The 144179-nt window shown below is 44.3% G+C and overlaps 4 protein-coding genes across 10 annotated transcripts; all 4 read left to right on the top strand.

Annotated features, from left to right (window-relative positions):
- The first annotated feature begins 10526 nt into the window (after positions 1-10526).
- On the top strand, positions 10527-17354 carry LOC132459855 (coiled-coil domain-containing protein 112). Its single transcript, XM_060054686.1, has 14 exons — positions 10527-10618; positions 10902-11008; positions 11158-11279; positions 11525-11614; positions 11882-11957; positions 12068-12194; positions 12566-12685; positions 13250-13387; positions 13558-13676; positions 14195-14315; positions 15628-15795; positions 16200-16298; positions 16787-16929; positions 17165-17354. Exons 1-14 carry the CDS (start codon positions 10574-10576, stop codon positions 17193-17195), a joined length of 1506 nt encoding a protein of 501 aa, XP_059910669.1. The 5' UTR covers positions 10527-10573; the 3' UTR covers positions 17196-17354.
- A 145-nt stretch (positions 17355-17499) lies between these two features.
- pggt1b (protein geranylgeranyltransferase type I, beta subunit) lies at positions 17500-30167 on the top strand. The gene is made up of 9 exons (XM_060054687.1): positions 17500-17679; positions 18191-18309; positions 19197-19261; positions 19502-19653; positions 19950-20082; positions 21991-22036; positions 24613-24797; positions 25447-25555; positions 27695-30167. The coding sequence occupies exons 1-9, from the start codon at positions 17510-17512 to the stop codon at positions 27850-27852; spliced, it is 1137 nt and encodes a 378-aa protein (XP_059910670.1). The 5' UTR covers positions 17500-17509; the 3' UTR covers positions 27853-30167.
- A 2027-nt stretch (positions 30168-32194) lies between these two features.
- Positions 32195-58146, top strand: trim36 (tripartite motif containing 36). Of its 5 annotated transcripts, none has more exons than XM_060054683.1 (14): positions 32195-32560; positions 34825-35059; positions 37827-37856; positions 40646-40995; positions 41807-41953; positions 43439-43534; positions 44395-44532; positions 44890-45005; positions 46781-46902; positions 51140-51257; positions 51417-51628; positions 53954-54137; positions 54556-54669; positions 55978-58146. In XM_060054683.1, exons 1-14 carry the CDS (start codon positions 32498-32500, stop codon positions 56345-56347), a joined length of 2295 nt encoding a protein of 764 aa, XP_059910666.1. In that variant the 5' UTR covers positions 32195-32497; the 3' UTR covers positions 56348-58146. The 5 variants fall into 5 exon arrangements, with proteins under 5 accessions (XP_059910666.1, XP_059910664.1, XP_059910668.1 ...); XM_060054681.1 differs by having other exon boundaries at positions 37827-37892; XM_060054682.1 differs by lacking the exon at positions 32195-32560 and adding an exon at positions 33617-33988 and having other exon boundaries at positions 37827-37892.
- Positions 58147-60122: 1976 nt separating this feature from the next.
- On the top strand, positions 60123-132130 carry ccser1 (coiled-coil serine-rich protein 1). Of its 3 annotated transcripts, none has more exons than XM_060054678.1 (11): positions 60126-60414; positions 62276-63314; positions 63822-64362; positions 66650-66834; positions 71810-71900; positions 74187-74292; positions 95726-95900; positions 100111-100188; positions 109970-110047; positions 114659-114739; positions 122038-123680. In XM_060054678.1, the coding sequence occupies exons 2-11, from the start codon at positions 62301-62303 to the stop codon at positions 122110-122112; spliced, it is 2424 nt and encodes an 807-aa protein (XP_059910661.1). In that variant the 5' UTR covers positions 60126-60414; positions 62276-62300; the 3' UTR covers positions 122113-123680. The 3 variants fall into 3 exon arrangements, with proteins under 3 accessions (XP_059910663.1, XP_059910661.1, XP_059910662.1); XM_060054679.1 differs by lacking the exon at positions 122038-123680 and adding an exon at positions 128445-132130 and having other exon boundaries at positions 60128-60414; XM_060054680.1 differs by lacking the exons at positions 95726-95900; positions 100111-100188; positions 109970-110047; positions 114659-114739; positions 122038-123680 and adding an exon at positions 75007-76947 and having other exon boundaries at positions 60123-60414.
- The last annotated feature ends 12049 nt before the right edge of the window (positions 132131-144179 follow it).

Genomic DNA, 144179 nt, shown 5'->3' with positions numbered 1-144179 from the left:
ATATTCTGAGACATGTTTTATTTAATGATCAATAGACCCATTGACCTGTACCTTTTTTCCAATATGGCCAACGTTTTTTTTCCATTACATGTCTTGCTCTTCTCTTCTCCTAATGTGCAGTGGTATGCTATACTGGAACGCTTCAATTCCCTTTGGGGAGTGTTTAATGGATCGATCTAATGCCTTTATGGGAACCGAAGTTATGTCTCCCCCAGTACTTTGCTTCCATCTCCATTTCCTCAAAACTATCCTCGACTACATTACCAAATGAAAAGGGAAAAGGCTATGCACCTTTCCCCTGCGACTGACGGCTGTAAAGACCCGTGCCCTTCTATTTACATCTGTGGACATAGCGTGTAAGCGAAACCATGTTCTTTAAGTAGAATCGCCTCTTCCACAGTGAATGTAAACTGTTCCAGAGAAGGACACGCACCAACAAGCCTTCTCCTAAGCCCCCGGAAAGTTGACTTTAGTTCCAAGAAAGAGACACTTGCTATAGTTATTTTTCAAAAAGTAAAACTTGTTCCTCAACTTGTCTGAAGATCTCAATCAAAGGAATAAAACGAATGGAACAAATTGTTGGGCGTACCTGCATATTGACAACACTTATTAACTCCTCCACTTTCCCCCTCCACTTTGTCACATTATACCTGTGGCTGTTACCTTTGTACTTCTGTGGCCAGGAGCAGCTAGAATGTCACACCTATCCCCTGAATGTTCTGTCTGTGAATCAATGCCAATCTCTTGATCTGTCTCTCTGTATATCTATTCCTGTATCTGCCCATCTATCTCTTTATTTGTCTGTGTCTATTTGTCTATCTCTTTATCAGTTTATCTCTATCAGTCTCAGTCTATCTGTCTGTCTGCCTGCCTGGCTGTATGCTCTTTAAATCTGATCACTTTCCCATGTGCTATGGCTCTTACCTCACCTACATATTAGGCAGGAATGCCCAGGCGAGTCATTGATGGTAATTGTGAACTAAATCACCTCGCCTGCTCGGTTAGGTTTCTAAGCTGTAAAAGAAAAGTCAGGACTTGTCACTGCAAATGTTAAACATGTGAGTGTCTGTGGCACAGTTTTCCTGAACCCAAGACCACATGTGAACCACGGGGTCAACCCAAGGGGTAACAACAGTTACAGGGCAATAGAAAGGTGTTACAAAGAGGAAGATTGGGCGGATATTAATTCAAGATTTTGACCTTAAGCCAACTGTCTCTTTGAGGATCCTACATAGAGAAACAACAGGATGGCAGATGTAGGAGGCCATGGCAGGTTAGCGTACATCTCACATCGAAGCACTTGTTTTGCCAGTTGGTGATGCCTGGCTCTGGGGGTTGTCTAGCGAAGCTTGAAAGGGGCAGTTCAACTCCTAGCCGAAGATCCCTGGGGTTTAAAAGGCCACGGCTCCAACATCATCGAATGTAGACAGGCATTGACGTCGGCTGCAGGTTGATACAAAACACAGTTCAAATTCACCCTGACTGAATCAACTCCGACCAGGCCAGTCCAACCCTTCAGACACAAACAACTAAACGTACTCTACTGCTGCTAAACATATTCTGCAGGAGTAAGGGCACATGGGGAAGGGGATTTTTCCCACTACGGTCGGTACAGCCGTGATCCCATTATAACCACCATGGCACCCACAGTACAATAGGGATGGAACGCCTGTGGAAGTGCAGGTATTAAGGCCGATATATGCTCTGTTTTAGACGTAACGCGTAAGCGCACGTAAGATACATAACCCCCCCTTGCGCGGTAAAATATCCCCCCTTACGTGCTTAAGTGCGTCGGCCCAAATTCCTGACTATGCGACTAATCTGAGGTCACCCGCTGAGCCACCGCAACCTGCCTAACGAGGTCCTCGACGGTGAGACATACCTGACACAAACGTCACTCGCTGTCGCCTGTGACTCTTCTCATTATGGCTCTGTAGTGCTGAGGGCCTTCGGGGAGTGCTCTGGCCACGGTCTAATTCTGTCCTGTGTCTATATTCAGGTCTATGGAAGGTTGCCCTACATTAAGCCTGCGTTCTCTGTCTGTCTCTGGGTCCCCACAGGTAGACCGGCCCGCTGCCTCTCTCTGTCCTTAGACACCCGTCTCTCCTCTTTCTCTGTCTCTCTCTCTGTCTTTCTATCTTCTTCACTGTATCTCTCTATTTATTATCTCTTTCTATTCCCTCTCTTGTTCTATTTCCCCAATATTTCTCTCTCTCTCTCTCTCTCTCTCTCTCTCTCTCTCTCTCTCTCTCTCTCTCTCTCTGTCTCTTCTTCCTTCTTTTTCTCCCTGTTCACCCTCTCTCTATTTGTCTCCCTCTCTATCTCCTCTTTAAAAGTCTCTTATACCTTTGTTGCTTTTCATTTCTCTCTCTACCTTCCAATGCAGCATTAAACATTTCAACAATGTGTCTTTCAGTTACCATTTGTCCTTATCTCGCTGCGGTTTTTCTGTGTTGGTATCTTTTAACTTTTTCTCTGAAGCCTATTGCTCTGGTCTCTGTATTTCGTTACCAGGGCAATAGCAGCTTTGGGGCGGTTGAGTTCGAGTGATACACCTTCATATTTGGTAAAACTGAAATCATTCCAGGTTTGTCATATCCCATGATGGTATCAGAGGCACTCACCACCATGTGCATGGTGAAAAGCCTTAAAGGTAGAGATGTTTTAGATGTTATTTAACCATTCTCCTATATTGGTAAACCAATATGAATCTCACTTCAATGTTTGTGAACCCGTAAAGTTGGAAGGTCACTATCGTTCAACATGTTCAAAATTGCAATGTTTTCAATGTGGACCGTTCCAAGCCTGTAACCCATGCTTTGTAAAGGCAGCCAAACTGTGGGTTTTTCTATCAGGGTTATAATAATGACTTGGCAAATCTCAACAGTAGATAACGCGGCGGGTGTTGTGCACCATGCGCACTGAAGTGAAGTTAGGCTCTTCATTCAGATACATGGACAGCCCTTTAGACCTGGGATCGAAGAGCACCTGCTGGACGTGAAAAACGGAATGAAGTGTTGAGGGAAAACGTGACGATTGCATAATATGTTCTGTAGCCTCTCGAGTTAAAATAGATAGGCAGGGTATTAGCATGGGATAAGCCGCATGAATTTGATACTGATGTGGTCTGGACCCGGGACTCCGGACGCAAACTCTCTCTCTCACACAGCACGCACGCACGCACGAAGGCACGCACGCTCGCACACACACACTCGTGCACATGCAGACACACACACATGCAGACATGCACCCACACAAAAAAGCACACACACACACACACACGCATGTAGACATACACATAACACACTAACACCATACACAAACGGCACACACAAACACGTACATGCAAGTGCACACACATAAACACACACACACACACACACACAGTCAGTGTGTGTGTCTGTGAGTGTGAGTGTGTGTGTTGTTCTTGCACTTTCACACAAATGCTTTCCACCTTGGATCAGCTGTCAACACAACAGCCATATACAAGAGGAAAATAAGAAAGTGGCATGGCAATAGTAACAGTACCCTGCTGCTGATGATCTGCCCCTGGCTTCAGCCAATTAACTTCCAGCGTTAAAGCATTGGGAGAGCCCAGAGACAGCCCAAAAAAAGCGTACTTATCCCCCCCCCCCCCCCCCCCCCCCCCCCTTCCCCACTGGGCTTCCTTGATGAGAGGACAACTGGACGTCAACAATGACGGGATTGTTTTGTTTTATAACTACTGTAGTAATTGCTGATTCCTTATTATGCATGACTAGAGACATTTTCCTGTGCCAAGTTCCTGTATCAATAATTGACTTTATTGGGATTATAAAGCGTTGTATAACGGAATACAACACCTTGCCCCACTGCCTCTAAAACCTGATGATGGTGTCTGCTATGGAGCTCCCTCGGCCCATTGGTTCTCCGTCTATTCAGGGCAGAGTAGGAACTAGACCCTTCCTGGGGCAGATGAAAAAGAAGGACATGTAAAGAGTCTTGTGGGAGCCCTGCTCCGAGGACCTCAGCCATTTCAACTATTTACTGCAGGCATTCTCACTCCCCATGTCTGCGCCAACATTTGTGGACATAACTGCCTTAGATGATTTATGTAACCCAGAGGGTAAAACACACTGTGTTACATAATTCGGGACATCATGAATACAATACAATAGTAGGGTTCTTATTTTGTACTAATAATGATAATGATTGATAATTTGGAGGGAATTATTTAGGTAAGCAAATGTACTATTTACTTTAAGATAAAAATTAATGTCTGAAAGACTCTGTAATACTTTGAATCTATAATTGACCATTAATCAACCATTAACAAGTTAATGCGTTACTAAGCCTTTACTATTAACTAGCAGCTTATAAACATCTAACTAATCGTGGAGTAATAATTTACTAATAGTGTTTTTGTTAACCAATGGTGTTGGTGTTCACTTACGTTATGGTGTTCTGACGTTAAGTTATTCATTATAACATTATTTAATAGGGTTAGGGTTAAACCCAACCCTAACCTTAATGAATAAATTAATACCTTAGCTATGAATATCATTAGATAATGATTACTTGACTATTAGTTAACTGTTAATTAACATTTAGTTGTTACTTACTGCATTAACTAATGTTAATTAATGGTTAACTATTGTACACTTGTTCTAAAGTGTCACCTACGACTCTATTCTAAGCTTGCTGTCAAGATACTGCCTGACCAACAAAAATATAAATTGTAGAATAACAATTTGGATTAATTAATGAATTGGAAATTCAACAAAGTCCAAAGCACAGCTTACTGTGATCATTGAGTATCATCAGTATACCATAACACAGTCATTTATTCAATTCACAGACATAGCCTGAATATAGAGGACTTACGGGTGTTTCCCTTTCTCTGAGACTTTATTAGTGTTGTTAATTCCGTGCAGGAAGCAAAGAAAAAACCAGAGCAGCTATGAGTCACCGCTGACAAGGAGTGCCACTCCGAGACAAGGCTTACTTTATCTAAGGTTGCCTCCCTATCTGGTGTATCTGAGCAGAATGGGCCTCCTCTGCTGAGTCAGACCAGCAAGGTTGGTTGGTAAGCAGAACGTGTTGCAAATGGAAAGATAAAGAGGAGTTTTCAATGACATGGATGCTGAAAAGCATGCTGGATCTATGCTGGTAACCAGACATCATTGTGTCCATGCATGAGACTTGACAGAAGACAACCGATACTACAGACAAAACCAAAGTATACTATACTTTACGACTATCTCTAAATGCATCGACATATGCACATATGAACGTCCCTCGCGCGCACACACACACACACACACACACACACACACACACACACACACACACACACACACGCACCTACACACACAAGCACACATGCACACAGTCACTCTTTCCCACTCTTTCTATCACCACTTTCTCTCTCTCTCTCTCTCTCTCCCACTCTCCCTTCCTCTCTCTCACCCCTGTCTCTAAGGGGCCGTGTGAGTGTGTTTATGTTGTCTAAACTGGGCCGGCTCTATTTCCATGAGGGCCAGGACCTGGCGGGCCTGGAGCTGGGGGGATCGGGTGGCCTCGGGACAGACGGGTACTCCTGGCTGCTGGTGTCTGTTACCTCAGATCACACTGTCAAAGCTGACCCTCACACTGCCTCTCCCACTCTCTCTCCAGGCCTCTCTCTGTCTCTCTCTCTCTCTCTCTCTCTCTCTCTCTCTCTCTCTCTCTCTCTCTCTCTCTCTCTCTCTCTCCAGGCCTCTCTCTGTCTCTGTCTCTCTCTCTCTCTCTCTCTCTCTCTCTCTCTCTCTCTCTCTCTCTCTCTCTCTCTCTCTCTCTCTCTCTCTCTCTCTCTCCCACTCTCTATGTTTCTCTCTCTCTCTCCCACTTTCTCTTTCTCTCTCTCTCTCTCTCTGTCTTTCTCTCTATGTTTATTTATATATATATATGTCTCTCTCACTCACTTGCTCTTTCTCTCCCAGATACTCTCTCCTTCTTTTTCTCTCTATATCTCTCTTTCCATTCCCCTCTCTCAGCCTCTCTCTCTCTCCCTATATCTCTCTTATTCTCTTTCTCTCTTTCCCTTACCTGCTCTCACACTTTATGTCTTTGTCCTTCCTTTTACTTCTCTCTTCCTCTCCATTTCTATATCAAGGACTCCTTTCTCTAATCACTTCAATGCTCCCCTCTCTCTCACTCCATCTTATAGCTCCCCCCCAACCTCTCGCCTTCTACTTCTCTCCCGCTCCATCATCTTTGAGAAACAACGACCTAGTTCACACCGTCAACATAGGCAATTCTTCCTCTCCCCCATCTAGTCTATCCTGAAGGGTCTCACAGGGCCCCATCCTATGTCCAATTATTTTCTCTGTTGACATGCTGACCTGTAGTCAAATTATTCAAAATCACAACATTTCCTTCCGCTGCATTAGAGATGACGGACAGCTTTATCTCCCCCTGAAACCAAGCCACCGGTGTAATCTAAACTTTTCGACATTTACATTTAGGGCATTAAGCAGACGCTTTTTCTTCAAAGCGACTTACAATAAGTGCATTTGTCATAAGAAGTGAAACAATATATCACTTTTTTAACAGTCCACCTCATGGACTACTTTAAGAACATCAAGGGTTTGATGGCACAAAACTTTCTGCAAATGTTCGAAAACAAGGCTGAGGTTATCCTGTTCAGCCCCGCTGACTCCATCAAATCGATCACCAACAGCCTGAGCACTCAGATCACCCTTGTTTGAGTCTATTTGGAAAAGTTTGGTGGGATATATGAATCCGCCCTTTTAAAAAGTTAAAAGAGCAGGTCAATGCTGTTATATAATTCAATGATGTTGAAAAGGTCAAATGCCTTTTGCAATTGCCCTTGTCCTGTCTGCAACTGGTTCAGAATGCCGCGGCCAGGCTTCTGAGCGGTACCTAGAAGAGGGACCATATTAGCCCTACGCTGGCCTCTTTTCAAGCTCATGTTGACAACGTCAGTGGATCTGAGACGTGCCTAAGAAATGAATTTGACTTGACCTGAATTTGACTGAAGAGTTTGCATCTATTTGACCTCATCAAACAGTAACCTTATCTGCAGCCATCTCAGATGCTTTTGGATATTTCGATTGGTACTTACTTATTGTAGTTCTTATTTCTACTGTGAAACTAAAACATATCTCAACAAGACATCATCAAATATGCAAATGGTCCTTTCAATAAAATTATACTATGCAATACAATGTTGGCTTCAACTGGCGAGAAGACTATTTCAACTTCTTTGATCACAGTAAAAACTCCAACTTTGGGAGTTTGTTAAAAAGTAATTTCAGGGAATTATCTAGAACAACATAGTATATAGTTTATTACAATATCACAGTTAATCTGGAACTTGTCTATGGTCGTATTATTAAGTTTAATATTTTTTCCAAAACACTTTGAGTGTGTTTTGGAAAGATCATACTAGAATATATTGTTATTTTTCAAGGCATGCGAAAGATAGGACCAAACACTTCCCCTTACATCTCTTTATACTTTTTATAATCTCAATGCATTAGATCCTTCCACTGCAGGAACCACTACCACACAACAACTCTGATTGCAACGCAGCAAATATGCGCCAAAACTTCAACCAATGGCTGGCATGCAAGCAATCAGCTCCTCTCTTAGATCCTAAATTAGTGTCACACACACACACACACACACACACACACACACACACACACACACACACACACACACATACACACACACACACACACACACACACACACACACACACACACACACACACACACACCCACACACACACACACACACACACACACACACTCACACGCACGTGCGTGGCCTGTAGAAAGTGCAATGTTTCACCATGGGACCCTCTAAGAACTGAGTGCTATCTTGGGAAAAACTGCACAACAAGTTGTTGCTTATTCAAATGTAAAATGGCACAACGCAAATATCTTTGGATATGTTTCTCTTTGCAAAATGTGATATATTTTTGGATGAGAGCTACTCCTACTCACTTCATTGACTGGGCTGCAGGAGCCTACCAGGGGGAAAGTAGCACTTCACTTGGCGGTGGAGGCTGAGAATGTGCTTCAATTGGTGACATTTAAAGCCGATTGCCCTGACTTTGCACACACACACACGCACACACAAACACATACACACAAACACACACACACACACACACACACTCACACACATACAAACAAACACACGCAAACACACAAAAACACGTACGCAAACACACATACACACACACAAACCAACACTCACACATATACGCACACACTCATTCATGCACACATTCATAACACAAACATTGTGTTTGTGTAAACACTTACAAATATATTTTGTACAAATATGAAAACTATAAGGTCTCACCATCTCACTATATATCTGCATATTTTGAATATGACTGATATTAATTTGGCTGACATGTTCTCTTGCTGAGGCGAACACATTTACTGGGCAAATACTTTGCTTTACTGGGCTGCCCAAGCTGAGCGTTTACGGCAGGGGTCATGCATGGTGAAGAGTAGCAGTGAAGTCCTCTAAACTCGCGGAGAGCAGAGGTTAAGTAACAGCTAAGGTTACAAGCTCTTCTTGGGAGGTGCGTTGGACAAGAGCTTCAATGCCTCATAATGGGAGTGAAACTACAGTAATGAAAGACCTTATGGCATAAGCACAGATGGCCCGGCTTGGAGAGGTTTCTAAGATTGGAAGTGCTGATACAATGTAATTTAATAAACGATCCCTTCAGACCCCTTCTCCCAACACCCCCACAGCCCTTTCCTCTTCCTGCCCACCTATGCTTGATATCTAGGGTGACTGAACTGGAGTTCCTTGGATTATAAACGTAATGACTTGAAAGATTAACCGCTCCAAGATCGGCATTTGGACAGCTATAGCCCTCCCCTCAAAACAAATTCAAATTAACTGTTCAGTGAAGTTTATTCTATAATACGTATGTAGGTTTGTTGACTGTGAATTTCACTTTTTCAGTTTCCTTTTTAGAAGATCATATTAAGAGATTGAACATATTTCTAGATATCCAGCCAACATTGTGTGAGTTTGTCACTGTGTGTCCGTGTGTATATCTAAGTGTATGTGGTTGTGTGTGTGTGTGTGTGTGTGTGTGGTTTGTGTGGTTTGTGTGTGTGTGTGTGTGTGTGTGGTTGTGTGTGTGTGTGTGTGTGTGTGTGTGTGTGTGTGTGTGTGTGTGTGTGTGTGTGTGTGTGTGTGTGTGGTTGTGTGTGTGTGTGTGTGTGTGTGTGTGTGTGTGTGTGTGTGTGTGTGTGTGTGTGTGTGTGTGTGTGTGTGTCTGTGTGTCTGTGTGTCTGTGTGTCTGTGTGTCTGTCTGTCTGTCTGTCTGTCTGTCTGTCTGTCTGTCTGTCTGCGTGCAAGCATGCGTACATGTCATTGTCAGCGTTTGTGGTTTTTGGATGCATGTACATGTCTCTAAATCTTAAGGTGTCTAATTGTTCAAGCATTTAAAAGCATACTTTCCCTTTTGTCCGTGCATGTTATGCATGTAGTCTATGTAGTGGTTGGTCAACATTTTTAACCCTTTAACCCTACAAAGAGGGCAATAAAACAGCCATAAAGCGTGTGTGACTAGAGTTACACACAATACACAAACACATACATGTTGCAATGTGTTTACCAATGGTAATACCAATGGTAGATTTTTATAATACATGGATTAAGGCACTAGCAAATCTTAAATGATTGTGTAAAACTAATCCCTCTCAGGTATAAATATATTCTCCCTAACTTCTGTATGCCTTATTGTGTGTTCTGAGTACACAGCCTACTTCCTATGTTCTCATATGTCAAAAATAATGTTTATATTCAACCTATTGTGTGTTCTGAGTACACAGCCTACTTCCTAAGTCCTCATATGTCAAAAATAATGTTTTTTTCTCTCTCTCTCTCTCTCTCTCTCTCTCTCTCTCTCTCTCTCTCTCTCTCTCTCTCTCTCTCTCTCTCTCTCTCTCTCTCTCTCTCTCTCTCTCTCTCTCTCTCTCTCTCTCTCTCTCTCTCTCTCTCACGTCCCACCCTCTCGGGTGGAGCGCATAGTAATTATAGCTGCAGGACAATATAAAAAATAATGGTTCAGAAATAACTAAAGTTGGACCAATGATTTGACAAATTTACAGATGCAGAAGTTGGATTATTGAGAAATGATGCAATGCCTATAAAGAAAGCTAACATCACGTGTCCTGTGTATGTCAATCAAATGTGCCATGATCCTATTATTTCCAAGAACAGTGTGCATGTGTTCAGGATATTGGTAACTCACTTTGGTGGTATTTGTCGCTGTCTTGGATGATTGTCTGCTGTAATAGATTTAACAATCAAAAATAAATAATTGTAAGGATTCCTATTTTTTCTAATATGACAGGGATTATAGATTGATACAATGACGTTTAAGGAGAGGTAGGTGGCACTAGATTCTCCTAGATTCAGATGACATGGGTTAGAAGTGGTCAGTGTAGTACACCCAAATGAAACAGTAACAGTGACCTCTTCTGGCCAAAACAGTCGCTACAACAATATTCTGAGTTTAAAAAGTTGGTTCTACATACAATTAAATATGGCCGCCATGACAACAGCAGGGCTTGTTGATGAACATCATGAGGTAATGAATTTCATTAAAACCAGTAGACATAATATAATATTTGCCAATAAATTGATGTCTTTGACACGGTAGAGCGATAAGTTACGTATTGTTCGTTGTTGCCGTTGCTAACAACAAAGTGTCGTCGTTATGTAGTTGGGCTCTCCTTGCTTTCTATTGAGGTAACAGGTATCGTTACCCAGATCCTCTTATGAAATAAGATTTCATCATGATGATAATCATGATATAATTATCACCGTTTCCAATTTCACAAGTAAGTATACGCTTAAAATGACCGAAACAGGGCGACGAGGACTTCAGCATTGTACCGCAATTAAATGGAGTGGAGAGGTTGGAGGACCAAGAGGAAGCTGCAGATTTCCTCCGGCAGGCTGATAAGATCAAGAGACAGTGAGTGGGCACTGGAGACACTGCCATCCATGTCTTTCCACAGTGATGATATACTAAGTGTAAAAAGCATTTCTTAAAGAAATGTTGTGTTTAGGACTTCAAACCTTGACATGTGAACTGCTGGCCTACGTGTTATTCTTTTTCGACAGGATTGAGAAGGTAGAAAAGGAGCGGAATCTCGGAGCTCAGTGTAAGAAGAATGGCTGGAGCGACTGGTTTGGAGAACTGGAGGATATCGAGAAGGTTCTGAAGGAACACAGAGATGCAGAGAGTAGGTGCTTGATGAAAAGTCATTGATTTTAGGCAGAGATGTATATAGATATATATCGTTAATGAGAAGGTAGGGGTTTGGATATCTTGCTCAGTGATAGATTTCAGTCATTCGGGTTTCAAACCAAGACCCGTTTTTCTGTGAGTCCAACCCATCAATCAGTACACCATCCTGCCTCTCCATGTTGGACCCCACAGTTATGTATTGCTTAAGAGGCCTTCTGGAAATGTAATGTGTTCTCTTAGAGATGACTCTCGAGAAGGAGCTGCTCAATGTTCATCATGGGGTGAGAAGGTTCCAGAGACAGCTCACTGACGTGAAGCCCGCACCAGAGTGTAAGACAACAATATTACTGTCAGTGTGTGTTTACTATCTATAAAAGTAGCTTTTACAAAGAAATAGTGGGTTTATGTATTTTCAACTTTTATAAATGTACCCCTAACAAAAATCAATCTTCTTATTAAATAGCTGATTGCATGCTAGGCTAACGAAAGTAACTGCTCATGCTGTTTCAAGATAATTTTGACACGGGTTGAACTGTTAATGCATTTTTTAAATATATCCGCCCAACTTGTTGTTTAAATTTTGTATTTTCTTTTCAGTGATTGAGAAGCTCAAAGAAATAATGGCCGACGTGGAAACGGCCATCAGCACTTTCAAAGAGAACGAGCGCTTACGGTAAGGGGGGCTCCTCCGCTGATAAACAGCTGAACTTAGACGATCGGTTGATGTGGTTTCAATCACACGGGAGCAGCTGGATTTCCTTCTCTCTGCTCCCCCTCTCCCAGGTTTGAGGAGCTCCTCAAGGAGGAGAAGGCCAGCTCTCAGGAGATCTCTGCGTACGACAGGAAGATCGACACCTGGCCCCTGGCTGCTAGATCGGAGCTCAGAGCGGCCCCAGCGACAGTATTAAGAGTACGACCCCCAACGCAACACAATAGTGCTATATGTAACTAACAATATATATGTATTTTTGAATGAATGGATGATGGTCTCAAGTTCCAATTTTGTGGGGAATTTGAATTAGTTGTTATTGGATAGTGTACCGTTTGACACCTATACATCGCTTGCTGTGCTGACATTCAATAGGAAGCATGAATAAGGCAATTATTTAAATCAATTCCTTGTTTGATACTTACAATTATTTGACACTAACATCTGGATATATTTAAAAACCCAGTCCAGAATCCATTTAAATCTGGGCCTGCTCCCATCGTGGCTTTATATGTTGAATGTGACTCTTGAGTACTTCAGCAGCAGCCTGAGGTTAATGCGTTTTGTTTCAGGGGTACAGGGCTACTGACAGGGACATGCCCTCTGAAGTGAGGGCCCTTGAGTCGTTTCTTCATAAGACCGGCGGCCTCCATGGTGGCTGGGACCAATACGACCACCAAGCCTTCCTCAAGGTATTCTGCCCCTGTGATTTGAGGAGAGACACAGAGCAGAACAATGTGTGAGAGATGTACAGTGACCCTCAACTTGCACTTTGTTCGTTGCTGTTTTGGGTTTGTGTGCCCGAAAAGCTTTGAACAGAGGCCGCTTTCATACTGAACAGTCTCATGGTAATAGAACATTTACAGGCCTACAATAGAAGACTCTTCCTCAACCTCCTACACCCAGACTTACAAACAAAACTCAGACATACGGTGGGTCGTTCCGAATCAACCTGATATACTGAGCCTTGGTTTACTGAACAATTGACCTGCATGTATTACGAGACAGACACCCTAGAGAAGTTAATAGATATGTCCTGGGGAAGTCAGTTGGCCAGAGTGGGAAAGAGTGCTTGTGTGTGTGTGTGTGTGTGTGTGTGTGTGTGTGTGTGTGTGTGTGTGTGTGTGTGTGTGTGTGTGTGTGTGTGTGTGTGTGTGTGTGTGTGTGTGTGTGTGTGTGTGTGTGTGTGTGTGAGTGAAAGCGGCTTAACATAACTGCATCATTTTATTGTGGTTGTATCTGTATTGTTTGTCAAGGTGTGGACCAGGCACGCTGGGCGGCCGGCCTTGAGGAAGGAAGCTGTGCTATACCTGCCTGGGAAGAGCCTGCAGGAGGTGGAGCAGCACGAGGACTGGTACCGAGAGCTGCTGGAGCTCCAGGACCAGAAGAGAGAGGTACACCGGGGGAATGGATACACGCACGGGACATTCAGCTGTCATGATGAAACCATCATCATGGGAAAGGAAAACCCCATATTTGCTATTGCGCCATGATGAACTTATGATGACGTTTCCCCTTTGATAGTAACAATTCATGTCCTGACGGTTGCAGTTCTGTTCTACAGGCGATTCAGCGGTGGAGGGCCAGCCGCCTGCGAGAGCAGCATGCTAGAATACAGGGCCAAGAGGAGGTGGAAGAGGCCGAAAGGATGGAGGAGGCCAAGAACCAGGCCCAGCAGCACAGGCGAGATGCACAGCATAGCTGGTTTAGCATAGCTGGTTTAGCATAGCTTGGTTATCATAGCAAAGCTTGGTCGGCGTAGCATAGAATAGAATAGCACAGTGTGGCGTAGCTTGGTTAGCATAGCATGGAATATCATAGATTGGTTAGCATATAACAGCAAAGCACCTTTTGGTTAGCATCGCTTGGTTGGCATGGAATTCCATATCTTGCTTAGCATCGCATAAAATAGCATAGGTTTTCTTTTTATTGATTCAATGGATTCGACTGGGACCACCAGAGGAATGAGTTTTGCTAATTGGCCTCCCAGTAGGAGCTGAACCAGAGCCCACCAGATTTCACCAATAACTTATCCACAGAATACTTGATCATAAGTGCCATTGTTGTGTGGGAATGAAACCAATCCAGGAATTGTCCCCAAAGGATTGAACTGTAGATCAAAGAGGAGAATATCTCTATGTGTGTGTGTATACGTACACACAGTAATTGCCTAACACTTTTTTGAACGCTAATGGCTTCAGGGAGGAGAGGCTGCAGGCAGCACGGCGACTAGAGGAGTGGAAGCTGGAGAAGAGGAGTAGAGAGGAGCTGGAGGAGAAAGAGAGGCTGGCCGAGGAGGTACACCAGAGGAGACGGGCCAAGGTGGAGTTTTATTCTTCTTTCCTCTTAGTGACTCGAGTGTAGGGATTGACCGAATACCGATACCGATTTTCTTTCATCAGCCCTAGCCGCTAACCGATACACGATACCGATTTTCTTGAACCTTTGGAGCCGATACTACCCTGGAAATCCAGAGTTCTCGCGAGAGAACAATTTGAATTGCTCAGCGAGTCACTCTGGGAACGAGCAATATACTCACCCCTGGCCCAGAACATTAACCAATCACATCGGTGTTTCTGAAATGGGCGGGCCAAAAGCGTTGCTGTTTTACCGACCGGATACGGCAAGAGTCTTATCTATTGGTTAGCTCCGCTGTTCTGGATACGTCACCCCTTGTATTCTTATGATTGCTCGTAGTGTTATCCAGTGATATTTTCAAATGCATGCTTGGTGCCGCCCCTCGAGTTGGGACATTTTCTTACTCGTTGCCAGACCCTACAGCTTTCTAGATGTGGGTCTGGATTTCGAGGCTAAGCCGATACTGCTTTTAGTCCCTCAAATTTACATAATAAAAATGACGCAATGATGATTGGCTGGAGCGCAATGATGATGACGAATGTTACAAGTCTCAATTTAAAAAAGGAACATTTATTGAACTGTCTGTAAATCATGGCAAAATAAAATAAAAATCGGCAAATGCTGATAAACGTAATAAACGCAAACATATTGGCCGATAAATCGGTCGATCAATACTCAAGTGCTTGGAATACAAAACATGACAAAACTGTTGGTTATCCGACACATACTCTCATACTACAAAAATTCATGAATGGAAAAAAATACACTGAGGTGGGTCTATACAATGAGGTGGGTCTATACACTGAGGTGGGTCTATACACTGAGGTGGGTCTATACACTGAGGTGGGTCTATACAATGAGGTGGGTCTATACACTGAGGTGGGTCTATACAATGAGGTGGGTCTATACACTGAGGTGGGTCTATACACTGAGGTGGGTCTATACAATGAGGTGGGTCTATACAACGAGGTGGGTCTATACACTGAGGTGGGTCTATACACTGAGGTGGGTCTATACACTGAGGTGGGTCTATACAATGAGGTGGGTCTATACAACGAGGTGGGTCTATACAATGAGGTGGGTCTATACACTGAGGTGGGTCTATACACTGAGGTGGGTCTATACACTGAGGTGGGTCTATACACTGAGGTGGGTCTATACAATGAGGTGGGTCTATACAATGAGGTGGGTCTATACAACGAGGTGGGTCTATACACTGAGGTGGGTCTATACACTGAGGTGGGTCTATACACTGAGGTGGGTCTCGGTGCACCAGGAGGAGCGCAGGCGCCAGTTGGAGGTGAAGCTGGTGGTGGAGGAGCAGCTCCGACTGAAGAGGGAGGAGGAGGAGGAGCAGGAAAGGAGCCGGAGGGAGGAGCTACAGCGAGAGGCAGAGGAAAGGAGGAGGGAAGCCACGATAGGCATCAAGCATTTTTGGGGACGGGTAAGTATCACAGGATCAATGGGGTTTTGATTAGGATCTTGAATGGGGGGGGTGCTTGTAATGATCAGCATAACAATGAGGCTGTACGGCACGCCGGGAGTTTAATTTGGGTTAACTTTATTCAAATGACTGCAATGTTCGGCCATATGGTTGGACATTGTGTCTTCTGGTTTGATCACCATACATACAGTGTAAATGATTCGAAAGGCATAAGGATTTCATATTTGCCACAAGTATGTCCTGGTATTCATAAATATACACTTATCTTTGTTGCCATAGACATCCAACAATTCATGAATGAAAGTACATAAAAATAAACTTTGCAGTTAGAAAAAAAATAAGCATCTAAGCATTTAAGAGTCTCCATTCCCCCACCGCTGAGTGTCCTCCCTGCTGTGTTCTAGGATCTCCACAAGGTGGAGACAAAGCTGCAAGAGAAACAGCAGAAGGAGCAACAGCAGGTGGAGAGGCAGAAGAGAATTTCTTCCAGAATGAAAGAAAAGGTATGGGTTCATCTGAATGAAAAACCACTGGATTTCAAGGCATTTTTTACCTTTTCTAACCCCCAACACCCCAGCCCGCCCTTTCGATAAACAGATTGTTAACAGGTTAGTTTCAATACCCTTTGGACTTGTGAATTGAACTTCATTCCATTATTGAGATGTTCCACCTCCATTACCTCTTATTCACAGATGAATCAGAAAAAAACATTTGTCTTTGTAGCTACTCCTAATTTGGTTGCATCCCCCAGATGACTTCATTTTAAACGCTACGAGTAAAACAATAAAACATTGTTTTATCTCCGTAGAGTCCCTCTGGCTAACAGCGTCCACCACATGACTTCATGGAAAAACATTGCTAGTCTACGTTGACATACTCTCGTACAGTCTGTGGATAATGGTTTCCACCCCATGACAACATGTTATTCTACCTGTCTACGTTGCGTTATCGCTATGTGGTCATCACCGCCGTCTCATGCAAATCCATTCAGGTGGAGGGTCACATGGGCCGTGACCCCTCCAGGCTTACCCGGCCAACCAAGGGATGGGAGGAGAGGATGAAGAGCGTGGAAAACTCAGGAGGAGGAGGAGAAGGAGGAAGAGGAGGAGGGTACCTGATGCAGATCTCCCACAGGTCTTACTCATAGCTATTTAATGCTTGAAATAGATTTTTTTATTTGCAATTATCAAATCAAATATCTTTTGTGTTTTAGGATTATGGTTGTGTTTATATAATTGTATTTTATGTTGAACGCTATTGAATGTTTTTTAAATTGGAGCCTTCACTGTTTCTTTAAATAACCTTACAAATAAGTATATTAAAAGATTAAAAGGTATATATTTCATAACTTTAACTCTATTTCTTACAGAGCAATTCCTGCCTGGAGACAAGGCCTATGATGAGTGCCTTTTGAAGACCAAATTGGATTCATGCAATTTTTTCTGTTTAATGCCAAATTAATCCAAGTGCAGTGACTTCAAGAAAACGTTGTGCCTTGTGTGTTTTGGTTTTGGTACATAGTTGACTTGTTTTGTGCAAATAAAATCAATATAATACAACTGCCCTTTTAATTAATGCTTATTTAACATGCTCGTTGTGTCCTGTTTTATAAGATCGCACTTTATTTAATGCTCGTAAGTAAAATAGGATTGTATTTCGTTTGTAGCATAAACGTCATTGTTGAATGCCTTGGTCGACACTTTTACTTTGAAAAATGTTAGACCGGAATATAATCCTCGTAATTCCGGTGGCAAAAATGTCGGAAGAAGGAAACCAAATAGAAGAATTTGAACAAATAGACTTTTTAAAAGATCGACATGTGCGATTCTTTCAAAGATCGCTTCAGGTGTTACCCGAGAGATATTCCTCATTAGAAACCACCAGGTACGGCTGCCAGAATACACACTGTATCGGTTTTAAGGAACGCGACTAGCCTCATGCTAGTTTAAGCTAGTCTCTGTGCCCAGAGAGATGTGGTCCTTAGGGTTGGATCACATCCTTGTTGAAATGTCAAAACATGGACAATATGATGGCTGATGCTCTACCGAATGGTTGGTAGTTTGTAGTGATATTTGGAAGCCTATTTAGACCATTCAATGACTTATAAAAATGACCCCTAATGACCAAACTTTGGTCAACAGTTAGGGTTAGGCTTTGGTCAACATCTGGTGACACTCGATTTGATAACTTAATGACATTGTTATTGTTCTTAGCATCTTTTGGTCAATGTTAATGATTACGGCTATTTTACCTAACGAATTGACTATTTCTCTTGGCGTGTCTAGCATGCCCTATCACTCCATTCATAGACCCATTTTGATTATTTATGAGTAATACTAGAATGCAAGATTCATATTTTAAAGGGCTAACCTATGACGTGTGTTTGTCTCTCCAGGTTGACCATCGTGTTCTTCGCACTGTCTGGTCTAGACGTATTGGATGCTCTTCATGTCATTGATAAGGACAACATGATTGAGTGGATCTACTCCCTCCAGGTCTTACCCACCGAGGACGGTGAGTTGTACCCTTCCAATGCATGCCTGTTCAGCAATACAACCGACAAGTTTGAGGTCGATCGAATGAAGAATCCGAAAATTAGCTATGCTCAAATTGTCTAAACGAAAGTGTGTTACAGAGGGAGGTTTACAGCGGTTAATCGTCACAATATTTCTATCAATAACAACTTATCAATGCCACAAGGTGCCCATTTCAATGCAGAAGTCAGATAAGATAATGCTTCATGGTTGTTGTTGTTTTGTCGTCATTATAAAATCTATTTGGCTTTGCCTCAACGATATAGTGTTACAAATCCATGGTAGCCTCTTTCAAACCCTGCCTTCAGTTAAAACGATACTCAACTGAAAGTTATTGCTTTATTTTTTTCTGGCCAAGTGCTTTTGTGTTCATGAATTATAGACCATTTCTATCTGGAAAGCTTTTAACTCTTCTGTATAGTTAATTATTTAATACATCAGCACAGTCATCACGTGATCGTGTTGATTATTTGACAAAATTCCAATCATGTGTTCAGTATTATGTTACCAGTTCTTTAATTGTCCTTTCATCTAAAACAAATCACATCAGCCGAGTAGATGTGATTTGGTTTTCTATTGTCTATTATCTATTGGACGTGCATTGTAAGTCCACTAGATGGCAGTCTTGTAACTTGTAACTCAGTCTAGCTTGCCTAGACTTGTGCCAAGCACTCTATTCAGCACATTGCAGACACAAAGGATGGCTTGATGCTGCTGTGGTTAGTTGATGTTGTCAAGATGAAAGACTGCCTTCAGGCTATTTCATTTTCCTCAAAGTTCATGTTCACATTTTGAAGCGCCAACGTTGTGTGCAAATATGTCTGCTAGCCCTACCCTTGAGTTCAGCACCTCCTGTTCTCCCTGTAGAATCCAATATGCAGCGCTGTGGCTTTCGGGGATCATCGCATATTGGACTTCCTTACAGCTCCAAGGTATTTCCCATATCTCAGGGCAATGTCAAATTATCCAGAAGCTTTCCTTTTTCTGGCAGTTAGTCAAATTTTTTTCTGCTATTGATGTAATGGGTTTTTTGTAAAGTAATGTATTGAATTTCAAACTTTGCTTTTAATCAAATACCCTTAGCCCTGACATTTGAGGTGCCTGTTCATGTACGGCAATCAAAGTGAACACAACATAAAATGTCAACGTGCACTGCTGCTCGTGTTACCCAGGGTCCAGGGATGGCCCATCCGTACGACAGCGGCCACATAGCCATGACCTACACGGGCCTGGCTTCCCTGCTGTTGCTAGGAGACGACCTGAGTCGGGTCAACAAGCGGGCCTGTCTGACCGGCTTGAAGGCGCTGCAGCTTGAGGATGGCAGGTGGGTCCAAGCACCAGAAAAACCAACTAAACGCCTCCATGAGCTGAGCTTAGTTGAATCGTGGCGCAGTGGTTGGACCTGGCTCTTCCAGGTCCTGAAAAGGGGAGAGGTTGTAATTTTTATAGATTGTTTTATCCTTGTGCATGAGGATTTCCTCCTGGTTTTCCTGCCCTGTCGCAGACGTTCCTTTAGGGTTAATAGCGGCTTCCAGTGACCTTGAGCAAGGCATTGAACCTTTGGTTGGCCCTCTGGGAACTGCACTGAAAAGTGTGTGGGTGTGTTGATCTTGTTGACAGTTTCTACGCAGTGCCGGAAGGAAGTGAGAACGACATGCGGTTCATCTACTGCGCCGCCTGCATCTGCTACATGCTGGACGACTGGTCTGGGATGGACATCCACAAGGCCATCGAGTACATAAGGAGGAGTATGGTGCGTACGCACTCGCACACACTCTCACACACACTCGTACACGCTTCCACACACACAAACTCACTCTCACACACGCACATACTCACACACGCATACTCGCACACACAGATTCCCACCCACACACACTCTCAAACACTCTTACACACACTTGCGCACACACACATGCCCAGGGTACTACAATTGAGTCATTATCAGACACTTTTTGGCAGGATGTGGCAATTGAGGTATGAACCTAGAGCCTTTAGAATAGAATAGAATATCTTTATTGTCATTGTAACGTAAAGTACAACGAAATTAAGTGCAGTCCTTGTTCAGTGCAAAAACTCATCCCCCCTTGAGATGAGCCCCACTACTGTGGTGTCATCTGCGAATTTGACGAAGGTGTTGCTGTGGTGGGCGGGAGCTTTGGGTTATTTTATCATCCTGCTAGGATCTTTCTAAGAACTGAAGAGCAATAATGGGCTCACCACAAATTGTTCGATTAAGTGTGTGTGTGTGTGTGCGTGTGCGCGGGCGTGTGCGCGCTAGACTCCCTGTGCTATGCCAGACCTTCAAGACCACAGTTTTCGAAGCTTGCTAGTTTCTTGGCTTTAATACATCTTTTGTTTGTAATTTTGTGCAATGACAACTATTTACAAATGCTTTTTATAAAGCAAAAAATAGCTTTAAGAACATGGAGTTTTAAATAAGTGCGCGACTAAATACCTGTCATTGAAACTATGTAGTGGAACATCGATAGTGGCCCTGCATCTTGAGTTTTGAAAATTGTTCCATCCTATGAAATGGATCAGTTTCTGCAGCATTGTCTCTGTGTGTAAAGGGTTTGTAAGAGATCTGTCTCAGTTTTGTAGCCAAGCCTACTCTACAACCAAAGCCCCGAGAGATGATAGTTGTTATCTCATTCACCACGTCGGCTCCAGTCTAAGGTCTGACCTTTTAATTCACAAAAGTGTGGTGTATTATGACATGCTTGTCTTACACACACACACAGGAAGCAAGCTCAACTGCAGACAGCTTGTTTCTCTTTCAAAAACGTTTTCAGGCCCATCCGCCCCCTTGTCTGTAGATAAAGTTTCCCTGTAGTTTACACAAACGTACACACGCATTCACGCACTCACACTAGCCTTGTCATGTCCATTGCCCAGATGGTAAATTTACATGTGACAAATCCCATTTGAAATGATCCCTCAGCATATCCTTTGCATATATTACAATGCATGTAAAGCAGAATGCTAGACAGAAGCTGGCCATTCTCAAATGGTTGGGACATCATCGTTCTCTTTGTGATATCTTAATGTTATTGTCATCAGTATTCAACCACTGAAAGGGAAAACGGATATCTTCCAGACCTAAATATAGCCTAATGTATAATCTAAAACCAAATATTAAGCCTTCACTCTGTAGGTTTTACATGCAGCCATCACTTAAAAAGAATGTAACCTATATTTTAGAAAAATCACTGCAGCTGTCATTCTTGCTTTAAATGATTTGAACTACTAAATCTCAGTCTAAAACCCCATCAGCCCACGACCCAGGGATTAATCCACACATTTCATTTTGTGTGTGTTTGTGAGGAACACGGGAAAGTCTAATTTTCCATTCTTTGCATCTGTTTTCATAGGTTGCCTAGCAACAGTCAGTCGGCTGGCTTTTAGTGGTCGAGATAAGGAAACCACACAGCTTTTGTGGGATTACAAAGGATGAACCATGAAGACATGAATGTATCTTGTCTGTCTCCGAACACCCCTTCCTTTGTAAGATCAGAGCCAGGGCGGCTTGCAGATACCTTTCAGCTAAATTGAAATAATTGATGTTTGATCTACTTGCTGATACATCAGCATTTCAGCAGTCCCAAAAGAAGTGATTAGGTTTAAAGCATTCCTTTTGTGTTGTTTTACCCTTTTGCAGTCGTACGACAACGGGATTGGCCAGGGAGCGGGACTGGAGTCACATGGTGAGCAAAAATAACACACTCATTTGTTGTTGACCCTTATGCATGCATACAATTGTATGTCTAAAGATACATGAAATTAGTGAATAGGTGTAATTGCACTTTATTTAAAAGGCAACACATTTTACAATAACCATTTTTTCTGTGTCTGCTGCAGGGCTCCTGCCCACTATAGTAACACATTGTTTCTATAAATAGTGTAGATATCACAGACACGCCTGCAGTCTCTTACAGTTCACTTAATATGCCATGGCAGGTTCCTAACACCTACTGGTATCTTTTATAACCATACACAAGCACATGCACACGCAAACACACACTAGGACGGTGGTTGCAGTTGGATCGAAATGAGTTGGTGTGTTGCCAATGCTGGAGGCAGGAACATTGTGTAAAGTGATGGGAGTAACTGGTATGAAAGGATTAACCCTTCAAATCCTTGTGTCTGCTCGTGGTCTTATTAATCTCTACACCCCTTCCTCGAAACTCACACAGAGTTTATGACCAGTTTGATATGGGCACCCCTGGGGTCACCAAACATACTGCACGACGGCCTGATCCCGTTTTAGATCTCGGGCCCTGTTTAGTAGCTGCTATTTCTGGCCCTACTTTCATGTAGAAATACAGTAGGCTAGAATAGACTGGGTTCTATCGCACAGCTGTAATTTACCGCTTCCTTTTAATTCTGTGATTAAAGGCTTTAGCTCATCCCAACGGCAACCTAGCCCACCCTGCTGTTGGGGGGGGGGGGTGACGGCGTGCGTAATTGTACGATAGATTTAACCCAGCTTCCAACCCATTAATCCACGGCATGTTTACTGCCAATACCTCCTCCCGACAATATGTATTATAAGAGTGCGGTGTAGTAGAAGGACCACTGTCTTTCACGCCATTGATCACATTTTGGAGTGGGCGGGGTCAGGCTGTGCATAATTGAAACGACGGAGGCTGGTCATGTTAATGGCGCGGTGTCCCAAGTGTAGGGCATGAGGAGCTGAGCCAGGCCCAGAGTGATGCTTTCACAGAGGCTCTGCCTTCCTCTCCCGCGCAGCCACTGGGCCTCAAGCCCATAGCACACTGCACAGCACTGATTAGAGGAGGAGGAGTGACAGGGATTGACTTGTAGGTTGATTTACACCATAACCACACACCTCACTCTGGCTAGGGATTTTTGTCTCTCACCCCCACGCATCCACAGATAGGCAAAGCCAGTGTTTTATACCCAATGTGCAGGTTGCGGTGCGAAGCGACGGCAAATGATTAATGGTTAGCTGGCGGATGGGTCATTGGATGTGATTGATTGCCCATCCCTCCAATGCTGATTAACTGCTTACTGGGGATGGCTGGGTGGATGTACGAATGCATGCACACACATGTTTTATCATGCTTTGAGTAGCTCCTATTTACACTGCTGAATAAGCTATGATTCACGCCTGTCAATAAACATCCTTCATCTGAAAAAAGAAACCTAGTTTAGCCTCATGCGTTAAACATCAATGTAAACGGGGGTTTTCCATAACCCCCGTTGCTTTAACCAAAAATGTGTCAAATTTCTTCTTCTTGTTGGAAGCACCAACGTGACAACATTTTATTTTGCTAAGAAAAGCCATAAGCCATTTAATTACATTGTTGTCTTAATGTAATGGAAGCATGCTAGGGTGGATACAATATCAGCACTATGCTAATGAACAATTTACATCCTATTCAAATATTGCAAGATAGATCTTGCTATATCTTGGCTTAAGGTTAAGGTGTTGTCATTCCATCGACTCGTATTCAGTTATGGTCTAGTACTGCACACTGCATGGGGGATAGTGATTTGCACCCTGTCTGCACCTCAAGAACCCACATCGGTGTCTGAAGTTATAATTCTGTTTTTTTAAGTGTGGGAATTCTGTATTGAATACCGCTGTCTCTTCGGCCTACTCATTCAAACCCTCTGTTGTATTATCTCCCGTTTGTGTGGTGTTGCAGGACCTGTCCTGGTAGCATTGTAATGTGCCATAGCCTCTGTGTATTTAATTTGCCAGCCTATCTGTGTGTGTTCAGCTAGATTGACGTTTCTGGCCTGAGTGTGTTTAATTAACATGTTCTGTTTGTTGGGCAAAAAAGTGGTTGGACTGGTGCTGAAAGGCTCCGGGTTTAACCCCAGTGTTTAAACCCCTAGCTCATTCATGGCCTGAATCTAAAAAAAGAAGAAAAATAATTAGTAATATAATAGCACTCCAACTCACCCCGTCTCAAGGTGGTTTGGTATACAGTCGATTGATCTGTGCTGTAGCCTGTGTGTACTTAGTCTGTCTCTATTCTGGTAGATTGACCTTCTCAACCAGAGCCCTTTTGAGTTCTGAATGTATATCCATATGTCCTTCTGACATTCTGTCTCCTAGTCCCCTGATGGTTTGAGATTGGTTCATAACCTGTGGGTACACCACGTCCCAACTTGTTATTCAGTCTGTCTGCGTGGCTCACCGTGCTGTACCCCAGTCTACGCACTGATCTAACAAGTCTCTCTCTCTCTTTCTCTTTCTCTTTCTCTTTCCTCCTCCGCCTCCTCCTCCTCCTCCCCCCCCTGCTACCAGGAGGCTCCACGTTCTGCGCCGTGGCCTCCCTGAGGCTCATGGGCCGGCTGGAGGAGACGCTGAGCGAGCGCGAGCTGGACCGCATCCGGCGCTGGTGCATCATGAGGCAGCAGACGGGCTTCCACGGCCGGCCCAACAAGCCCGTGGACACGTGCTACTCCTTCTGGGTGGGCGCCACGCTGGAGGTACGGTACCGCACCACGCCCTCCACCCGCCCGGGGCGGGCCTCCAGGCGGGGGAGAGGCGGGGCCTTTGGGTCGTACCGCCCCGTCCTTCGTTGACGCCGTGCGGGTTGCATCCAGCACGGCTGTTTGTAAGCGTTGAGCGGTTCAGGCCCTCTCGCGCTCTCTTTCTGTTTGTGTTCACGTCGATATGATGCTCTGAACGGGGCGACGTGTGGACGCAGACGCACTTGTTACCCCTCCCCCACTGTGGTTACTCACGCACCACCTTGGTGCAAGGCCTACATGGAACCGAGTTGCCTTTTGAGAATCCGTTCTGTCTATTAACGTGTTTCAGCCGTTGCTACAATCCAGTGTTAAAGTGTTAAACAATGAGGCTCTATGAAATAGCATTTTTCATATTAGATTGACACCTTTTCAACGTTCACAAAGTTGTGTAAACATTTTAAATGAATGATAATTATGTGTAACAATTCTCAATGAACTTCAACGATACGGAACTTCCCTATCCAATGTTAAAAGGTCAACACATCAAACCAAAATTTATTTCCTCTTCCCCAGAGAAAAGATAAGAGGCTTTCCTCAACCTGCAGACACTCTTCTCTGTACTGTTTCTCCAATCCTTTTCCACTCCCTCCTCCCTCCCTCGTAGCTGCTGGATGTGTTCCAATACACTAACTACGAGAAGAACAGGAACTACATCCTGTCCACTCAGGATCGGCTGGTGGGAGGCTTCGCTAAATGGCCCGACAGCCACCCAGGTAAATATAAACGCCCAGCCAGCAGAGAGAAGGAAGGAAGGACCTTTTGTTTGTTTGAGACAGCCAGCTAATACTGCGATTGGGGCAGCAAGCAGTGTGGATGCATTGGAAATAAACAGATGTACAAAGGCACCAGTTAAACGGAAATAATAATAAATGCATGTTTGGTGTGTCCAGGTGCAGTGGGTTTAAACGCTAAAGAGCCACTACACTGTTTACGCTTCATAAGGAGTGGCAATGGAATTGCTATCCATTGGAAAGCATTGGATCACCGAATCTCAAGGGAGAAAATGTGAATTTGCAGTTCATTTCATTCAGGACTTTTATTTACATTGGTTGAGTCATTCTCGGATGCGTTGCCTTTTCTGTCGGGGTGGCTTAACGTTGGGTTTATGCCCCAAGACATTTAGTAGAGACGGGGACAGGCTCCCAACGTCATTATGAATGTATTTTTTATTAATGCGATTATGCATGCAGCTGACGCATGTGGTTAGGAGCTAAAAGCTATGCCAACAATACATGGAGCTTTTTTCAGCACTGTAGGAACACAGACATGGGATCTTGTTTAGCTGTGTTGTCGTTCAAGTTTGTGTGTATAATGAATGAAAGTTAGTTTTTATTTGTGTGCATGCGCGCGTGTGTGTGCTTGTGCGCTTGTATGTCGCATAACCCTGCCCAACGCAGGTGTAGAGAGATCACAGTAGTTTTGGTTACCAGGGTGACTTTGGGTCAGTGGAAAAAACAATGGTAACTCTAAACCTCAGGTGTGTGTGTGTGTGTGTGTGTGTGTGTGTGTGTGTGTGTGTGTGTGTGTGTGTGTGTGTGTGTGTGTGTGTGTGTGTGTGTGTGTGTGTGTGTGTGTGTGTGTGTGTGTGTGTGTGTGTGTGTGTGTGTGTGTGTGTCCATCCTGTGTGATGTCTAATTTATGACAAGCTAGTTTCAGGCTGAAGCTAGTTTCAGGCTGTGCAAAGATCAAACGGCTCACGAAACAGGAGCCCGGCGGGGAACAATGGGGAGAAAAGCTCCAACCGAACAACAAGGCCTCCGTTGACAAAGACTATTATAGAGTAATATCCTAGAGCAACAAGCAAGGTTAAGAATTGGGTTTCAGAAAAGGGAAAGGCTGTTGGAATATAAGTGCAGTTGGCCTTGGTTCTTTCTATTGACATAAATGTCGTAACCCAGGCTGGAATGATGGGAGAGGGACTAGGGGAAAATAAAATGGCGGCCCCATATAGGTGGTGTACACTGCGATGGCTTGCTTGATCTTGCTCATTCTTGAGTTTCAGTTTTCTGTATGGGCTGAATTGTTGGACTAGAATGACTTTTAGTATGAAATAGCATAGACGAGCAATAGCTAATTTCCTACTGAACTGAGCTTGTATAGAGATAATGGTTTTACCATGGAAAATCTATACAGCTGATCGGAGTGCTCATGACAGGCTTAAAGGACTGATTGATACATTGGCTAATTTGGTGTTTCATTATAATTCAGTTATGGTTCCATTTACTGGTATGGCCTGCTTTTAGACGCTCCCATGGGATTAGAGGGTATGGAGTGCAACTCTGCATTATTTATGATTCCTAAGGAAAGCAGCCAGATAATGTTCCTATATAATGTAGTGGCCGTTATATCGGTTTAACAAATCGCGGCAATCAACTGCTTTGAATTGATAGATAACAATCTAAAAGAGGCAGTGTTAGTATTGCTGGTGAAACATTGATTTGGTACTAAAAAAATAAGAGAAATTCTTTGATGTAAAAAACTACTTGTATGTAAGGAAATTGCCTTTGTTTACAGAGCTAGCTTGCATGCTAGCACTTTTTTGCAGCAAGACCAGGAAATGTGTCCTGTCATCATGCTGCGATGGGTACAGCTTGTTCAGGCATATTTCACTGTCTTTCAGTGTCATGGTCCACGACATTTGAAGCGTGTTCAAATATCGTGGACCATGACACCCACAAGACGCAAGTCTGTGTAAAATAGGGACTTTGGGGAGACAGCCTGAGAGCAGCAGTGGCTGACACTGAAGAGCTTGCACATCATACCCATCCAGCACAGGTGTTGTGACGGTTGCAGTGCTGTGATGCCCCACATCATCTGACCTAGTTTATTCTCTCTCTCGCTCTCTCCCCTAGACCCGCTCCACGCCTACTTCGGTCTGTGCGGTCTGTCTCTGCTGGGTGAGCCCGACCTGATGAAGGTTCACCCGGCTCTTAACGTCACCCAGAGAGCCTTCCAGCACCTCCAGCAGCTGCAGCAGGCATGGAGGGACAACGTGAGCAGCTGTGCCTGACAGCACCACCCCGATCCCCACCAACACCACCCAACCCCCCCCCCCCCCCACCACCACCACCCAAGCCATCTCATCTCAACACGCTGTGACCACATCAGGTAGAATATTCTATTTTCTCGGAACATCGGATGGCCAAGTGTTGACGGCTTCACGGAATCAAAACAACACACGGCTGTTTTTTTGCCACGGCTTCGCGCTTTTGGCTCGTGGACCGACCCGAAGGGTCTATATGTAGACGTTTGAAGGTCCAAAGTTCAGATCCCTGAGCCCTTTTTTGCAGGACTAAATAATGTTTCTTTTTTTAAAACATTTTCATGTTCCTGCTATCGCCTGCAAAGCCCCCCTCAAAATACAGAGAAATCCTGCCCCTAAGACAAGAAGATGAAGTAGAAGATGAAAAAATCAAGAAGCGCAGTTTCTAACGATCCCCCCCCCTCCCATCCCCCTCAAACATCCCAACATCTCCCAAGGGCCGCACCCTTGACCTGCTTCTGAACTTGTTGATGCCTTCCAGTCATGCAGATGGTACACCCCTCCCAGCCCTCTACACACTGAACTGCTCACCAACCATCTCAACACCTTTCAAAATACGTTGAGGTTGTCCACTTCATGTGATGGTTGAACTGGAGTGAAATGGAGGCTAAATTAGGGCTTGTATTCTCCTTTCGTTCTCCAAGCATTTTGCAGGTATCGTTTGTTTTTAATGCAGTTCGCGGACACTGGCTTGCACTCGCTCTCTCTCTCTGCCAAAGCCACACCCTTCACCTCTTTTGACATGCTCATGATCACGATCAGGAGGGGATTTTGGAACATCTTCCCAGCTGGTCACACATGTAAAAACAGACGTACACATCTGCGTACACATGTTTCCGACCATCTAAGGTGATGGTCTGCCTGTCTGAGGGTGGAAAGCTGGTTAGGGGTACATTTACCTCATGTGCTCTGGTCAAAGTCCTACAACAAAACAATGCCCCTCCTCAGCACTCTTGTTTGTTTTTTGCAATGGAACCCATCACTTAATAAATAAAGGATTCGCCCTATCAATTATTTAGGCTGAACTGGCGCAGTCTAGTCTCCTCTCTTCCTAACCCCAGCGGTGTCTGTCTCACTGTGACTATATCAAATAGTGTTGTTTCTGGACTGATTACAACTACCTTAGCCTTATGACTTGTACATTTTATTCATGACCCAATTCATTATTTTTTTAATGTATGTATTTTGGATTTGACCATGTTTCGAATAACCTTCTCACCATTCGTTGCTTGGTTTTACTAGTATTATTTTGGAATTTACGGTATACTTACTTTACTAACTGCAGAATTTGCCTTTACTACTTTTGAGTACAATGTTCATTTTAAAATGTTTGTACAAACATTATGGTTAAAATAAGATGTACATTGATTCCTGTGCGTGTGTACACGTTGAGTTATTTTGTGTTTGAATATTCTTGTAGTGTGTACGAGTAAGAACCATAAATGCAAAAGAAATACGAAGATGGAATCAAATTAACATCGCAGCATTGAAACTGAAGTACTTCGGCTCAGGTGGGTCTCCAAATGCACACGAGCCAAAGCAACATGCAGCATTTTTCTCATCTTATTCTTCTACATGTGCCTCTTGTAGAATAACTCTGTTCTGTGTTTGATTAATCAATACTTTATTCTAGACTCACAGCCACTCTTTGCCTGTATGGTTTTAACTTGCTCTAACAAGTCAATAGTGTACATTTGAATTATTCTTCAAACATTTATTTGCTTAATAGACTAAGATCAAGTGCTTTGGCCAAAACGAGTTCAAAAAATATTCTCGCACGATCAATCATTTATTTGAGGGGAAAATGGGAGGGCAGGGAGGAGGTGGTGATTCAGAGAGGTAAGCATGAACACTCCTATCTTTCCCCCTTTTGAGAATTAATGAATGGCTGAGCAGACACAGAAAAGGCTGCGTGGGTTTTATTGCTATACTAACCAGGGCTGCGCCTCCACACTCCTGCTTGTGCTGCATCTCCTTTCCTCCCCCAAACACCGTCACCTTGAGGCCTGGAGGGATCTGAATGATACGGGGTGGATGTTAACATGTAGACGCCAGAAAAGTGAATAAACTGTTATTTTTTTAATGCTGCGTAGAAATCTCCCCGGCGTAGATGTAATAAATGTAAATGTGTATGGAAAGTGGTTTAAAGCCCTAGAAATGAGATGATAGTGTCTATATGAGGCTTATTATGGTTAGTTATGGAAACTAAGGGACTAAATTAAGTTGGATATTGGCAGTGGCCATTGTACTTATGTGAAATAAAAATGCTTACCTTTTTCGAAGGACTTCGTCTTTTTTTCCACTGCCTTTTGTGATGCTGCACTTTTAAGACCATCTTTGTTATTCTGAGTAGTTGGGCATGATCTTGACTGGATATTCCCTGTGCAAGAACTTGATCTGCTAAAATAGTCGTTCACTTATATTGCTCCACATCACTTCCTATTGGTTATTCTCTTCACCAATATGACTTGTGTGTGACCGTTCAAAGTGGGGGCGTCAGGGCTTCTGATTAAATATATTCACCACAAACCATTATTTTCCTTTCTACACCATATGTTTTCCCTTGTAACTTCAGAACTCGAGGATTAACTCAAAATTGTCAGAGGATCCAATGATTCAACTCATTATTTAAACAGAATTCTTGTCATTCTGATTCCATTAATTGTATGGTACGTATAGTCTGTTTTATATTGGTCTACTGTATAACGACCTCCTTGAGGAACAAATATATTTTCGTTCATTAATTTATATATTAGCAATATTCCATATTTATTAACATTTTCCAAGCATATAATTGATTTCCAGTTAAACTCCATAAAGGTCTGTGCCTGAAACCTCCCACCATATGACAGCAAGCCTGGTGCTCGCCCTGATTTACTATATTGTGTTATCATTCCTTATCATACCCCGTTTGTCCATCAGAGCCATGAACAGGCGTCATCTCCTGTTCAGACATTAGTCCTAATTCCCCTCTATTTTCAACACCTATTGACACCCATCTGGAATATAATTGAGTCATTCCTAATGAAGAGAATCCCCAAAGGAGGTGGACTTAAATCAAGCTGTACGTTCAGTGTAGCTATTTAGCTTTAATCAATGCCATAAGTCAAATTAATCAGTGGCTTGAATTGATTATTGATCACTTGTGTATAGTGCTCGGCCACTAAATAACATGACGCTCGAAATTCCTCGAATATGGATTTATTAGTCGTAGGCCTACTACACTATGTCTACATGTAAAGAAATAAAAAACGGACCCGAATAGGAATATATTGTCTATGTATTGTTACTTTTCTGTATCTTTTATCGTGTGCCTCATGCATTTTTCAAGAGAGAACATTGAAGGAAATTATAAATAGGCCTACATTCAGACGTTTGTGGGTGAATTTGTGCTGAATAAGCGTTGAACAAATTAATGACACACAGATATGGTCAGACGTTGATTTGTAGATGGGTTGCTGTTTTGTGCCATTGTGTTTCATCATTCATAGTAGGGTGCTGCTTTGTTCCAGTCCGCGTGCTCAATGAGGTGGAAGAAGCGCGGAGCCCAACCATCTGCTGAGTCCGCGGGGACGCGCATGCGACAAGTGGCATCACCGAGACCTACGCCCAAACTTGAAGAACAAAACATTTTTACAATATCAAGATTTTTATCATGAAAACCCAATGACACCCATATATATATATATATATATATTGGGATTATATATACATGTATAAATGCAACATTACTGATATTCATTGCCCATATGCGGGACACATTTAGTCCTACATTTAATTTTTATCCTATTTATATCTTACAACACGCGAAGGATGCGGTATTTTGCTCTTATTATAACAAAAACAAAAAACGATGGGGCAATATTATAGGCTCCTTCATGCTCCCATAATAACTTGCTGCGTGAATAACGGGTCTGAATAACGATTCTCTTGCACCTGCCCACTCTTTGCCGTGATTCTTCTAATAAACAGAGTGAAGGCACCTCCTGTCGGGTGAATTTCAGTTATGGACGGATACAAAGAGCTCTATATGACGAGACGGCGCTGCCCAGGGATGAGCTGACTGGCGTGCCACCCACTGGTGGAGGCGACAATAAGAGACGCGGGAGCGTACACGCGATTCTGACAGCTGGTAGTGGCTCTGTCCACGTTCCAAGCGTACAGGTTGGTCACCAACCAATCACTGATTGTTTAGCAGTGGAAATAGGCACCGCCCACCGTAAATTCGGATCAGAGACTGGTTGGTAGGGGAGAGAGGTTACCGCCCACTGTACGTTCGGACCCTGGGGTCTATTCTGACAGATGTACAGTAGTACACGGGGACGAGGGCGGGGTTTGCACTCCAAGATGATGCCAACCAAAATCTAATTGCCTTCTTTCAGCTTGGCCATATAGTGCAGCCTTTGTAGAGAAACGGGCAAAGACAGCAGGCATACACGGAACACGCGGAAAATAGGATGTGGATCAACGACTAGATTGAATGTCATCGTCTTTAGTGCGATACAAAACCGCTATAGACTTGTTATTCAGGTGTTAAAGGGCTTTCCCATTTGTTTGCTGTTTTACATTTAAATAACCTGTTATCTCTATTGCACTGAAATAATCTGCAGCCATGTCGGATTCCGAGGATATGACGGAGTTTGCCAGTATCGTGGAGAGGATAGAGAGAGGAGAGGTAAGCTTAGTTTGACGTGCTGGTGATTTATGAGCATGACACATTAGGTATGTTGGTTTCAATGCCCTAGAGGCCCCGCTGACGAGCTGTCGCTTTCATCGAGGTTTGGAAACAGCGGTTTACGCTTATTCTGTTATTATATTATATCTGTTATTATATTCAATCATAGTAATTCCCAATATTAGATCTGCGTCTGACATTCTAAGCATTAGTAGGTTATTGCAAACCATATCGTTTGTTCTGGCCTATTTACAAAATAAATATGGCGAATGTTCCTATTTATAGCAATTCTCCTGGCAATCGGCTATGATAAAGGGTACCCATGCACCGGCTCCTAGAAGGAGATACATGACATGCGTACACGGGCCAGATCTATTATGGCCACAAGTGATTGATTGTTTTTGTAATAAGATATAAATCAAGCGCATTCGTTGAATTTGATTAAGAATCCATTGCAATAAACACAACTGTGTGTGTGTGTGTGTGTGTGTGTGTGTGTGTGTGTGTGTGTGTGTGTGTGTGTGTGTGTGTGTGCGTGCGTGTGCGTGTGTGTGTGTGTGTGTAAGAATTAAGGTGAGAGAGTTCATGCCTTTTAGCCATGGTTAACCAAAAATGTTATTACGTTGAATGCCTTTGTACTACTGTACCTACTATAGAGCTGTTACTCATCCAATCAAATTTAAAGACAATATCAAAATTGGCCATTCTATTGTGAAATATTTCCTCACAGGGACATTGACACTGATCAGAATACTTGAATTATGCGAAAGCTTTCTAAATAAATACAATTAAGACATATTTTCCATAGGTAGCCTATTAGTTAATTTCTCATGCATGTATAATCAACCAGTAGGCTATATAAACAAAAACTAACAATAAGATCAGTTTACGCCTCTCTAAAGAAAGAGGGGAGAATGTGCCTGAAAGAGATTTTAAATCCTAATCGACCTTCCCCTAGTGCTCTTAGTAGCTCATTTACACAATAATGAATTAATTGAGGTCCAGGCTGGGGGATCGGCGGCTGCGGATAGGTATAAGCTTCGCCCAAAACTCCCCATGACTGCATTGAAACTTGATATCCCTCCAGTCGAAGTTCCTCCCCTTCTTTAGAATACCACCGGGCTCCAGCATTGTTCCTATGCAGATTTCCACCCCACGCCGAGTCTTCTACCCGCCCCACTTGGCCACCGAGCCCAGTGTGTTCAATCTGCTTGTGTCCAAACTGTAACTCAGAAACGAGTGCTGATTCACTAGCGCGTCCTGGTTCTCTGCAGCGTCACTCTCCTTGATTCTCAGTCGCCTCAGCGCATATTGAGCGATTGTGGTGTCTGGCATCTCCAGTCCGCTTTGGAGAAGTTGAGATTTGGGCTCTGAAGGGCATTTTAAACGTCCACCATGGCTGCAGAAGTGCGGCGTAACTCCATCGCGGTAAGTGGTGGACCAAACATCCGTTAATTTGGGGGGAGATGAGTGATTCATTCGCTATTTTAGTCCGAGCGCTCTAACAATCGGTCTAACTTTGGCATTAACTATAAACATAGGAATATTATTATGTGGTCTTTTAAGTGGTATATTCTCGTTGTTGGTGGTTGTTTCGTTAAGAGAACACACACACACACACACACACACACACACACACACACACGAGTGTCACTCCAGACGTGCTGGCAGGCTTATTTTAAACTTCCTTAAATTCCTCAACTAGTTCCGAAATGTAGGCTATTATACTTGGTGGTGACTCGTACGAGTAGGCCTATATCAGTATAGGCCTACTTCGATCTACTTATTTACCATATTGATCAATTGCAGGTGGCGCCATACGACGCTCTTATGATTGGCTACTTTATGAATGGATTCTATTGCCTAACAACCTTTTTAGTATTCCTCCGCATCTCACCATAAGCGGTTAAACTAAAGCAGCTGTTCGTTCATATACTTGTAATCTTCTGCTGTTATGTATTGGACACTGTCGTTACACTTGAGGTGTTGTCTTAATGCACTTTTTGATCATGGTAAACTATGGAGAGAACCAGCAGTCCCCCAACTTTGTCAAATATTATACAGACCTGTGGCCCTAGTATTTTGTTAATCAAAACCCTTGTGTAACTTTCCATCTAAGTCAATTCATGGTGCTCTTAAAAGTAATTAGCTGCTATATCTTTTATTCTGAGACCTCTGAAGAACATAAAAGGTCCATCGACCTTATACTCTACGCTGAAATAGCAGGACAACTGACACCTTTGTTGCGGGTTCTCCTTCCCCAGGTCCCCATCAAGAACATTGAGAGGGAGCTCATCTGCCCCATCTGCAAGGAGCTCTTCACCCACCCGCTGATCCTGCCCTGCCAGCACAGCGTCTGCCACAAATGCGTCCGCGAGCTGCTGATGCTCAGCCACGACGACTCGTTCGACGCCGGCTCGGAGTGCTCCATGCCCGGCAGCCCGCGGTCCAGGGTGCCCTCCCCCTCCATGGAGAGACTGGACCGGCTAGTCCGATCAGGTGGGTCCCGGGGTAAGGAAACCAAGGATTTATATTGGGGGTCGTGTCTATATATTTTTTTGGTTAAGTTCTTGATTGAGGAGTTCATTTTATTTAACTCCCCCCTCCCTCGAAGGAAAGTTGGTCTTGGACATGACTAAACGTTGACCATGCTGAAATGGTCTTCACTTAAGGGTGATGCGCCGTATCTGTAATGGCAGTAACAGTCTGGACCGGGGGGTTTCTGTCTCAGCCAGTCCCACCCTAGCATTGTGTTTGGAACCGTGTTCTGGTTGGAGCTCTGTTCCTATTTCAGGAAATTAACACACCGTCTACCGCTGAGCGTCCTGGCCATAGTGGAGCATGACTCTGCTTTTTCCTGAGTGCTGGGTATTCTTCATGCAATTATCTTTATACTGCCATTTGATTCAGTTTTGAGGAGACGTTTCAAACCTGCTTGGACTCCTCTATCTTACAAAGGCTCTGTGCAAAGTCGATAAAACAAGATTTTCAAGAAAACCCAGAATAAATCTGGTCTTTAATCTACTTTAACCCTTTATTTTTTGGATGGGGAAGTGTACTAATTATTCCCCAAAGGGAGTAATGGGGAAATATGCCCACGGGGCACAATTTTTACCAAAAGGAAAGATTAGATATGAGTAGTATCGTTGATTGTTTTTAATATGTAGCTCCTTTCCAGTATAAATGGAACCGACAATGAAGATAATAGTTTCTACATCTGTTGACTTGACATGATCTGTCATCACTGCTCCCAAATCCAGACCTGGCTTCTTCCCAGAACAACCACAGACCACCCGAAGCTGTATTGTATGGAACGCAAGCAACTTGCCAGCTCAGATTGGTTTTAATGACCAAGAATCAACAATCCCCCATTAAGCCCTGAATGAATTGGCTGTCTACCTTCCACTGGCCCCCGGGCATCCAGTTTCCATAGCAGGTCCCCTGAAATCATGCTAGCTCCTATTAATTTCTTCTTTCATTCATATTGCTTTTACATTGAAAGAGAAAGCTGCTGTCATTTTTACACGACCCAAGTGTGTGTGTGGAGGGGGGGTGGAACAAAGCACCCCTCTCAGCTCCAGTGAGGTATTTCTACTCATTAGAAACGACTCGGCTCAGTCTAAAGGTGTGTGTGTGTGTGAGAGTGAGTGATACAATATGCTTTTAATTTCCCCCTGCATGGCATTGCTGGGACTGTGCTTGAGCAGGTCAACGTCTAAGCCGGTTGGAGTCGTGGGACAAGGCTTGCTTTCTGCTTCCCCAAGAGCTCTGGGACACTCGCCATTTCCATGAACTTGCCCTTTAATTGTACCTCTGTCCTGTCGCCTGGTCACAGCCACAATGATGCACAGTTTGGACTTGATTTGTCTATACCGTCTGTAATACTTTCTTATGGATCACGTTGGGTATCACAATTTCTTTTTGAAGGTTGAAATGATGATGGACTGAGGGCAAAATCGAGATTTAATGGAAAACGTTTCCAAAAAGCTTTCATCTGTTGGGAAGCAGACCATATAGATCTTATTTTAGCTCCCTCAGTCATGAATGAGTCAATTCATCATAGGCCGAATCGAGTCTATTTACAAGGGCAAAATGTCAAGTGCTACATTTGGGTTGAAGTAGCCATAGAGGATCAGTACCAGACAGACCTTTGACTAAAATGCCAAATTCATCTACAGTTCCAACACAAGCTTGTTTACCTCTGGCTAAGCTAACCGAGCGTTGGTTCGTCCACATGGTCTGCGGCTGGGACTATGCAGAACAGGCTTACCACTGAACTCCATGTACATGTTCACCAGATTATCAAGCATGCCGAGTTAATGTTATTTTCAAAACCTTGAGAGAACTTGAGCACATTACATCCCACCGGCTGCCTGTTGTACATGGTCCACGTTTTAACGCCAGAAGGTCACGCCCTATTGGTGGGGAGATCAGATCCTTGGTCGTCATGGTGACGCAACCTGATTGCAAGGACGAACCAACGAAGGATTAGCTGGACGAGGAGAAAGAATAGCCAGCTGGCTATATTTACCAGACCACTGGTGAGCATGATCCTGCGAGGAGTCCCCGCAGGGCCAGGCTGGGACCGAGGGCGGCGCTGACTGTCGCATCGGCGGAGTTGAGTTTCTCCTCGTGAGGGGTTTTATGTGACTGGGGTCTAAACAAAGCAGACGCATCTGTTTGGCTGTGCTTGCCCTCACAATTTTGAATATTTCCAAATTGTGTATTAGTTTGGCAGCTGATTCTTGACGTGTGCAATTGAGATGAGAATGACTGACTGTAAGCGTTCATTGTAAACATTTGAGGAAATTTCCTACAAATTCCCTTGATGTGGTGTTATTTTTAGCTTTCAATTGGTTCCAAACAAGCGTAGCTGTGTTCAGCAAAACTTTGATTGCAAAGCAAACATGGTTTCCTATATTGAACAGGACAGATTTTTCTTTAATGCGATTCGTTTTTATGGTCCTTTGTTGGGAATTGATATCTTGAATGCAAGGTTCATGAGACAGCTTTCATCTCCTCATCCCATAATACATCTTAAAATGTTAATTTTTTAGCATCCATTCTGTGCCTAACTGTATAACATCTTTTGTGTTTTAAACGTCGGATGATTTTCTCACTTATTCTTTATTTTGCAGCATCAACTCCAAGGCTTTTTATGTCCATCACTGTTTTGACGGAGATGTGTTTTGAGTCTTGCCATTCAACATTGCCATGTTTGTTTCTTTGTGTTGTGCTCACCTCACCTTTCTGCCGTTGCTTCCAGCCGCAGCGAGAAGGTCGTTTGGGCATCGAGGTAGACGAGGGCACCATGTTGTGGGTAGCTTAAGTAGTGAGTACAGTCCTTCTAGTCCAGTCTTCCCCCCCCCCCCCCCCCCCCCCCCCCGACCTCCCCTTCCTGTGAGCCCAGTGTGCTTCTTCTACGCCTAACTGCTTATAAAGCTAACTTTAGTTTCTTCCACTCATGAACGCATCTTGCTTAAAACATATGTTTCCACACCTATTTATGCAACTTATCTTCCCTTATTCATTCAATTAGTTAGCTGAACATTCCCTTTTATACCCTCATATTCAAATTAAACTATGACTTGATGGTTATTTCAAGGCAAGTCATGGTAGCCTCACTGCTAGCATGAATTGCAGTAGAGGTACCCTCTACTGACTGGGAGAGATTTGCTTTCCACTATCGATTTGCAGCCCTTTGGGATTTGTGCTTTGCTACTGGATGAAATGTTGTGAGGGGAAAGTCTGGGGATGACTCGGGGCAGAAGGAAACAGGGAAATTGAGCAAAAATGGAGAACTATGTATTTAGTCTAGAAGACGGATAGGATAAGAGAGAAAAATAGAGGTGGGTGTGTGCGTGTCCCTGTGCTGCGGAGCCTAAAATGAATTTGCAGAGAGTCTATGCTAACCAGCACGTAAGAGAAATACCGCAACTGTTTGGGCTTGTTTTAGACATTTCTCATAGCTTCTCCTCTTGTAACTAATGTGTCCCTTCAGGGTATAAGCGCCGTTTATTCACCACTTGTTGCTTTAAAAAAACAAAAAATGATTAGGCTTGGCACACGCGTGCACACACAAAAGCTGGATTTGACAGACGACACAAGCCCACTAATCATGGGGTCTCACAGAACTCCTCGGAAACGAGGCACACCAAACAAAGCAACCGGCGCCTTTGTTTAAAGATTAGGGCGGTCATGGTCCCTGTTGATACAGCGTTCTCCCTGATGCGTTTACTGCATGATTAAAGGAGAGGTGTCCCTATCCTCCTCCCTCCACTGTGCTTTGATCAGACGGTCAAATATTATAGGTGAAATTACCCGTGACTTGTTTCGAACGCTCTGTACCAGAATTGTTCTCAGATTTAAGACGGGCTGTTTTGTCGGGTAGCCTCGTGTCCTTTTTGTAGCAATAGGTATGGAGAGACTTTCCTCCCGATGATGTAGTGAAGGAGCTCGGTGCCAACGCCCCTTTTTTTTTTTGTGCTGTCGGGGCCCAGCCAGAATGTACCGGTTCCGTAATGACTAGTCAGTTTTCGCCCTTGGCTCCCCCCCACCACCCCTCCCATCCGCAGAGCTGCAGACGCACACACATGCACACGTGAGCACACACGCGCACTAGCACAGACTTGTGCGTTAGCCATAGATCTATTATTTTTTTGTGCTGACCAGCCCTAACTTGAAAGCCAAGTCCGAGTATAGCATGCAAACACGCATACCGGCACATTAATTTGCGCTTATGTGTGCGTGTGTGGATTGTATGATTTGCATAATTATCATCAGGTCTCTTGCATTTTCACAACTCGGTCCACATATCAGCCTAAAAGGGGTTATATCCAAATGGTGTTGCAATACACACACATTAAACTCAAAACATGTTGGATGTTTTGCTTTGCTTGCTCTGTTTTGTAAATGCCCTTCCTTAGTTGTACCTCAGCCTTTGTTTTGGAAATGTGTTCAAATATTTCCTCTAATAGTGGAACGCTGTGTATGGAATGCTTATCAATTTCATACAAAAATCCAACCTATGCATTTCCTCTCTAGACCTGAAGTATTTGAAACATTTATTTGTCCCGAATGGCTTGTCTTTTTGGCTTGCTGTTTCATGACTTTCAGTTTGCTGTTTGTGTTGATGTGCTGTGTGTGTGCGTGAACTTCCTTATTGCTTCTTTGTGCGATATATTCCCTTGTGTATCCACGGTTGCTGAACCTTGTTACTATGCCCCCACCTTAGAGACGAGCCCAGTGTAGTTGCCAAGTGTGTATGTATAATGCTATTAAAAGCAATTCGGCTTTAAGAGATCTCTTGGTCTGTTATTTAAATGAGTCTTGCTGCATTGAACTGGACACATGATTCCAATATTGATTATTCTTTGATGTCGATTTATCATCGTATCAATTCGTCATGCTACATTGTTATTCTTGATCAGTCATCGTCATTCTTGCAGACATTTATTTGAGTCTGGGGAGAATGCAAATGCCTCTGTCCAGTTCGGCATTAACACACTCAATACTTTTTTTTTTTATCTCCCCCTGTTTTTAATCCTTTTTGAGTGCTCTTGGTTTCCATTGGCGTTTTTTTCCCTTGATTGATTGACTATGTTCATCCACCCTTGGCTCCCGCCCTACTTTTCCCTGGTGTTGTGAAACCGTGCGTCTCCTCTCTGACCGCTGTTGGGACCTCAGGGCTGGGCTGAACACTCACACCCTTGTGTCCTTTACAGCTGGGAAAGGGTGTGGGTTGGAGGCGACGAGAACAGACCCCATTTACACGTTGTGTGCCCCGCCCACACACCACCTTCATGCTGGTGACTATTGCCCCCCCAAAAGCAATCTTGGACCCTCAAAACATTGGTTCAATGGAAGCCATTTTCGCGGTGAATTTCCACGATTGTGGCCCCTCCACCTACGATAAGGCTCTGCAAAAGTCAAATGATTCTTTAGATCTGAAGCTTCCTAAAGATTTCAAATCAGCGAAGCCAAGACTGTTTAGATGGGGACCAGTCTCTCGTCGTCTCCTCGCCTCACGCCTGCTCACCGCCCCCCCCCCCCCCCCCCCCCCCCCCCCCTCCGTCTCCGTCCCAGGTTCCATGTCGTCCCCCGGCTGGCGGAGGAACTCGGTGACCCCCCGGGTCACGGCCATCCCGTGCCCGGGCTGCCAGCACGACATCGAGCTCGGCGAGCGCGGCATCAGCATGCTGTTCCGCAACTTCACGCTGGAGAACATCGTGGAGCGCTACCGGCAGGCGGCCCGCGCCGCCGTGGCCATCATGTGCAACGTGTGCAAGCCGCCGCTGGCGCCGCAGGAGGCCACCAAGAGCTGCATGGACTGCAAGGCCAGCTACTGCAACGAGTGCTTCAAGCTGAACCACCCCTGGGGAACCCCCAAGGCCCAGCACGAGTACGTGGGGCCCACCACCAACTTCAGGCCCAAGGTAGGACCCCCTCATCCCCCTCCAGGGTTTCAAGCCGCCAAGTTATTTTTTTTTGTTACTCTTGAATTATGTCAACGGTTCACTTGGAGTTTTATGTCTTCGCACCTTAACCCTTTTTTTTGTATAATGCGGGTAAACTAATTACCTTCTCACCCTTCAGTCTGTTGCATGCATCACCTTTTGAAATATCTGGGTGATTTACTGGTGACTAATTCCGTGCTTGAGCTGATGACTATCATGATCCTCTCACGAGACTTGGTCAACTAATCCAGTCCGCCTATAAAAGATGAATTTTTAATTTAAAGGTTGCTGATATAGCCATGCAATTGCCTTGCTGGACTTGGAATGATTCAGACTCACTATTATGCATAAACCTTTTGAAATAATGTTTAAACAATGTTTTTTTATTAATCATTTTAAAACAACCAATTATATAAGTGTCTTGGTCTTAAAAATGGCCCTGTGCAAATTATTCTAAACATTTTAACTGTACTTTCATATTGATACTCTTAACCCATTGTAAGCCTTTTGCTGCTGTTCGCTAATCCAATCAGGTTTCCTTCCATGGAGGCTCCAAAATCCCCTTTTGACACATAAAAAAAAATGGATAGATAAGTCCAAGTCAGGGTTTATTTCTACATTTTAAGGACCCAATTAAACAGGCATAGTGTACACCATTAGACTTGCCTATTCCCCCAAAGTCCCAACCCTTCATACTTTACTGGGACAGATAATTGCGTCGTCTAGAATCCATCTGTTCTTTGTCATGCGTCTGGCGTGATTGGTCTAATGTCCCCCCGGTGACCCCCAGGTACTCATGTGTCCGGAGCACGAGATGGAGAAGGTGAACATGTACTGTGAGGTTTGCAGACGGCCCGTCTGTCACCTCTGCAAGCTGGGCGGTTCCCACGCCAACCACAAAGTCACCTCCATGAGCAGTGCCTACAAGATCCTCAAGGTACTGGTTGGCTGATTTCCCCCACCGCCTGTTGTCTGAACAGCTGAGGGGGGTGGGGGGGAGGGGGAGAGATGCAGTGTCAGAGGGTATGACATATGGGTGTGGCTTATCGGAAGCTCCTCTAGAAGGAACAGATGTCTAGAATGTACGTGATGTTTTTGACACAAAGGTTGATGCCCGTCACACGATTTGATTCATTGTGCGAAATGAGACCAGGGTGTACGAGTCAAACGTTGTACAGCTGAGCCTCAACCTTTTTGAAAACCGATCCTGCTCTGATCGGATCCCCCCCCCCACTCCCCCAGAACTGTCCATGTTCTCTCAGCCAACAGGAGTGTTCTCACCCAGGCTATGGATTTGTCTGAAGGAAAACAACTAGGATTGGGCGGAAAAAGACAACTGGACATTGACACTTCTGCTTGCTGGGGGAATCCCATCACGGCTGGATAGAAGGGCATTCCAATGTATGTCAGTGTTGCTGTGCATTTAGGCGGGGGATGCAACCCAGCCCCAATACGCCCCTCTGCACACCACACACCCATAAGAAGGGGGACTCTACGGCCGATTATGCCTGCAATGGTTCAGGAGAGTTGATCAATCCGGAACTCACACCCTCGATGTGATCCATGGATAATGTAACAGGCGTGTCCCTGTTCTATTCAACCCCCCCGTTTGGGACAAAAGCCACCTACCTGGAGCCACATCCTGTTACACTGGTTCTGCTTTCCTGGCCACGGACTAGTGTGGCCATGGTGGGGCTGGGTTGCGTCCCCTCCTGCTGTAATATTAATGGCCGACCGGTGCCCAGCTCTTGCCGATCAGATTCTATTTGTTTGGAAACTGAAAACCGTACTCGCCAGCCAAGCCGTCAGACGCTGGTCAGTGGCACCCAGATTTTGGCCGTCGACGGAGTGAATCCATTTCAATCTTTTTTTTTTTTTTGAAGGCCTTGTGATGGGGGAGGTTCTAGGTTGAGGGCAGTGTAGGGGATGGGTCTTTTTCTAGGGAGGATCAATTAACACTGAAGTAAATGTTTTGAGTATGTTAGAGCTGGGCAGCCCCTTTCAATCTGGTGCCCCTTAATCACCTGATCCAGCTGGATGACGCTTGGCTGTTTGTGCCTGAAATCAGATCCTCCACATAGACCCAGGGCCCTAAGTACTACATATTTAATAAGATTGTTTGTACGCTTTAATTTGTGCTGGTGTGTTGTATCCTGATTGTTTCAAGACTGGTATCGGATGTCTGGTCCAAAGTCAAATCTCTTGAGTGCGAGTTCTTGCGAAGGAAATATCTTTCCTTTTGCAATCACTTTCCCCGTAAGATTCCATTGATTTATATTATCTGCTGCAGTAGCAAATATCGATTCTTTGTTGCAGTTTTCTTTTGACATCGTGTTGTTTATCGTATGCTCTTCACTACACCAGTGCATTGATTACGTTACGGTTGGCTCACTCCATCTCTCCTGATGTTTTCCTGCTGCAGGAGAAACTGGCCAAGAGTATCCATTACCTCATCAGTAAAGAGGACCAGGTCAGGACTCAGATTTCGGATCTGGATGTACTGATCAAGCAGACTGAGGTAAGAGACCGCTGACTCACCGCGGCACAGGATTTAATAGCATGTCATCCCAGCCCCTGGGAGTGAGCTCTACCCATTGCCTGAAACATGTGTTGCATTTTAAACATTTTCTGTTTAAGGCCATTTGTTTTGTGTTAAACATGTTCTATGCAAACATGTCAAAACAAGTATGACTGTTTGCAGTCTTGAATGCGTGGCGTGTTATTCACATGAGATGACACTGAAACGTTACACGATGAGGGCGTCGAAGTGTCCCACGAGGTAAAGGAAGTACATTTAAATGCGTATTGCAGCATAAATGTATCCTGCTGCAGGTGCTTACATGCTCATTACACATGTTTTTGTAAATATAAGAATCAGCTCATTACACATGTTTTTAGAAATAAATCCTCTGCTCAAAGACAAATGGTAGTCCATAGTGTCAGTGGTAACGGAGGCTTATTGATGGTATTGTTATTCCTGAAACGGTTCCTAATGTTTTTCTTATTTTCGATATTTACAGTGCTTCTGTACTAATGTGCTTTTGTCCCGCAATGTGATTAACGTATCTACCAGGAAGATTAATTTTAACCCAACTATGAACAAAGTATCTACTAGAACAAGGAATACTAACTTGCATGCAGCCACCCCTTGTTTAGGTTATATAACGGGACATTGTTCTGGTGTTTATCCCTGACGGTCGGTATTGTCCAGCCGTACAGATGGCAGTCTGTTACAATACTTCATTGGCCTAACCAACTTGGGCCTTTCAATGATTGACTTCTTCAAACTCCAATGATTCTTTTGAAAACGATTTTATGATTCAAAGAGCTCCAAAAGCAAAAAAAAAATGTATTGTTGTATGTCGCCCGCTCTCTCAGGACAATGGGCAACTCTCCGAGCGGGAGGCCATCGCGCACTTCGACCGGCTGTTCGAAACCCTGCAGGAGAGGAAGACGGAGATGTTGCGGTCCATCGATCAGTCACGCAACCGACGCTTAGACCAGCTAAAGGGCCAGGTATGGTCTCAAACTGGGTGACGGGTTGAGATGGAGTGCATCCCTCTATTCCATGGAGGGCGCGTGTGTGTATCACAGTGACAGACTTCATAACCTTTATAACCTGCCCTGTAAGAGCAAGGAAAACTCTGGCAATAGAGGAATCTTAGAGAAGGAAGAGGGAAGTATCTCTCCTTCTTGGAATGGATTTGAGTACAATTGGTGCTGCATGGGCAGGCATGAAGTAAATGATAAATAATTTAGTTTAAGTTTAAAATAATAATAATATAAATTAATGAAAGGAAATGGAATTAACATTCTTGTAGTTAAAATTGGTGTATGCGGCGTTGGGGAAAAAAGTGTTTGTTGGTTTCCAAGGTGGAGGAGTACCAGGGAATGCTGGAGAACAGTGGCCTGGTAGGCTACGCTCAAGAGGTTCTGAAAGAGACGGACCAGTCGTGCTTTGTACAGACGGCCAAGCAGCTGCACGTGAGGTAAAGTGACACACGGAGGAGAATGACTTGAACAGCCGGGCAAAAGAATGACAGAACAACACTACATATGCTGCAAACCGAGAATCCTTCTCTTTGCCAAAACCAGAACATAGAGGCAGGCAACAGATATGAAATCATGGAAGTGTCTAAGCATTTCAAGCCATCACAATTAAAAGATACAAAACTTTTGTTAAACCAGAAGAGCTAAACGCGCATACATACATACATTCTCACACAAACACTGGCAAACATGCGCAAAGAGACTCTGGGTCATCCCCGATAGAATAGTAAGAAACATTTTAACTGGCAAAAAATAAAAATAAAACGGATGCATAAAAATACCTTTCATTGTTGTGAGGCTTTAGCCTGACAGATTTGCTGGTTGCATGCTGAATTGAGAGGACATCGAAATATTAATTTTCAGTTTAAGTTATTGCAGAGAACGTTACACTTGTTTCTTTGTGAGGAGTATGTTTGTAGATTTCCAGAATGTTTAAAACCCATTATAGACATTAGTAGTGTGACTAGTGTGAAGTGGATACATGTGTCAACATTTGATTACTGTGTTTTATAAATTAAAGATAGTATAATAATTCTGTGTGTAGTTCTAAATTCCCACCGAGGCAGATTGTGGTTTAGGGCTGACTGGGACCTACTGGTGTATTTCAATGAAAAGGCATTTTCTTTTTATCCATTAGAACATTTCTTTCAAAAGCCGCTTCAGTAGCCTGAAACTTAAGTTACCAAGAACGGTCTTCTTGTAAAAAACACTTTAATTATATGTATTTATTTAACAGCTTAAAATGTGTTGTTTAACACCTAATTTAATGCATTCAACCTCACTGAGTTTAGTCATGAATTTTGGGTTTACTGCCTAATCTGGCATTGCCCTTTTCTAGGACCCTTTGGAATTTTTAATTAGGATTTGGTCAGTTGGTTATTTTAGCGCGGGGAGATCTGATTATGTATTTTGCATGACTGGCCAGTGTTGATGTATGTTTTAAACGGACTGTGATTATAGCAAGCTTTTTGATAACCATTGGCCACTCTAAGCTCTTTGCAATTGGTAGTGTATCACATTCACCCATTCATTCACACATTCATAAACTGACCACAGTGTCTAACATCCAAGGGGACAGTCAGCTCCTCAGGGGAAGTTAGGGTGGTCTGTCCTGCTCAGGGACACACTGACACTTGGTTAAAAGTTGCTGGGATCTAACCAGTAATCCGCCCGGTTGCCAGAAAACCCGCTCTTGTCGGTTAAACGGGCAGACCCGCCATGCTAGTGGCATTAACAGAGGGTCTAAAGGAAAGCCATGGACCGTAAATAGAGTTTAACCAATGCATGTGCAGGAATGTAGCGCTCGCTAATCCGGCTAATTGATCCTCCATTAGCAGCTTTGACTATTTGGAGGGCTTTCGTTTTCAAAGACACAAGCTTTCATACTCATTCAGTTTATTACAGTTCTTGTTCTTTCAAAAATTCCATTAGATGTTGATCATATTATGTGATTTAACCTGGACTACTGTGCTGTGTAACTGTTATACAATGTATGTAATCTATGGTCAACTCGCAGAGCTAGGGTCCCCACATTATTGACATCACTTCCTGTGCATGTTATAATATGACACAGCACAAACATATTGCTCCTTCCCGGTTTGTTTCAGTATTACTATCCTATACTGTACACAGACGGATCAAATGTCTCTGCCTTTCAAGCTATCTTTCCTCACGTTTCTGTTTATTATTAAATCAACTTCCTGTGCGTGTTCAGAATCCAGAGGGCCACAGAGTCTCTTAGGACCTTCCACCCTGCGTCCAACCCCTGCTTCGATGAGTTTGTGCTGGACACGTCCAAAGAGGAGATGCTGCTGAAGGAGATGTGCTTCGGCGGAGGTTGGTAGTGTGTGTGTGTGTGTGTGTGTGTGTGTGTGTGTGTGTCATCTAAATTGGACTTGGATTCTTAATAACTAGAAGGATCCCTTTTTCATAAGCATATTGTCGTGGCATTTCTTTAAGAGATATTGCGTCTAGGAGAGATCATACAATCAGGCTTCTAAATGCAAAAAAGCACAATAGGTGTAGACAATTAACCTATTTAAATGCATGCATACACTAATCTCCTCTCCAGCAGAAGGAGCCCAGAATACTGGTTCAGAGCAATTTAAACAGTTTCATTCCCTCCCCACAGTGCAATTGTCAATGACCAAATCAAATAATGTTTACCAACCATTTGTTCTCATCAAGCAGAAGAATGCATAGGGGGATCCCTGCTCCCTTGTGACCGGTATACCCCAGGCACAAAGGTTAACGTTAGGTAACCCTAGGAACAGGTAGGGCGGCTAGACAAAACAAAGAATAGGAAAAAAAGCACAGATGATTAATAGGAATTAATCACAATGGCCCTAACGAGTGCTACTTTTTTTTTTAATCTAATTTCAAGATATTTTAGATTTTTTTCCCTTTTTTTTTTTTTATGACTTGGCCTGGAACATGGGTAGCTAAGCCATGCGGCCTGGATGGCTGGCCCTCCTGGGTTGATTTTAAATGGGAACACAAACCATGGACCTTCAGTTCACTCAAGAAAACTGCATTCAGCGCCATGGAGATATGTGTTTACATGGTTCCCTGACAGGAAGGGTCACGGCACATGTTTTTGTGGTGTGGTCATGTACTGTGGAGTTCACTAGCGTTCTGGGGTTGAGAGGAAAATGTGATGTACTGTCAATGGCCTGCTCATGAGAGAATGGAAGGAAGAATGAAAAAGGGAAGCTTTGTTTTTCTGAAGATGAAGACACACTGTGTTCTCTGACTTTTTCTACCATGGTGACCCTTTGACGACATGCACATCACTGTGCATCTCTCACTGCTCTCGGGGGAAACTAAAGTTTTCCTTAACCATAAGAACACCATTGATGCTGACAACAAAATTTTATATATTATCTATCGTTTGATTTGCCTTTGTTTCTAACTATTAAGTACAAAGAGTTGTTTTGAAACTGATTCAAACCCGTACCAGATCAAATTTATATAGTGCAAAGTTCAAATATATTACTGATTTACAAAAGTTAATCTTGACACCGTCAGAAACGGCACTTAGTCATTGTAACTAAACAGTCAGATGATACAAGTAAGAAGAAGTAGTCGGTCCAATATATTCGCTTTGAATGAATTATTTTTGAATTAAAGTTATAACAATAAAAGCTGTACTTTTAACAGCGGCTAGCATGTCTGCTCAACTTGTTGTTGAAGAATGACTGGCAGGCTGTTGAGTCATTGGAGTTGCTGATATTTCATGTGTGTATATACCTTTTGTCCCTAAACTCGTGTATAGATTGGAAACTGACTTTTAAAGGAAGCCCATTAACAAATTACATGAATCGTTTGTGCAAACTCAAGTCATGCACTTTTGGAAAATAGTTTTGCCATATCCACCGCTTGAATCTCCTCCTGTTTCCCCATTTAGAATCCAACCTTATCTTACAATCGTAATGTAGTATGGCTATTCTCCTCAAAAAGGGGTTACGTTTCCGTGATGACCATGCATGAGGAGGAGAGAAAGAGGGATTGATGATGGATTTGACTTGGTCAATGGTTTTGTATGCAAAATGCTTCCTTGGCAAGGAGTAATGCGCTTTTACCTAATGGTCAGCAAGTACTTAATGGAAAGTGGAGCCCGCCACAGCCGGCCTGCAGGGGAGCTGATGGATGTGCTTTAACCCCGGAGTCTCGGGGATCATTTAACTTCATAATTTAAGTTATTTATAATTATGACGTAATTGTTCATTATGCAGAGTGCAGCTAGGAGGTAGTCCATGGAAATTATTTTTGTTTGTTACAAAGACACTTATTTGAACAACTAGAACTAGAACTAGATTACATTCTAGTCAATGAACTGACTGCATAAGCTTCTATGCAAGGTGTCTTTACACATTTGCTGCTCATCAATTATCAGTTGCGTGTCGGAATGGTGACTGGAAATACGATGGAATAAATAGAAAAAATAGTTTCTAAAATGGAATGTTTTTTTATTATGTTCTAAAAAAAAAAATGGCCTCCAATGTGTTTGATCCATGTTTTCTCCCATACTACGCATAAGGATCTGTTTGTTCACCAGTATACACAACCTTGGCATCATCCTTACCAAAGGCTTTTGGCGTAGAGCCTTTGTAAGATGTTTTTCCTATGGTAAATGCCGTGTCAAATTCTTAACTTCTAGGAAGGGTTCTGAAGAAAGGGCAGGGTCACAATGTCATGTTGCAGACACTATGACTCCCTCATTCCAACCCTGGTACATTTCAAAATGTTATAAATGGGCAAACTGTTTTCAATGGCATTTCATGTGGTTCCCGAACTTTTCCATGTTGGCCTTGCTGTTGTTTATTGGAAATTGTGGTAGGAAGGACATGACGATGTTGGTAAAAGGCAACCGAAAACCAGCCGCACTGGCTGTCAGGAAAGCCATCAAGCACCTAGAAAAAGGAAGAAAGCGTCTCCCTGTGGCTTTTAAACGAGCCTTGGTGGGATCTCGGGTCAGACCGGAACCATTATCCATTCTATACCAATACTGCTCAAGGGGTACTTGGCTGATGAGCCGTTATGTTTTCCCTTCCCTCTTTAAATAATTTGGAGGTGGAGCCTCGTAGTTACAAATATTAAAAAGGAAACGTAGAGAGGACTGCAAGCCAACTCATCCTTATAGTCAGTCGTGGTACAAATAGATTTGGCATATTTATATTTTGTTTTTAATTGTTTGCCCTCACTAATTAAATGGGTGTAAGGAAATTGCAGATTTTGACAGAGGAAAGTAATTATAAAAAGCCATTATTAAGTTTCTTTGAGTAATTCTCCAAGCTGTGCAACCGCCATGGAAACGCAGTGCCGTGTTTGAGTGTATTCAGAGAGTTTTTACATTAAGGCTCGACTGTAGGCTGGTTAACATCAGTACTGGCATGTCTGGGCGCACCGGCCCTTTGGAAAGGAAACTAATCATGAAATGTGTATCACCACACTCAAATCCTCTCTTTATGGCCGAATAGGTGATGTCAGTTAATGTAAACCGACTTCACTTTGTCAAATTGGATTGTAGTCGTCTTCCAGTAAGGCGAAGGCAGCTTGTGATGAAAACTGGGATTTAACTGGAGATGGGAAGGAGATCCGTTTTGAACGAAACAAAGGGGGATTTTAATTTAGGAGTAGACTGGTGGGGAGGTGTGTGTGTGTGTGTGTGTGTGTGTGTGTGTGTGTGTGTGTGTGTGTGTGTGTGTGTGTGTGTGTGTGTGTGTGTGTGTGTGTGTGTGTGTGTGTGTGTGTGTGTGTGTGTGTGTGTGTGTGTGTGTGTGTGTGTGTGTGTGTAAAAGTGACTGCAATGTACTATAAGAGGAGATATTCCTACTGGGGGGAGTTAATCTGTGTGGGGGGGGCGCGACTGGCTGAGGTTCTTTCAGACGAGCCTTGGAGGAGGACAAAGATTGCCGTGGAAAGAAGATTGTCGAACCCAGAGAACCAACACACTAGCTCCCTGATGGAAATCCTTTAAGTTTTTGTGTGGATATGAGAATAATGTACAGGAAATGGGGAGTGAACGGTGATTGGGTTCAGTCTTGGGGTTGGAAAGTGAACAGAGATGACTGGAAAAGGATAGATAGTGGAGCTGAAATGAATGAGGGCTTCTTCTTTGTACAAAGTGCATCGTCTGTATATCCGTCTGTTCGGGAACCTCTTAGCAAACACCATTAAGCAGCTCAATCCTGTCCAGATCATCTCAATACATCCTCCTTTAGTTCCATGGCTGTTGCCAAGGGTTGTAGGCACTGAATTGATTTTTATTTTCTGCCATTTTCTCATTGACTTTCTCTTTTGCATCTCTGCAGATGTTTTGAGTAGTTTTTGATCACTGCAAAATGCGTCCTTAATCATGTGATGTGTTTATAGAGGTTATCTGAGATTAGATCCCTTTGAATTGGAAAAAAATGAATGATTCTTGGCTTTTGTTTCATATAAGTAGAGGACAGCTTTGCGGGGGCTAAGCATGTAAATGCACTAGTAGAAATCTACACATTTTCTTTGAATGGAAGGTTGTTTTTCTTAAATGTTTACTCTCTTCTCCTTTTTCTTTTTTTTTCAATCACAGTCCCTGACCCTCCTTTGATTGACCTATCACGTAGCAGAGTTTACAATGAAGCCACAATCTGCTGGAGGCTTTCTGATGACCACATAGCTACGGACCACCAGCTCCTGGAATACCGCAGGTTAGCAATCTGTGTGTGTAGGGCGGCCATCATTTTAAGAGTCTATAGGGCAATTGCGTAACCACAATTCAGAGCCTAGTAAGTTGTGTCGGTTATATTTGCAATGTATTTCCATCTGTAATGACCTTTGCTGACGTGTCCTCCCTATCCTCCATCCAGGCTTGGGGGCCCGGGCCAGTCCCCAGCCCCGCCTCAGGAGGACGGAGTGGACTCGGGGTCCTGGAGGACCACCGAGCGGGTCTACGGCGCCAGCACCGTAGTCTGTGACCTGGAGCCCGACAGCCTGTACGCCTTCAGGGTCCGGAGCTGCCGTAGCTCCATGTACAGCCCCTACAGCCCGGAGGTCACCTTCCACACCCCCCCCGCCCCAGGTGACGATGGGATGGGTTTTGTTTTGAAGGACCAGATAACTATGCTTGGCAGACAGGGTTTTACCAGTTCTACAGGAATGCAGTCGTGTGGTCCCCTTGTCGTTGGGTAACTGCGTGTGCTCCTCTTTCACCTAGTTTACCAAGCCATCGATGAGCGGAATGGATCTTTTAAAATCCATACAGCTAGTTGGTACTCCCCAGAAGGTCCCCTCTGCTCCGGAGGGGCCCCGTTTGTTTTGTACTGTAGGATCGGTCCCCTTTACTGGGCCTCATTGGACCAAGGTTGAGTCTGAGCCCCAATATCCACTTTAGTTCTCTGGGCATGTCTGAGTTATCATGGGTGCCAAATTTCAGGACAACAGCCTAGCAAGACTGTCTTAATTTACTTTTATTAGCTTTTTTTTGGGCTTTCCCAGTGTGCATTCTATTCTCCAGCAAATCACCATGACGACAACCTTTTGGATTTCAGACAGCTGAGGCCACCAAAGTTGGTTGTATTTTGGAATAGTTTATTTTGTTTTCTCCCCCCCTCCCTCCCTTTGTTCCTCTCTGCTTTGAGCAGGAACCGTTGAGCCTCAGTTCGGTCTGCATCTGTCCGTTACATTTAAAGCTCGCTAGGGTGCCTCCCATTGGCATAGACCCATTTAAAAAAACAAAACATAAACCTCTTTTTAAATTCTCTATTAATGAACTGTTATCGTGACCGTCCATCTCTGGTGCTTCTTTTGGTTTTTTACACCACGCTCCAGTCTCAATATGAAAACCCTACTGGCAAAAAATGAATAGCACTTGTTTATGTGCGCTCGACTTGCTCTTTTGTGCACGTTTGATCGCCGATGCACTCAGAATGGCCAGTTAAATCTAGGTCTGATGCAGGAATTTAATTAGCTTTAAAACGGCTGACACTCAAATTGGATTTCGAAGCTCTTCCCAGAATGCAGCATATATTTAGAGAAATCCGCATTCAACATTTCCTGGTGGGGAAACCTGACCCAAAGGGGATCCTGATACCCGCTCATAGTCGTAGCCCCTTCTGTGATTATGGCCACGCTTACTTTGCACATTATCACAGTGTGTCTCTGGTGTAGCGTTCACAGCTCACTGCCACATTCCTCCGCTCGGTGACTCTTGTAAGGGGGACAGGAGGGACTCACTGAGCTGCAATAATGGGGTGGAATGTTTTGCACTGCTGGGACAACGGCGGGAAGGGGAGCATGGAGAGAAACCAGGAAATACAATAAAACGCCAACATGTAGGAGGGCTGCTTCTCCAACATGATGAAAAAACAAAGGTGGTGTGGTTCTCTACGAACGTTACATTCCGGGAATCGGATGTCGTCTTGATTGGCCAGCGTGTGTGTGTGTGTGTGTGTGTGTGTGTGTGTGTGTGTGTGTGTGTGTGTGTGTGTGTGTGTGTGTGTGTGTGTGTGTGTGTGTGTGTGTGTGTGTGTGTGTGTGTGTGTGTGTGTGTGTGTGTGTGTGTGTGTGTGTGTGTGTGTGGGGGGCTATATTCATGTTTTAGCCATTACTTATTACACTTGTAAAATAAACCTCTATATTCTCATTTATTAAGAGTATGGAAATAGTTGCTGAAAGCCTTATTTTATATTCTTGTGCTACTTCCCCATTCCCCAAAGCCCCATGAGCAAGTCTAGTTCTCGTAACTCGTGATAATCCAGGCCCAGAGTTGGAACGTGTAGTTTCTCTTTCTAACAACTTCCCCCGTCATATGGAAGTAAACTGGGTCTTCCTCTCTCTTTATCACCCCCATCCCCCATGTGATCTGTTCAGACTGCATGCGACGGTCCAGTGAGCAGGTGTTAGCCTCTGTTGGCCTACATGTTTCTATGTTATGCTAATGACGGCCTATGGCCTAGAAGCTATTTAAAGAGCATGTTTGATTCCACACAGATGAGGTCTATAAATGCCTCATGCACGCGAGAGATGGTGAGTAAGAGTAAGCAGTGAGGTCATGGATTTTTGCATTGCCTGAGGTAGGCCTACATGCCACAGCCATCTGATCCTCCCACAGACGAGGGTCTTGTGTTGCAGCGCCCTCTTGTGTCAGCCTGTGAAACCTACCATGTTAAGTAAAAAAATATTTATTCAGTGTTATATATTAATTTATTATAAAAAAAAAAGATTAAATGCAACAGGGCAGCTAGGTAAAAGGGAAGATTAATATTTTACACAAACAGGCAATCCATGTCATCAGTTTTTTGGGGATATCAGTGTTCTTGCGTGGAAGCAGTATTGGGACAGATATCCTTGCATGTCCTTAACCGTGTAATTGGGTGTTTTTAACCGACTGCGTCTGTCTCCGCAGCGTTCGGGTTCCTCTTCAACGACAAGTGTGGCTTCAGCGCGGAGCGGCTGGTGCTGAGCAAGCGGCGCGACAGCGTGGAGAGCCAGGCGGGCATGGCCTTCCTGCTCGCCTCGGAGCGCGTGCAGACTGGCAGCTACATTGGCCTGGATTACATCATAGGGGACATGGGAATCACCCAAGGACGGTAAGGGGACTGGCCCCACGAGGTTGGGGAAGACACTCTTGGCTTTTGCCCCTTGAAGTCGACTGGAGACTGAATGCGGACATTGGACTGTTGCTGAGTGTTACAGTTCAATCCTAGTTAGGCATTGACACAGCCCCGATCCCTTCAGGGCTGTTGAGATACATCCCTTGAGCTAATCCCATCTGTTCAATGATTTATTAAGGATTACGATTTGCTTTTGACTATTAGCTTTTTTATTTTATTTTAATATAAATTTCAGCATTCCTATACGGTGTCTTAATTTCTCACAGAGCCTCTTCCTTGTCCCTTCTAATGGAGTTTCTAAAAACGTTGAGGATTTCATTGGTGGTGATTTCTCCTGAGGGTCGAGGTGTTCGCTGTGATGGTTTTGCTGAAGAGGTGCTCCTCTGCTTCGCAGTCACTTCTGGGCATTCCGGGTGGAGGCGCACTCCTACATGGTCAAAGTGGGCGTGGCCTCGGACACCAAGCTGCTCGAGTGGTTCCACAACCCCAGGGACACCAGCAGCCCTAGGTACGCAACCATCAAATGTGTGAAGAGAAATGTATGCTGTATTAATGATTCCCAAATGAAATGTGTGTCAAACCTTTGACGAACATGACATTCTTGCAAAATTCCAACGCCACTGAGAACAAAACATACAGCCACACCTCCGCACACACGCACACAATCACACAAACACCCGCATGCACACGCCCAAACAAAAATTGCTTGAGGGACAAGTCTGGGTGACTCGCGCCTAATCCTGTGATGTAAGAGGCCCGGTATAACCCTGTAAACGGCTTAACCGCGCACAAAGCCCTCCTCACAACATCAAGCCGTGTAGACACTGGAAGGGAAACGTATTTCCCCTACTAATGGCTCATGCTGTTGACACACATGGTTTAAAGCAACACAACGGTATCAGAATAAACCTTTGAGACGACGGGCGTACTCGGGAACATGCAAGTTCATAACGTACTGCAGAAAGAGGACAAAATTGCAAACAGAGTGTTTTTAAAGGCTCAAAAAGGTTTCTTTCGAATTCAGAAATGATCCTCATCATCGTCAAACCGCTTATCCGGGTTCGGGTCGCAACAGCTCAAGCAGGGGGCCCCAGTCTTCCCTTTCCTGGGCCACATTGACCAGCTCTGACAGGGGGATCCCGAGGCGTTCCCAGGCCAGATATAATCTCTCCACCTAGTCCTGGGTCTTCCCCGAGGTCTCCTCCCCACTGGTCGTGCCTGGAGCACCTCCCTAGGGAGGCGCCCAGTGGGCATCCTTACCAGATGAACCACCTCAACTGACTCCCTTCTAAGCAGAAGAGCAGCGGCTCTAATCCGAGTTCCTCACGGATGGCGGAGCTTCTCACCCTATCCCTAAGGCTTGACGCCAGCCACCCTCCTGAGAAAACCCAACTCAGCTGCTTGTCGCCGCGATCTCGTCCTTTCGGTCATCACCCATCACTCCTGTCCTGACCATAGGTGAGCGTAGGGAACAAAGATCGACAGGTAAATCGAGAGCTTTGCCTTGCGGATCACCTCTCTTTTCGTCACAAAGGTGCAGTATAGTGAAAGCAATACCGCCCCTGTTGCTCCGATTCTCCGGCCAAGCTCACGCTCCATCGTACCCTCACTCGCGAACAAGACCCCGAGGTACTTGAACTCCTTCACTTGGGCTAAGGACTAATTTCCTGCCCGGAGTAGGTAATCCAACGGTTTCCTGCTGAGAGTCCTAGTTTTTGACTTGGTTCCTCCAAAAAAAAGAAAATGACAATGTACACGACCAAATTGTCCGATGCTTTACTTAACCTTTAACCTAAGAAAAACGTGTGCCTTTTAGGTACGACCAGGACAGCGGCCACGACAGTGGCAGCGAGGACGCGTGCTACGAGCTCTCCCAGCCCTTCACCCTCCTCACACTGGGCATGGGCAAGCTCTTCATCCCCAAGGCCTCAGCTTCCTCCGTCTCCTCCTCCTCCGCGCTGGTCTCCACGGCGGCCAGCGAGCGCGTGCTGCCCATGCCGCAGCGCGTGGGCGTGTGCCTGGACTACGACGCGGGCCGCGTGTACTTCTACGACGCCGACACCATGAGGTGCCTTTACGAGAGGCAGGTGGAGTGCTCCGGGACCATGTACCCTGCCTTCGGCCTCATGGGCGGAGGGAGGGTCCACCTTGAGGACTTCATCACGGCAAAGAGACTCACCTTCTAGTGGGGGAACGAGGGGGATGTAAGAAACCTGGCTGGTTTAGGGTCGGGTCTTTCTCGGGGGGGCGAGGGGAGACTCTTGGACTGGAATTGGAACTGTGCTTCTCCAGGAGAGGAGTCCGCAGTTGAGAGGCGGGTGATTGTCCTGTGTGTGAGGGGGGGTACTCGGCGACAGAGTGCATGTATAACCCTAGGTCTGGGCTTCTGCTACCGATGCACACCAAAGTCGCTTAACTTATCTTAATCAACTGTAACTCCACCCGGCTGTAATCAACCTCTATTGTATACTTGTTCATTGTTTCATAATAGGGCTTCTCAATTTGCCCTGTCGTAGTACTGTTCGCTAATGGTTTTAATTGATTTAAATTATTTTATTTCTATTTTTATTTTATTTTGGTACAGTCATGGATGAATATTTGAATATTCATTGGGATCAAGTGTGTGGTCGTTTGTGTGTGTGTGTGGGGGGGGGTTTGTGGGTGTGTGTGTGGGTGGGTGTAATCTTGGGGAAACTTTGAAGCTAGCATCTTGGTGCCTTCTTTAGAAAATAGGTAATTCGTTTGGCTCCAATGGGCATATTTATTTGTGGTACGTTAATGCACAAAACTATAGAAAATACTGAGGGCAAAAAGTGTGATTTCATGCACAATTTCAGCACTAAAATGTTTTTCTTTTTAGACAATGATTTCTTTCACTTTTTGTACATGGTTAGGGTTAGCCAGCCTTGATTCATCTGTTCACAAATATCTTCAGCTGAATTTTGCACATACTTTCTTGCACATGTTGGAATTGCTATCGACCCGTTTGTATCACCGCCTGGTTGCGTCTTTACTGTGTGTTGTAGGCACAATGATTGCATCACCGTCTCACATTAACAGATCTCTCAGCAGTACTGTCTCAACTTGTCTCACAAAGTCACCAATATCATTTCATGCTGACATTAATGTTCAGTTGTTCACAACATTTCACAGTTTGCACTCTGCTACTAAAGCTGTTCTGTTCCAACATCCAGAAACTACACCCGGGGCACCTTGAACACTGTAGAACTCGTGTTCCCACGTTTGTAGCAGCAAGTTAATTGGCCCTGCAGAGGTGAAAAGAGAACATCACAGCTCACTTATGCAGAACACACATTTCTGTGGCATGGCTAGCCACAGAATTAGTTTACAGTTTAATTTTTATTTATTTTTTTACAAAACAAGTGCTACCACAGAAGTCCTGATACCCTTGTGGTTGCTTCTTGTGAGACGTGAACACATGGCGTCTCAGTGGTTTAGTGGTGTATCGAGCCTACCTAGCCGAGACAAACATGTAAGTGGTTGATTGGTTTTGGTGAGATCCACCAGTGTTTAAGTCTAGAAGAGCTCTTGAGGTTAATCCCCTCAATCTTTGTGATTGGGTAAATGTTAACTCATGTGTTTGTTTTAGTTTGTTATGTCTGGAGGTATAAGGTACTAACTGCGTGTTTTCTCAGGTTTATTGGCCCTTGCCGGTCTCTGTTGCTACCTACCTCCTAAAGCCCTGGAAAACCTTTACTACACTACCTTTCCTCTCTGAACTTTTTTGTTGCAGCTTTGGTAGCAGTCTGTCCTTTTTTCTTGCGTTGAATGAACTGTACCTTAGGCTTTTTTAATTACTATTTTAACTTTGGTATATGTGTGTATATTAGACAATAACTTGAGTCAAATAAAAGTACATATTCAAAGTGTCCATTTTTTTTATTTTCATGTTTGTTCAACCTATTTAACAATATACATTTGGTGAAAGAATTGTGTATCCAAGTAAATGTTATATTCTAACTGCCTTTTGTGGGTGTATTTTCTTTGTGGATTTTATTTTCTAATTGTTGCTATTAACGTACTTTGCTTTGGTGTTTTACTTGGATTTTATTGTAATATTTTCAACCTGCATTTGAATCAATCTTATTTAGAAAAAATGCAATACAGTGAAGTTACTCAAAAGCATATCTAAATGCCACACTTTTGTGGTTTTAAACCAATATTTGAGTTGACATAATTCGGTGTTTCATGACCCATCAGTTGTTCTAATTGGTTATTTACTAACTTATCGTTTTCCAACTCTTTCCCACATCCGAACAACGATTGCTGTACAGTCTATATTTTTAGGGACTGTTTGAACACCTTGAAACCAGTCTATGCACATAACAATTCGTACAATTCACACATTTTTTGGGTGGGGGGGGCAGGGCAGGGCAGGGCAGGGCAGGGCAGGGCAGGGCAGGGGAATACCATTACCTTTGTAGAATGTATTGTGGCTTTTTAGGAGAAACTAACCACTGAAATGTCACTGCATAATTCAGTGTCAAGCTAAAGGACCACTAAAAGAAAAAGGAGTCTCAATGTCACGGCTACATCACAATCATGCTTATACAAAACCCAAAGTAGCTCCCACAATCTGATCTAAAGCTAGCACTTTAGGAGCATGAACGCACGTGGCTCTGTCAATATGTATATGTGTGTGTGTGTGCACAATATTGTGTAGGCTGTAGAACAGTGAGCTGGACGTTATTGTATGTTAGAACGTATTGACCAAACCATAGCAGGCAGGAGGCACAGGTGGTCACTAGTTGTCAGTGATCAAATGCTGACTACTGTACTAAGTAGATGTAAAAGAGTGGAAGAAAAAGCACTGAAAAAAAAATTGCTTGAGGTTAGAGTGACCATGTTGTGTGAGCAGTGTTCTACTGATGTATTGGGATTGTGTGTGTTGTGGCTTTATACTGTAGCATGGGTGAAATGTCTGCTATAATGTCTGCCCTCTGTATTGATTTTCGAAAACGCTATTTCATTTGTAGTTAGAAGCTCTTATCAAATAAATCTAGCGTTTTTATAATCCAACCAAATGTCTCCATTTAATATTCACACTCACCATGGTTTTACATCTACAGACACCACATGGCTTCTCAAACCACTTGTATGAATATTTTGTGTATTGTATAGTTGATAGGTATTTTTTACATGTTCACATAAATATTAGGTCATGCATGCATGCACAGTTAAAAAGTAATTTGAACAGTGTTGTGGCTGCCTACCTACATTTGAGTGAAAAACAGTACTTGTTTACTTCTGTTTGGCATTGTTAGAGTAGAAAACATGCTAGTATTGAGCTTTCATCTCTGAATCATGCAAACCAATTAAAACTAGCTATCTGATTAGATCAGATAGCTAGATGGCTAGTCTAGTGATACTCCAGGAAGATGGAGCCTCAGCAAGAAGATTACGTCTGAAATGGCTAGGACGGGATGAGGATGGAGCAGGACCACAGCACAAAAGTTGCCTTAAGATGGACATCAACAGGCAGAAGAAAACCTGGGTGGCCAAAAACCACTTGACGCAGAACTGGGACACAACAGCTGGAACAGATGAACCCGTCATGGGGAGAGGCCAAACATGCTGCCATGGACCGAATGCAATGGAGAGTGGTCAGTGAAGGCTTATGTCCCATAGGGGATGAAGAGGAATGATGATCTGATCTGATTCTAGTTAATTACCTGATGTCTTCTAAACTGACATATCGTGCTTAAATCTAACTAAAATGTTTTTAACAAATATATAGATTCACATGGGATTTTCGATTTACATTAATCGACAGAAATAAATACACGAATGCCACGTGCGAACATCATCTCCGGGAAAACGATTCTGCTGTCAATTCAGCCTGATTTGTTGGACGTCTCTATAATGTGTGAGCGATATGCGTCAGGTGTGACACGACAGAAGATGACAAGGGATTGGCTCTGGCCATCCACCTGCTCAGGAACGGTGGGTGGGGCTGGGAAGGAGGAGAGCGGTGGAAGACGTCACAACGTAAACGCTCGTGCCCCTTTTTGCGTTGCAAACACGGAAGAAGAGAAGGAGGAAAAGACATTCCACGTCACTGGCGAGTAATATCGCTGTCGGCGCAAGGTGCTATTTTTTCAAGGAATTGAAATTGTTCTTCATGTTGGATTTCTTGATAGCATGCTCTGCCGGTTGGAGTGTTTTGTACGAGATAAAATACCAGTTTGTTGGTGGAGCGGCCTAGTTTAATTATACTGGAATTCCGCCGAAGGTAGGCTCATCTTGCACTGCGTTACTCACGCCTGGTTAGCCAAACCGACTGAACTGTAGCTACGGGTTGTCTCATGTTGTTTCCCCGCGACCTTTTGAGTTGTTATTCCCTCAACAGTCAAATGAGTTTATCCATCGTAAATGCTTCTTGCTTGCTAAACCTCTCCGTGGCAATTGGTGAAGCTTTATCATGTAGGTGATAAAACTGCACATCGAGCCCGGAAGGTCGGCTAGCGTTGTTGACATTTCGGTTTGACAGCTCGCCTGGTTCTGTGCTCCCAGTGCTGCATCGACTGTGTAGTCCCCATCACCAGGCACCCATCACCGGCTGTGTAGTCCCCATCACCAGGCACCCATCACCGGCTGTGTAGTCCCCACCACCAGGCACCCATCACCGGCTGTGTAGTCTCCACCACCAGGCACCCATCCCCGGCTGTATAGTCCCCATCACCAGGCACCCATCCCCGGCTGTATAGTCCCCATGCAGGCACCCATCACCTAGTCATCCCCACAACTAGGCGTCCCGCCAAGGCCACCTGGATCCCTAAACAAGGGGTCCTAACCTGGGCTACGCGTACACTTGGGGGAGGTACCTGAGAAGGTCCCATGGGATACTTGCAAATATCTAGATGCTTGATAATAGTTAAAAGGAAAACAGTTCTCTTTCGGTGTTGATACATGGGGATTCGAGCCGTTCTTGTGTTCTTGGGACTATGGTAAAGAAAAACGGTCATAGACTTGCTCAATACAGTAAAGATAAAAAAGTAAATAGATATTATACTTGGCTCAATCAGCCTAATTCCAAACGGTAGGTTTTAGCCGATATAGGGTGAAGGTAGAATACAGATTACTTGTTTTGCTGGTGTTGACAGTTGGGTGAATATGTGGTTATATAACAAGGTTATCATTCACGGTCTGTTGGAGCAAGTGGGGGGTTATGACTATGAATAAAATAAAGCAACAAAGACCAGATCTGTGTCCGTCTTTTGTAGGAGACAAGTCTTTTCCAAAAGCCTTCAGCGTGGGGGTCATTAGGTTGTCTGTTCTGAGAGTTGTACTGCATGAATCCATGTGTAAAATAAGAACAGGGAATATAATCAGACAAAGCGCAAAACCAGTCCTTAAGGAGAAACACCCATTTGATTATTCCCCAGGCACACCTTCTGTTTAGTCATCTGTTTAGTCTGCAGTGTGCGTGCACATGTGCTCACAAGAAACAAGTGTCTTGGTAGTCTACGCAGAACGAGAAATACAGAATGTTTGTTTAGCCTACAGTTCGCTTATTGAGAAAACCTAATGAGTGACAGTTGACTCCCCCAGTCCCGAATAACAATTTTTGCTGTCATTCAGATGATGGTAGTGGCTAGAACTGAGCTACTGCTTAGCCTAGCTGAGATCTGCCAGATACTCAAGTGATCCAGCCTCATGTCAAGAGGTTGCCAGGCCTCATTAAGCTGATGCAGTACAGTCATCAAGGCTCAAACATTATCCTGATCGTCTTACCAGCCTGGCACTGTGTCCCTTTCCGTGCTTTTCTTTTGATCTTGTTTATTTTGGCGTTGACCTTTTCCTCACTGATCTAGATTATCTGACTGGTACTATATGACAGCCATGCCTTAGAAACAGCTGTGTGCAAAGAATACTGCTAGTTTAATCAACCCCCCCGCAACCGGCCTCCAACACCAGATTTGTCCTAGTTTCATATACAAGTTGACTATTGTTTTTTTGCATCAAATTCTATGAAAAGAAAGAAAAAATGGAATGACGATAAGTTTGAATACCCATCATTGAGCATTAATAATAGCTCAGCCTGTTAACACTTGCCTTTCTAAACTTTTTTTATTGCCCTCTTGTCTCACAAGGGTGCCAACGTTCCGCAGCTCTTAGATGGGGGAGTCGGCGCCGCGTCGCTCCACGCTCGTCTCCCGCCTGCCCATCTTCCGCCGCAGCAGCAGCAAGAAGCAGGACTCCCTCCCGTCCTCCCCCTCATCGGGCGGCGTCGGGAATGGCGTCCACACTTCCTCCCCCTCCAGCACCAACTCCAGCTCCGGCAGCACGGGCAAACGGCGGAGCCTGTTCCGGGCGCCGTCGCTCAGCTTTGCCTCCAAGCGCCACAGCGAGCCACGGGTGCAGCCGCCAAACCTCAACCTCACCCCTCCGCTGACGACGCAAGGGGGCACGGACGCCAACGGGGACACCCGGCAGACGACGGCGCCGACCGCCGTTCTGTCGCCGTCGGCGTCGGCCGACGGCGGCGGGCGCACCAAGTCGCGACACCACTTTGGGTTCGGCAGCCACAAGCAGAAAAAGATCACGCGCTCTCTGACCGAGGATTTTGACAAGGCCTCTTCCTCGTCCTCCTCGACCAATCGCAACGTGTTCACAAACTGCATCAGCAGCTCGGGGACCAACGAGGGGGACGATTCCGGTTACCTTGACGACTACAGCAAGGCAAGCAGCAACAACAACAACAGGCGTTCGACGCGGCAGAAGAAGCAGCTGCTGCCCAAATCCTTCTCGGCAAACCACCGCTTGTCTCGCACCTCAGACCCCAGCAGGCCTCCAGAGGTGACCCTGGAGCCCGCCGGATCCACCGCGGCTGCTGTTCCCACCGGTGGACTCACCCCGGGGTCCTGCCCCGGCGATCTGCTGGGCGCCGGGCCCGACAGCTCACTCCAGTCGCCCATGATGTCGGAGGACCGGACCACCGCTGTTACCCCTTCGGAATTCATCCCCAACACGGAGGACTCCGTATCGGAGGTGGAGGCGCTCCCTGCACCCAGCCCTGCGTCTGCTGAAGGCCCCGGACCTCCCTCTCTCCCCGGGGAGGAGACTGACCCCGCTCCCGCTGATCCTGCTCTCCTAGTCGATAGCCTCAGCCAGCTGGACCCTACCTCCCAGGTAAAGGGCTCTGGTCCCTCTTGTATTCCTTTGGGAGCACGTCATCGATCCATCCAGGTTTGGAACACATTCCACTGAGAGAAGTCCTGTCCAACAGTTGTCCTCCTTCCACCCTAGCACTCTTACAGACCTGATTTTGATTATAATCCTTAATGGATTATCTGGATCAGGTGAGCAAATGTGTTATAAGGAGGGCAATGTGGTGTACTGGAGCCCTCCGGACTGCAAATGGAAATATTTATTATACATTCAGTGTATAAAATAGACTCAAAAAGTCAAACCCATTGCTCACTCACCTTTTAGTTGACAGCTATGAGAATGAAGGCTGAATGATGAGCAATTGAAAATAAATAATGCTCTCCCTTATGTGCAAGGTAGAGTTGTGGATTGTAAACATTGTACATCATAAAGCTTGCTTAGATTAACCACAAACATAAACACATTTGATTATGTATTTAGCATTTTCTGATACATTTATAGATGATAATGTCTGTCTTTTCTTTCTAGGAGTTTTCCACACCGGCCCAGTCCTGCGCAGACCAGCCTCTCCAAGACACCAGCACCCCCAACCCCACCGACTATGACACTGCCGTCTCCCAGTCAGATCCAGAGACGGCTGTACCCTGCCTTCCCCTTCCGTCGCCACCGTCGCCACCGTCACCACCACCGTCACCACCACCGCCACCACCGCCAACACCGCCAACACCGCCAGCCCCAGAGCAGCAGCAGCAGCTGCAGCAGCAACAACAACAATCACCGGTGGGGGTGAAGAATGTGCAGGACGAGCAGAGGGCGGAAGGAGTGCAGGAGAAGAGGACGTTGTACCAGAGGGACAGGAAAGGGTCAGCGGAAGACAGGAAGTGTGGCTACCAGACGGAGACGACGAGCGAGAGTGAGGCCTGTGTGGTGCGCAGCGAGGGCTGGCGCCCGAACCCGGAGCCCACGGAGAGGAGTGGCAGGAACGCAGTTTCGGTGCAAGAAGTGGGTAGGGGCCACTGCTGCGGTCATCAGGAGCACAGGCCCTCGCAACTCCGAAAGCCCCACGCAGGTCAGCGCACACGCACGACCACGGCACCTGTTTGCACACGCATCGAGACAAGCACGTGGACACGCACGCCCACACATACACAGATTAACCCTGACTCACAACCACCTACATAAATACACACTTTCTCAACCACCCGCATACGAGTGGTATCCATTTCTTACACACACACACACACACACACACACACACACACACACACACACACACACACACACACACACACACACACACACACACACACACACACACACACACACACACACACACACACACACACACACACACCCCCCTACCTACCTACCTACCTACCTTCTCTTGGAGACAAAACTCCCTCATAGGCTGTACAAAAGATGCTAGTTCACACACTGGTATCTCAGAACACATCACAAATCGTTCTACTATTCATTGTGTCCGTCATAACTAATTCAGCCTCCATTTTACCCCCGGTGTTTAGAGTACACCAGTGGCACACGTCAAAATAAATACTCAACGACAATTATCATAATGACTATTACTTTAATAGATTAAAAGCAGTGCTTTAGGGGTGTTTCTAAACTGTGTGATTCCATCCTGTGTCGGACGCCGGAGATTTGTTAATGTCACGCTCGTGTTTCTCTTGAAAAGCTCTAACGTTATTTCTCAGCGGTGCCCCGGGTATCAAATTGGATTTGGTACTTTCAGAATAAATCAGAAACCCCAAGGCTACGGCTAAAAAAGTTTTTCATAGCAGTGAAGCTGTCAAACACAGCAAGCAATGGTGTTGGAAATGATCTTCTCCTCAGGTTCCCAGTGTCCATCGACGATGCCAGTTAGGTCTCGCCCTGGTTTCCCCTCTCCAGATTAAACTTGTTTTTGATATCGCTAAACTGTTTAAGAAACCCATCGTGGAAAGGGAACCGCGATGTGGTGGTTGGTTTTGTTTTCTGTCATTGATTGTCTAAATAAGGAACTGTGCGTACAATTCTCAATCACGGGGTAGTTATTGTTGTGTATTGGACCATTGCAGTGGTGCTAACAAACCAGAAGGAGTCGTACACAATTTATTTGTATTGAGCTGTTGAGATGACTAATCCATATTGAGTTTGAACTGCGCATGGATGACGTAGGGTGGTGAACTTTTCGTTTTTTTTAAATGCCGGAAGAGATAGGAAATGGAAATCATAATCACAGATAGAATATCATATAAAAGCTCTCTCCCATGGAGTCTCCTACATACTCTCTCATTAACAGAGGGGTCGGCAGGGCAAGTTGTGATTGTTACTGCACTGTCACGGCCTCTGCTCCTCTCCCCGTGAAACGATGTGCTATTAATAGTGGTGCAGAATGGACAGCCTTTTATCCATGTAATGACTGCCCCGGTTGGCCTTCTTTATGCTTTTTTCAACACACGCACACACTTGCATGCACACAGACACACATGGGCATGCCTTGCATGCATATCCACCCACACACAGAAGGACTGAACTCGCTGGCTGTTCACTACTCCATGGGGATGCTGCTGTGATGTGGTCCGATATTCTTGGCGGCGGACAAAGGTTGCATGGTACCAAACCTAGCGCTCATTCCAATTGGCCCAGAACAATTCTCTGCAGCTCAAGGTCGCTTTGAACCAAGGGTTAGGAACCTCTGCCCAGGCTTGGCTGTGTGAGGGCGGGTTCTTGGGGAAAAATGGCCACGGAGTACCAAGGAGGGCCAATAGATGCTCTTTATCAGTATTGAGAATGTACTTTTGTTGCCGGGGGAGGAATTTATATTCATGTTAATGTTTGTGTAAGGATTCAATGGTTGCTAAGCAATATAATATGAAACTCAATGGTACGTATTATAACAGACAGCAATCAGGTCGAGGGACAAACCTTGTTCTATGTGTTCGCATCACACGAAGAAACGACTGGAATGTTGGTGAGATTGGTAGAAGGATCGGTAGGGATATCCGGATTCAGTGCATGTTTTGGATATTGCTCTGTGAAATTCTTCATCAAATAAACTCTATGCTTCTTCTCCTTCTCGTTGTTATTTTTGTAGTCATGTTCTTATGCTTCCTGCTCCGGGCACTGTATGTAGACAGTAGACAGCCCGTACAAAGTAAGAGAATTGAATCTATTGTTTTACAATAGATTCAAAGAACCCATTCATGAGCCTAAATAAGGACAGATATGTCAAAAATGATTAGCATGAGGACCGATTTGGTAAGGAGAAATACAGGGGCTGGATCCCAAATGGGCTTGTGGAGCGCGAACCCCACCTTGTGCTCTGACTCCACCCCTCTCTCCTCTCTCCTGGGCAGCCTCCATGTGCAGCAGTGTGAGCCCCTATCACGGCGTTATGAGGATGGAGAGACGGCTGCGCTCCTCCTCCGAAGGGGCTGGTGGACCCCGTATCCAAGGCAACCACGGTGACGTGCATGGCATCGAGGGCTTCGGTCTCATCAAGCACAGGAACAACTCCTCCTCGTCCAAACTGGGCAGCCTGGTAGGTTAAGTGTGCTTGTGCGTGTGTGTGTGTGTGTGTGTGTGAATGAGAATGCAAGCGAAAATGAAAGCGAGAGTATTTGGTGAGTTGGTTGTTCCCGACCAAAAACCTGTTTCTTTGTGGCAAAACAAAAATTACAAACCAAATGTCAATCATTATTTCATATAGGCAGCAGGCCTGGTTATCCTGCACTAAGGCTTTCCGCTTTACATTAATCCCATCCATACAAAACTCAAACCCTTGTAACTGATTCCGATAACTACCACCTATATATATTATTTAGGTTTTATTTGAATAGAGACCTACAAAAACATAGATAAGTCTGAAACAGTCATCTGATGTATGCATCACAGTGTTTTTAGCCAAAGCAAATTCACGACACTTGTCCCTAGTATATAAATACATCAATCCAAGCAGTGCTGTCCGGAGTCCAGGCCTCCCTCTCAGCTTCTCCTGGGGACTCACAGGCCTACCCAGGCTGACTAGGAGCTGTCATCCATCCCCGCAGAGCATCGTAGCTCTGCTCTCTCTGCCTTCCAAACCAAGACATCTCAATCATGTGGTCTTTTCAATTCCTCTGTGCATTTTGTCCCAACAATACCTTCCTGCCAGTACGTTTAGAAACTTTAGAGAAGAAGTGCAACAAGTCATTTTCGACGAGTTAAGAAAGCTAGCCGTTTTTTAAATCTCTAATACACCGCTTTACAGGAAATGTCACAATAAATCTGGGCCCCAAGGGCATGGCTAAACGAATGATTTTCTTTTCTGCCTTAGTGGTCCAATGTGTAAAAAAAAAAAAAAGTCACTATCGGTGAGGTTGCCCCAAATGAATATCCCCCAGCCTCTACCCTCCCTTTCCAAGGGCTAAATTGGCCTGTACTGGCTGGTATTGTGTAAGGTGCTTGTAGCAGGTATTTCTTTTTTTGCAAAAATTCAACATTGATTTGGCACCAAGGTCGATTTTTGATGGCTTTAGAGACAAAGTCACCATGATGATTGTATTTGTTGTAATAGATGGTGGAGGTAACGGCCTATTAACCTTTTCGGCTCATTCTATTCTAAGGCCGACAAAGATTCTTATTTTCACTGTTTTTTCTTACACTAATAAGACCTAAAACTTTAGGGCACTCCGGTGGCTCACCAGATAGAGCGTGTACCATGAAGCCTATACCTCCCATATCTCCCATACCCTTCTGCCTATCTCACTCTATAATAAAGCAGGAAAATGCAAAATAAAAACAAATAAATAAAAAGAATTACATTTTAGAGTATCATATTCCAATTTGGCAATGATTGTTCCACTAGATGCCGCTAAATTCTACACAATGGACCTCTATCTTGTGTGTAGCAGGAGCTAAGTAGTAGTTTAGCTTGTATCGACAGAGTGAGCATAAACTGCACTGCACAGTGCAGTTTATAAATTATGCATTATATTTAAGGTGTTTAACAAACGTGTGTGTGTGTGTGGGGGTGGAACAAACCCCCAGACTCGATACGGCCTCATGTAATTCACAAGTCATAATCACAAAAGTTAAGGGAATAACTTAAAGTGGAAGGAGATCATTTATCAGTGTTGTGCAGGCGGGAACTCTTCCGACCAGCATTACTCCGTCTAAACAACCTTGAGCGACTGCTGATGTCTTCTTCTTATGTATAGTACCTCCAAGTTGCTCCCCAGGATGCATGTGTGTTCCTTGGTCAGCACTTTTGCCTCCCTGTTTGTTTGTTTGTTTGTTTATTTATTTATTTATATTTTTGTGGGACAGGGATATAGAAAATGAATGGGGAGCTCAGATGGGGGCTGAGCACCACCGGTTTGGCTTGGTTCTCTCAACCTGCACAGTCAGGCCTGTGAGGGTGAGGCGAGGTTCCTGTGAGGGCTTCTCCACATCCTGGGGCTTCTTGCTGAGTCTTTAAAAAACAGCATTCGTCCAGGGTTGTGGTGGACCAAGATAATTTCTTAGCCTACACACTCTCCTCTCCTCCACCTGTGATCAGGGAAGCAGCTGCCTCCATTCAAAACACTTTTTACATTTAGTGGAGGAATCCAAAAAGTATGGTTTGATCATCAGAAACAGATTCCTCCTGGACTGGGGTTGTCTGTTTGAGGGAATGAAGGGGGGGAATTCTGGCTAGTGCTTTTAAATGCTTAAAGTTTTGAGCAGTACATATTCAATACAGACTGCGTACACATACAATGTTGTTTGTAGCCGTTATCACTGCTACCTTGCATTCTCATCTTAATATTGATCATCTGTAATATTATTGTTTGGGTTGCTCATTCGAACCCTTTGCGACTAAAAGGAGAGCAGCTGGTATAAACCTGTCTGTAAGGATTGTATATTTTATCCATAAACAATTGTCAACACGTCTGCACCTCACAAAAGGCATATTCTTGGATGAATCTATTCAAAAATGTCACAAGCAGTCTCTCATACATTCCCTACCTGTATGATATGTCTGTCACCATCCGTCAACCAGGCCTTGGTTTCAATAGCGTTGCTTCCATTCATCAGTTGTGAAATACATCTACTGATGCACTTCAACATCTTCAGTGATACATCATCCATGTATTATGATCAGTAGTTGATAGACGAAAGACGGATCATCCGAAATAACCCGTTTAGCTTGCAATTCCAAAATACGTGTGAAATGAGAAATGAGAACTTGCACACTTTTGTGGAAGCGGATAATACAACTTCCCAATGGATGTTCCATTTAATTAGTAGTATTTCCCCCAGGCCAATACATGCTCATACTTGTGAACTACTGCGGTACCACAGGTCCTCGAACATGGTTTCTTTCCCGCTGACGCCGCTCGCTGGATCCATGTGACCCCGAAGCCCGGAGGCATGGAAAATAAAAGTGATTTACGCAGAAAACGTATGTCATTTTCATCGATAGCTCTTAATAGCTTTGGATGAGTCACCCCTCCGTCGGCTACCCGCCTTCTCTCCTCTCTGGGTTTGGGTGTCAGCCTGGCCGTCTGTAACGACACGGCGTCCCCTCGTAACGAGTGCCAAAATCCCTATGATCTCATAATATATAAATTCTAATGTGCATAAAATACGTACGGACATGAGGATTACTCTCCCACGAAATGTACATGCGAGGTTAAACAGCTGGCACCTCTGGATTTTAAAAGCCTCTTTTAAAAAAGTCTCGTGGCTCTAGGCACCCATTAAAATAGGTAATTTAGCTCCAAATAAAGTCTTGCAGTGGAATAATATGGTCTTCATGGCTTTTCCAATACCTTGTAGCTATTAGCTCTAATGATGCAAATATAAGCCCTGTGTTCAATTGAATTACCCCTGCGATGTGTTTGAATCTTTTTTCCATATTTGCTCCTGTCGCAATAATCCAATATTGCTCTTTCATACACAGTATAGCATGGCGGCATGTACAAATTTATTATATGGAGATTTTTCAAGATATTGCCATGAAAATCATTTCATTAGGTGTTTGGGGAACATTATTGATTAAGCACACACGCATACACATACGCATGCCTCACATCACATCACATCACGATGTATGATTTAATAGTTTGATATGATGCTAAGGTCTAGTGCTCCAACACATGGATATCAATCTGAGGTTCGAACGTGAATGTTCCTCCACCAGCTGCAGAATTTTGTAGAATTCTTTGTAGAATATGTGCTATGAAATAGGTACTCCTTACCACTTCTGGTCTGATATGAGGCCACTAGAATATTTGATCTGTAAACTATGTTTAATCATAATTGGCCAACTGCGTGTATTCGCAGAATATATGCATATTCAGTCAAGCCTCTAAAAATACTCAATTTATTCTGTCTAAGCCTCATGATTCTAATTACTGACCTTGTGTATTTATTTCTTGTTAAAGCTGTTCATAAAAACTTCCTTAATTAATATCAAAATTTATTTTTTTCAACAAATTCTGCCTTTCCAAATTAGGTTTCTCATTGAAAACTTGAGTGATTAGAGCAAATGTAAGTGTCTCATAAAATGTATTTGGCTGCATTACTATCTTTGTCATATGGACGTTTCATTCTTTGCAACCACTAGAGGGCAGTCCTGCCATTCCAAACATTAACTGCGCCACAATCCCAGTTTTACGACATGCAATTATTTTCTGAATATCCATCAACGTTTTTTAGGCAAGGGTATGTAAATTCTGCCTAAATGGCCTGGATATCCTGGAAAGATGAATAGTACAGATGGGATGGTTGTGCATGAAATGGTTGAGTGTCATTTACTAAATTCCAGCCCCATAGCTATAGAGCAGTTAATGTATTAGTAGTTCATTCTGCAAGTAGCAGAACAATACCATGATCTATAATCTCAACAAGTTATAGGCACATTAAAATGGCACTTCATAATAGAAATGTAGACTAGAACTCGGGACTTCTCTCTCCTTGTGAACCTTTTGTTTGATTTGTTCCACATTTTCTTTCCGTATACCCTATTAAAGGGGGTGGAATTAATGCGTCTATTTTTCCATATAGTATTGTATGTGGGTACAATACACCTGCTATGGCTGCTATCCGAGAGCATCACATAACAATCCCATTAAAATGCCACAAATATCCAACCCTTGCAATGAAAATATAATAATACAAACTTCCAAACTTGTAACTGTTTAATTTGTTCTAATAATATTATTGTTTTTGGATGATCCGAGTAGAGGTCACAATAAAATGTTAATCAAAAAAATAATATTCTTGACAAGCAAAATCAAAGTATTATGCAAATAATGATGATCCTTTTTAATAAATGAGCTTGGATCTTAAAAACTAATTGGTAAGCATTTCTAAAATGCTAATAAGTTTTCATGGACTGGATAAGGTGCAGCATTTCATAAAAGTAGACTGAAACAAGAACCCTCGCAATATGTCCCAAAAGAATATCCCCTACATGTGATTGATAATGATCAGAATTTCGTTATTTTCTGTTTACAAATTTTCACAATGGACGTCTCTCCCTCCCCCAGGATATGCTGAACAACATGGGCTCCTCAGAGTTGGACGAAGATGATCTGATGTTGGATCTAGACCTCTCTGACGATCAGCGCCATCGCCATGGTAACTACACAAGCTTTATTTCTTTTGACAGAAACACTCACCTGTTCTTGCATCTTTTTCCTTGCCTTTGGGTATGCCATACTCCTGCTGGTTCCTCTGGTAAAAACACTACTTATTCTCTTCCTGGTTGCCCTTCTTCCTCCTAAAACTCATGCCAGGCCTACCTTCCTGTTGCTTTGCCCTTATGTGTCTTTTCTCTCAATAAACTGACAGATTCAACAGCTGCATTCTCTCACTTGACGGCTGTAAGTCGGCACCTGCCACATGCTTTTATTGGCGCAGCTTTGCTCTAAATCTGTTATTTTGTTGTCGCTTGGGCTTTTTATCCGCTCACTTCTGACGCCCTTCACATTTCAAAAAGCGTTTCAAGGTTCTACCAACAAATCTTGTTCTTGTGTGTTCTTTATGTTTTTGTCTAAGTTATACATGTATTTCGGGGGTAAGTCTCAAATCAGTCAATTCCAAAACCAAAGTCAACACCATCTGTTCATGAAGAACTGCAAACTGTATTCCTCCCAGTAACATGGGTTAAATGTGATTTAAAATGTGTGTACTTTAAATGTTTTAAGTAAACTGGTTTTCATGCAACACTCTTTATTGTGTTTGACTTAATTGGGAGATGCAGGGTATTTTTTAGATTCTGACTCTGATCCAGGCTTTAGGTCAGTTTCTGTGTAAAAGATTTCAGGACAATGCACATTGATGAACATGAACAGCAGTACACGTAAACGTGCCAGATTGTAGCCCGGGGACTCCATCTGTAAATCGGATGCAGGCTATGTTCAAGATTATACATATTAGTTGAGTACCAAATGCATTTTAATATGAAGTCCAAGACAATTAAATAAAGATTGCTTGTCAGGATATTTTAAATGAGCAGAACAGTAACTGCCTTCATCCTAATATTTTTTTTGCTCTGGGCAAAATGGAAAGTAAACAAACACTGCACATCAACATGATAAGAGTAGATGGTTGACACATACAGTACATAGTCCCTCGTTCTCACACATGACCAACGCACATGCATACAGAGGCACGACAGACACACATGCACACATACATGGCTCCGTGGTTATTCGCAGCCTTTCCTTTGCATGCCCCGTTATTTCTTTATTCAGACTTAATGGTTCTGAAGGCCGTAGCATGAAATTAAAGGTTTGATAAATTGTTTTCATAAAGTCAAGTGACTAAGCCTGTGTGCTTTGAGACAGTGGAGTAACCGTCTGCAGCATGAAATTATTCATTCAAATTAAGATTTAGAGTCGGAGAGACGCGCTTTGGGTCAAACAGAACCCGAGGCGGCTCGCACAGCCCTCACTCGGAAAAACACGCAAAGGGGCAATATGCACGCGTATTTGACCATGTGGATAAAAAGGTGGGCGAAGTATAAGAGAGCGTCCACACACACACACACACACACTGACGCACTTAATAAACCCCCCTCTGCTACCACCACCACCACTAACATCATCGCTCTCTCGCACACACACCTTATTACAATCCACCTCCGCACCGACCGACATCAGCACCATCATCGCTCTTTACACACACGCAAAGGGGCTATTTGCATGTGTATTTTACCACGTGGATAAAAAGGTGGGAGAAATGCAAGAGAGCACACACACACTGACACACTTATTACACACCTCCACTGTCCCCAACACCTGCACCATCCCTTTGAACATGTACATACACAAAATAACACAATGCACTTGCACGTCCCTACTCGCTCTCTGAATGGCACCCATCCTCGTACTCCCCTCAGGTGGCTAGTTGTAGCCTTTATTAAAAAATCTGGCAGTTTCATGGCAATTTATGGCCGGCGGCACCCTGGACTCCTGGGCTCCGGCGTTTCCAATTCCAGCTGTGACTCCTGCCCTTTAGCATCACTCGGCGCGAGCAGAGGGGTTTTAACACTGGCTGGAGGATCGGCCCCATCCCAGCCCCGTCGTCAACCCCGTCCAGATGCTCCGGCTCGGGTCAACCCGGACTGCAATTAAAAAATGGACCAATTATGGTTTAGGAGCGCCAAGGGACTCGCTATTATAGTCCCCCCAAAAAGGATAATCCACCGTTGAGTCTAATAGGCTGCTTGATGCGAGCGGCCATCGCAGTATGATTGATTTCGTAGAGAGGGACCAACGGTAATGGAGCAAAGCTACTATATTTGGATCTGTGGATCTGTATGCTTTCACGCCTATGATAAATGTACTGATAAGTGTGTTTGTGTGTGTGTTTGTGTCTGTCTGTGTGTGCATCTATGTTATTGTGTTTGTGTGCGTTCAGTTTCCAGGGAGGACTCGAGCCAGTCCCTCGCCTCGTGTCTGAACCTGCTGCCCTCCCCCATAGAGGGGCCCGCAGAACGCCCCCAAGGGAGAGAGAGCTTCCACAGGTACACACACACACACACACACACACACACACACACACACACACACACACACACACACACACACACACACACAGAGATTTGTCATATCGCCACTTCTTAAAGAAATGCAAAAAACAATTAATACAGTAGTTATATCAGAGTAAACCTATAATAATAGGTTTATTATAAGTATCATGATACTTGGTGGTAGAATATCAGTACTGTCTATTGTTTTGTGTTGTTACATTTAAGCAATTTACTTAAAATCTGGCCTTGGCAACTACCGCTAACAGCTTGTGTTGCGTTGCCTAGATCTCATCTGCTGTTATGCTGCTCGGATATAGTGAGCGAACAATGCCGAGTAACAAATACACACACACACAAGAACACACACACACACAAAGTAGGATGTTCATCTGGGTCATTTGATGTTGTGAACTGTGGTTCTGTTTAGGGCCCCAGGTTCTCTCACCTCCAGACTGAGACATTTAAGACAAGTTCTTATAGTCAGTGTTTTTCGGTATGTGTGCTACTCTGTGTTGGATGCCATAGTCCTCTGTCTCTGCGCCGTTGGCATAAGTCCCAGCCCACGGTTAGTCTGACAAAATGTTAATTGCTCCAGATGGACTGATGTTTTTATGCGCGCCTTTTTCATAATGTAAAGAGCATGCTATTTGTTCATTAAATCGTACACGTACAGCGCACCATTATAATAAGGCTGCGTGTTCACGGCAGCTTTTAGGGCTAATGGACAAAAGACACAGAGGCGAGCATCGTCTGGATGGAGACGAGAGCCAGAGAGAGCTATCTGGGTTAATGGCCTGGCTATTGCTGTGCTACTACCTCTGGATCCAAACCCCTTGCCCCTAAGAAGGTGTTGAAGCTGCACTGGTTCACTTTTTTGCACGGTGGCCCCCTCTGGCCTGAGTTGGAAGTGCCAAGACTTGAGTTATTTACTAAGGAGCCAAGGTTACTGAATCAGCGGAGAGAATGCTTTCCATCCTGATTATGACGCCAAAATATTGTTATCCTATTAAACTCTTGCACTTGAACATTGGTAAATATTTGTTACTGCCAGCCCAGACATAGGTAATTACCGGAACCTGCATTTTTTTATTCATTTATTTCCATTGGTAATAAGTTGTGCTTACGCTTCCCAATACAAACAAGTGACTAATTTGGAAGGATTTCATTGTGTACACACACAACATGCAGGCGTAATAACCTATGTGTCGAAGTTTCTCAACAGTGGGGAGGTGTTGCTGGAAATAGTCACCTTTTTCTTCACTCTTTGGTATTTGATTGATGAATGGGGGATTTAAGGGGGGGCGGGGAATTTTATGTTGAACGAAAAATAGGAGCGAGCCGAGAGATATTTGGGTGTAATTACCTTTGCTGGAATCCAACATTTCATTTATTTAACCAGAAGCACCTATTTATCACAAAAGCATCCTGGACAAGATGGCAACAGTAATAAAAACATGTCACACCGTGGTACAACAGAAAACCAGACTAAAAATAACACACAAACACAATACAAAAACACCAGGGAGCAAACATTATCTTTCTGCAGGGACTGGTAAGGCATCGTTGGCATGGTGGAACCGGAAATTAAATACCTCAGTAGAGCTGATGTGTGTAGGTCCTTTTTACCCCCACAAGGTTCCCTACCAGTACCTCTAGTGCTCAGGACAAGAGCTGGTATTCACAAAATCAGGAAGCGCCACACGGCCAAACAACGTAGACACGCACACACACATACTGAATCGCACAAAGTAGATACACTTTTCATGCGCCAGTCCATTTAAGCCAGTAAGCACCTTTTTGAAGTTATTGATGAAAAGAAGGGATGCAGTCTTCTTTCTTTCTTTCCCAGTTAAATGTATTGCATGATTGTCCTTGGTTTTTGAGTGTTGAGTGTTGTTTGGATTAATTGTGAGACTCTTGAACTTGCCTGTGAAAGCCAACAGTCAACATGAAGAACACATGGACAGAGATGCGCTCCACTCAAATCCAAACCACAAATAAATAGGAACTGCTGAGTGCACTTTGAGAAGCCTTTTGAACTCTTCCCAGAACAAGCCTTTATTCAGATGAAATTGTCTTCTATTCACGGACACGGCACACTGAACTGGGTTGAGGTTTTGCAAAAATCGGGGTTAAGGTTATAAAGACATTTAGGCTGCTGGGACAAAGCCTCCTTCGTATTGCTTGTCCCAGACAAGTGATATCAAAATGTCACTTCCATGAACGTCTGCAGGGAAAGCCTTGGACACCAGATGTCCAAACTGCTCACTGGGTACATAGTTGTTGCGTAAAGGTATTTAAGGAGACAATCAGAGCTTACTCTCTCAGATAGCTGTCACGGCCAATACATCCCGCGCTCCCTACAGGGCTTTAACTTATTTACCAGGGCCTGGTTGGAGCAGGCTTACGGAGTAGAAGGTGAAAATTATATCTAACGGCTTACTTAAAGTGAACAAGTTATGTTGAGTGCCGAGGACTAGGGTTCAAGGAATGAGTGAGCAAGCTTGCAGGATCACCCTCAACCCTCGAGTCAAGTCAGGCATCCAGTTGGCCTGACTTTTTGACTTCTCTCAAAAAAAAAGCAGTAAAGCAACTTGATGCCTCACTTAGTGAAAGTACCGGGTGTACATGGAATCCAAGCTCCGAGTTGGCTTGTCTGCTGCTCTGTGCCACCGTTTCCTGCACAGAATATTGATAAAGAGTGGGATGGGGAAAGCTCTGATTTCGGGGAGGAAAAAGGAGCAAAATGTGTTTGCCCAAGGCTTGCTGACTCTCTCTCCCTCTTAATCTCTACCTCTCTCTATTTGTTGTTCTCTCTCTCCCCGTCTCTCTCATTCCCTCAAGGGGACATCGATTTGCTGCAGGCAAGGCAAGCTTCCTTCTCTTTTGGCACGCGCGGGAGACATACACATGCACGTGCACAATGGTACACGTACACATACAAGTTTATACACTTACGAGTTCGCACAACACCAACATACACACATGAACACCAACACACACACGTATATGGTTATACACTTGCTAGTCCACACAAACACACACACAGCATCAGCTAAAGGTTTTAGCTCGCTGTATGACAGGCTCTGGCTGCACTGATCATCTGCTGTCGCACAATCACACACACGCATGTTTGTGCACACACACACACACACACACACACACACACACACACACACACTACTATAAACCAACATTGATTCCTAAATGCCTATAATGTAGGCTCAGATATGCATATCAATATAATGGTCAGACTACATTTAGAGACATTTCATTGATGGGACACTTGTGGAGGACCAATAGATGGATGAGTTTATTAGTAAGATTGGAGATGGGATAAGAGAGAACGACAGAGAAGGAAAAGGGAAGGACAAAGTTAGGGAGACATTAAATGTGTTTAATATTATTTTATATAAATATTCATAGGATGACACTTGTTTCAGTGAAACACTGCTTTATTGAGTAAAACAAACATGAATTTGTAGGAGTTCAATAAATAAAAGTGCTTTTATGCTCACAAAATCAATAATTGCAACGGTGAACACTGGAGCTGTGCCCATTTTGGATTACCAGCATCATGTTTTATTTCTCACAAGCATTTCAATATAAGGCTTTTACTCACCATGGGGGTAAGATATAACACTTTTGCATGCCAAGGTTCAAGAGAAAATGCTTTGACCTGCTTAATGTAACCTGCAAAATGTACAGGAAAGTGGTCGTATACATTTAAATAGGAGCATAGCACATTGATGCATCCAACTCATTACATTAAACGCATTCTTTCCACCCCCTCCTCCTGTTCGATATGTGCCCTACATCACCTCTGGGAGAAGGGGAAGAGGGAGGGAGGGAGGGAGAGAGTGGTAATAAAATAGTCCAGTCCTGTGAAGGGGACACCTGCTGCTGCACAGACTGCCTCGTTGTTACTCCATGGATACCTGGTTCTCCTATTAGGCCAGAGACAACCAACGGAGCATCAGGGAAGAGTTCATGGTACCACAGTGGGAGGCGCGGGTGAGGAAGGGGGTGGGGGTGGTGGTGGTGGTGGTGGTGGGGGGGGGTCTAAAGAGGAGCGCCGGTGTTGCCTCGAGGCTAGAACGCGACGAGGAAGATGGCTTTCTCACGGTAAACGGAGATGCACTCCGAGGAGACCGGTACTTTCTGCCTCAGAAAGAATCCCGACATGCCCCCGTGACGGATACATTTTTTATGTGGTGGGTCAAGAAAGGATGTGTTCACAAGATGGAAAATATCCACAGAACAAACCTGAGAGAGACATAACGCCTGTCGGACTCCAAAGCAGATACTACAAGAGCCCCCGGGTCGGAACAAGGTCTTAACTATTTAGATACATGGATTTTTAGCACGATCCTTTCTTAAAACGTTTTGTCCGTTAATTGTTGGATGGGCAGATCGTTAACTGACAGACTTGTTTGTTAACGTAGGTTGACGGCGCGAGTTGTAGGCACACGACTCACAGAAGACACATTTCTTAGCATTTGTCTTAGCATACTAGGCCCTGCCTTTTGTTAAAGGTGTAACGTTGTAATGAGCTTTGCCTTTCCCGCCATTGTCAGTCAACACTGAATTCTGCTGCTCGCCCTCGAAAGCCCAGAGAGGACCTCCTCTTTAATGAGTTCTCTCACCGGATTTGGAACAGGAAAAAAATACCAGAACTTTGTTGCTGTTTATTGTGGAGCGGAGGGAGTTGGAGATCCATGTGACTGATCAGACCTTCTATGTCAGGGATAGAATAGAGATTTTCAACACTTATTGTAACAAATAAATATTGCTTTAAGTACTTTGTTTGATAAAGGTGGAGCCTTAGCATTGCTCATTCAATATGAATGGTTTCACTCATTTAATATGAATGGATGCAACAGATATTAAAAACGACAGGCCTATTACAGCAGGGTCTCACCCATAGGGCATTTCCCTCAAAGGATTTCAAGCATTTACATTTTCAGACACTAATAATGAATCAATGTCTTGTTGTAATGCCCCCCCAAAATAGAAATTGCTAACATTTGGTGTGACTGTAGACAGGCCCCCTCAAAAAACAATCTGTTTGCATGGGCATAATGGAAATAGTCACATTAGTCCCGTTGCAATGTCCTATTTCCATAGTCTGGTTGAAGACATTATTGCGCTGGCCATCCTCTGAATGTGTTGAATATCAATATCTGTCTTCCGTGACAGCCCTGACCTCTCCCGCTCCCCCCACGTAGAAATACCCACGGAGGAAATTATTACATTTTGAGAAGTAGTTTGCCTGTTGCTATGGTTATGTTGCTCTCTGCACTGTACGCCTTCAATCCTGCTACCTTCTCTCTGTTCCTTCTTTCTTCCTTCTATGGCCTCCGATTACTATGCAGGAGAGTAGTAGTCCAATGGGAGGACGGTCAAACACAGTCAGATGTTCCAGTCTGTCACTGTGTGTAGGGGGGGACACTCAGTGAAACAGACAGTCTGTCTCTTCCGGTGTTAAACTGTCTTTACCTTCCTACATCTCCTCCTCCCCCTCCCCCTTGTTTTGTGTTTCCTTTCCTTGTCCCTTGTCTTTTGTTTCTGCCTCTTTCTCGATTCACAGAAAAACTTTAGTTAAACCCCATATTATATTTTGTATATTAGATTTTACTATTTTGTTATTTAATTTAATTTGGTATTGAAACATACCATGAATAAATGATTGAAGACGGACCATTGATCTATTTGTAATCAGGACGGAATAAGATATAAATTATTTCTGTCCTATCATGTTATGCATGGGGAGACATTTATTTGTCAATCAGGTCTTCAAGCGCCCAAATTTAATTTCTCTAAAAGCTACTTCCTGGTCCTCACACTATAAATGTAAACAATAGATGAACGGCTGACTTATTTTTTCAATCCCTAGCTACTGAGTGTATAGAGCTGCATCCATGCGTCACCAATCTCAAGGTGTACCCTCTTGGAGCCTAGGCTGCGTATAGTCTGTAAAGTGCCCCTAATCAGAACATAGGTCAGGGACTTTCACATGTCGAAGTAACACATGTACAACACCCACTTGGCTTGGAGACCGTGTTTTTTCTAATAGAGCATAATAAGATTTATACTGGTTTGAGTTTTGTTGTCGGAAGAGCTCACTAGATGGAGATGATTGGTGAGCAAATAAAATATTTGCGTTAATCGCGCGATAATTTTTTTAACGCCGTTAAAATTGGTTTGCGTTAACGCCGTTAATAACGCATTTAACTGACAGCTCTAATTTATTTATTTTTTTGCAAATCTTGTTTGTTTTTAATCATAGGCAAGCAGGAGATTCAGGCAGCTGAAGTGAACCAAAGTTGAACACTATGGTATTATTTGAAGGACACAATAGAGGGGGGAAAGAAAGTAAAGCAAAGTGTGCAAGAGCGTCCTTGCGTTGTCATCTTTGTTCCTTTTTAAGCCAGGCGCTTCTTACATGACTATCCACCCACCAGGAGTGAGCCAGTGTCTTATTCCAGAGTGGTTATATTAACCTGGGACAGCATAGATCAGCCCCATGGACAGACATTACCCTGGCTCTGGTTACCAGGGTAACTAGAGGTAGGATCAGCACCATCAACAGGCATTAGCCTGGGTACCAGGGTAACTAGAGGTAGGATCAGCACCATCAACATACATTAGCCTGGGTACCAGCCGGGTAACTAGAGGTAGGATCAGCACCATCAACATACATTAGCCTGGGTACCAGGGTAACTAGAGGTAGGATCAGCACCATCAACAGACATTAGCCTGGGTACCAGGGTAACTAGAGGTAGGATCAGCACCATCAACAGACATTAGCCTGGGTACCAGGGTAACTAGAGGTAGGATCAGCACCATCAACAGACATTAGCCTGGGTACCAGGGTAACTAGAGGTAGGATCAGCACCATCAACAGACATTAGCCTGGGTACCAGGGTAACTAGAGGTAGGATCAGCACCATCAACAGGCATTAGCCTGGGTACCAGGGTAACTAGAGGTAGGATCAGCACCATCAACATACATTAGCCTGGGTACCAGGGTAACTAGAGGTAGGATCAGCACCATCAACATACATTAGCCTGGTTACCAGGGTAACTAGAGGTAGGATCAGCACCATCAACAGACATTAGCCTGGGTACCAGGGTAACTAGAGGTAGGATCAGCACCATCAACAGACATTAGCCTGGGTACCAGGGTAACTAGAGGTAGGATCAGCACCATCAACAGACATTAGCCTGGGTACCAGCCGGGTAACTAGAGGTAGGATCAGCACCATCAACATACATTAGCCTGGGTACCAGGGTAACTAGAGGTAGGATCAGCACCATCAACAGACATTAGCCTGGGTACCAGGGTAACTAGAGGTAGGATCAGCACCATCAACAGACATTAGCCTGGGTACCAGGGTAACTAGAGGTAGGATCAGCACCATCAACAGACATTAGCCTGGGTACCAGGGTAACTAGAGGTAGGATCAGCACCATCAACAGACATTAGCCTGGGTACCAGGGTAACTAGAGGTAGGATCAGCACCATCAACAGACATTAGCCTGGGTACCAGGGTAACTAGAGGTAGGATCAGCACCATCAACAGACATTAGCCTGGGTACCAGGGTAACTAGAGGTAGGATCAGCACCATCAACAGACATTAGCCTGGGTACCAGGGTAACTAGAGGTAAGTTCAGCACCCTGGACAGGCATTACCCTGGTACCAGGGTAACTAGAGGTAAGTTCAGCACCCTGGACAGGCATTACCGTGGCTCTGGTTACCAGGGTAACTAGAGGTACATTCAGCACCCTGGACAGGCATTACCCTGGTACCAGGGTAACAAGCTCCGTTCAACACCAAAGACCGACATTACCCCCGGTACCAGGGTAACTAGAGGTACGTTAAGCACCATGGACAGGCATTACCGTGGCTCTGGTTACCAGGGTAACTAGAGGTACATTCAGCACCGTGGACAGACATTACCCTGATACCAGGGTAACTGGACGTACGTTCGGCACCCGGGACAGCACATACTCCATAATTGGTGCCTCCATGAATGGAGCGGATGTGGACTGGAGCCGTGCTTGGTGGTAATTGTGGCCAGGGTTTTACTTTTTTTTTTCTCAACCTTTTGTCTTGATTGCTGCAAAGTGGGAAATTGACTAGTCAGAAGAAGGATATTATGCTATCGATTAGCGCTAATTAGGTAAATGGTCAGACAATCTTCCCTTTGTCCTCTCTCCTCCTCCTTCTCGGTGATGCGTCTCACTACTCCCGGTCTGTTTCCAGGGAAAAGGCGTTTTTGTGTGAAGCACTCTCTTCTCTGAAAACACTTGGAACAGAGTAGTCTAATGTTCTCCCTAAGTGGTCCTTTGGGAACACCCATAAAAGGAACATGGTGGCTTAATGTTGGCTTAGGGCTATTGTTAGAGGGACGTTGTCTGTCTTTAACAAAGTTTGGGTCCGTCTCTGGACGCCATGTTTGGTTTGAGTGGCTACCCTTCCACTGCGTCAAGCGCAGCTTACGTTCATGTTGAAAATGTGCAGCAGAACACTCGTGGCACACTGTTAATATTCGCAGAATTACATCGTTCTTCAAAGCGAGGACATTGAAACTGGCCTATGGGGTGTATTCTCTTCTGGAGCCTGCTGTGTTTATCAGCTCTTCAGTGGTCGAGGCGTCCTCACAGCTGCATTCAAATCCGCCCTCGGAGGCTCATTGTGATGAAGAGCCACACAAATAAACCTTCCCCGACTTGTCTCCGACTGTCCTGATTGGACACTCATTTCTACAACCCCCAATTACAGCCAGTCGCAGAGAGGATAAAGTCGTCTATCAAAAATTAACAGGCAGACATTTACTGGGTGTTCAGCACAAGCAGTGGCGACAGTGGTTGGGTGACGGCTTCTGAAACATCAACTTATTTCGGTAGCAGAGGCAAACTCCATTATACAAATGGCGTTGTATAGTCCCAAAATGTCAATATAAAGTAAGATACAAAGTTGACTTCAACTATCCCACACTGCCAGACCATGCTGGGACGTGAGGATCCCTCCAGGACCCCACAGTGACGGCTGATTACCTCCTTAATCAACATCCTGAAAGCATCAACATTTATCAAATAGCTTTTAACTCATTCTTATTGTTAATGCTCATTTCAATTTAACTATGAAGTCATGTTGTGTTATTTTTTTGTATTATTATCATTGTCCTTTCTCTTTTCTTATAACAATAACAAAAGAGAAAGGGCAACAATAATGTAGTTAAAGAAATTAAACTAATAAACAAAATAATAAATCGACTGGAATAACAATGTAATCATTTATTTGATATAATTGGATGTCTGGTGCTGGCAGCGAGAAATAAAAACAAGGGCACTACAGTCAAACCAAGTTTTAAAAAGATATGCCTAATAAGATTTAAAATTGTGTAAAGGGAAGGGAAATATTATTTCAGCCTATCAGTTTATTAGGCGGCTGACAATTATGAGGCGGCTTCCTGTATTTAAGTGGCAGGGGTACAAAATGAGAGGAAAGTGTCCCTGCCCTTAATAGGACTTTGGTTGTTGTTGCGCTCCAGCTTTGATTGATTTTGAAATGTTCGATTTTTTCAAGTACATTTTAATCGCCAGGCAGAGACAAACTGTTAAATCATTTAAACCTTTCTTGTGAAATATTTAAAGGATCCTTTATCTCATTTCACGGTTATGTCTCATTTATACCTCTTCACAACTATTTCCACTTTTTCTCTCAGCGGACGTATATCCTTTTGCCTTCTTGTTGACCATGTTGCCATTGAAATTAGCTGGTTATCATAAAATACCATTAGGCATTGGATTTTAACATAAAATATTAACATAAAGCCTCCTCAAATTGGCTGTGGAACAAGTTAGTTGATTCAATCAAACTTTCCGGACCAATATGGAACTATCGGTAGAAAGCCCCAAAACTCTCAAAGTGACTGAAATGTACCCTGGGCGGTAATTTCTAGTGTGCTACAAATAAATACTCACTACTTGAGTGGACAGTTCTCTGCCAGAGATTATACTTTATTTTCCGTTTGGCAATGCCTTTCGTACTTCTCAAAAACTGGAAAAACGAATGCAACACAGGGCACATATATTAAATGGATCTCTTTGGCACAATGAGAAGCTGCTATGGTTAATGGTGCATTTGCGTTCAGAGTTACTCCCCTGAGTTGCCCTGCTATTTTGATTTGAAAGTGGCCTGCTGTGTTTCCTCTGAGAACGGGAAAAGGGAGACCAAATGAGAGGGGGCTAGGAAGAGAGAGGGGCGATGGAAAAGAGAGAGAAAGAGAAGGTGGGAGAGGGAGAAGGGGACAGTGTAACAACAACAACAACAACAAAAGCATCAAAGAGACACCTGCTGAGCCAGAGACTGAACAGGTGAATCACGCCACAAGCTTTGTTCCCTGGTCAAGGGACGGTGTAAAATATGCTGTGATCAGTGCATGAAACCACAATGACAAGGGAAAATGTTTTGAGGCTTTCTGAGACGAAGGCTGTGCTTTAGAGCAAAATGGGCAAAACAAAAAGCGTGCTTTTAAAGGGTAATATTGGTGGTTGTTCGGTTGAGCATATAAAACAGGTTTTTCTTACATGGCTTCTGTCTAAAATGATTTTCCAGCCAATAAGGGGCACTGGTCAAAGCAAATGATTGAAGAATGAGGTCAGAGAAGCCTGGCATGAGGCAACAGATGGTCCATAATTAGTCAAAAGACGGTACTATTCCTGTGCCAAAATCCTCTCAAGTGAACTGTCACATCTCTGACAGAAAGAGGTTTTTGGCTCATTGGTGCCATACACAATTGTGGTCTTTCTCTGGGAAAATAGAAGTGAGCAGTGGGCTTGAATTGAGGGGAAACATGAACTCTGGGATTTTTGAAAAGCATTAAAAAAAAGCATCCTATTATATGGGCTTTTGTGCTGTTTGCAGCGATGTTGGATGTGTTTTGTATGGGCCGGGTCTCACACAATCAGACTTTAGATAAATAATCTAAACTGTACAGACAAAGTTCAAATCTGAGTCTTCATTTGCTCAAGCGAAAACAAACTCGGCCACCACTAGTTGACAAAAAATAATTCTGTAAAGGGTTCGGATCAACGACGAGTACACTGCCCTCTGTGCAAATTCACTCATTACAATCCTCTTGAAAGCTTCATCAACTCATGAAAATGAGTTTCCTTTGGCATAATATCTTCGCAATGAAACACGAAACAAAGTGCCACTCCTTCCCTTTTTAGTTTTTTGGTTTCAGTTCTGCTGTAACTTAGTATAACTGCTGGGTCCGATATTATAATGGGTCTAAAATCAACAATGAAGTACCAGTGCTACCAATCCTGTGCGTTCAACATCCGACTGTGAAACTATTTGGCACCTCCACCATATAAGCCCTCCCCAAGCAACACATGCTTTCCATGAATGTTTTATGTAGACTTTAAAGATGTTTCTTTTGCCTCGTCTACCCAAGCTGCGGACCACCGTGAGCGGGGATCAATCCGATCTAACGCGTATAGCCCGGGAGAAGTTCTTTGGAATGAGAGCTGCACTAACCCTCCATGTTAACAACTGTGGACCAATCCCAGGAGCTTTAGTGGGCCAGCATCCATTGGGAATGAGCTTTAGTGGGCCAGCATCCATTGGGAATGAGCTTTAGTGGGCCAGCATCCATTGGGAATGAGCTTTAGTGGGCCAGCATCCATTGGGAATGCGCTTTAGTGGGCCAGCATCCATTGGGAATGAGCTTTAGTGGGCCAGCATCCATTGGGAATGAGCTTTAGTGGGCCAGCATCCATTGGGAATGAGCTTTAGTGGGCCAGCATCCATTGGGAATGAGCTTTAGTGGGCCAGCATCCATTGGGAATGAGCTTTAGTGGGCCAGCATCCATTGGGAATGAGCTTTAGTGGGCCAGCATCCATTGGGAATGAGCTTTAGTGGGCCAGCATCCATTGGGAATGAGCTTTAGTGGGCCAGCATCCATTGGGAATGCGCTTTAGTGGGCCAGCATCCATTGGGAATGAGCTTTAGTGGGCCAGCATCCATTGGGAATGCGCTTTAGTGGGCCAGCATCCATTGGGAATGAGCTTTAGTGGGCCAGCATCCATTGGGAATGCGCTTTAGTGGGCCAGCATCCATTGGGAATGAGCTTTAGTGGGCCAGCATCCATTGGGAATGCGCTTTAGTGGGCCAGCATCCATTGGGAATGAGCTTTAGTGGGCCAGCATCCATTGGGAATGAGCTTTAGTGGGCCAGCATCCATTGGGAATGAGCTTTAGTGGGCCAGCATCCATTGGGAATGAGCTTTAGTGGGCCAGCATCCATTGGGAATGAGCTTTAGTGGGCCAGCATCCATTGGGAATGAGCTTTAGTGGGCCAGCATCCATTGGGAATGAGCTTTAGTGGACCAGCATCCATTGGGAATGAGCTTTAGTGGGCCAGCATCCATTGGGAATGAGCTTTAGTGGGCCAGCATCCATTGGGAATGAGCTTTAGTGGGCCAGCATCCATTGGGAATGAGCTTTAGTGGGCCAGCATCCATTGGGAATGAGCTTTAGTGGGCCAGCATCCATTGGGAATGAGCTTTAGTGGGGCCAGCATCCATTGGGAATGAGCTTTAGTGGGCCAGCATCCATTGGGAATGCGCTTTAGTGGGCCAGCATCCATTGGGAATGAGCTTTAGTGGGCCAGCATCCATTGGGAATGAGCTTTAGTGGGCCAGCATCCATTGGGAATGAGCTTTAGTGGGCCAGCATCCATTGGGAATGAGCTTTAGTGGGCCAGCATCCATTGGGAATGAGCTTTAGTGGGCCAGCATCCATTGGGAATGAGCTTTAGTGGGGCCAGCATCCATTGGGAATGCGCTTTGAGGAATTCTCAGTGAGTCGATGCCGCTGTCGATCGAAGAGGAGGGGCGGAGGGAGGTTAGAGTAAGACAATATTAGTAAGGGGTCCCCTTTGGTTAGTCCACACGCCATGGTGTGACACAGAGACTGTGATCTGTGATTATCTGTGCAACAGGGGATACCATTACAGATCCCAGAAGCCTGCAAGCAAGCAGGTAGGGAAGGGAGTCGGCGGGGCTCGGAAACGTACCGCATCACCCTTGCTCATTAGTTCTTTATTCTGTTTCTTAGTTGAGTTTGCCGTTATAATTCACTCTTCAACTCTGCGTTATAATCAACGTTAGCTTGACTTGCACAGAGCATTCTTTAGTCACGGCTCCACTTTATATTGCTGCAAAACAGTGGCATTAAACAGTGACAGCCCCAGGTAGTGAATGCGAGAGGAGCGCACCCCGTCTGTCAGGCCCCGAGAGGGAGGGACGGACGGACGAGGACCATCATGCTCCAATATACAGCCTTGTGGCACGCGGGCCTTTGCCTCCCGTTTGCCCACAGTCATGCACTGCTTTGGAGGTACATTGGGAGTGCACCTGGATGCATGCCAGTGTTTACACGCTCACACATATATGCCTGTGTGCACACACACACACACACACACACACACACACACACACACACACACACACACACACACACACACACACACACACACACACACACACACACACACACACACACACGTGCAAGATCTTAATTCACGTACACTTATCTGTGCACGAATGCCTGCACAGGCACACACACAAACACACATTGAAAGTCCACACACATTCATTCATTTGATTATCCTCGTATCAGTTGTGGTCACTGCTGTCTGTTAAATGTAATTGGTAAAAAGGGGGCAGCTCTTTTTGCATAATTTCTCTCTAACTTCACTCTGTCAATGCAGACTTTGCTGTTGTTATCATTGTGGAGAAAATGCAGTGTTCACAGCGCAGGTTGACAATTCACAGTGCAGGTTGACTATTCGTCTTGACTGCTGTGCCATGTAATGCACCTCGGGTACACATCATCTATTTGACTCTAAGTAATTATTTGTCATTGTGCGCACCAACCAAATAGGAAGCATTATATAAAAGCTAAGTGTGGAGTGTCTGGTGCCAGAACCCTGAACCTCCGGCCGAAGAATAATATTCTCTGGTAAAATAATGAAAGTCATAAAAAGGCAGATAATTGGCTTCTTTTTTCAGGTTGGAGGAACGGGTCACTTTTTATGATGCTGTTGATAAATGGCTCGCAAGGGGGGATGTGTGGTTGGGGGCCGCGGGTAGGAGCTGGGACCGGGGTTAGAGGGGTGAACATTGGAATGAGGAAGAGAAGGTGAAGGTAATGGCCGAGCTGTGAGTTGTGGGTGTTCGATGACAGAGTGGAGGAAGGGAGGGACTGTTATGCTTTTATATATAGACAGATCGGAAAAGAGAGAGAGCGATGAATGTACATTAATACCAAGGGACACAAGTCATTTCGCCCAGGGGGCTAACTGAAAAGAAGAACTCTGGGAATAAGGAAAAGAGACGAATGGTATACACGACAAAGTGGAAGGGATGGGAATCCACGAACTGAAAGGACGTAAATGCACAATGGCAGAAGAGAGGAATGAGCTAAGCAGAGGAGAAGACTGAAAGAAAAGTAGATTTGACGCGAGAAGGTGAGATGGAGAAAACTTAATTAAATGAGGGAGAATGTTAAGGTAAATGGATATAAATGCTTCAAAAAAAAGGGGAACGTATCTCAAGCCTCATGATTTTAATTTGGGATTTAGCTTCATTTAAACCAAGGACACTTTTGTTTTTGTAATGTGATTCTGAAATGTTTATCCAAAATATGCCAGAAGAACAAAACAAACTCCATTGTCATAATATACGGCCATTAGTCATTATAATAAATACATCCCTGCTGTACTGGGCGTCACCACTAGATGGTGCAACGTGACATAGCATGATTTACAAGAAGGAAACCTTCACTATGTCTTACAGAACCAACACTCCACCACCATGCTCCATAGTTTATTATATATATTTATATATATATGACACTGCAAAATGCGACACGTGTGTGTGTGTGTGTGTGTGTGTGTGTGTGTGTGTGTGTGTGTGTGTGTGTGTGTGTGTGTGTGTGTGTGTGTGTGTGTGTGTGTGTGTGTGTGTGTGTGTGTGTGTGTGTGTGTGTGTGTGGAGAGTGGGTGAGGGAGGCATGGTGAGTGCTATCAGCTCCTGACAGTGATAAGACAGATGACCCAGGGTACAGCAACAGCCTCCCTGCCTGAATAGCATCCATCATTTCTCAATAGACTTGTTCTCACCCACACATTCTGCAGATTCAGGTGCACCTTGGTGGGTGCGGCAGAATAATGTATACGGGTGTCCTTGTTTACGTGGATGTGTGGCGGGTAAATCCCCGGACCATATGCTCCAACGTATTACTATTTAAGTATACTTAAGTTACATCGTTTATATCTTCTTTCTCTGTACTCAAATATTGGGGTATATTAAACTAGCACGCACACGCACACGCACACATACAATCTGGCATTAGGTTGAATCTCTTAATCACCTCTGGGTTGCCAGGAGTGCAATGGATAGTATAAGTCCAGATGCTTATGTTAACATCTCTCTATTTTATCGTGAAATGTTAAACTTCTCACGTAGGGATTTTTGGGATTTCCGTAGAAATTATCTAATTCATAGGGCTGCATTTGTCGGTAGCCTGTTAATCATCTTGCTGTGAGTGAAATTACGTTGGGATGAATTACTCTGCATATCGTTAGCATTTGATCATTCGGAAAGTTAATAGGACAAGAACGCCATTACAGTGGTAAGGGCCGTGACACATTTGAACACACTCTTCTCGAGCCCAGCGGTTGACGTTCTCATGGCGAGGTCACCTCACACGTGGGAGCCTGCCAGTCCAACCACGCCTTTTCTATTCGTCCTCGGCCTCCCTCTCCCCTGCTAACGGGGCCCTCAGAGACTGCAGTGTGCTGTACACTGAGTCAACCTCTTGGACGACTCCACGGAACCCACGTTAGGAGCATGCATCTCCCTTACAAGCTGGGATTAGACCGGCTGCTTGTGTGTTGTGCAACACGCTCCCAAAACTGGAAACCGATCGGTGATGAAACGCTGACACGCAAACATATTTATGTGTTGTGTGTGTGTGTGTGTGTGTGTGTTTTGCCGGGATAAGCTCAACTGCTTGACTCCTATAAAGTCAGCAGGGAAGAGGGGTGATTGATCATGGGTTGTTGGTGATACCAGGAAAGATAGGGTTGCCATCATCTTTTTTGTCTTTTATAATGAATCAAACCAGTGGGAAAAACGGAGGACACCTCGCTACGCTGGTCGGAGGATAACGAAAAAACAAATCAGCCATCTATAAAGATGCAGAGATGAACCGCCTACAACAAATTAGAAACAGAACCAGCGGGCGACTTTGACAGTTGTCCGATGTGCTTTTAGCCGACTCCCCGGGGAGGATCCGAAGCTTTGATTACACGTTTGTTTTCGATGCAGGCATTAGATACATTGGGTTATAAATTTAGAAAGTTTATGGGAGAACGCATCCGGATCGCAGGGGTGGGGGAAGATGAGAACAGATGGCAAGGTAAATTATACTCTGCGACGGCTGTGAAGGAAAGGGCACGGATGGGGTGGTCAAGAGGAGAGGGCCTGGGCGGGGAATGGGAGCCGCAACCATCCAGAGATGGGACAAAGAATGTTGGAGAAAGAAGAGCAAAGGGTAGACGTTGAACAAAACGATCGGAGAGCCATGAGGGAAAAGGGACAGTTTAATGGGGTTTAGTATGTTTATGTTTACATGATATACGTAGAATATGTATGTCATGTGAGTAATGGCTGGATCCAAGCAGGTCATTGAGTGTCACCACAGTTTCCTCCTGCTATCGCTCTTCTCTCTTGTGGTTGTTGTTGATCTGCAGACTGTGGTCTCTGATTCTTTCTCAGTTGTTTGTGTACTTTTCATACAGTGCAGTGGTATTTAGCGTCACCTTTGTAAATGTCATAAAGAAAGCCAGCCCATGCACTCCCCTGTGTGCAATTCGGTTGTGATATCACAGAGCTGGTAGACAATAGGAATGGCATTTTACACAGCTGTGTGTATCCCAGGCATCTGATCAATGTATTGATGAGAAGGAGTTCATTTTTTTATATTTTATATTTTGTGTGGGCAGCTTTCATTTCAGGCCCTAGGCAGTGTTTTTGGTGGGAAAGGGTCATTTCTCAAACGAAATGTACAAAATCTGCCAGCCATTGCATGTGGTCATTAAGACCTTAACAGTGAAGTGAACAGTGAGGAAACATGCTGATGCTATTGAGCGTTCAAATGATCCCCTGTTGATCCATTTCAACCAGAGAGCTTGATGATGGGTTCCACAAGCCATCACCATCTGCAGTATAGTACTATGTGGCTCCAGCTTGATAGGTATAATGAAGAATGACTTTTACGATGTTTCTGAATCATACGCCTGTTTCGATTTACCCTCCTTTTCTTTTGTCAGCGAGTCACAATTGACTGGAGAAACTGAGGCAAAATTGGGAGAAAAAAAAGGCGCATGCTTATCAGCTCGCCTGCCCTCTAGAATCTCTTTTTGATTTGTGATTTGTGGCTGATTGTAGTAAATTCAAATATATACGTCCTAATGGGGGCATTTTGAGGTCAAAAATAGACACCTGTTGATAAGTACAGTGTAGAAAGGGCTGTGTTATTTAAATGTAGTACTTACTAGGGCCCGACCGATTCATCGGCCTGCCGATTTAATCGGCCGATTATAGCCTTTTTGAAAATAATCGACATCTGCCAAAAAGACGCCGATTACAACCGATTATTATTATTATTATTTATTAATTTATTTTTTATTTTTTTGTTATGTTATTGCGCTTAGTATCCTGCAGATTGCGCTCCTACTCGCCTTGCTTACTAACAACTTTAGCTGGAGTAAAAAAGAGGAGATTGAATTTTAACGTACAACATGAAAGCTCGCTCGCTCAGGCAGCTGCGCGCTCACCTCACCAATGTACACAAGACGCGTTGTTTGAGCATGTTGTGCCTGTTTTTCTTTAGGTCCCAGGCCATGTTAATTTGTTATACTGTAGACTCTAACGGTGAGACCATACTGCTCAGCACGCACGTGTTAGTCACTGCTCACGAGCGCAGCACATTGGGAGTTAGTTATTTATTTTACATTTTACGTTACACTCATTTTTGACTGTAAATGTATTCTAAAACACTCAAAGGTTCTGCATTCAATTCACATATTCGTCAAAAGTGTTTAAAGTATATTTAAGGTATCAAAAAATACATTTTATAGCCTTTTTTTTTTTTTTTTTTTTCGGCCGATTAAATTGTAATCGTAATTTTTCTCTGAAAATAATCGGCATCGGCACTCAAAAATCAATATCGGTCGGGCCCTAGTACTTACTGGATCACCTTGGTTTTTCCACCTTCTTTTTTAAGCAGCTTGCTTAGAAATCACCCCGGGTGCAATTTTCTATTTTAAAATATTTTTTATATTGAAGCCTTAAAGTACAGATCACAGGAAAGGAACAAACCAAAGTCACGCTGACCTTGAACAACGCTGACAGAATGTGTTAGAGTGAGGAGAAGAAGTGTTTACAGGGGCCTCCTCAGCCCGGCTAGACATCTGCAAGCCCAGGTCACCTTGCCTCCATGACAGCCAGCCGACGGCCTACCTATGGAGGAAACAGCTGAGCAGAATCCTGCCACCACCGCAAACATGCCGGGCTGAAGGAAGAGGCCCTCTGCTTGGACACGACAGGGCAGAGACATGGGTGGTCATGCAGGACCCCCAGCCAGTAGGCCGTGTGAAGCACCGGATGGGAGGAGCGCCAGGCAGAAAGAGGGAAAGAGTGACAAGAAAGGGGAAGAGAAGAGCGAATGTAAAGGGCTTGTTAACCAGTGGTACCACAGTCACCGGGCTTCGGAAGCCCACTGTGTTCCTGTTAATGCTGGGCCATCTGGATGAGGATGTGCAGGGCAGATGCTCTACTGCTCTGCTAGGTGTCATCAGCATTGCAGGCGCAAGAAGAAAACAGCCATTGTGACTCCTGAGAAGGGCCACTGAGAAAAGTCTTGATTAGATAAAAGAGAGGGGAAAAGTGTATAGTCAGTGTATACAGTGTATAGTCTAGGATAGTAACGACGATGGTTTTATTCTCTGCCAGCTCTGTTGTTGCCGGGGCTCGAGTGTGTGAGTGTACATAGACAACTTCTTCCATTTGCTCATTCTTCTAGTCATCCTTCAAGTAGTCATTTCATCCATTCTACCATCCATCTGTCATTCATAGCTTCACCCATCCATTTATTACTTCTTCCATCCACCCATCCATCCGTCCATCCGTTTGTCCATTCATCGACCATCTATCATCTATCCATTCTTACCTTCCTTCCTTCCTTCCTTCCTTCCTTCCTTCCTTCCTTCCTTCCCTCCTTCCCTCCTTCCTTCCCTCCTTCCTCCAATTTGTCCTCATTTCCTTCCATTCTTCTTTTAAATTTTCCTTCATCCCTGCCATCTACCCAAACCATTCCATCCATCCAGAGCAAGTTATTGTCGACCACTGTTCATACCCATCGATGTCTGAGGCAGAATGACCCAGAGCAATGGGCAGTGACCCTTCGTCTCCCATTTACTAATGGCGTGTCAGGAAGGACCACACAATGCATTATTCATCAGCCCTGATTATTTGAAGCCTCATTGGCTCCAGAGTCAAATAGTCACGCAGAAAGTTGGCAAAACATAATTACATCCATTCAGTGAAACGACCTGCCAAATATTACAAAGAAAAGTTCTGAATCAAAACAACGGCGACGAGGAAGCTATTAACGGAGGACGGTAAAGGGATTCCCAGCCACGCGAGGCAGCGTGACTTTCCAACCTAGCTGACTACAACCATGGGTAAAAGGAGATGCCTCCTGAATCTCATGCCAGTTCATTGCTCCATTACCTTTAACACTGGAGGCACTTCAGGATCTTGAGGTTGCGTAATATGCACGTCTTTGGGAGGAAGGAAGAATCTGCAGGAAGGAAACCCACTGGAACACGAAGAGATGATGCCAGCTCCACAGAGACTGGACCCCAATACAGAATTGCCTCGCCTTTAAAACATCAAGCCCCTATATTTAGCTAGGAGGGACTAGTTGCATAGGGCTAGCTGGCGTCGTCAAATAGTTTGCCATTTTGGAGCTCAAGTGATATTTGCCTATCCTTTTTCCCTTTTTTATTTGTCAAGCTGCGTATTAACCTCGTTTCCTGGCGTCCTCGAACGCCTGGAGCGTGCGAGAGTGGGTGGGGGGGTTCAAATGTGTGTTATTGGCGAGATAGAAGGCGGGACATCCCAGCATGCTTTGGAGGGAGCCACATGGGATTATTAGCGAGGGGCCAGAGAGAGACGGGCTCATCCTGTGTAGAGGTTCCGTTAAATGTTTGGGATATTGCTTTGTCAAATTCAAATAAGACCGTCCGTTTGCCTAACTCAAAGGGAGGGAGGCAACGGAAATTGCTTTGGGATGGACCGGGAAAAAGTTATAATTCATGAGCTTTTCTCAGCCTACCTATGTTTGCAGAAATTGACAGCTTGACATGTAGCTATTGGACATTGAACATCTTGAAGAAATCCCACACGGTCGCGGCTGCTTATTTTAGTAGCAACTCACTAATGTTGTCTGCAGTCAAACAGGCATCAGTGTCAGCCTGAACTGATGAAAGATTCAGGACACTGCAGTTTCACTTCTGATCTATTTTTGGGAGGTTGAGGTTGGCATGTAAAAATAGTGCTTATTTTTTTAAACATTAGCATTTATGCATCTTTTGCACTGAAAGTCAAATGGGACATCTGGCCTTAAACATTTGCTGAGAAAACTTAGGCACTCCCTATTTTTACATCACTTCTACGATAGATATCAAGGAAAAGGTTGTTGGATATCGCTTTCTCTCACTCACGCTAGCACACGCACACACACGCACACGCCCACACTATCGCTTTAATCAACTAGCTTACTAAACGTAGAGTGCATGCATATACAATGCAAAACTGTCATATTTTTGCATATATCTATCTATATATATATATATATATATATATATATATATATATATATATATATTCTAAACATTTTATTCTGAGCCAATGGCAAAAAATTCCCTAAATGATGGTCAGTCCAGTCAGCATTGCGCAAAGTAAAGTATTATAACACAGCAGAATATGTGCGTCCTTGTCACAGATGAATGGGCTGTGTCTCTGACTCTGTTGGTGTATTGATTGGAGCTAGGCATTGTCCTCAGAACTAGCAGCGTGGTTCAAAAAACTATTGCAATCTGACATTTACAGAATCATCAACAGTCTCTTTCTGCAGCGGCAAGCAAAGACAATCACTGCGACATTCAGCAGGTCAAAGACAGACCAGAACCTGGTATAGGCCACCCTATTACTCCTCACATCCACTTCCTATTCTTCCCTTTTTCCCCCACCCTGCCTCACCCGACCTCCAGACAGCCAAGCCGTCCAACCAGCCTGCTGCCCACCGACTGGACCTCGGCGCTGGGTTTGGGAAAGGAGGAAGACCCCCTGCCACCGGGTCTGGAGGCCCTGCCGCTCAGGCTGATGCAGCAGGACTGCACTTCTGTGAAGACTCTGCTGCTGAGGCTGAGACGCACACTACAGGAGGTGAGGCGCACACACACACACACACACACACACACACACACACACACACACACACACACACACACACACACACACACACACACACACACACACAGAGCTATGGACACACACACAAACAGATATATCTATACACAACTATGGACACACACACACATTACCAACTTTAGGCACACACAAACACTCACTCACTCTCTTACACACATATACACAAGTTCCTTAGTATGAAGGGTTTAATTTTTTTTGGGGCGGCAGTAGCTCAGGTGGTAGAGAGGGTTGGCTGGTAACCGGAAGGTTGCTGGTTCGATCCCCGGCTCCTCCTAGCTGAGGGTCAAGGTGTCCCTGAGCAAGACGCCTCATCCTAACTGCCCTCGACAGGTGTGGCGTCCCCTGTCAGAATAAGCTGTCGAAAGGAACAATGATGGCAACCCACCATGACTCCCGAGGGGGCTCGACTTTCTATTCTTCTATTCTATTTTAAATCTGCGAACGGAAGGAACTAGCGATGCTTAGAAAACTAATGCATCCTTCAACCCATGGGTTTCCTGGCCTGCCCTCATCAACACATAGCCTCAGTTACAAGCTGTCCTCCCTCTTGTGAAGGACGCAGGTAAACCTTGAGATTTAAGTCAGTTCAGTACATTTCTGTTGGTTTCCTCTCTTTAAATAAGAGACAGCCCGCAAATTGGACTAGTACATGAGCGTTTTTGAAGTAAACACGCATGCAAGCACACGCACACAAACACAAATGTTTCTCTCTGCTCTTTAAATGTGTAATGCAAAAGTGTAACTTGAAACTATTAAGCCATTTCCGAGGATAGGGGGTAACCATTCAAATTATAATCACGCCATTTATAGATGTTTTAATGGCCAATTGGAGAGGCACTCACATGTTGCAATAACAGCACTAAACCTAACTGTTAAAGGCAGAGAAGCGTTTTGATTGCCACCATGTTAGGACATGCAATTTCCCTCTCCCCATCCCACATTCTTTATAACAGAAAATAATTAGCAGCGAATCACTTCCTATGATTTAGTGTTTCTTGATTGTCTGGACTTTATTACATTCATTATTGCAGAATTGGTATCAGGGTTTTTTGCCTGATTGAACTCACCATTAGGATAATCCTACAATGCAGTTCAATAAGAGGATTAAATACCTATTTGCAGTTAATATATCTGATGGTCATATGTCATTCATTGTTCTTGATTTCACATAGCTCTCGCATGTCAAAAATAATTTCACCCTGCCACGGATACCACAGACTGGGAATAATGTTACAAGGCGCTGGAGGTATTCAAATGGGATTATACAATAAAAATACCTTGACCCATGCATTTGATAATCAAAGCATATGTGTACTGACAACAAGTATTTCCAGTACACAGCCCATCTGGTAGAAAGGGATGACATCGTAGGTGTTTAATGAAATGAATTGAGGTACTCAGTAAAAGGTGTTGAAGGTGTTTTGTGGAATGAACAAAGGCGGTTAATGTACGCGGCGTAGGTGTTGGATATAATAAATGTAGGTGTTTAATGTTCGTCTCGAAGGTGTAAAATGTAATGAATGTAGTTGTTTATGGAGACGTTGTAGGCGGCGTCTGCCGTAAACACTTTGAATGCTGCGATACCGTGATGCGTTTCCATCCCCCTTAATGTTTGGACATTTTGCGATAAAGAGCCTTGGTTGATGTGTCGGTGATAACAAAACCTTACAGGGACTCAACAAGTTGAGCTGAAAGCAAAAGCCATTAGTTCTGCCAGGCTTCCATTTTCCTGTCCTCTTCACGGCTGGCTGGGCCTTCCAGAATACACCCAATTTTAGATACATGCATACACATTACCGCGCTTGCATGTGTATTTGCACGGCCCACACACACACACACACAAACGCACACAGATGCATACGCCTGCACACAAATGCGCACGCAATTGCACGTGCACGCACGCACACACACGAACACTCGTGGACGCACACACACGAACACTCGTGGACATATGAAAGGGTGGCCAGCCCTTCCCCAACACCCCGCCATTAGTATGTCTCTGTACTCTGGATCAAAGCTTACCGTCACCAGCGGGGTTGTGGGTTGAGTTGTCCTCCGGGCCTGGGGAGATGTCCAGGACACCCTCTGTTGAGTTTCATTTTCACTTTTTTCAGAGAGAAATGAACATGAAAAAAAAAAAAGAATAGAGAAGAAAAAATCATCCATAAAAGATTCTAAGTGAGAGTCGTAAGACAGAGCACGGAGGGATATGGAGCCAGGATAGGATGAAGAAGGATCAGGGCCAGAGGGGGCTGGTGACACCGCGTCTCGACATGTACACGAACAGGGCTCTGGACGTGCCTCTGGGCTTTCATTAACTTGCGAATTCCTCCGCCTCTTTTTCCATCGACCCCGGTGAGTCAGCGTGAGCGGATGTAGCGCGTCTCCTATCTGTTGCATCTCATCACCTTTCCCTGCCGATATCGATCCGCCTTCGCATGGGCCTGATCCTCGCCGTGCTTCTGTTTGATCCGAGTGGTCTATTTTTTTTTTTTGCGCACTCTTTTCTTGATATATAATTTTATGTTTTTCTTCTTCTCCTCTTTTCTCTTCTTCGCTTCTCTCCTGTCGGCTCATCTCCCGGTATTTTGTGCCGGCCCACTGGCGTTCGGTCGCCATATAGAATCTCAGTGTTCCTCTTAGATGAAAAAGTCCACAAGCCAACCGAATAAGGCAGGAATGGATATACTCTCAAATCGTTTTAAGCGTTTAATTTCCTGATTATACTGCTTTGTGCGTCTGATCAGGAGCTGCATCCAACCCCAAGCCCTGTTTTCTTTTGTTAGTCGTTCATCATCTTCAGACAACATGCTCCGAGGCAGACCAAGTCATTAAATCCAGCATTCCCAAGTCGTTTTTTGCCCAATCCTGACTGAAATGCATTTTCACTGAACCCCATCTAATTGTAGGGGCATTTGTGTGATAAGGCTTGTTGGACAGGGCTGACCTTAAAGATGATTTGTGTGAGTGAATGAGTGTGTGTGTTTGTGTGTGTGTTTGTGTTTGTGCATGTACAGGTGTTTGTGTGTATGGTATTTGTATGCATACAGGTGTGTGTGTGTGTCTATGTGTGTGTGTGTGTGTGTGTTTGTGGGCGCGCTCTTGTGTGTTCCCACACACATATAAACACATAGATCTTTCGTGACACATTAAGGACCTCATGCCACTGCACACCTTACGCAGTGATGGGGAGCTGTGCTTCTGGGACAGCCAGGGACAGACGATGCCTCCACTGTTTAATGGCTCAGTATCCCGGATCTCCCCTCATCTGGGGCTCCACTTAAAATATTAATGAAAGAGCACTGTTCTTTCATCTTCTGGATTATTATCAATATTATGAAGTTGTTAATTAGCATCTTTGATCAGGTTGCTTCACTCTTGTTAAAGTGTTCCATTCCTCTTATACGTAAATGGTGAATATTCTACAGTAGTTGATGATTAGGCAGCACTTAATATGATATCACATCACGGACCGTATCATAGAGTACCATTGATTGATAAAAGTGTCCTGGGGGTTTCTTTTGTGGTTCCTGGTTTTCTTTCGTAATATAAATATGGTGAGGCTTAGCGAGAGACTGAGAGAGGGCAGTAAAAGGCAGAGCATCAGCCTGATGCAGTCTATGAAGATATCTTTCAACTCTAACTCCAGGATCTTCCTCTTCATCCTTCTGTACTTATACCCTATTGTTTATCACCACATCCTAGGCTGATGAGATTGTCATCATCATTTTATGACTCCTCTGCCATCTGGCACAGATGACATTTGGCATTGTGTGTGTGTGCATGAGTGTGTGGGCACACGTACTTGTCCTCGAAGAGCCTCTTGTTTTTTTGCCCTTGCTCCCTGCCCATTACCCACCTGTGTCAAACTCAACAGCTGAAGTGTGACCGATGTGCTTTAGGAAGCACAGATATTACGCAACTGGTCACATGACGCAAGACGGTTAAAACCTATGGAGACTGTGTGTGTGTGTGTGTGTGTGTGTGTGTGTGTGTGTGTGTGTGTGTGTGTGTGTGTGAAGGCTCCAGTGCAGTCCTGTGTGCTCCGTGCGAGGGGGAGGAACAGGTGGTGTGTGCATGCGTGCGTGTCTGCCCAATACCGTTCACAACCAATTCCTTATATTTCATGCGGTTCAATCAATGTCCATGGTTTTCTTTCTTTCAGAGCACAGAGACGAGTCCCGCAAGCAGTCTCCAGTCTCTTCCCATCAGCCCTTGCAGTGAGAAGTCCCTCCCTCTGAAGGTAAGCTGTGGGAAGCAGTGGCCTGTATCTTTGTGATGGTCGTGAAAGGTGGTGTGTATCAGTGTATCCTGACCTTGAGGTAGCCAGATATGCATGGTGATTGTTGACCTATAAACTTTTGGTATTCCATGGTACATCCTTGAAATTAAGATAATAAGCTTCATCATTTAAAAGGTTTGAAAGGTTTCATAGAAGGTTGGTCTGGGCCAACAGACAAACTACTAATCCGTCAGCATGGTTCCATGCTTATACTTTCACTGGGACATGGATATTACAGGCAGATGTTGATAGGGCTAAAACAATGTCGGGGGGAGAGGATGGACACAATGTTGGGGTCACAAAAGAAAAGGTGGTAAAAAGAACACAAAAAAGGTTGGGAACCACTGGTTTAGAGTTTTGTCTGCATACGTGCAAGGGAGGTTCAACAGTTTTTGCCACATCCAAGATAACATGGATGTGGTTAATTGGGTTGTAGATGTGTGGATAGGATTGACACATGCAGAGTATTGCAGGCTCCGTCAGGCATATCTTATGCTATTTGAACTTCAAGTGTGTGTGTGTGTGTGTGTGTGTGTGTGTGTGTGAAGCAAGAAGTGGGTGTGTGGGCACTAACACATAAAACCTTCCTTGTAAAGTTAGTTTACAGACATCCAAACGGCGCGCTTTTTGGCACGAGTCGCTGTTTTATCATACATTTTGGGGAAATGTGTGGTTCGTGCAGATCCGAAGAGTTTCTTTTGGGGGGGGGGGGAGATCGGTGCGCGCGTGCAGGTGTCAATAATCCGTAATCTGACTGAGACCCCTCGAGCCTTCGAAGTAAAAAAAAGTGATTCCGGAAATGATTTTGTTAGGGGACCAATCACAGCCCTTGCCGTCGCGTCGACGGAAGGTTAAATATAGGATGCGCATGCGCACGTAGAGCTACGGAGAGGTTCTCCGACAGGGTTTCCTGTAGGCGTCGATTCACTGGGGACGCTGGGGACAAGTACCTACTAGTTTTCAGATAACTTCGATAACTTGTTTAACTAAGTGGATGTGGTAGGCTACACCACGGGATGAGACCACTGCCACATAAATAAAGGTAAGACGCAATCTTTTTGCTTAAGATTAGCTGGTGCTGTGGCGAGGTATTTTGTGCGTGTGGCTTTACACACGCACGCACGCACGCACGCACGCACGCACGCACGCACGCACATAATGTCAAAGACATCTGGGTTACACATGATTACAAAACAGGGGCCTTTGACTCCGTTCTGATACTAAATAGAGATGATAAGTTTTAATGTAGACACACTCACTGAGTGGCAGGTGAAGTCTGTTTATGTGCCTTCATGGGCTGTGTAATTTGGAGTTCTAAAAAGTGTCCCCACTTGCAGAGTCAAAGTTGTTTCAACAGCTTTTGTCTGGTTGGGAAAAACAAAAAGAAAAACCCAGAAACAAATCTATACGTTTGATCCTTGAGTTTCTCTTGGTCTGGTCCTTGGGAACCCAATGGAGAGCTACGTTTCCCACTCTGGCTCCTAATAAAGCAGCTTGACATCAAGCAGAATGGAGATGAAAAAGAAAAGAGAGAGAGTGGGAGAGAGACTAAGACGGAGAGAGATAGATAGAGAGAGGGTGTGGCAGAAAGTCTTTCTGTCTGTGGCTTGACAGTCTCGCTTTGTCACCCTCGTCCAACAGATCTATGCAATCTATTTGAAATATATTAATCTCTGAAGGGAGGAGAGTGTGTGTGTGTGTGTGTGTGTGTGTGTGTGTGTGTGTGTGTGTGTGTGTGTGTGTGTGTGTGTGTGTGTGTGTGTGTGTGTGTGTGTGTGTGTGTGTGTGTGTGTGTGAGTGAGAGGCTGAGGGAACGAGACAGCTCTGGTTTGTATTAATGGTAGGCCTCTCTCAGGGTAGTGTAGGAGAAAAGGATTTAGTTAGGTGGCAGCAGAGAGAAAGAGGAGGCGAGGTGCACTTGATGGTGTTCACCGCAGTGCGAGGCGTGTTAATGTGTTGTATGTTTGGTTGCACCTGCACACACATTCATTGAGATTGTTTCTGTGTCCTCACTGCTGACCTACATGGATTCTCCTGGCAGCAGGGTAAAGAGCACAAAAGATTACAACAAGATAGTGGACTGTTATAATGGAACATGGCCGGGGAGAAGCTCTGACCCAGCTCTCTGTCTGGCGGTCTGTCTGTCCCTCTCTGTTTGTGTGTGTGTCTCTCTCTCTCTCTCTCTCTCTCTCTCTCTCTCTCGCTCTCTCTCTCTCTCTCTCTCTCTCTCTCTCTCTCTCTCTCTCGCTCTCTCTCTCGCTCTCTCTCTCTCTCTCTCTCTCTCTCTCTCTCTCTCTCTCTCTCTCTCTCTCTCTCTCTCTCTCTCTCTCTCTGAGTAAAGAGATGGTCTTATTAACGGGAGGAAGGAAATGCACTAAGCACTGGGGGGATAGAGGTGGAAAACGTAGAGAGACACGCATCTTCTTTTTAAATATGTATCAATGCAGAGGGGTGCGTTGAGGATGGCTTCACTGCTCGTGTTTAATATCCAGCCCATTGAATCCCTGATTAAGAGTGAGCGAGGTTAGGAGGAGAAATGCAGCGCCGTGTCTGGTGTGTGCGACCGACCTCAGTCCTGCTGCTCTGCATCTCACTCCACCGACTGCCACCGTGTCTACGTCAAGTTCAAGTCCTTGATGTTGGCGCGCAGATGTAATGACCGGGCTCGGCACCCACCCACCCACCCACATCACATCCCTCATCCGTGCCTCCGTGGCGTGCCCACCCAGCCCTCCGAGGTCCACTAATGAACGGTGTCTGCCAGTGCTTTCACCACGTGGAACTAATTTGCTGTCCAGAACTCTTTTCATGTGCGGTACCCCGATGGTGGAGCGAGCTACCTGGCTGCATACGATCTGCAGAATCCCTCCCCCGTCCACACATCTGAAGAGGGCCCACATCTTCTGAGGACATATTTTAGCCATGCATTCGTATTAATTATTTTTCAGTTCTTATGGACTTTAGAGCGCACTGAGTTGAGATGTTGTATCTCTGTCTCACTGCTTGAAAAGCTGCTGCTCAAAGTAAATGTGCGGTTGTATTGAATTTTTGTGTACAATACCTACCTGCTACCCTTGAACTGGACAGAGACATACTTATTTTCCTATTCAGTCCCTGCTCAAAGGATTCGGCCGGGTGGTTCAATCCCAAGGTTAATCGTTTTACTTTTTCTATGTTGGGATGACAATAAGAATGAAATAATAACCAAGCCCGATACCCCTAATCAAACCATTTCTATTTGTTTGTTTGTGGAATTTGGATAATTACCAGTTTCAAGGCAGTTTGTATTCGCTGACATGTGTTAGTCAAAACAAAGATACAGCTGTGGGTGCTGTTAAACACTTGTTTGGAATATAATGGATGTCAATGGATCGGCAACTATTCAATTTCTGTGATTTGAACAAAGACCATGGCTAATCTCAATTTAACAATGTAAACAATTAACCTGGGGTTTTAACAAACAGGCCAAATCCTTAAGTAACAAGAAAAGTACTTCCTACCTCATTGGTAGGGTATGACTCTCTACAAACCCACATGTTCTATAAGTGGCCAACTCTTCAGAGTGCATTCAGTGTGTGCAAGTAGTAATTAAAAAAAATACAGTTTGTTTGTTATATCGGGGCAGGTTATCCGTTCTGGATAAGGACATCACAAAATGGAGCGAGATTGGAACAACTGCAGTGCAAAAACACTCACAGCGATGCGTGCCAGGCTGGATATTACCGGCAGCCGTGGAAAACAAGCCAACCTTGTATAGAATAATACACAGAGGGAAAAAACGAGTGTGTGTGTGTGTGTGTTTCATGTGACCACGGGCATCCGGGTAGGAAGCGAGGGATTTGAAGGGAGGAAGCGATGAAGTAGATATCCTGTCCTCCCGGTGTGTTCCAGAAAAGCGGGACTCTGTGGGTGTAAAAATAATCTGCCGGAGCCACTTGAGAGGCTGGCGGTGTCACGGCGCGCCCTAGTTTAGCGCCGACCCGTTGCGGTACGACACCGTTTCCACTCGGTTCTGTCCCACTTACATCCCCGGCTACTGTATTCCAGGAGACGGAACCGGGAGAGAGAAAGCTGTACTCCGCCCTAGCCGCCTGCAGACGTAGGTCCCATTCACGTTGTCCGGAACCCCAACAAGCGAATCAACGCGTCAACGAACACAACAAACACGCGAAAAACCTACACACGCTTCTTTACTGTCATTTTCGTGCTTCAAATGTTTATTCAATATAATTAAGTAGTTTAAAGTAGAGCCCGTTCCGCAATCACAACCTTCGCCAGGCTGGTCCACATTCTGAATGAGAGAGCGCCAACCCCCAACCCCTAACCCTAGCCTATCAATGAGCGGGAGAAGAAAACTAATCACGCGTTTCCATTCATGAGACCAGGACAATAAAGCCACAATGAAAAGCAATCAGCATCGCAAAGACTTGGCATCCGCACACAGAATATCCATGAATACTTTGGCGGGCACAGAACAAACATCAAATAGATTCTTACAATGGGGAATGCACAGGGCCACAAACCCACTTGACTGCATTTATTCCCGGGCTTTATCTGATGCCAGGCCATAGCGGTAAACCAAACTGAAATATCCATCTCTCCATCTGTCTCTCTTTTGCTTTGGCCCTGTCATTCCAGATAACCTTTTCCCCAAATACTTTCTCTTTCTCTTGTCTATCCCTTGGATTAACACCTAAGCCGGTCAATTTTAGATCCTGTGTGTGTGTGTGTGTGTGTGTGTGTGTGTGTGTGTGTGTGTGTGTGTGTGTGTGTGTGTGTGTGTGTGTGTGTGTGTGTGTGTGTGTGTGTGTGTGTGTGTGTGTGTGTGTCTGAGAGTATGAAAGAGGCTAAGTTAGCTAAGTTATTTTCTCCAATCCCTTTAGCTTGCCCTTAGCCGACCGGCACATTTTGTTTACTCCAGCATTTCTCTGAAACTTTTCCTTTCCTCTATATTTTGACTTACCAACTATAAACAACAAGCCATTTATATCTAACTGGATATCATGTGTTTGCACTAGTTAAATAAGGGTAATAATCGTCTTTCTTTAAGAGAAGCCCTGATGGTATAAATACCCTTTGCCAAATAAAACTAGGATGGCAATACACGGTCCACGGATACACAGATCTGAGGAGGATACATGTCAGCTTTATAGGCTGGGGCGTTCATTTTCATTCATCCAACCCGCCTTCACTTTGGATGGGACGTCTTGTTGACTCTTTCTCAAGGGCAGCAGAGGATGGGGACGTCTTGTTGACTGTTTCTCAAGGACAGCAGAGGATGGGGACGTGTTATTTATGACAGCAGAGAATGGGGACGTCTTGTTGACTGTTTCCCAAGGACTGCAGCAGATGGGGACGTCTCGTTGACTGTTTCTCAAGGGCAGCAGAGGATTGGGGACGTCTTGTTGAGGACAGCCGAGGTTTGGGGACGTCTTGTTGACTGTTTCTCAAGGCCAGCCGAGTACGGGGGAGTTGCAGGAGGGACCCTCCACCCATTCATTTGAGGATGGATCTCGTCGATCTCATTTGCATTGCAACACGCTCACCTGCGTGCCTTCTCCGCCGCGGGGCCAGGGTCTCCCCTATCCGTGCAGAGCTAAAACGTCTGTCTTTCATTATGATCCCTTCCCTGTGAGTGTTTTCGTCGCGGCGCTCTCTGTTCAGCGCTGTCAACACGCAGGGCAGGCGGTCGCCATGGCGCTGATTGATGCACAGGTGCGCCACGGCCCGCGCTGGTGTTCTGCTACCTTCACCTTCACCTGTGGAGGATGATGCACGCGCGCACACAAGCACGCACACACGCACATGCCCACGTACATGCCCACGCACCTACACACACTAGGGCTCCGCACATGATTCTGATGAATATGAAGAACCAGATGTCTTTTTATTGAAATTGGCTCGAGGGGAGAGAGGAAGCCAAAAAAGAACGGAGCAATAAAGCCCTTTAACTAGTCGTGTTCTCTGAGCGCTGGGCAGACAACAGACGCTAAGAACAGACGTCGGTGTCTTTTTCTGCATTCCACTTTATAGTACATTCTGCAAGTCGTCTTCCAAAATCTGATGCAATTGAGGGTGATTTGGTTCTTTTTTTGTTTTTTGTTTTTTGTCAGAGAGAATGCTGGTGCAATATGTGCGAGAAGTGCCGAGTAAATATATGATGGTGAGATTAGAAATTATTAGAAAATACATTGGTAGTTCCTCTACACTTGCTGTTCAAAGCGAAATGTTAATACAGGACGTATGGTCTCTTTGGTGTGAGACGATATCTACCTCTACGTGTTGTTTGTTATGTCTAGGTTGTGACATTTTTTATATTCTTTTGTATTTCTTCCCATCGGAAGAAGTGTCTCACCTTTTCAATTTTCCTCAAATGAAAAACAACAAGAATACACCTATTTGTTTGTTTGTATGTCCACAAAGGAGCAAAGCCTTTCAAAGTATTCACAATGCCCCAGAAGTTATTTCCTGTGTTTTTCCCAGTGTCGGGGATTAGGAGGCAGCTTGATGGACTGTTCCAACAAAGAAAGTTATCTTGGGCGGGGCAAGCAATATGTAGTCATTTTACATTTCAAATCCTTAAATTCATATCACACCTCTAAAATCTGTGAAACACAGGTTTAAGAGTGAAATGTCTTTGGAGCAGATTTATGTCCATTCCTTTGGCCATTTGTTATAAATAGGTAGTGCAGAACACCCTGCACCTTTCAGAACTGATCCTCAGTGCAGCGACATTAGAAAAAGAAAACCCACACGTAGACTTTTTGTCAACCTCCATTTTCTTTTCTAGGTTCTAGGTATCTGAACGTTGGTTAAGATGGCAGGGAAAAATATGATGAATGTGCTTCCAGTATATGAACGCTGAGGACGTTAAAGCCTAACAAGAAAAATTACCATTCCGTTTTACTATTCTGTTTTCCTGGATACTCTCCAAAGCAAGTGACGTTTAGACCCATGTCATAATGGAGCAGGTAGCGGTAAGGCATTTTGCTCAAGGATGCCTAAAGGTAAACTTCAGAGAAGGGTTTCGGTTTTTCCTGGAATGGTTTGACTGGGAGACAACCATCATCTGTCGCTGGAGTGGCAGTGTGGCCCTCTTCTCTATGAGGTAGGGTGAAACAAGGGACGGAAAAGGTTAAACTCAGGGTAAGCAGGGAGAAGGAGCTCTGGGTTTATTTGAACCGCGTTTCACGTCTCAGGGTACCACGGAACATGTGCTCATGTGACATTTGTTCATACAATGGCAATAACCGAAATGACATCACTCAGGCTTTAATAAAAGTGCTAGTGCATGTCATCGTGTGAAGGTCACCTAAACATCCAGCACTTTGGTCTTGGGCCCTGTGTGGTCTACTGGGAGAATGTAACATTTCGGTCAGTTGTTGTCAAATGCCTCCCCCTTTTACTCTCGCGCTCACCCTCACCCTCACTCTCTTTCTCACTCTATCTCGCTCTGGCACGCGCTCTCTCTCTCTCTAGCTACCACAAACACATTTATATGTGTATTCTCCTTAGTTGTGTTAGACCTCTTCACCAACTGCATGATAACACATGGCTTTTCAAGCTCTGATAAGCCGTGTCCCAAGTCATGTCTTAAAAGAAAAGCTAAAAAGCTGGACAAAAACAGAGCATTGCATACCTGCATTGTACTCTCAGACAATGCATGCACATGCTGTACGTTGAATGTAATGGGGTCTTTTTAGTAAACAAGAGCATTTATTTCCATTGTAATAGGCTGATCCCAAACAGCATGTTACTGGTTCCAGTTCACAATCAAAATGTCTACAGTTATGTTTTCTAGGGTAGCATTACCTTATTACTAATCATGGAAAATAATCGTATGTTAATGTTGTACATTTTAATTGTATATTCGTAATGTTTCATGTTTTGGTATCTGGTGAATTTTTAGTAATGCAGTTTTTCTTACTATTCTTTAGAGGCATCTACTTTTGACCCACCTCTGCAAAAGGGATTTTAACCATGATAGGAATTTACAATGCATACAATTATCTTGTCTGACACATTCTGCATTAGGGAAAAGTGTTATTATATTATATAGCCCTGTGGATTCATTCTTTTGTTCTTTCCCTTCAAACTGTCTTTGTTGTTGAATTCCTCAGAAAAAAAAGGTTTAAACTCATCAAGGATATCTTGTGGAGGATATACTTAAACTTTCGGCGAAAAAACAAAACAATCCTAGGAGGTGCCCCCGTGCCATGCATAATAAGTCATAGAATAATACCTTGACCCCTGTCACTCCCGATGCACCTCAATCTGCTCTGCCCTGCTACTCCCTGTTAGAATGTGCGTTGTAAAGCATTCAGTGGGCACTGCAGCAGGGGATATTATAAACACATTAGACAATGCATAGTTGTGTATGCGTAAAATACATCTGTATTGATTTTCGACCTTACATAGGGAATGTTGGTTTTGATGATATGTTCCGGTGGAGTGTTTTTCCCATTGTGTCTTAGTGGGGATGCTATAGGGTTAAGGGAGATAGTCGTATGCACCATCATCAGAGGTTTGGTGGAGGATGCTTACACAGCGCTAGGGTGCGTCTCCCTGCCTCTCTTCCTGTGCGTATGTCCTTCAGCTCGATGGCTCCCTACGGCCTGCTTGTTTGAGACCACCCCGCCCTGCCTCAGGCTGGCTCTGTCCTCAACCTCTACTGTATATCTCTCCCTCGCTCCCTCGCTCTCTCTCTCTCTCTTTTTTGTCCTTGGAAAACCATCTCATTCAGTCTGCCTCTCATTCTCCCCTTTCTTTCTATCGCTCTGTCTTTCTTGTTTACACCTCAACCCTTTAATGTTCTCCTCTCCCACAACACTGTTGCGGTACTCTTGCATCTCTCCTTGTTCACCTTTCTCCCACTCTCCTGTCTTGCAATATCGCTCATGTTCTCAGTTTCATGCTCTTCTGTTTCTATCTCTCTTTCTCTCTCTCCCTTCTCTTTTTGTCTCTATTTCTCTACCTCTTCCCTGACCTTCTTTCTCTCTCTCTCTCTCTCTCTCTCTCTCTCTCTCTCTCTCTCTCTCTCTCTCTCTCTCTCTCTCTCTCTCTCTCTCTCTCTCTCTCTCTCTCTCTCTCTCTCTCTCTCCATCCTCAGAGCTATGTCCTCTGACAGGACAGGGTCATAGTTAAGTGCCGTGTGCGTTCTGCACTCCAGCTACAGGGCCCACCAGAGCCTGAAGCTCTGGTGGGCCCCCCCCCCAAACATCTCTTTGTGATTGGGGGGGGTTTATGGGCCAGATATTGCATTGATCGTTGTCAGTATCTTACTGCATTCTTTAATGCAACGTGATTTAGTTAACATGCTGGAGCGTCATGTGACTAATATTTCTCATGCTAATTAAGCTAATGCGGTTGAATTGGATTACATTGAGAGGGGTGTGAGAGATAAAGAGAGCTATGGTTCATTATACAATATTCACATTGCACGTGGATAGCAGCAATTTATAATAAGTCACACACAGATAAAATCCCTACACACTAGTTGCACACACGGTGGCTGAATTCTCCCAGCCTGTCTGCAAAAGATGTATGTCTAGGTGTAAACCCCGAAGCTACAGTTTTCCTTCCTGTGTAACACTGTTGTTGTTGTTGCGGTGTGTGTGTGTGTGTGTGTGTGTGTGTGTGTGTGTGTGTGTGTGTGTGTGTGTGTGTGTGTGTGTGTGTGTGTGTGTGTGTGTGTGTGTGTGTGTGTGTGTGTGTGTGCGCACACATGTATGTGTCTACACAGGATCTCAGCAGAGAGGAGGCCCTTCTGCAGCAACTACGGGAAAAGGACGAGATCATTTTCCGTCTTCAGAATGAACTGGTGAGATTAAACCACGAGACGCACACGCACATGCATACATAAATACATAGAGAGACACACACACACACCTACCCTGATGGATGTCTAATGGAACTGATGGGGCCCCTGTTTGAAACTACAACACAAAGCACTTTGTCAGAACGGTTGTTTTATCCACTCAACTTTTTTGAAACCTGTCCGCACACAAACCCCTGACCCTTCCTTGACACCACATTGTAGAATATCTTGATTTTCACCTCCTCCACTTTCTTGTTATATTACTTTATGTCTGCCCTTGTCGTCTATCGCTCTCTCTCTCTCCTCTCTCTCTCTCTCGCTCTCTCTCAGTATATGCAATGAATTATTAAAAGTAGCTTGAATGTATTTGAAGGCAATGCGCAACATGGGAATGGATTGGAATTGAACCATCAATATTGAGTAGGTCTGATTTGTTTATTTTATTAAAAATCCTTTTCATGCAACTAATTAGACAGCCTAATCTAAATATTAGAAACACATTGTTAATGTACATAACAAAACAGAAATGCATTGACTCAGAAAATATTATAGTTCTGGAGCTAATCATTTTATTATGATCAGTATTGCTGATTTTACTACAACTAGTGTTGAAGTAAAGAAATAGTGTTTAAAAAAATATATATACTATTTTAAGTTTGCTATCTATATGTTAGAATTCACTGTGTCGCAGCAATCTCCCCGGGCAGTACTGCTCCATGACTGCATCCAGTATGTAAGGCGTCAAATACCTCAGTCACTTCTATCCCTCCTCTTGCTCTTGGCTTTCCCCTGGCCCATGTCTCCTTCTTATTCAGTGTAATGCAAACATTGCACTGGGCCCAAGGCTGTGCCAGGCGGCATTCCAGACTTCTGAGGTCCATTCCATTGGCAATGCTAATCAAAGATTTGCGACGAGACTGCTTGCAACATGCGACTGCTTGCAAGAGATTCATGGGATAATGTTCTGAAACTGGGCCCTTCACTTCCCTGCACCGAGCGCTTTAAAAGCTGTAAATTCACCAGCTTTCAGATATTCTGCTCGCCTTTTTTCCGGAATCGACTGGAGGAGTCGGTGAGACCACTCATTAAAAAAAAACACCAAATTCAAGGACTGTATTTCTCTTCAAGAGAGACAAATTACGTGGCGTTTCTGTTCTACAGGTGAGAAACGATATGAAAGGGGTGATATTTCCTGTTGGTACATTGTAATGATTTCCCGTTTGAAAATAAGGCTTACGTTTCTTACGTTTGGTATTGCACAAACAAGTCACAGTTGTGATCCATTTCCAGCAATGTATAAATACCAGTGTAGATACTTTAATAAGGTCAATACGTTCCAAAACATAAATCTCTTGAGATTCCATGCAATGGCTTCAGGCGCAAAGTAATAGTAACACAGCTACCATCTCCTGAAACCATTTTTTCTCTTTGTAAATCTTTAATCTGAACTGGGCTTTAGTTACCTGCAAAAGGTAGGGTGTTTTGTTTCATCATATATTTTTTCTTTATTTACGTACTTTTTTTTTTTTTACAATTTGCTTTCACTATCTTCCTCATTGCAACATTCCTCCTGCTCCTCCTCCTTCTCCTTCTCCTCCTCCTCCGGCTTGTCTTCATCCTGTTCCTTCTCCTCTTCATCCTCCTGCCTTTCAGCAGCAATTCTTTCTTTCTTTCTCTGTTTCTGAGAAGCTTCTCTCCATTTCTCTACTATCTCTTGTTCCTTCTTCACCAGTAAAATCACTAAATATCTGCTCCCCAGGGCACGAGTCTGTGACTATCAGTCTTTCACACACACGCGCACACACCTCCCGTCACTAACAAGTCACCGTCACATCTACGCACAGATTTAGATGGAGATGTTTAGCATTGAGAATCTACCAGGAATTTGGTTGCTCACTACGAGCTATGTGTTCCCATGCCAACAGTGTGAATCCCTATCCAGGCATGTGTCTGTGCTGCCACAGTCCTGCCATCACATACCAGCTACTCCGCTTAGGAATATAAGGCCCCTGTCCCATACACTCCATCAGCAGATTTGTTACAACAGGATGTACTGTCATAGCTAACCCAAAGTACCGCTGCCTGAATGCAGATCGTAAGATAGGGGAAATTATAAATTACTATCAAGGGAGTTGAAATTAAAACAAAGAGTACATTTGCGATGCCTGAAGAGTGAAGAATTCGTTTCAGTTCAAGTTCAAGTTCAAGTTCAAGTGTTTTTATTTGTCACATACAATAAATTGAAGTGAAATGTTAAAGGGTCAATGCTCCACACAGTTATGGTTACCACAAGTGTCATTTGAAGAGGCGTGGTCATCTATATATCATATTTCGGCCCGTGCTACATTTATTGAGTTGCTGAATAACAAGTTTATGCTGCTGTTTCCATGGGATACACAGCATGGCAACGGGCCAAAATTAGGTGTGTTGCTGTTGTTATCTGAAATAAATAACATTTATTTTGTAGAAATATTCTCCCTGAATTTGGTAATTGCAAGAAGTATCTAGGCCGAAATGGCTTATGAAATCACTGATGGATTGTACCTGACCTTACACCCGAGTCAAATCCCAATTTGGGGCACAATCCAGGCTTCTTTGATCCACGCCTTCTGCCAAATGTTGAGGGCTTTACAGTATGAGGTAAGAAAGTGTAGTGCCTCAGATGTTCGACTTCCAGCCGAAAGGTTCTTGGTTCGATCCCCAATGTCCGCAGTGTACCCATACTGCCTCCTTTAGCAAGATGCCAAACACCTACCTGCTAATTAATGACACTACAAACACTTGCTGTAAATCGTATGGATGAAAATGGCTGCTAAATGTCTAATACTTCCCTTTACTTTTACGTGTGTGTGCTCGCACGCGCGTGTGTGTGTGTGTGTTTCACAGGCTCAAAATTAAATGCAAGAGAGGAAAAGTACCCGCCATGCAATTGTTTGAATACGTAACGCTGTGTTTCATTGTGTTAACTGTGTTAAGGTGTTACATCTGGAACGTGAGGTTCATAGACGCCTGAACGCGGAGGTTCTGGCTGCGGCTTAGTCTGAGGAGCTGGGTTTTATGTTGGATTGAGAGAGAAAGTTGTGTTAGTCAGTTGGTTGTTTCAACTGACCCATTTCCAAAAGAGGAGAAATGCGTAGTGTGGCTAAGTCGCTATAAAGACGCGGCATTTCACATTGGAAAGGGCAGCTCATCGCAAGCTCTCTTTCTCTCTCTCCCTCGTACTCCCAGTGCTCGTCTCCTCCCCGTACCTTCTGTTAAATCTGCCAGTGAAGAGCCCTTAATTATTTCTCCTAGAAGGACCTCCATGCTGGCCGCCAAGCAAGAGCTGTCACGTTTTATGAGTCCCCCCACCGATGCCAGCTCTCACCGGTGAAGTACTGCGCTCCAACGGCAACTTTTTGTCATGGAACACTTCTTCCCCCCCATCCCCCCATCCCCCCTCCCCCGGTGCACACTTCCTCTAACCGTGACTAATCAACAGAGTTAGATTGTAACTCGGCATTGAAGCCAGCCTGTTATGAGGGGCTCATTGTAATGTGCGCAGAGTTAAGGTGGAGATCAGAGGAGGAATTTAACGCATGCTCATCACTTTTTGTGCTCCCGCAACACCTGTTCTGAGTTATTTTGTTCAATAATGGTAATTCATTAAGAAACCCTCTGAATATTTAATAACCGGCACATAGCTCTTCTTAAAACCCTGGCCCCTGAGGGCCAGCGGCAAATGATGAGGGGAATTGTTATTCTCTCTCTCTCTCTCTCTCTCTCTCTCTCTCTCTCTCTCTCTCTCTCTCTCTCTCTCTCTCTCTCTCTCTCTCTCTCTCTCTCTCTCTCTCTTTCTTTCTCTCTAACTCTGTATCCCTCTTAATCTCAATCTCACCCTTTGAATCTTTGCTCAATCTCTCTAACTCACTGTCTCTATCCAGCTCTTTTTCCATGTATTTAAATCGTAACTCTCTCTCTCTCTCTCTCTCTCTCTCTCTCTCTCTCTCTCTCTCTCTCTCTCTCTCTCTCTCTCTCTCTCTCTCTCTCTCTCTCTCTAACACTCTCTCTAACCCTCCCATGAGGCAGTGGGAATTCAGTCCACCTGAAAAAACTATCAGTCAGAGGTGAGGCCAAAGTAAGGGTCCGGTTTCGATTGATTTTTGGCTCGTTGGAAGATGCTGTTTTTTTTAAGGAAAGAGGCCAGAGCCACTTCTCCTGCCAGTCTTTAAATCTCACACTGAGAGCCCATGAATTAGCAGCTGGAAAAACCTTGCGGCCGGCCTGCTGGGCCTGTCACCGTTTTTATTAGTCCCTCTCCTCTGCTGCACTTTCTGGAGAGACCCAGGGCCAATATCTGGCAGCAACAGAGCTTCTGTGCATCTCGGAACTGCTTTATGACCTGTTCGATATCCAGGGGAAGTGGTGAAAGGGGGGCGGTGGGAGGGTGAATCAGGGTGGGCGCTGGTGTCAGGGGTAAGGTTGAGCCTTTTAGTGTTGGACTTTTTCTCTTTTAGACGTTTCTTTTCGCTTGGGGCGGAGGGTGTAGTTTTGAATGGGTGTGGCACAGAGGTTGAAACGCGAAGCTGAGCGGACATGACTGATGAGACGGGGGTGTTTGTGGTGTGTGTGCAGGAGAGTGCCAAAGCTGCCCTGAGGACGAAGGACTGCCAAACGACTGACCGCACGACACAGACAGAACACACCGGCCCCGAGGTGAGCTATAGACAAGCACGTGCACACACACACACACACACACACACACACACACACACACACACACACACACACACACACACACACACACACACACACACACACACACACACACACACACACACACACACACACACACACACACACACACACACACACACACACAGAAAGGCACCTGCAACATGAAGATGTGGCCATTATTTGAAAAGAGTACACCTCTCTTAATACGGATAGATCATGTTATTTTTCTCTTCTGTTCTCTTCTTCCTTCTTCCTCTCCATCCATTCCCTCTACTGCAATATTGCTTTTAATTTTTAACAAGCAACCTTTATATGCTGAAACAGAACAGGCCATCAATTTTCCTCTCTCTGCTACCTTTACATTCTCTGGGTCCTTTTTTTCCGATGTTATCCCCCTTGAGTGCATTCCCTTTATTTGTCTCATCATTGATTCCCTCACCTCCCTTCCGGCCGTCCTTCCTTCCTTTCTTCCTTTCTTTCTTCCTTCACTATCTTAAATTTTTCCTTGCTTTCTTCCTTTCCTTTCTCCCTCTCTTCCTTCCTACCTTCCCATCCTGCTTTCTCTCCTTTTCCTCCTTTTTTCTCTTCTTTGCTTCAATATGGTGGCACATCTCGCTTTGCACCTGCAGAAGCTTTAAGGAATAGAATAGTTGCTTCTAATCCATCGGGTTGTACCTATTTATCTCAAAATAGATACAGTTCTGACATTGATATTGTTGGCCACTCGCTCACCAGTGTCCGAGGGGGGGGGGGGGGGGGGGGGGGGGCTGCCATGAACACAACCCCCTCCCTCTCAGATGACATGGCCTCTTTGGCTGCGCTAGGGGCTGACAGTTTGGGAGCGCAGTGGACTTAATGGATGACTGTCTAAAAATGGCCACCTATTACGGAAACGGTAGCGAAAGTTTGGGGGTTTGTGTCCCTTGCTTCCTTTGTGATTTATTTAATTATTTTATTTAATTTATCTTTTCAAGTCGTTCTGTCATCATCTCTGCTTCTGGACGATGCAGTCCTTTCTCTGTGTTATCGCTGCCATGCCTAAAGATGACAGGAAATACCTTCAAGGGGCTAAAGCTTTGTCATTGTGTAGGAGAACAGATACACTGATCTTGTATAGTGTGCATGTTCACACACACACACACACACACACACACACACACACACACACACACACACACACACACACACACACACACACACACACACACACACACACACACACACACACACAGGCACACAGGCACACACACATGCTTTCCATACATAAAAGGAAGTGCATTATGCCCACATGCCCTAGGGATAATAGAGTTAGATTTTGAGCATAAAATCGTACCCACTCACGCTAAGAATTAAAACTGTCAAACAAAACATCGACTTGATTGCAAACTACACAATTTTTTACAACCACAGCTGTTTTCTATTTTATCTGCTAATATTGCTTCTATTGATTTAGTGCACAAACAGTTTTTTTTACTTATGACAGTGACAATAAAATCCAACCTTTTTAAGCAGTTTTTACCCTTTTGAGATATTGAGTATAAGTTCCACTCTCCGTATTTGAATACATGTTGCTCCCAGAAAGGAATTGAGGTCGATAGATTTTTCTTTTCTTGATTTTGTCTTGAGATGAATCACTTATCTAGCCTCACTCATTGTTTCTCAGCACTTCATCTCCTTCACTTGCCTGTGACTATAGTTATTCGTAAAGCCTGTTTGTCTTTTTCTTTTCTTTTTTACACCATCTCCCATACACCATCTCCCACTAGTTATGGAATGGACTTTAGTCTCTCTCATACACATACTCAAACGGACACACAGACACACGCACTCTATTAGTTCTTAAAATATCTCCCTGGCGCCTTTACTGCCTAATGCACTTTTTTTCCCCCGAATACAGATTGAAATGGCTTCGAGTAATTGCTAGTTTGCTAGTTTGGAGACTAATGCAAGAAAATTCATGGGTTTGTCCTCTCCTGCTCTCTCTATCACTCTCCCACAGACAAACGCACACACCTTCTCTCGCTATGTCTCTCCGTTCCCCGCTCTCCCGAAGCCATTAGTCTTGTATTATATCATCAATAAAGCTCCTTTTGAACGTGTCCGGGTACGTTTTGTCAAATAGGTCCCATTTAGGATGCAGACAGTATAATTCACCCATTATTGGGTGTTTCTGTGTGTGGCTCTGTGTGGCCATGTCTCAGACAGCATTAATCTCTTATTATTTACCTTGTTGCTCTTAAGAGCTCTGGCATTCAGTTCTTAAATTGAACTTTCTTGGCCTGAGTTGGTAAACTATTTGCCAACCGCTTTTGCCTCTCATTCAGTCTAATGTGTCCAGTGTACTTACCGGTGTGTATGTAGGTATGTACAGTATGTATGACTTTTTTGTTCGGTCTGCAATTTTGGAGAATATCTGAATAATTTCCAGTAATCTAGTAGCCGGGCAACTAGCTGCAGGCTCATGTTTTTTTTGCTCTGAGTAATAAGAAAACAATACAATGACTATACTCAGTGCCCTATTGGATGGCTGACACTAATGACTCAAATGTTTCGTTGCTCTGATTGGCTTTAGGTCTATCCAATTGCATACAGAGGCATTTTGCTCTACGCCTGTTGATAACGCCCCTTAAAAATCAAAACAGGATCCCAGAGGTTCCAGACTAATACACATTTGCAAATTGGTCTGGCCCTGTCTGGCTAGTAATCTAGATAAATTCAGTTTCATTCTTTAAAACTTAACTACGTACTTCAGCCAAAGACATGATGCGGTGTCTGGAGCCAATATTCCTCCATTCTAATTGGCTAGAGTAGATCGACAGCAGTCTCTCCTTAACAGTTGAAACTCCAAGCGCTGAGAGAGTGATAACGACGAGCCCCAACCTGTAACGGCCAAGCTGCAAACGGTTCTGGAAGCCGCCGACACAACCACACTGATCGAACCGCACTCATTACAGTCCGCCAGCGATACTGGCCCCTAATCAGCGTTATTTACCGGACACTGTGATTACAAAGACCGCAGGGACACAGAGAGGGAGAGGGGTTTGGGGGACAGGGTAACCTTGCCTTCACCACAGCTCCGTGATTAGAAAGCCGGGGCTGTGGTCGCACCGTATGGCGTTGCTATTTATTGTAGGACCAGTCCGCGGCTATCTATTCCTCCTTATGCTCCGTTCCCCTGAGTGGATGTGCCGTTAATTAGAGGAGCAGCTGGCTGTCCGTTAGCACCGAGCCGCTAGCGGCGCAGGTGACTTTACTCAGCAGTAGCTTACAGCGTGAGTGGCCTGGTTTTTAGCCCACCTCCCTCTCTCTCCCTCTATTTCTATATCACTCTCTCTTGCAGCACAGACCTATATAGGTTACCCCAGTCCCGTGCTTTGAGGACAGTCCGCTATAGTGACGGAAAGTGTGTCTACAAGTGGGGCAGCTATTTCTACCGCTTCTACCGTTTCAGGAGGTCAACCCACGCCCACCATCATAGCCACCACCCAACACACGCACCCAAACGTGCACACTAACGCAAGCGCGCACGGATGCGAGTGTGTTTAAACAAACCCATTCCCCTTTCTATTTTTTTTGGAGCATCTTCCTCCTTTCCCAAGTCCTACTGCGGCTTTTCATGTCTTCCTCAAAGTACACAAAGTCAGCCCTCCAGAAGTTTGGGTGCTTCTCTTCTCTCACCCTCTGTCTTATATCTTCTTTTCTCTCTTCTTCTCTTCTCTCTTCTCCTCTCCTCTCCTTCTCATATCATCATCTCTTCTCTTCTCTCTCCTCCTTTTCTCGCCTCCTCTCTTCTCTCTTCTTCCCTTCTCCTCGTCTCTTCTCCTATCATCATCTCTCTTATCCTTGTCTCTTCTCCTCTCCTCTTCTCCTCTCCTCTTCTCTTCTGCTCGTCTCTACTATCATCATCTCTCTTATCCTTGTCTCTCCTCTCCTCCTCTTCAGAAACGCACTAGGGACAAGCCTGTCCTGCTTTCCCCACGTTCAGATCGCCCATCTTGAGCACCGCTTTTTATTAGCAAGAACACTTTCGAAAGACCACAAATCTCATTACCCTGGCCTTGTTGTGACTTTGGCTGGTGCAGAAAAGGCAAAGTGGAGAGGAAGTGTTTACTAATTGGTCAAGGTCTTATTTCCTTTGGTAAACACATAAAACTATTTTAACTATTTTCCGACTATTCTTTATTCTTAACCCAACAGAGTTTCCGCAAGAAACCAAGGCATAATTTTAAACTCCTTGTGCTTTATTATAAGGTTTCTGAATCCTCAAAAGACCAGTCTTATCTTTTGAGCAAAAAATGGGAGAGAGAGAGAGAGAGAGAGAGAGAGAGAGAGAGAGAGAGAGAGAGAGAGAGAGAGAGAGAGAGAGAGAGAGAGAGAGAGAGAGAGAGAGAGAGAGAGAGAGAGAGAGAGAGAGAGAGAGAGAGAGAGAATAATACATATGAGAGAGAGAGAGAACACAGATGGGGTTTGTTTCTTTGTCTCTTTCTACCTTATTTCTCCTCAATCTTTTTCTGCTCCTGTGATTGTGTGCATCGATTGATTCTGTGCCAAGTTTTTCAACACCAACGCCTTGATTCGTCTTCCTACGAGTTGACAACTTGTTAGTAGAGCAAGCTCTGAGAACAGGGGTGTTTTATCATGTGGATATTTGTACACACACACACACACACACACACACACACACACCCACACACACACACACACACACACACACACACACACACACAAGGCCTCTGGGTGCCTTTCCTCAATTCCACTTTTTCTTTTATTAGTGTAAATAATACAAGTTAGGTGTTACAAATGGTTGCTTGGCTAAATAAACAGACAAACTCACTGCCCTGGTGCTCCTGCTAGCATATCCGTGACCCTAAGAATACACAACATTTACTGTATTAATCTCATAACAAATCTTGTTCAGTACCACAAACCCCAGTGTGTGTATGTGTACATGGATGTGCACGCATGCATACATGGATATGCATGCGTGTGCAGTTAGCGGACATGTTCCCTTCAGTGGCAAGGATACACACACAGCCTTTGACACGGTTACGCAAGTCCAAACTGCCAAATTTGGGTGCTATACAAACATCTGCAGAGGTCCGCGAGAACCTCACTCACGTCGGTTTATTAGATTAACTATAAATTGGCCTTAAATGCATGCATCTCTCACAAAATTGTGAAAATTGTAGGTCATTTTCTGTTCACTAATTGGGTCAGTTCTATATTGAATTCAGTTCACACAGACTGAATGCTCACTTTAGTCTGTGTTAAGTGGGATTCAAGTTTTTTTTCCCCATTCAGTTCAGAACCCAGTGGATTATTTTTTGCTCTAAATAATGAGGATGCATTTTTTAAAGGGGGTAGGATAAAGATTTTGAATGATCATTCTCACAATGTTTTCATAATAAAGGTTTGATACCCATTGCCATCTCCTAACGGCCTCCTATAATGTGATAAGGGCTTTATGGAAATAGCTCTTATGGGTCATCCGTTATCCTTTGAATGGCACAAAATGGAATTGAAAAAACTCAAAGACCATGGCACATGTAAGACTGATTACCTTTGCTCTACTTTGTTATACCAGTAATGCCCAGCAGTATTTTCACTGAATGCGTCACCCACCGGTATTCACTTGATTGCTAAACTGGGTTAGGAAGAGGCAAAAAACACAGACTAATGTCAAGCATTGTTTGAAAAACACTTAAGCTGACAGGGGCTTGTATATATATATACATATATATAGTGTGTATATTTTTAAACAAGTCAGAACTAATGGCTCAAAGGCCGTTGGGGTTCAGAATCTGCCTGCAGTCTTGCTCTCTGTGCATTGGCAGCAGCAGAATGCAGTTGTTGCGGAACTGACATGTGTTAGCATAGCCGTGGCTAGCCTTATGCAGGGGCCGCACACTTTTATGAAGACCATTTGTTGAAGCTTTATATAGCTTGGCTGCAGGGCAGGGAAAGCCTGCATCAATATGTATGATGACATAGATCATGTGAATGTGTCTCGTCTGTGCTTTTCATAGCTGCACTCTCCTCCACTGTGGATGAACGAGAAAGAGGGCTTGAGGCAGAGACAGGAAGTTAGAGAGAGAGAGAGTGAGAGAGAAGGAATGACTGTGTGTTGCTGGTAGCAACTATGTGGGCCCTGTAAACTGGATTACTTTCTGCCCTGGCTGAAGAGAGAAGAGTGTCACTTTTTCGCCCTACTTAGCTCTGTATTCTTGGACCTCTGTCGTTTCTGTTGCAGTAGTATCTCTGTCCTTTTTTTTTAATGTCTTTTTCAACTGCCCAAACCATAACCAATCTTTTTTCGGTACTTTTTTTTTTTTACCTCCAAAATATGTGTTTGGTTCTTATTAATCCCCTGGCTGCTCTGCGCTGAGCTTTCATTCACCCCTCAACCCGCCATCTTCATATCTCTTTTCCCCTCCCTGATCTCCCGCCTCTCCTTCCCCCCCCCATGCTCTCTATCTTCATGTCCCCAATTCTCAATCCTTTCTTTTTCTCTCCCTTTTTACTGTCACTCTTTTCTTATCCATCTTTCTTGTCCTGCTTTTTCTTCTCTTCTGCCGTCACTCTGTGCTTCTTTCCCCACATCTTTCGCCTCATCTTTCTGTCATCGCTCTTCCATGACCCTTTTCCTCTTTTTCGCAATAGGTCAGAGCTCCCTCATTGTTAATATTACAGCTCCTTACATGTCTCTGCTCTCCTCTGCTCTGCCCTACCCTCTCCTCTCTCCTCTTCGAACCCATGATGCAGTGCGTTAGGACCTCTGTTCAGAACTCTGCGTCTGCCCATAACTTGTGTACTTGTGTGTGCATGCGTTTCCTTGTAAGCATTTTTTAATACAAGCGCGTGTGTGTGTGTGTGTGTGTTTGTTGGTGTGTTTGTGCGCGTCCATAGTGTGTTTTGTATTGGCACATGAAAAAGTGAAAAGGCAGCCATATTTTATTCATCATCATCAATTTTTCCTTATCCCACACCCCAGAATGATTTATCTCTCACATGCCGAACCACGGAGAAGAATCTTGAAAGACTATGCTAGTCACGTGGCTAATGCTTGGCGCGCTCGTTTGAATCCGTCTGATGAATGACTGATCACTTCAAGGGTTGTCTGCTGTCTGGAACACACTGTCAAATGTGTTGAGGTATTTTATTTATATATATTTATATGACTTCTTCTCACCGTATCTAACAATACTCTGTGTCTCTTCATCCCCTTTCTGTCTCCTCATTGGTCGCCCCGTGTGTGTCGCTGTATGTTCTGTTTCCAGGGCAGCAAGGCGCACGCTGGCACATCTTTGTCGTCAAGGAGACAGATGAGTGAGTGTCTCTGTTATGGCACCTGACTTGACCCGCCTGTAGTGGTGGTCCTGTGGATCAGTCTGCAGGGGGTCTTCAGAGCGATGCTTGGTTATCATGCATGGCTCCTCCACCCAATTGACTGCACTCACACTGACTGTGTGACTTCACATGTTCCAATCACTCAAGTGATTGGAAGGATTTCTTCCATTTATGAAGTTTTATTCGAAATTGAGTACAGAACGATCCCCTTAGTTGTGGTTGACATTCTAATAATGTCCTAAGTCAGTTACTTTATTACTAATTCTTTAATCTAGGACTATTATGTGTAACTTCCTTCATAAAAATAACCGGCAGACATCATATTTAAATGGTCTTCAATCAAGGGGAATGTAAGACTGGATTGTCAGAGTTGTATGAGCACTACTGCAGAGTGAGCAGTAGAAACACAGGCTGGTGTGAGCCATGTATGAGCATGTCAAGTCTCTGAGCATGAGTGGGCCCCTCTATTTGTAATGTCGTCTTTTCCTGTATCCTAGCCAGGAATGCTGCCTACCTCTGCACCTATCCCCATGCGACTTGACCCTCCAGAAATGATAACCTCAATTATGTTTCTGATCTTGTTGCGTTTACAGAACAGATATCGTTCGCATTGTATTTGTTATTCATTAGTTGCGTTGTTCTCTATTTTCATCCATTTTACTGTGATTATGTTTCCAATAATATAAAACGACGTAATATAATTTTAGATGTATTTAGTATATAAACTGTACAGATCCTTAAAGTTGACTAATGTATCTTAAATACACAGCAAAAACAATTTACGATTACAATATATACAGTGCGAACCAGCAAAGCGTTTGACCAACTATAGATTTGGCTATGGTTATTTTTGGATGTGTGTAAGAGATGCTCGTTTCCTCACCTGATTTACCCTTTCTGTGGTACACAGCAGAAAAACAACCATTGATCTAGACATGAAATATGAAGGACCCCAAGAACACACTTTACCTCCTTCCCCTTTCCAAGTAGCAGAGCGTTCAACCGACGAGTTCAGTGTGTGTTTTCTCTGCTGTATGATAGCCTGCTCAGTGCACCCCATTGCTAGTGGTTGCTATTACAGAGCTTTTCTGATGGATTATACACTTATTCGAACATTAAAAGATCATAGAGAAGGTTCATGCCCCAACATTGCTTTTGGCGTGTCATAAAGTGTTCAATTCGAGTACTGATTGTTTTGTGTTTAGTTCCAGTGCTGGTCGCTATATGCTTCTTTCCAACACTGGCAGTTTTAGTTCAAATACGATCTAACTTCTCTCAAAAGCGATGTTCTGTGTTAGAATGAGCATGGTTCTAGTTCCCCTAGAGCAGCATCCATCCCTCCTTCTGTTTGCATTTAAAAACTCAACCCCTTCCACTGGACTCTTTACTGTCACCTTTAACCCCGACTGTCACAGCCCCTCGCATCCTCCTCTAGTGCCTCTGTGACCTGTGACCGAGTAACGGGCTACTCATATAGACGGGTGTGCTCATACACACACCTGTAAACACACACACGCACACACACAGACACACACACACACACACACACACACACACCACACACACACACACGCCCACACACACACACACACACACACACACACACACGCACACACACAGACACACACACACACACACACCACACACACACACACGCCCACACACACACACACACACACACACACACACACACACGCATACAGACACACATGCATACAGACACACACGCACGCACACACACTTTATGTGACACATATATGTGTCACATAATATATATATATATATATATATATATATATATATATATATATTGGGAGAGAGTTGAAAGAGTGCAGGTAGTAATCCTGCGGTCCACTCCATGCTGGAGCCAAATTGTCCCCAATAACCAACCCGCACTGCCAGTCAAAAACGACTGCAGTGTGTGTGTGTGTGTGTCTCTCTCTCCTTTGTGCACATTTGTGTGTGTCTCGTGTGTGTGTTTGTGTGTGCATACGTGTGTAGCTCCCGCACCCTGGCTGGCAGCCAGAACACTTATCTAACTGTGATCCCAGCGCTGCTCGCTGTGACTTCTAATTATAGCCTGAGCAACTCAAACGCGCACACACACACACACACACACACACGCGCACATACACACACACACACAGCCCTAGCTGGTGGATGCTCTCCTGCCTCTCCCATTCACACTAATGAGGCAGCCCCTCCCCCCGCGGTTGTCTCTCCCACCGGGACCAGGACCCGCTCCCCTCGACCGCCTCCCTTCTGAGCTGGAGAGAGAGAGAGAGAGAGAGAGAGAGAGAGAGAGAGAGAGAGAGAGAGAGAGAGAGAGAGAGAGAGAGAGAGAGAGAGAGAGAGAGAGAGAGAGAGAGAGAGAGAGAGAGAGAGAGAGAGAGAGAGAGAGAGAGAGAGAGAGAGAGAGAGAGAGAGAGAGAGAGGGGCATCAGCGAGGTGGAGATAAGGAAAAAGAGCAGGAGAAAGAGCAAGGTGCATCGAGAGAGAGATAGAAAGTGGGGTGCATAGAGAACAAGAGAGAGAGGGTGAATGATGTGATGGATAGATGTGGTGATGTGTGGGACAGACAACATGAGGGCCAGGCAGAGCAGAGAGGACCAGAGTGGAGGAGAGGGGTTTGGGGGTAGGGGTTCGATGTGGGGGGGGGGGGGGGGGGGGTGAAAGGGGCTGCCGTAGGGGAGCAAAGGAGATGACAGAGGAGAGAGAGATGGAGTACCGAGACGCTGCCAAGAGATGGAGAGACTGAGGCAAGGGGGGGAGGCGGGGGCGAGGTAGGAGGCTTGCGTTGGCTTGTGGCGACAACTTGGAAGGAGAGGAGAGGGTTGGTGTTTGTTCTGTTTACTTATTAAAAAACCCAACACACCTCAGATATTGTTTTGGTTTGCACCTAGCCCTTTTTTTGGCTTAGCTCTTTTTTTTATTCAGTGAGCTCTTTCTTTTGTCTTCATTGTTGACAAAATGTGATGCTAGCATGGCACGAAGATTTCTCCCAAGCCGAATAATTCCTGCATCACCTTAAAAAATGTTTAAACTTTTAAGTACACGGTCAACGATTCAAGTATCAGCCACTTCATTACAACCAGTCAGACAAGTTCCCTGCAGTAAAGCATTGCAGTGCGCGAGGCCGCAATGTCGAACACACTTACTTTTCTCCAAAAGCTCCCTCAGAAACTTTTATTAAGACGGTGCCACCTCTGCCACCAGCCCTGCTCCCTGTCCCATTTAACGCTGACCAAACAGAACACACAGAAGGGGACAGAATAGGGCCAGAAGGGCCCACTGTGTGAGGCGCAGTGGGCCGTCCTCCCCAGCTTCCCCCCCCGGCGGCCCCGGGGGCCACGCAGGTTAGGGGGGGGGGGGCTGAGCAGTCACCAGAAGGTATGTGGGTGTGCGATGATGTGTGTCTGTGTGTGTGTGTGTGTGATTGTTTCTGTGTCTGTGTGATAAGATCCGTGGCCCCGTGAACGACTTTCTCTCCCCGCGGGCAGGGCAGCGCGAGGCAGGGAGGCGAGCACCTAACTGGGCCCAGATGGCACCAACAGACAGACAGACAGACAGGGGGCGGGACGGGGGGCAGAGAGGGCACGCAAACCTCTTAATAACCGAGTCCCTCGCCGACGACACTGAGTGTATAGCTTGGGGAGGGGTTGGGGGGAGGATGAGAAGAATATGAAAGGGAAGGTGAGGTCGGGCGGAAGTCATGGAGATGGGGAGATGATAAACAAACACAGATGGAGGGATCAGGAGGAAGGGCGAGGGAGAGAGAGAGGAAAAGATGGAGGAGGAGTAATGATATACCAGAATACAGGGCTTCACTGAGTGGAGGGAAAACGTGACTCGCGGCAGCAAGAGGTGGAATATCCTTGCGGGGAACTGTAAGTGAGAGATGGCTAATAGAGAAGTGATAGGGGAGAGATAAACATGGTCCTTCGGCATTGAAATGTACTGCACTGTATGTTTCTTGATGGTTTTTTTAATAGTAATACAATCTGCAAAGGTTGAAAACACAGAGGAAAAAAGATTCATGAATATAGAGTTGGACCGACTGCAAATACTGTGGTGCGAGGTCTTCAACGAGCTTGGGAGCTGACCCATAACTGGTTTTATCATAGCGACTTGAGCCCTCATTCTGGCCCAACAGCTCTCCCCTACCTTTCACGGTTCATAATGTATTTTTTCCTTTCAATTACGACTCCTGCTCTCTGGAACCTTTCTGTTGGTTCCCATTTGTCGTCTGCCTCTCTCTGGCCCTCACATTCACTATCAACGACCATATTTGTGGCTTAAACATGGGTTTATGGTGTGGTGGTTTGGCATTATTAGGAGCTCAGTTTAATTGCAAAAGTGTGTCCGTATGTAGTCATTCGTGAATGCATTTGTGTGTGTGTGTGTGTGTGTGTGTGTGTGTGTGTGTGTGTGTGTGTGTGTGTGTGTGTGTGTGTGTGTGTGTGTGTGTGTGTGTGTGTGTGTGTGTGTGTGTGTGTGTGTGTGTGTGTGTGTGTGTGCTTGTGTGTGTGCTTGTGCGTTTGCTTCTTTAACATGTCTCGCGGCAATCCAGGCCATTAAACTGCAGTTTTGACTTGGACTCGTCTTGGTAATTTCCTTTTCCCCTATATTTCTCTAAGGGCAAACATGTCCCTCTGCACTCCTTTTCCAGGATCCATTCCCCTCACTTTGATGCTACACCCAGCTCAGCTGTGCCTGATGTAACTTGATTGGCTGTTGTAACTTTTGTTATACCTACCTCAAAGCCAAGCTTTGAAACGCATGCATTATTAAAGTTGTGCAGCCAACAGATCCTAAGCCCCTACTCAGAATGCCTTGGATCACAAACCACCAGTAGGCACACGAGCAAGTCCTCACTTTGTCATTGCCATGCTGTCTGCACTGCTCAGTTTCTTCAGGGCTTCGAGACACCTGACATGTACATAGCAACAACAGCACCAGAGGTCACAAAGAGCAACGTAGGAAGAGCCGGGAGGGGTTCAGTTGCCTTGACTGCAAGTAGATCCAGACCAGCGAAACCACTATGAAACGCAGTGACGTTGGGCCAGGGGGTTTCACAGCAGCCGTTCGTCACGTAACTCCACAACACCGAGTGAAAAGGCCTAATCAGTTGGTAAAGGGCTTCCATGACCCTACATTTACAAAGCATCGGAAGAACTACCAACAGCCCTAGGCGTTAAAACCCCTCAGCGACCCGCCATTCTAACACGAGTCACTTTCACACCGTTCACAAGGGCAGTTAGCCGCTCTGATGACCAGCGTGGCAGTCAGACACAGCCTTCAGATGTTGACCGTGTCTAATCCTCCCAGACCTGACTCACCGGGCCCCAAACCCACGTCGGTTTGGCTCAGTACTCCTCCTCTGTTCTTTCATCTTCCCGCCCTCTCTTTCCTCCGCGTCTCCTCTCCCGTTCCCCGCTTCCTTGTCCAGACCTCCCACAGTGCTGGCTCTCTCTGCCCCGCTGTTCTCCTCCAGCCGACCTCCAATCCCCCGGCTCCTGTCGCCTCTGGTTTCCCAGAATGCACTTCACTACAACAGGCTGGATTGGAATGGAAGTTTTAAATCAAAGTCGGCGTGTGTGTGTGTGTGTGTGTGTGTGTGTGTGTGTGTGTGTGTGTGTGTGTGTGTGTGTGTGTGTGTGTGTGTGTGTGTGTGTGTGTGTGTGTGTGTGTGTGTGTGTGTGTGTTTTCTTCTTTATGTCACATCTTTAGTGCCTTTAAATGTCTGCTTTTTTAACTGTTGTGTGTGCGTGAGTGCAATGGCATTCGAACCCCTCAATCTTGTTTGGTGTGTGTTGTGTTATGGTATGAAACCGTGTTTTATGTGAGTGCATTGCTGATGCATGCATAAATCAAAACATACACACATTTTCAAACACTTTATTCATTTGCTATCTTCTTTTGTTATGTTTTCTCCAAAATAACAAACCTATTCCATATTATATGGAATACTATATGATGGTATATGGTACCATCATGTGTTATATCATGCCTTTCTGCTTCTCCAGTATGTATTTGGCTTGTTTTCAGGATGGTCCACATCATGTGCCCGGATCTGTCGGCACACATAACCGTTCCCCTCCATGTCAGTGTCAATGTGTCAGTCTGCTTCTCCCCTCCCCTCCCCCTTGGTCTGTATTCATGTCCATGTTCATGTCGACATGCAATGCAAGTAGTAAAGCCTGACAATTTCACCTTAACATCTTCATTTGTAATGTTGTCTTGTCTCATTTTCTTTTCTTGTCTTTCCATACATCCATTCATCCATCCCTCCCTCCATCCATCCACACATGTCTCACTCTGTCTGTGCTGGAAGCAGTGAGCGGCATGTGGTGAAAGGAGACCAACAGGTAGGGTGCTGCTGTCTTATTCAGGTCATGCTACAAACCAAATACTGGGATTAGTAACACAAATAGTTTCCTCATTGAAGCACATCCTTTTCTAAAACCGCTTAATTAATAAAGCAGGTAGGGGTTTTAGGCCTGACCTTGCTCCAGGATGCTTATATGTAGACCCTGGGAATCATGGTTTGGTCAAGACCCTTATGGCTGGGAGTCAAAACACCCTGACCATTGGACTATCCTGCCCTTTTCTGATGCCAGAAAGCAATTATTAAACAACGTAATACATCTGGGAAATATGAGGAAAAGTACAACAGGAGTCTTTCATTTTGAGTACTAGTTTGAATAGTAAGACTTCATCTTTTGGTGAAATGACTAAGCATTTTATTTTATCAGGAAAACCAGTTCCTTGCTATGTGAGTTAGGGGTACACGTGACTCCACTCTGCTCAGTGGGGTTCACGCTGGTAGCTTCTCCTCACAGATAAGTCTGCCTGTCCCCAAAGGGCCGAGCAGAGACGCCTGGCCCAGGTTTATGTATGCATCTGTAATCAATGAATCGCTTCGTCTATCCATCCATCACTGCTAACCCAATCATATCATAACGGCTAGGGGAATGATTTACATCTGCTGGGGTTAATATGCACTTATGGGCACATTATACCAGCATATCATTATTCTCTTGCTGTGTTGTTTTTTTAATTGCCTTTTCTTTTGCCCCTCTGCTGTTGTTTTAATCTGCAATATTTAACCTATGTTCAATTACATTCACCAAATTAAATTGTATGACACAAAATGGCATAATGAGAAACATTCAGCTATTTCAGTTATCAGTTAATCAAGCAGTGGTTCAAGTGGGTCAGTATGCCCACTCTATCCACTGTCTTCACAGCCCCTCTGGAGCTAAATACTCGAATCAAGAGCAAGCAATCCGATCTACCCATTGCTGTAAAAAATTAACACTATTTATTATTAAAATATATAATTGTTTGTGTGCGTGCCTGTACGTCCATGTGTGTGTCCATGTGTGTGTCCAAGTGTGTGTGTGTGTGTGTGTGTGTGTGTGTGTACGTGTGTGTACATGTGTGTGTGTGTGTAATAAAGATATGGCTGTTGGCAGCAGGGACGTCTAAAGGTCATTGTGGTGAGTGCTGTGAGTGTTGAATTGAGAGTTTTTTCCACTAACTAAATGTCATGCTCAGAGACGGGGCTATCAAACTGTCCTGGAATTTAATTCTTATTTTGTTTTGGACACAAGAGAGACTTCTCATGACATCGGGATACTTCAACATTGTTCAATTAGAAAAAAGGTTGGCTTATGTACGCTGTTCCTAGAAGTAACTAAAACGCTATGTTTTTTTATTCGTATTTATTAATATATTCTAGATCTATTCTAAATACACAGTTTGGTTCGGTGTTGTTAACATCTCTAAAATGAACAATAGTCAACCTCCAATAAATGGGAAGATGCATTTAATCTTACTCAGTAAAAGTCAGTCAAGCATAACCTAATCCATTAACGGCGTCATTAACAAACACGATCACACGAAACTCAGAACTCAATACAGAATAATAGCATCAACAGTCAATCCAGGCCCTTTATATTGAGATTCAGTCCAAGAGCTTTTTATTGAGGTTGTTGTTATATTGAGATTAATAGGCTGCTCAAAGCACACTTGGACAGTGATATCAGCTACACTGGTTGACCTTTTTAAAGTTGCAACACACATACACTCACGCAGACACTGCAACACACACACAGACTTGTTCTCTCCCAAGCATGCATGTGCGCACACATGCACGCACACAAGCACGCACACAAGCACGCACGTACTTTGCACACACACCCACACACCCACATATTACCCACCCACTTATCACCCCAATATGATTGTTTAAAGAGATGGGAATTGTAAGGCCTATATGATCCATATAAACCACTATATATAAATACAATTTTAATAATTGCGTACTGAAAATGAAGACTTGAGGATCAACCATAGAGAGGTGTTTTCTTGCCCGCTTGAGCGATGGTCGGAACATGCGCGTGTGTGCATGTATTGTGTGGACACCGGTGTTGGTGCCCTGTGTCTGCGTGGGTTTTGGCCGGCGTCCATGTGGGCCTGCACTTGTGGGCTGGAGCATCTGCCTGTCCAATTGGCTGTTTTGTGATTCCATGCATGCAAGACAGGACGTGCTTGTGTGCAAACAACAAGTGTACGTCTGCGTCTGCGTACACGTGTGTATGTGCACAAGAGAGCGAGGGAGAGGCAGAGAGAGCAGCAGAGGAAGCAGCCGGCGGTGTCTCAGGATGCGAAGGGGTCTCAAGGGGGGAGAGACATGAGATTATCCTCTGAGCACCAAGAGGAGGATACTTAAACACTGACTGAGCCTTCCTCTTGGTTCCAGGGAGGGGGAGAGAGAGAAGGGAAGAGAGAGGGGGAGAGAGAGAGTTAAGATTTAAAGAGAGAGATAGATTCGGGCAGGGCCTCAAAGTGCCAGCCACAGTCTGTTTACTCCAGCACATTGTTGCTTGGAGACGTCGTGATCGTTCTCTGCAAATGAGTGGCAGGTAGGTGTCCACCATACCAACATTTGAGACCCTGTATAGTTGTATTAATGATTAACTAAGTGAGGGAATGATTGAAGAAGAAATAATAATGAAGGAGGGAAGGATGGATGAACCGACAGGCTGGTGGATAAATGTATCTTATCTCATCAATTTTAAGGAGGCCCCAAGGTCGTTGGTGACGGATACTTTTGTGGCTTGTGCAACTCTTCTGCAGAGTCTTCTTTAAAGTTCTTTGAGGTATTGTGCTTTATTGCTAGTAATTGGGAAAAGGAAAACACTGGGGCCAGCCAAAAGCTGCCCACAAAATTAAGGGAGCGCCACAACATTCCCCTAATTAAGTCGCTTATTTCTCTTGAAATTTCTTCTTTCAATTGTTCCTTCTCTGTGTGTGTGTGTATAGGCATATGGGTGTGTGTTATATCTCTGTGTGTACTCTATCTTTGCGTGTGTGTGTGTCTGCATGTGTGACCCTACGTGTGTGCACAAACACTTAACACACCTTTTATGCTAACTTTTACCATGCCAAGACATAACAGCGGGGAACAAAAGTACAATTCCAGCCGTTGCGCAAATTTTCTCGGAGGAGACTGCATTATTGTTAAACACTGTGCCAGTAGTCCGAGGGGCGCAATAAAGGCTGAGATGTCTTTTATTGGCTCCATGCTGGCACAAACAGGCCTTAATGCAATGGTTTTACTTTAGTGGTGGATGTTTCTGCATGCTGATGACCTTAATGCGTCACTGGCGGTAGGATGCCTGTGCGCGCATATATATGTCAGTAGACAGGCGTTCCTTGTTATGGAGCGTCCGGTTAATTAGAGCAGGTAGATGGCAATTAGCGCGCAAGGAAGATATGCGACTGGGTGGGGGGAACCAAAGTGCATTTAAATAGAAGGAAAGTGGCGGCACATATGTTGCTTCCCCTGGAGAATAATCCAGTGAGTTTCCATGCTACTACTTATACATGCAGAGAAGCGCAGTAGACACACACACACACACAAACACACACACACACACACACACACACACACACACACACACACACACACACACACACACACACACCCTCCCACACATGGACAAATGCATGCACGCGCACACAACCTCACATGCACACAAACTGGTGTCTGCCAACAGAACATTGAAGGCAGCAGTAATGGAATGCATTAATCTTAGTTATTACACCATGGGGCAGCACTATGCTTCCTGACTAATACTCGTTATCAAAGTACAGTCAAGTCAAGTAACGAGCCTATTCCCTCCGATTTCCTTAGAGTTGAAGCCTTTGAAAAGGGGGCACATGGTGTTGTAACCTCCTTACAATGAAGGGTTGATGGGGGTGCCTGGTCAAAGCTAAATTGAGGTTTGGGAATAGAAATGTAATTGATTCGGCACACTAGCACTGACATGGTAGGACACGCTAGGACTGACATGATGACCAAAATTAAACCGGAATAGATAATATCAGCATGCAGGAAAATGATGAGAGAAGGGAATAAAGAACGCTGCAAGCAGTGTCCTGCTGTGGACAAGGTTGGAGGTAGAAACATTCTCTCTCTCTCTCTCGCTCTCTCTTTCTCTCTCTCTCTGTTTCTCCCTTTATCCTCTCTCTCTCTCGCTCTCTCTTTCTCTCTCTCTCTGTTTCTCCCTTTATCCTCTCTCTCTTTCTCTCTCTCTCTCTCTCTCTCTCTCTCTCTCTCTCTCTCTCTCTCTCTCTCTCTCTCTCTCTCTCTCTCTCTCTCTCTCTCTCCCTCTAACCAAGGTCAGAGGGAGCCACAGCAGGATCACAGGGGTCCCGTGGAGGCCCGGGTTATAACTGACAACCATAATTAGGCTAATTAGAGGAACAAAAGAGTCATTTCTGGGGCTAATGACCTGGGCAGGTCGGCCAGGGTGATGGATGGAGGGACGGAGCAGTGGAGAGGGAGAGATGGATGAGAGGGAAGAAACAGCCACCCATGTACAGTATGTGTGGGTGCCGGCTTAGGGAATGGGGTGATATCTGGCGAAGGCAGGGGTGGATGAGTTGGCACAAGGTAAGCCGAGAGTGACAGCCGTGTCATGTATGTCGCGGGATCCCAGGGTCAGGGCAGAGGGGCGGGGTTTGGTTCCCCATGCTAACAGGACACGAATAGATTGGAGCCCGCTACGATGCTGCATGTCACTCCACAAGTCAGCGGTTTATTGCTTTTTGTGACGGACAGCTCGTCTATTGCATACTTGCGCCACCCGCCTCACACACACACACACACACACACGCGGACACACACACTTATGCAGGAGCACACACACTGTATATCCAGGCAAGCAAACCCACACATTGGATGTCAGCATTTGTATTGAATGACCTTTGGTTGAATGTTTATTAGTCAATTACGCAGCTGCAGCTATCTGGATGAGCGCACCACTGATGTTAGAAACGACAATATGATTTGTCTAGTGGGTGTGTGTGTGTGTGCCGGCCTTTATTGCCTGAGATCTTTCACTGATGTGGGGTCATGTGAAACATGGCGGCCCAATGGTAAAGATTGCCCTGAAGTGTGTTCAGTGATTAATCATGGACAGTGATGCCACTTTTTATGATTATTTGGTTGGATTTTAACAAGGTACGTTTTTAATCACAATGTTTTGTTATGTTTATTACGATTGTAGATTTTGCTATTTATTCGTTCGAATCCACGACCAACAAATTATTGCTCAATAAAAGTCTAGAAACCAATGAGCTCATGAATTAAACGTGTTTAGCACTGCTTTAGTGATCGATCTCTCTCTCTCTCTCTCTCTCTCTCTCTCTCTCTGGTCATATCCACTTTTTCGCCCATTCTTTGACGGTTGATCGCTTCTTCCCTACATCTACTTAACTTCCCATGGGATTTCCCAGGCTATGTTGGGAGAGGTTCAAATTATGGAAGAGCTGGGGATATCAAGCAACCAGGTGCCTTCAAGGATATGAACAGCTAGATGGATGGATTGGTGAAAGTGAAGGATTAAGCGGGTTTCTAGTGGATTGGTTTACAGTGGGTCATTGTAAATTATGCCCTTGCTCTTTCTCTCAACTGATGTTGATGTTTTGGTGCAAGGATGTTTTCTGCTTTAGGTTGTGTATGTGAATGATGGAGCAGTTCAGTTCAGCGGGGCTAGAGGGAAGATTTTAAACACACCTCCGTGATAAATGACTATTCACTTTCTGCAACCGATACGTTTCGGTGGAAAGATGATAGGAGGCACAAGGGAGGAGAGGCTGGGTTCCCTGCACTGGATCCACAGTAGTTTAGGATTGTATCATGAAGTATTGATGCAATTTAGTAATGTTTCCTTGCTCAAGGCGGACGACAGAATATCTCTCTCTGCGCATCTCAGATTTTTGCTTAGTTAATATTGCTGCTTTTCCTTTTTTTGATTCCTCCATCCCTTTCTTTCCCTTCTTGTTTATCTTGTGGATAACATTTTTTATTCAGTGAAACAAGTGAAAGAAATCCCACTGTTGTGAAAGTGGAGAAGTAACACACCGATAGTGCAGTAGGTACGGAAATGTGAAGTTCCAAAGACACCAGACCTTTGAGGGTAGAAGACCGACTCTGTTTAATCAAATGCAACCAACTGGGAAGAAGTTTGAATGCAAAACACAATGAAACAGGGAAATAGAAAAAGAAGAACTAAGATTCAATAATGCTGATAAAAAAGTGGTCACGTCTTCCTCTCATGAGATGGGCCCAGGGGTTCCCTTTGAGGTGCACCGCTCCGGGTGGTTCTAAATCACGTCACCAACACCCATCGTAGCGCAGCACCATCAGTAGCATTTAGTCGTTGAGAACGTCGTCCGAGGGGTTTATGGCTGAGAAATTTGAGAATTTAATTGCTCAATTAGTTTGATGTACCTTAATAGGTTTTATAGGCCATTTCAAACAGCTCTGATGGGCTGAAAGAATTGAATGCTCAGGCTAAAAGGAGGAGTGTAATTGAAGAGAGAGAGAGAGAGAGAGAGAGAGAGAGAGAGAGAGAGAGAGAGAGAGAGAGAGAGAGAGAGAGAGAGAGAGAGAGAGAGAGAGAGAGAGAGAGAGAGAGAGAGAGAGAGAGAGAGAGAGAGAGAGAGAGAGAGAGAGAGAGAGAGGGTTAAAATGAGATGTCAACCAAACCTATGATTAACAATAGGAACAATCTGACCTAGGAAGGACAGAAGGTAGGAAGAGGGAGGTAAGGGAGAGAGGGAAAGAATCCTCTTGTAAACAAAACCCACTTTAGCGGCAATTTGTTTTTGCATATTAATCTGAGATGTACTACGAACACCTCAAGGCCAGATTAAAGTAAATATATGCAATACCGATCCATTTTGTGTTCCAAGTAGATCATCATTCTCTGAGTTCTCACTTTTTTCTTGTGTATAGGCTTCACAGTGTCTAATCATCACAAATGAGATTTTAAGCTCATAGCTGCAGCAGACCAGCCTCACCTGCTTACTTTTGCTGTGGAAATGAGTCCTATGTGTTCAGCTGTCCATTGGTATTCTTTCATCATTGTCCAGTGGGCCTACTTGGGCTGGATTGTAGCACAGTAATGAGTTGCTTTGCTATGTTTCCATGTCCCTATGGCTCCCAGTAGGGCTGCCCCACCATCTGCATCTGCTGTCGGTTGGCTGATGGGCATGTTCCCCGCTCAGAAAGCCCTCCTGGATGGCTCATGAAACTGTTTTTTGATTTGTGACCCACCTTGACCCAAATATTCTGCCACTGCAGCAGCGGAGATGTAGTGGCTTATTTTGGGTCGGACCGGAAATTGCTGCGAAGTTTTTCTGCGATGAGGCAATATGGCATGTGATTAGTTTGCTACAGGGGCTTCTGTTCAAAGTTTTCAATCCAGCAATTGACTAGATATTAGTGTATGGGATTTTCCCGAAAGTCTCATCCTCTTTGAGGTTAAATTATTTGTTTTACTGTCTAATATAATTTTCTATTATAACATGAAGACAAACAAGCCTATACCCAGTATGAAGATGACTTACAATTATAGATTATTTTTATCTTGATTTTTATCTTTGATACTTGGACCCTTGGCATTCAAATCCTTTGCTCAAGGATGTTTATGTGCATGTATTTCACTTTTTCTCAAGCCAAAGCCAGAGTTGACACAAGATGGACACACTATAGGGACACATAGTTACTCACACTTACAAAAATATGACTGGCTTTGACAGCAACAGATTGGCTTGCATGGATACAGGAGTCTGTGTGTGGTGTTGACATTGGACCAGTCACTCAACCAATGGTCAGGTGAAAGCATTGCAAACATTAAATGATATCCAAGCTATTAGCATATTGAATAACAGAAATTCTGAGATAAACAAATGCTGCATAAATAACTGTAGGCGCTGGAATGAAAAAGAGTCAGGTGGTAGAAGTGGGAAGTGGGGTCAGACCGTGGTGCTGCTGGCAAATGGAGATGTTTAGAACAAGTCTCAGAAATAACGTGGCAGTAGAAAATAAATATTGAAACCAATTCAAAGTTTTGATCCACGCAAACAAATCTGATATGCAATCAAAGCATGTTTGAAAGAGGAAATTGCATGGCCAAGAGTTTGCAAAGATGTTCAAAAATAGGTGTTTTCAAAAGCCATGTCTGATGTGAGTTCCAAATCAACACTTTAATTTGCAATACCATTTCCTTGTTCTCATGCTGTTCAATGGTCTTTTATTTTAGACAATATATATTTCAGAGCAGATTTATTGCCACAAATCTAATTTCATAAACGTAAAGAGTACATTGTGCCCTTTATTTAATTCTGAGGCCACCATTCATTTTTCACATTAGCTCAATAAGATCACTAGAGAATGGTTTTGCCGATTTTAATGAGTTTTTCATTATTCAGTAATGGAATATCTTTTTTGTATCTAATTCATTACAGCAATGTGGCTCCAGCAAAACTGCCACATAAAAGTTATGCTGAATGTACTATTACCGTTTGATTCACGCTCTTAAATTAATTACGGGCAGACAATCTTTCAAAGAAATCTTCCCTCGGATAACCTAAAATATTGATCCATTGATAAGAAATGCGTCCAGTAAAAGACAATTATATATCCTACTTTTGAATGAGGCCTAACATTTCATCCTTGCATACAAAAATATTGTATACAGATATCGCTCTGCTCTCACTGTATTCAGTAACAAATCAAAACAAAATCTCTTTCTCCATCTGCAACATTACGTGAAATGTGCACTTGTCGCAAGACGAGCAACGCGTGTTGGATTACATTATTGGTCAATTAGTGTACATCAGCACCCACAGCTCCCTGTAACTTTATAATTTTATTGCACACTACTTTGTGCATAATGAGGCATAGCAAAGTCTCTGTAAGCCCACAGACTTTCCCAGAATGGTTATATCTCTCTCATTTTATGCAGTCAAAGACTTATTTAAATGCATCATACTCCCTTTGCTGTGGGTACTATAGAGAACTCTGTCACAACAAAAAAACATGCACATCATTTAATTTATTAATTTATTGAACAGGGACAATGGACAGTTAGCAGCTGTCCAAGAATTAGCTAGAATGCTACATTGAAATTGTAGTCCCTGGCAGGCAGGTAATACAATGACAGATATGTTTTACAAACTAGTTTACAGCAAAAGTAAAAATTGCAATGTCCAGGAAACATTATAAAATAGATAAGAGAAAAAAATGTAATAAAACAGAAATGCTTAGGGCCTTAAGGGAGCCAATGATCGCATGATTGATTTGATCTCAGGCATGACTTTAGTTGTAATTTAAAACTACTTTGTCGGATATTATTGGAAATAGGGTTCCAAGTGATTGTAGCTCTTATGGAAAAAGCTGATCGACCAGATGCAGAGTACCTTGGTTGCACTCCAAAGTTGACTCCGAGGGAGGCTCTTGTTTTCCTGATGTTGTCTGAACACAGTGAATCAAATTATTTCAGAGGGGAAGGAGCAAGAGTATGGGTCGTTTTGTACATTAAACAGGTGTTTGCTTAATTGACAACATTATAAATTGTCAGGGTTACGTTGTACTTAGAAATGATATGGCACAGTTGATGGCTAACTGGCATTTTGTCAAGGACTTTCAAGGTGTATTTGTATAAACTGTATGTCGGCTTGAGAATGTTTTTTCTTGCCTGGGACCAAGTGCTTATACGGTATGATTAGTATGAAAAAAATGATAGAGTGCATGTACAACTTGGTAGCATCTGTTGATAATTGGATATCAAGGAGATAACAAGGATATCATGATGATGGACCTCCTTCTTGCCGATTGAGGAATGCAAGCATACTGTCTTGTTAATATTTAACGTGAGACAAGACTGTGTGAGCCAGTCAGAGATGCTAGACTTGGCTGCCGTTAACTTATGCGTCACCTGCTGTTTTGTTTTGGCATGTAGATAAATAACAGTGTGGTCCACATACATCTTGGTCATTATCTCAGGGCATATAGTAGGTAGGTCACTACCAATACACTCTTTGCTTGTGTATGTACATGAAGTGCCCGCCAACCGTCCCTACTTTTCTGCCTTTTCTGAAATACTTTGTACCTACCGGTAATTATCATTGTAAGGGCAGGTACAGGTGATGATTCGGTTAGCCAAGTTTCGACAAGAGGTCCAAATTTAGGTCCATAAACAGCTCTTTTTAAGTTGCTAATCTTTTGAGAAGGCACTTTGTATATTCAATTGTCAATTGTCTTTGTTCTGCCTTTGGTTGGGTCATCTTCCACTTTCACTTAGTGCCCTGCTCTGAAATGCAAGGCTCCCTCTGTTGTTTCTTATACTGACCTCCATGCTTAAGTGAGAACACAAGAAATAACTTGACCTGCCAGGTGCACTCTGGGAAAACAAGGGTAGTGCTTGGAGACTTGGAGTGGTGCCCCAGACACAGTGAAGCACAGCTCTGTATTACATATACTCTGTCACAGTCCTGTAGCATCATATGTTTGGACTATTCAGGGTATCTCCTCTCTGTAGTGAAATCCATCCCCTGAAGCTCCCACAGTCAATTCCAATCAATCCAGCCTACTGAGGATCAGTAAAAACGACATTGATTTGATCCGTCCTCTCAACCTATTGACTATCATATAGAGTTATATATACACAATGATGTTCATACCTTTGCCCTCTCGGGCATAGTTACCCAGCAATATAATCTCGATAGCAGCAATATTCAAGGTGTGCATTAATGTCTTTCAACACCACACTCATTCTACAGATTTCTCAGTGACAGCAATAAACTGTAGGCTTGTTTCAAACCCAGGTCAATGGAGTTATTGATCACAGACTTTCTGGTTGAGCCACCACTTGCCCTAGGTTACGTCATTCCTCTTCATTCTTCCCAGCAGACTCTCGACCTTAACATTTCTGGTCAAATGCAGGCTAATCTCGCTTAACTGCTTTACTCTAAGGCATTTAAGAACGAAGTTACTGCTGAGCTTAAAAGTAGGACCATGTGTAGCGAGTCGACTACTCATTATTGCAGTAAGGATTTAGTTTAGCCGTACTCGAGAAGAACTGTCTTCTGCTTCTTCTACTTCTTCTACTTCTTCACTATTGTCTTTGGAGTGAGAGCAGTGATGTATTCTGAACACGGCTGCTGGAATCCTAGTGGAGGGACAGAGACAACATCAGTGTATAATTCCTGTTGTATTCTCGTTGTGGAAGCACGCTCCCTGAGGATTGACCGTAAAACTTGCATGACAATGCATTTGTGAACATGCTAACCACAAGAAAGTAATTGCACAACAAACTCAATCAAAAGAACAGTCCCTCTGACTAATTGAAGTACCCTTAAGTGCGGGCTCCGAAGTGCTTTCTTATTAATTCTCTTTTAAAGGTTAGAATATTCCATTTTCAAATGGGCCTCATAATTGTCTTTTTTCTCTGCATCGCATCAAGGGTCATTTTAAGCATGAGTGTCAAAGGAAGGTACTGCTACTACTGTTATTATTCATTTTTATCGAATAAGTACCACTACACCCAGAATAGTGATGTGAATACTTCACCTTGTCCTTACCCCAAGTAAGCAAAATAAACGTACACACAAAGCTGCTGATGACGTTTGGCTTTTCTAGATGCCATAAGATGGAGAAACACGAGGCTGCAGGGTTCCCATTTCTTAGAGATTTACTAGTACACCTATAAAACAACACAAAAGCTTACCTCATGAGGGGACAGAGAGGCAACGGTTGATTTAGGGAAATTTCCATCTTTGACTTTAGATGTACCTCTAAATTGTTATCAAGACTTTTTGAAGCCTACCTCATATGCCAACAGTACGAGCAAAGAGTGCCAGTGCCACCTTGATACACATCTTTTACCGCTTGAAGGCCGGTGGGAAACCGTGGAAAGAAAAGTCAACAACACCGCTCAGGCTCCGAGTGTGTTTACTTGGCAAACGCAAAGAACCCAAAAACTCAATGGAAAATGTTTTAACTGACGAAATGGTTGGAAGTTGGAAACGGAATCTGGCGTCTGCGGCTTGCAATGGGCACCCTTGTTCTGGGGGTTGAGTAACCGGAGTCACAATTGTGTAGCAAACATTCACTGCTGGTTACATTCTCCACACGCATTTAACCCTGAGAAATGTGTCTGCCGGAACGCCAAAGAAGAGGTCTTTTGCATGAAGATGGTCCACACTCTCCAAAAAAACTTACTGACTTAAATGGGTGCGTTCCTTTCTTTTGATCCTGCAGTACTTTAAGTAAATAAGGCCCCGTGTGTGTGTGTGTGTGTGTGTGTGTGTGTGTGTGTGTGTGTGTGTGTGTGTGTGTGTGTGTGTGTGTGTGTGTGTGTGTGTGTGTGTGTGTGTGTGTGTGTGTGTGTGTGTGTTATAACAGAGCGGTAAATGCAGAGGCACACCACAGTAACTGAAAGTCGAAAGCACATTACAATGTGATTGTTAGGTGCTGTGCTGAGGTTGACTTATTTTTCCAGAGACTGAAAAAAATAATAATGGTTTCTGTATTTTCTTAACGCATTGGTATTTCTGCTTGAGGTAAATGTTTAACACTAAGCATAACATTTGAGCTCGCTGTTCTGCCAAGTTCATAAGCTCCCTTCCAATATATGGAAGCGTCTTAAAACTAAAATGCCCCCTCAGGAAACTTAGAATTTCAAAATGTTCTCATAATCCAGTGGTGTATCATGCAAAATATGTTTCGAAGCACAAATGATCTGAAATATAAAGGTAGCATTAATTAGGACATATTGTAGGCTAATTAACATTCTGCAATATCCTTGAGTTATTTTACTCAACATAACTCAACATAACTAAAAACAAACTTGTCTTCTTCTAAAGTACAACTATTAGGCTGCCATAACATAACACGCACATCGATACTTAATTTAGATGGTTTTGCTCAGATCAGATTTCATTGCGGCAAACGTTCGTATTCATGTATGTACGTGACCCATATCTGATGATATGAGTCAACACAGAACTCTTGGCCTGACAAGGCTCTGCATGCATGCATTTACAACAACACCCCAGTGTGTGTGATCTGCATGGATGCATGAACAACCACAACAACAACAGCATCCAAAGGTGTCCTATATACAATGCTAGTCCATGGACATAAGTCAAATAGCAGTGCAGGCCTTCATCGGTTGGGTAATCTGCTGCGGAGGTCTATGTGACAGACCGCCAAATGTTGGGGAGGGCAGGAAGACGGCAAAAGGGAACGCTTGAGTTGCATTAGCCGGCTGGGATGACCCTGCTGTGCAGAGAGACGTGTGGGAGCAGGATAGGAACCAACAGCTGAGAAAAACACAGAAACAATATGTATTCAACAACACATCAAACATGCATCTAATCTTGGGACCACGCACAAAAAAAATAGCATCTGGTTGGATTCCATGTGGTGTTGGTGCGCTCGACAAATCCACAAGCTGAGTCGGGTAGATTCAGGCCACCGCAGTGATGTGTGCCTCAGTAAGTTCTCCCTGCAAGAGAGGTCTGTCTGAAATGAAAAAACTGCTCAGCAGTTTATCCTTCCCAAAAATAGGTAGGACTATATCCAACACTTAACTCAAACTCCTGGAGCTCAAGTCAACATCTTGCATACATATTTATTTTCTCTTATTGTTTGCCTCCACACTGACATGGCTTTATTTGTTATTGTAACCCACAGCCGCATCTATAAGCAATCGTTGTTTTTCCACATCTAGATTTGATCGACAAATTGGTGGCCTTACTTAACTTCAATTTGTTTATAACATCAGCTGGAACGCACACGACAGCACTAAGTTGAAATAAAGAAGAGCGTGGGATTAACAAAATTAACATCTAAAACAACATTATCGGTTGTACACTGTGAGGGAAAACTGTGTAACCTTGGTATGAGAAACCAGACTCACAACAACACGTAGGCTAAAGAATTGTAACACACACAGATGCACGCACTAACACACACGCACCTAATAGACGCTCACTGTTGGTAAGATATGAAGGGAGCTATTAAAAATGCAATTAACTGCAGCGCCGTACTCTTCGTATGAGGATGGGAGGGAAGGCTGTGGGGATTACGTGCTCAACTCAGATGCATTGCCTAGCATGTTCTATTTGGTATAATCACTGTGCTTATGTATATTTGGGACATAAAGCTCAAGGATTTAGATATGAGGGGAAGATGAAAATGAGCACAGGCAAATAATGTTGCCGTCTTGTGGGGTTCTGCGACAGGGAGTTTCAGCAAGATGTATGGCATAGATTAACTGAACTGAACCGAATCCCCACACTCACACACGGGACTATACAAGGAGCCGAGCTGGCACTTGAGGTCGACGTCGCCGTCAAATGTTTTCTTTTTTACTTAGTTTTATTTCGGGGAATTCCACTCACCATCTGGGGTTCAATGCAGAAAAGCGTTGAGTCTCTGAAAACAATTGCGGTTATTTATTCATTGATTCATTATTTTTGTTACAATTTACACACCCATTTCCTGTTCCACTTCTCCCAGCTGCGAGCTTATCAGTGCGTTCTATAGACGTGAGTTGGGGTACCAAAAGCTTCTAGATTTGTCTTCTTTTTTTATCTACAGCTAAGAAAATGAGGTGCAATTCTTAGAACACGGGATCCTACCACGAGTTTCCGCAATTATTTTAATTTCTCTGCACTCACTTTAAATCTAAATTCAATTAATTTGTATTCCCGGTGGAAATAATGGAAGGAAATGAAATGGCAGGTGATCATGATAAGACATTTTTTGTCAGTGGGCGAAAAAAAAGGCAAGTTTAATAGGTTACCTTCACCTGCAGTTGAATGCATGTTCTTAATGTGTTATTGCTGCTTTTTTTTATTGTGAAAGTAGTCAGTTGCCAAGCAAAATTAACATTCAGTTCTCCTAGAAGTCCCCGCGTTGAAGGACTTCATTGACTTCCATTTGTTTGGCTACTAGTGAGGCTATGAAGGGAAGAATTTTGTAACACTGTTTCTATGATAGGAAAACCAGGCCAGTGTTGCTCAGCTTGCTTTGGGAACGGTTTCCAATCATTGGTTGCAATCCCTGGATCTCGCTGATAGACACATGGTGCATGAGACCCGATTACATGTTTCTCATTAACTTGTATGAATTCCCCTTTCGAAGTCATCTTCATGCGCCATGAATGTTGAGATTAGAATGCCGCTTATACGCACATGCCTACTTGCATGTCAAGAGGCCACCCATTACATTATATTATATGTAAATACACAGGAGAGCTAACCCTAACCCTAACCCTTTTCTCACTTCCACTATCTTCTCTCTCTCTCTCTCTCTCTCTCTCTCTCTCTCTCTCTCTCTCTCTGCACCTGCTCTCTTGCCCTCTCTCTCTCTTTGTCCCCCTATGGTGTGTATGTGTTCTATATTAGCAGAGAGCATCTGACCGTGCTATTTTTGTCCTGTATGTGTTGCCGTAGGTAAAAGACCACATTTGGTGCAGCTTGTAGGTCACACTGTGGCGGGGGGAGAGGGTGTATGTCATATCATACCACCTAGATGTGCCCGTTTGGTGCTTGTGTGCACTGCCGACAATCTCCTGTTGATGCAGATGACTACAGGGGACAGTTGTTTTTTGGAAACATACATACACACTTGCACACAGTGGAAGCATGAAAACACACACACACAGAGAGAGAGAGAGAGAGAGAGAGAGAGAGAGAG

This window comes from Gadus macrocephalus, chromosome 6 (assembly GCF_031168955.1).
Source record: "Gadus macrocephalus chromosome 6, ASM3116895v1".
Lineage (NCBI taxonomy): Eukaryota > Metazoa > Chordata > Actinopteri > Gadiformes > Gadidae > Gadus > Gadus macrocephalus.
Note: the sequence above shows the minus strand (reverse complement) of the source record. Positions and strands in the feature narration are given on the sequence as shown.

Excerpts from the sequence above, each read along its gene's own strand:
- ccser1 (XM_060054678.1), top strand. The coding sequence starts at position 62,301 with ATGGGGGAGTCGGCGCCGCGTCGCTCCACGCTCGTCTCCCGCCTGCCC. Across the intron at positions 66,835-71,809 it reads CGTCCAAACTGGGCAGCCTG|GATATGCTGAACAACATGGG; the intron begins GTAGGTTAAGTG and ends TCCCTCCCCCAG. Across the intron at positions 74,293-95,725 it reads GGGAGAGAGAGCTTCCACAG|ACAGCCAAGCCGTCCAACCA; the intron begins GTACACACACAC and ends CCCGACCTCCAG.
- LOC132459855 (XM_060054686.1), top strand. The coding sequence starts at position 10,574 with ATGGCCGCCATGACAACAGCAGGGCTTGTTGATGAACATCATGAG. Across the intron at positions 10,619-10,901 it reads TTGTTGATGAACATCATGAG|GGCGACGAGGACTTCAGCAT; the intron begins GTAATGAATTTC and ends TGACCGAAACAG. Across the intron at positions 11,958-12,067 it reads AAAGAGAACGAGCGCTTACG|GTTTGAGGAGCTCCTCAAGG; the intron begins GTAAGGGGGGCT and ends CCCCTCTCCCAG.
- trim36 (XM_060054681.1), top strand. The coding sequence starts at position 32,498 with ATGTCGGATTCCGAGGATATGACGGAGTTTGCCAGTATCGTGGAGAGG. Across the intron at positions 44,533-44,889 it reads TAGACCAGCTAAAGGGCCAG|GTGGAGGAGTACCAGGGAAT; the intron begins GTATGGTCTCAA and ends TTGGTTTCCAAG. Across the intron at positions 54,670-55,977 it reads AGGGACACCAGCAGCCCTAG|GTACGACCAGGACAGCGGCC; the intron begins GTACGCAACCAT and ends TGTGCCTTTTAG.
- pggt1b (XM_060054687.1), top strand. The coding sequence starts at position 17,510 with ATGTTAGACCGGAATATAATCCTCGTAATTCCGGTGGCAAAAATGTCG. Across the intron at positions 18,310-19,196 it reads GGTCTTACCCACCGAGGACG|AATCCAATATGCAGCGCTGT; the intron begins GTGAGTTGTACC and ends TTCTCCCTGTAG. Across the intron at positions 19,654-19,949 it reads CTGCAGCTTGAGGATGGCAG|TTTCTACGCAGTGCCGGAAG; the intron begins GTGGGTCCAAGC and ends TCTTGTTGACAG.